Source organism: Megalobrama amblycephala, linkage group LG17 (genome assembly GCF_018812025.1).
Source record: "Megalobrama amblycephala isolate DHTTF-2021 linkage group LG17, ASM1881202v1, whole genome shotgun sequence".
Lineage (NCBI taxonomy): Eukaryota > Metazoa > Chordata > Actinopteri > Cypriniformes > Xenocyprididae > Megalobrama > Megalobrama amblycephala.
This window is the reverse complement of record NC_063060.1, coordinates 47,249,817-47,393,995: the sequence shown is the minus strand read 5'-3', so window position 1 is coordinate 47,393,995 and position 144,179 is coordinate 47,249,817. Positions and strand designations below refer to the sequence as shown.

At 38.4% G+C, this 144,179-nt stretch overlaps 8 protein-coding genes across 9 annotated transcripts; 6 read left to right on the top strand and 2 right to left on the bottom strand.

The window, feature by feature from the left end:
- Positions 1-8,448: 8,448 nt before the first annotated feature.
- LOC125251974 (tensin-3-like) lies at positions 8,449-28,208 on the top strand. The gene is made up of 30 exons (XM_048165028.1): positions 8,449-8,671; positions 8,819-10,558; positions 13,214-13,363; positions 13,464-13,514; positions 13,787-13,909; positions 13,992-14,056; positions 14,169-14,252; positions 14,553-14,665; positions 14,850-14,910; positions 15,030-15,105; positions 15,254-15,380; positions 15,899-15,964; positions 16,265-16,363; positions 19,503-19,917; positions 19,982-20,046; positions 20,278-20,375; positions 20,522-20,644; positions 22,246-22,363; positions 22,455-22,532; positions 22,792-22,915; positions 25,563-25,927; positions 26,000-26,086; positions 26,162-26,293; positions 26,384-26,479; positions 26,613-26,690; positions 26,813-26,890; positions 27,029-27,197; positions 27,313-27,381; positions 27,469-27,498; positions 27,603-28,208. The coding sequence occupies exons 3-30, from the start codon at positions 13,214-13,216 to the stop codon at positions 27,742-27,744; spliced, it is 3,282 nt and encodes a 1,093-aa protein (XP_048020985.1). The 5' UTR covers positions 8,449-8,671; positions 8,819-10,558; the 3' UTR covers positions 27,745-28,208.
- Positions 28,209-41,311: 13,103 nt separating this feature from the next.
- LOC125250806 lies at positions 41,312-43,278 on the top strand. Its single transcript, XM_048163582.1, has one exon. The coding sequence runs from the start codon at positions 41,655-41,657 to the stop codon at positions 43,176-43,178; it is 1,524 nt and encodes a 507-aa protein (XP_048019539.1). The 5' UTR covers positions 41,312-41,654; the 3' UTR covers positions 43,179-43,278.
- Positions 43,279-54,645: 11,367 nt separating this feature from the next.
- LOC125250822 (cathepsin G-like) lies at positions 54,646-56,246 on the top strand. The gene is made up of 5 exons (XM_048163604.1): positions 54,646-54,724; positions 54,835-54,985; positions 55,111-55,249; positions 55,660-55,914; positions 56,000-56,246. The coding sequence occupies exons 1-5, from the start codon at positions 54,661-54,663 to the stop codon at positions 56,156-56,158; spliced, it is 768 nt and encodes a 255-aa protein (XP_048019561.1). The 5' UTR covers positions 54,646-54,660; the 3' UTR covers positions 56,159-56,246.
- A 3,322-nt stretch (positions 56,247-59,568) lies between these two features.
- LOC125250830 (tensin-3-like) lies at positions 59,569-61,502 on the top strand. Its single transcript, XM_048163612.1, has 8 exons — positions 59,569-59,725; positions 59,816-59,911; positions 60,047-60,124; positions 60,247-60,324; positions 60,463-60,631; positions 60,747-60,815; positions 60,903-60,932; positions 61,037-61,502. The coding sequence occupies exons 1-8, from the start codon at positions 59,677-59,679 to the stop codon at positions 61,176-61,178; spliced, it is 711 nt and encodes a 236-aa protein (XP_048019569.1). The 5' UTR covers positions 59,569-59,676; the 3' UTR covers positions 61,179-61,502.
- A 2,288-nt stretch (positions 61,503-63,790) lies between these two features.
- LOC125250793 (NACHT, LRR and PYD domains-containing protein 12-like) lies at positions 63,791-80,122 on the top strand. Of its 2 annotated transcripts, XM_048163568.1 has the most exons (10): positions 63,791-63,882; positions 63,976-64,089; positions 67,340-67,462; positions 68,535-70,517; positions 72,739-72,909; positions 73,039-73,212; positions 73,318-73,485; positions 77,723-77,896; positions 77,976-78,022; positions 78,286-80,122. In XM_048163568.1, exons 1-10 carry the CDS (start codon positions 63,809-63,811, stop codon positions 78,834-78,836), a joined length of 3,579 nt encoding a protein of 1,192 aa, XP_048019525.1. In that variant the 5' UTR covers positions 63,791-63,808; the 3' UTR covers positions 78,837-80,122. The 2 variants fall into 2 exon arrangements, with proteins under 2 accessions (XP_048019525.1, XP_048019524.1); XM_048163567.1 differs by lacking the exons at positions 73,039-73,212; positions 73,318-73,485 and having other exon boundaries at positions 78,286-80,118.
- A 1,491-nt stretch (positions 80,123-81,613) lies between these two features.
- LOC125251283 (gastrula zinc finger protein XlCGF7.1-like) lies at positions 81,614-83,434 on the bottom strand. Its single transcript, XM_048164260.1, has 2 exons — positions 83,234-83,434; positions 81,614-83,028 (listed from the first exon to the last, which is right to left on the bottom strand). Exons 1-2 carry the CDS (start codon positions 83,298-83,300, stop codon positions 82,202-82,204), a joined length of 894 nt encoding a protein of 297 aa, XP_048020217.1. The 5' UTR covers positions 83,301-83,434; the 3' UTR covers positions 81,614-82,201.
- Positions 83,435-89,049: 5,615 nt separating this feature from the next.
- On the bottom strand, positions 89,050-98,545 carry LOC125251973 (gastrula zinc finger protein XlCGF8.2DB-like). The gene is made up of 3 exons (XM_048165027.1): positions 98,494-98,545; positions 92,925-93,095; positions 89,050-90,129 (listed from the first exon to the last, which is right to left on the bottom strand). The coding sequence occupies exons 1-3, from the start codon at positions 98,543-98,545 to the stop codon at positions 89,360-89,362; spliced, it is 993 nt and encodes a 330-aa protein (XP_048020984.1). The 3' UTR covers positions 89,050-89,359.
- Positions 98,546-122,171: 23,626 nt separating this feature from the next.
- On the top strand, positions 122,172-123,779 carry LOC125251134 (granzyme B(G,H)-like). Its single transcript, XM_048164073.1, has 5 exons — positions 122,172-122,274; positions 122,385-122,535; positions 122,654-122,792; positions 123,196-123,450; positions 123,536-123,779. The coding sequence occupies exons 1-5, from the start codon at positions 122,211-122,213 to the stop codon at positions 123,689-123,691; spliced, it is 765 nt and encodes a 254-aa protein (XP_048020030.1). The 5' UTR covers positions 122,172-122,210; the 3' UTR covers positions 123,692-123,779.
- The last annotated feature ends 20,400 nt before the right edge of the window (positions 123,780-144,179 follow it).

Genomic DNA, 144,179 nt, shown 5'->3' with positions numbered 1-144,179 from the left:
TCTCGAGATCTTCACGAGCTTCACGAGATCTACACGAGCTTCACACGAGATCTGCGCGAACTTCTCGAGATCTACGCGAGCTTCAGGAGATCTAAACAAGCTTCTCGAGATCTACGCGAACTTCAGGAGATCTAAACAAGCTTCTCGAGATCTACGCGAGCTTCTCGAGATCTGCACGAGCTTCACACGAGATCTGCACGAGCTTCTCGAGATCTACGCGAGCTTCGCGAGATCTACGCGAGCTTCACGAGATCTACACGAGCTTCATGAGATCTACGCAAGTTTCTCGAGATCTATGCGAGCTTCACACAAGATCTTCACGAGCTTCACGAGATCTACACGAGCTTCACACGAGATCTGCGCGAACTTCTCGAGATCTAAGCGAGCTTCAGGAGATCTAAACAAGCTTCTCGAGATCTACGCGAGCTTCAGGAGATCTAAACAAGCTTCTCGAGATCTACGCGAGCTTCAGGAGATCTAAACAAGCTTCTCGAGATCTACGCGAGCTTCTCGAGATCTACACGAGCTTCATGAGATCTACGCAAGTTTCTCGAGATCTACGCGAGCTTCACGAGATCTACACGAGCTTCATGAGATCTACGCAAGTTTCTCGAGATCTACGTGAGCTTCACGAGATCCGCACGAGCTTCACACAAGATCTACGCGAGCTTCACGAGATCTAAACAAGCTTCTCGAGATCTACGCGAGCTTCTCGAGATCTGCACGAGCTTCACACGAGATCTGCACGAGCTTCTCGAGATCTACGCGAGCTTCACGAGATCTACGCGAGCTTCACGAGATCTACGCGAGCTTCTCGAGATCTGTGCGAGCTTCACACAAGATCTTCACGAGCTTCACGAGATCTACACGAGCTTCACACGAGATCTGCGCGAACTTCTCGAGATCTGCGCGAGCTTCAGGAGATCTAAACAAGCTTCTCGAGATCTAAACAAGCTTCTCGAGATCTTCACGAGCTTCACGAGATCTACACGAGCTTCACACGAGATCTGCGCGAACTTCTCGAGATCTACGCAAGCTTCAGGAGATCTACGCGAGCTTCAGGAGATCTAAACAAGCTTCTCGAGATCTACGCGAGCTTCTCGAGATCTGCACGAGCTTCACACGAGATCTGCACGAGCTTCTCGAGATCTACGCGAGCTTCACGAGATCTACGCGAGCTTCACGAGATCTACACGAGCTTCACGAGATCTACACGAGCTTCATGAGATCTACGCAAGTTTCTCGAGATCTATGCGAGCTTCACACAAGATCTTCACGAGCTTCACGAGATCTACACGAGCTTCACACGAGATCTGCGCGAACTTCTCGAGATCTGCGCGAGCTTCAGGAGATCTAAACAAGCTTCTCGAGATCTAAACAAGCTTCTCGAGATCTTCACGAGCTTCACGAGATCTACACGAGCTTCACACGAGATCTGCGCGAACTTCTCGAGATCTACGCGAGCTTCAGGAGATCTAAACAAGCTTCTCGAGATCTACGCGAGCTTCAGGAGATCTAAACAAGCTTCTCGAGATCTACGTGAGCTTCTCGAGATCTGCACGAGCTTCACACGAGATCTGCACGAGCTTCTCGAGATCTACGCGAGCTTCACGAGATCTACGCGAGCTTCACGAGATCTACACGAGCTTCACGAGATCTACACGAGCTTCATGAGATCTACGCAAGTTTCTCGAGATCTATGCGAGCTTCACACAAGATCTTCACGAGCTTCACGAGATCTACACGAGCTTCACACGAGATCTGCGCGAACTTCTCGAGATCTACGCGAGCTTCAGGAGATCTAAACAAGCTTCTCGAGATCTACGCGAGCTTCAGGAGATCTAAACAAGCTTCTCGAGATCTACGCGAGCTTCTCGAGATCTGCACGAGCTTAACACGAGATCTGCACGAGCTTCTCGAGATCTACAAGAGCTTCACGAGATCTACGCGAGCTTCACGAGATCTACACGAGCTTCATGAGATCTACGCAAGTTTCTCGAGATCTACGCGAGCTTCACGAGATCTACACGAGCTTCATGAGATCTACGCAAGTTTCTCGAGATCTACGTGAGCTTCACGAGATCCGCACGAGCTTCACACAAGATCTACGCGAGCTTCACGAGATCTAAACAAGCTTCTCGAGATCTACGTGAGCTTCTCGAGATCTGCACGAGCTTCACAAGATCTAAGCGAGCTTCACGAGATGAAAGTGTGTGAAACAGAGTCAGCTGATCAGTCCTGTCCGTCACATGAAGGATTTCCATCTGCTTCAAAGAAACCAAACACTCGGAGCGAGTCTGAGGTCAGTCGCGGTGGATCAGCGGCTCCTCCGGCGGGTCCGTCTGGTCCCGGTCCGACCCGAACGCCTCCTGCAGGCCTGGAGCCGGACGGTCCCACAGCGGCCGCTCCACATCTGACAGCGAGAGAACAAGATTCAGACGCTAGTGTTGACCTTTAACCCCAGAATCAACAGAGAAACTGACACAGACTTCCTCACGGACATCTGGAGATTCTGACGGGAACCACGAGCTCCACATTTCAGGAGAGATATAAAAATAAATGAATGAATCTCAGGGTTCAGACATTTTTACCAATATATGTCCATGACTCTTGAGGCAAATATTCCTGACGTACTGTTTCTGATCCATGTTCACATTTACATATCTTAAAGAGGACCTGTGATGCTGTTTCACTCTTGATGTTGCTTTTGTCTCAACTAGATTGAATGTTGATTATTTTCCTCATATTCTCCATTATTCAGCTCCTCTCTTCCCAGTCTGTCAGTAACGCTCTGTTTAGTTCCTGTCTCTATGAAGCCCCTCCTTCTGAAAAGCACAATGTGCTCTGATTGGTCGGTTGTGTTGTGATTGGTGTTTGGGAAATGTCCCGTCCCTTACCATAACCACCAGTTTCAACACACTACTAACTAACTCAACCAGGCCCCTCCCCTTTATTCTGTGCATGAATTATTTAAATGAGGAATATTGAGAGGAAAACTCAAGATGGAGTTCAGAAACACTGACACTGATATAGAGAAGAACTGGAACTCAAACAGCAACATCACACACTAAAGTAAGATGAAGAAGGGAAAGCAGAAGCAGACCCCATTAAACTTGCACACAGCATACATTAATCTGCTAGCTGCAGTGCTGTCAGCTCACCTGTAGGTGGCGTATGGAGCACAGAAGCAGGACAGGTCATTCATTGAGATAAATGACACACATTTGACTCTAGGAGAAACAGTGCAGGAAGGAGACATTCACATGCTCAGAAGCTGCTCTCTGTTGTAAATCATTGACCAGCTATCAGAGATCACCACACACAAAGCCATGTTATGTAACGCCACATTCCTGCGCTTCAGAAGACCAATGAACGGCTGTCTTCAAGTGTCTGGCCCGAGCTCATGTGACTAACAGCGTTCGGTTACACCTACAACAATGAACAAAATGTGAACGCTAAAGTTATATTGAGCCAGAGGACGATTGTATTACTCACATGATGCTCGTTAAAAGCTCAGGAGACGCAATCCTTGAAGAAATACAAACAGAAATGAGACAAAAGTTGACATCCAGATGCAGAAATCATTCCTCAGTGTTTCAGTGTCTTGTTTTCCAGCACAAACATCTAAACATTCTTACATTAAGATTCATTTACTGGAGAAGAGAAATGACTGAAGATATAAAGGAAAAAACAGTTTATGTTTAAAATAAGAACAAATATCTACCAATGGGGTCGGAATTCAAAGGGAAAACAAGTTTATTTTTGGCAGATATTATTATTGGCAGACATTTCTTCTTGTTTTAAGCATTAACACTTCATTTTGATAAATTTTCCAAAACACAAAACCCAATATCTCAAAAAATTCTTTATTTAGGAAATGTTTAGATATTTGTACTGTAAACAAAAATCATTTTTGCAGTGTATAGAGCTATAAATGAGTCTCATTTGATGGGAAACGTTTGAGTTTTTGAATCTGAGCACAGATTGAGATCTTCTTTTCCTGCGTGTGAGATTATATTTTCATAAGAAACATCTGAGACGTCCACATGACCTCAGCAATGAGAAACAACTGAAATGTTAAAGATATATCATTTGTGATTTTCTTCTAAAAAATGTTGGGTTAAAAAAAAAAACCAAGTTGGGTTGAAAATGGACAAACCCAGCGGATGGGTTAAATGTTTGCCCAATCTGCTGGGTAGTTTTATTTAACTCAGCTATTGTTTAAACATTACTGTATTGTTGCTTAAAATGAACCCAAAGTATGTTGGAAATTAACATTTATTGATAAGTTGTAATGAATAATAATTAAACAATAAACATGTATTAAATTGCTTATTAATAAATGTTCACCTTTTGATTTTTATTGTTGCCTCTAGTAATTATGTGTCTGATTTTTAATTTCCAACCTATTTTGGGTTCATTTTATACGGAAGAGGATTAGGGCCAAGCAATAATAAAAAAAATAAAAACCATCTCGAGATTAAAGTTGTTAAATTTCGAGAAAAAAATCGTTAAATTTCGAGAAAAAAGTCGAGATAAAATGTTGAGAATAAACTCATTAAAATACGAGAAAAAACTCATTAAATTTCGAGAAAAAAGTCGAGATAAAATGTTGAGAATAAACTCATTAAAATACAAGAAAAAAGTTGTTAAATTTCGAGAAAAAAGTCGAGATAAAATGTTGAGAATAAACTCATTAAAATACGAGAAAAAACTCATTAAATTTCGAGAAAAAAGTCGAGATAAAATGTTGAGAATAAACTCATTAAAATACGAGAAAAAACTCATTAAATTTCGAGAAAAAAGTCGAGATAAAATGTTGAGAATAAACTCATTAAAATACGAGAAAAAAGTTGTTAAATTTCGAGAAAAAAGTCGAGATAAAATGTTGAGAATAAACTCATTAAATTAACGAATTTATTCTCGTAATTTAACAACTTTTTTCTCGTAATTTAATGACTTTATTCTCAACATTTTATCTCGACTTTTTTCTCGAAATTTAACAAGTTTGTTCTCGTAATTTAATGAGTTTATTCTCGTAATTTAATGACTTTATTCTCGTAATTTAATGAGTTTATTCTCGTAATTTAATGACTTTATTCTCGTAATTTAATGACTTTATTCTCAACATTTTATCTCGACTTTTTTCTAGAAATTTAACGAGTTTGTTTCTTGTAATTTAATGACTTTTTTCTCGTAATTTAATGACTTTATTCTCGTAATTTAATGACTTTATTCTCGTAATTTAATGACTTTATTCTCAACATTTTATCTCGACTTTTTTCTCGAAATTTAACGAGTTTGTTTCTTGTAATTTAATGACTTTTTTCTCGTAATTTAATGAGTTTATTCTCGTAATTTAATGACTTTATTCTCGTAATTTAATGACTTTATTCTCGTAATTTAATGACTTTATTCTCAACATTTTATCTCGACTTTTTTCTAGAAATTTAACGAGTTTGTTTCTTGTAATTTAATGAGTTTATTCTCGTAATTTAATGACTTTATTCTCGTAATTTAATGAGTTTATTCTCGTAATTTAATGACTTTATTCTCATAATTTAATGACTTTATTCTCGTAATTTAATGAGTTTATTCTCGTAATTTAATGAGTTTATTCTCGTAATTTAATGACTTTATTCTCGTAATTTAATGACTTTATTCTCGTAATTTAATGCCTTTATTCTCAACATTTTATCTCGACTTTTTTCTAGAAATTTAACGAGTTTGTTTCTTGTAATTTAATGAGTTTATTCTCGTAATTTAATGACTTTATTCTCGTAATTTAATGACTTTATTCTCGTAATTTAATGACTTTATTCTCGTAATTTAATGACTTTATTCTCGTAATTTAATGACTTTATTCTCAACATTTTATCTCGACTTTTTTCTAGAAATTTAACGAGTTTGTTTCTTGTAATTTAATGACTTTATTCTCGTAATTTAATGACTTTATTCTCGTAATTTAATGACTTTATTCTCGTAATTTAATGACTTTATTCTCGTAATTTAATGACTTTATTCTCGTAATTTAATGACTTTATTCTCAACATTTTATCTCGACTTTTTTCTAGAAATTTAACGAGTTTGTTTCTTGTAATTTAATGACTTTTTTCTCGTAATTTAATGACTTTATTCTCGTAATTTAATGACTTTATTCTCGTAATTTAATGACTTTATTCTCAACATTTTATCTCGACTTTTTTCTCGAAATTTAACGAGTTTGTTTCTTGTAATTTAATGACTTTTTTCTCGTAATTTAATGACTTTATTCTCGTAATTTAATGACTTTATTCTCGTAATTTAATGACTTTATTCTCGTAATTTAATGACTTTATTCTCAACATTTTATCTCGACTTTTTTCTAGAAATTTAACGAGTTTGTTTCTTGTAATTTAATGAGTTTATTCTCGTAATTTAATGACTTTATTCTCGTAATTTAATGAGTTTATTCTCGTAATTTAATGACTTTATTCTCATAATTTAATGACTTTATTCTCGTAATTTAATGAGTTTATTCTCGTAATTTAATGAGTTTATTCTCGTAATTTAATGACTTTATTCTCGTAATTTAATGACTTTATTCTCGTAATTTAATGCCTTTATTCTCAACATTTTATCTCGACTTTTTTCTAGAAATTTAACGAGTTTGTTTCTTGTAATTTAATGAGTTTATTCTCGTAATTTAATGACTTTATTCTCGTAATTTAATGACTTTATTCTCGTAATTTAATGACTTTATTCTCGTAATTTAATGACTTTATTCTCGTAATTTAATGACTTTATTCTCAACATTTTATCTCGACTTTTTTCTAGAAATTTAACGAGTTTGTTTCTTGTAATTTAATGACTTTATTCTCGTAATTTAATGACTTTATTCTCGTAATTTAATGACTTTATTCTCGTAATTTAATGACTTTATTCTCGTAATTTAATGACTTTATTCTCGTAATTTAATGACTTTATTCTCAACATTTTATCTCGACTTTTTTCTAGAAATTTAACGAGTTTGTTTCTTGTAATTTAATGAGTTTATTCTCGTAATTTAATGACTTTATTCTCGTAATTTAATGAGTTTATTCTCGTAATTTAATGACTTTATTCTCATAATTTAATGACTTTATTCTCGTAATTTAATGAGTTTATTCTCGTAATTTAATGAGTTTATTCTCGTAATTTAATGACTTTATTCTCGTAATTTAATGACTTTATTCTCGTAATTTAATGCCTTTATTCTCAACATTTTATCTCGACTTTTTTCTCGAAATTTAACGAGTTTGTTCTCGTAATTTAACGAGTTTTTTCTCGTAATTTAACGAGTTTATTCTCAACATTTTATCTCGACTTTTTTCTCGTAATTTAACGAGTTTTTTCTCGAAATTTAACAACTTTAATCTGGAGATGGTTTTATTTTTTTATTATTGCTTGGCCCTAATCCTCTTCCGTAATTTTAAGCCAGAAATAAAGTAATTTTTAAACCTTAGTTTGGTTTAACCGTTTAACCCAATCACTGGGTTTGTCCATTTTCAACCCAGCATTTTTTAGTGTAGGGAAGAAATTTTAAAGTGTTATTTATTTATGTTTTTAAAGTTATTTTTTTTAAATATGTTGCATTTTTATTCTTAATATATATTTTTGTTATACTTTTATTTTTATATATATTTTTTATGCAGTTATATATTTTTTTATTAGTTTGCTAGTTTCCTTTTAGTTAAAATTTGTACAGTTTTAAAGTAATACTTAAAACAATCCAAAACTTTTTGTTATATTGTATTCTTTGTTTCCTGTTAGTTTGATTGTGTTGCTGAAATGATGTCAGTTTTTGTTGAATGACAATGAGAGCTTGTGTTTCTAAGCACATCATATTGATGGTTCAGTGAGCTTGTGTTTGTCTTGAATATCTCATTCGGCCGATCAGTGTGTGTGTGTGTGTGTGTGGAGGAATCTGCTGGTATTGTTGGAGTCCCTTCCCCCATCCTCGTGTGTGTGTGTGTGTGTGTGTGTGTGTGTGTGTGTGTGTGTGAGGGAGGGCGAGAGGCTCATGGGAACAGCAGAGAACAGCAGTGGAGGGAGAACGAGAGCAGAGGGAGGATCCGTCTTTCTTTTCACTAACTCTGGATCTGAGCTGAGGAGAGACTAATGAGAAAGCAATGAGCTGCTCGGAGATCCTGGACTAAAGTGTGAGTCTCTCGTTCCTGCAGCCTGCAGCAGATTTACAGCTGAACTATGACGACGTGAAGAGAGTTTCCTCTCGTCTCTCACACAAGACCAACACACTTCCAGCCAGCCGAGTAAGCAGCAGCCTCTCTGTCCCATGGATCAGGCTTCCTCGGCATTCTGGGCTTTTACTGATTCTGTGTGTGTGTGTGTGTGTGTGTGTGTGTGTGTGTGTGTGTGTGTGAGGGAGGGCGAGAGGCTCATGGGAACAGCAGAGAACAGCAGTGGAGGGAGAACGAGAGCAGAGGGAGGATCCGTCTTTCTTTTCACTAACTCTGGATCTGAGCTGAGGAGAGACTAATGAGAAAGCAATGAGCTGCTCGGAGATCCTGGACTAAAGTGTGAGTCTCTCGTTCCTGCAGCCTGCAGCAGATTTACAGCTGAACTATGACGACGTGAAGAGAGTTTCCTCTCGTCTCTCACACAAGACCAACACACTCTCCAGCCAGCCGAGGTAAGCAGCAGCTCTCTCTGTCCTCATGGATCAGGCTTCACTCGGCATTCTGGGCTTTTACTGATTCTGATGACAGCTGTATTGAATGGCTCAGATCTGTGTGTGTGTGTGTGTGTGTGTGTGTGTGTGTGTGTGTTTCTCTTCCAGATCTTCTCACTTGTGTCTCATTCAAGTACAGGGTTTCCCCCCTAAAATCTCAGACAAGCCTGTAGTGTCCCAGCTAACCGAAATATGTTCTAAGAACGTTGTGCTGACGTTCCCACTAAACATTATTTCTGAATAGTCTCTGAACGTGAATGTTCAGTTTTTTAAATGTTTAAAAACAAACTTTTTTTCTTGGTTATGTGAACATTAAAGGAACATTGTTTTATCATTCTTCAAACATTACAGGAATGTTCTCTGAACGTTCTGAAACAAGTAGTAACACGAATGATGTATAGGTAAAGTTTTTGTTCTAACGTTTTGAGAACATTATTAAAGACCAGATAACTTTGAACAAACGTTCTGTAAACGTTACAGGAAGAACGTTTGTTTATAAAGCTTGAGAGAACGTTAGCTGAAGTTCTGAGATCATTCTCTGCTGGGATCGTCCAGTAGGAGTTTAGAGTTGTGATTCCTGGTGAATCTGAGTTTGTTTGGAAACTCTGCAGGAGGAAAGTTTCTGTGTCTCAGGAGCAACATCTGAGATATTCACAGAAGCCTCAGTTTCTCTCACTGGAATCTCAGCGCTGGATTGTTGATGTGTGGCTGAAGCGTCTGCTGTCCTCAGGGTTGGGCATTTAATGACAAGTGCTGCGTGAAGCTTTACTCCAGGAATGTTCAGTGTCTCCACCCTCCACACACACACACACACACACACCCTTCACAGTCACTTTCATTGATAATTCTCACTGCAGATCCTCGGTTTGACCCAAGAAGGAACGGCTCTGTCGAGTCTTTGTGTTGCAGTAGTAAATCACACATAAACGAGGAACACATGTACAGCGGGACAGAGAGGAACGCTTCAGACAGATGAACTGCAGCGGATGTGAAAGAGAGAGAGAAGAGAGGGTTAAAGAGATTTAGAGCCAGCAGGACGGTTTCTGAGACGGATGTGTTCATCATTCCTGCACGTCTCCTCACCTCGCTCCACTTCACACTGTTACTGACACTGAAACTACTGAGAGTGGCCAGCAAACTAATACTGACTCCTGATAAATGTGTCGTGAGCTGAATGAAGCTTTGACTGAGTTTATCTGAGATCTCACACCTGCATTACTTCAGCCTCATATACTGTAAGACATCAAACACTTTACTCTAAACTTACGATATCCACAATCATATTGAAGAGCATTAACTTATAATTATTCAGTTATTCTACAAATACTTTCAGTAATTTCTCCAGTTAAGCGTCTGTCCCTGAAATGACCGATGCAGAGATCCGCACTGGTCAACACTGATAATAATCATAAATGTTTCTTGAGCATCAAATCATCATATCAGAATGATTTCTGAAGGATCATGTGACACTGAAGATTCAGCTTTGATCACAGGAATAAATTACACTTTACTATATATTCACATAGAAAACAGCTGATTTACACTGGAATAATATTTCACTGTTTTTATTAAATAATGTGGCCTTGGTGAGCAGAAGAGACTCTTTCAGAAACACATTAAAACATCTAATAACCCCAAACTGACCGCTTGTGCAAGTGTGTGTCAGAGGCACAGTGTGTGTGTGTGTGTGTGTGTGTGTGTGTGTGTGTGTGTGTGTGTGTGGTCCTCTCAGCTGCTTCAGGTGTGTATCCAGTAGGATCGTGAGCTGTCAATCAAAGCATGTGTGAGATCTGACCATCTGCTGCTCTGCTGTTTCTCATGAATATGAATCTCGTCTGATGCATTGAGGTGTGTTTGCGTCACCATGTCCTCTTTTCTTTCTGCTTCTGCCAGTGTCTTCTTGGACATCCCAGCTAACAAAACTAAGTTTTTCTAACATTTTCTTATAAAATGTTATTTCTGAATGTTTTCTGAACGTTAAAAATGTCCAGAGTTTGGCATGTTTTAAAAACATTTTTCTTGGTTACATGAATGACATTAAGGGAACATTTTATTTCATCAGTCTTCAAACATTGAGGAAACGTTACTTTTGAATGTTCTCTGAACGTTCTGAAACAAGTAGAAAAACTAAAATGCAAACATTCCATGAACGATGTATCAATAATGTTTTTGTGGTAACGGTTTGAGAACATGATTAAAGACCAGATAATAAACGTTCTATTAACGTTACTGGAAGAACGTTTGTTCATCGCTGAGAGAACGATCCGTGTTGACTGCAGTCTGTCGGTCCGGACTCTGTGTGGGTTTGCTCTTGTGCGTTTCATCTTGCTGAAGGCTACAGAAACCTGATCCAGCAGCAGCTTGTTTTCACAGGCCCGGATCTCAGCGACACGTGGTCTGTGTTTCTCGTGCCTGCAGGAGGTGAATCTCTTCCTGAGGCCGACACACCTTCATCCAGGCATGTGCGGCTCACTCTCGGCAGGCCTGCGGAGACACGTCTGAGTCGCTGCGTCAGAACGAACGCTCCTGTTTCACCTTCAGATCAGAGCGTCAATGACACAACACTGGGAGATGATTGAAGCACATTAGCAGAAGTGTTCACATCCGTACGCTGAACGTAGTCCTTCAGATACATCAGTCAGGCCCTCCTCTGTGATTATCTGATCTTCTGAATGATTTGACCTACAGTATTTTGATCAGGAGTTACTGGTATTCATAAAATATCTAGTTCAGTCATGAAACTCTAGGGGGCGCAGGCTGATGCTTTACATGCAGCAATCACATCCTTACCACATGACACAAGCTGACTGGCCTCTGCTGATCCTGCAGCAACATGATCAAATTATTTTAAAGCTGCAGTCCGCGATTTTTGGCCCTCTAGCGGTTAATAACCAGAACTGCACGCGTCTTGCGGAGGAACATTGTAGCCGGAGCTACTTTTCTCAGTGTAAGTCTATGGCGAGTCACGCAGTTACTGTGATACTCTGCGGCGAGTCCTACCAGTCCGGTCTGAAATAGTGTGAATATAAACACTTATTATAAGTGTACCATAATGATTCAGGGTAAGACAAAAACACGGTTTGGAAAATGGATTCATGTTGTACATTCTCAATTTTTGTACATTTTGAACACAAAAGTTATGGACAGCAGCTTTAAAAATGCTGGGTTAAAAAACAACCCAAGCTGGGTTGAAAATGGACAAACCCAGCGACTGAGTTGTTTTAACCCAGTGGTTGGGTTAAATGTTTGCTCAACCTGCTTTTGTTTTATTTAACTCAACTATTGTTTAAAAATTACTGTATTTCTTGCTTAAAATGAACCCAAAGAATGTTGGAAATTACCATTTATTAATATGTTTCATGAATAATAATTAAACAACAACCATTTATTAAATTGCTTATTAATAAATGTTCACATTTTGATTATTATTGTTGCCTCTAGTAATTATGGGTCTGATTTTTAATTTCCAACATATTTTGGGTTCATTTTAAGCCAGACAGTCATTTTTAAACCTTAGTTTGGTTTAACCATTTAACCCAACATTTAACCCAATCACTGGGTTTGTCCACTTTCAGCCCAGCATGATTTAGTGTAGGGAAGAAATTTTAAAGTGTTATTTATTTATTTATTTATTTTAAAGTTATTTTTTAAATATGTTTTTAAAACATGTTTGTTACATTTTTATTCTTACATTTTTAAATAGGTGTTATACTTTTATATTTTTTAAATTTTATATATATGCAGTTATATTTTTTTATTGGTTTGCTAGTTTCCTTTTGGTTAAATTTTTTAAAATTTTAAAGTAATCAAAAACTTGAGTTGTCATTATTGAAATAAAAGTCAGTAAGAGTATTTGAGTCAGTATGAGGTGTTGTCAGGTGTCAGTCTTAGTTCTGATTTAATCACGTTACCAAAGCAAATTGATTATTTAATTTAACAGTCCAGTGTTGTCACATTTGAATGACCTCTTGACCCTACACACACACACACACACACACACACACACACACACACACACACACACACACACACGTTTACTCAGCTATCTAAATCAGGACATTCCAGAGGCTTATATTGTTTTTATAACAGCTAGTTATGAACTAACCCTAACCCACATACTAACTCTCACAGAAAACCCTTTCTTGTTTTTTTAATATATTTGGTCATTTGCAGAAGAAAGTTTTGGTAATTTTTGTCAGATTTATCTCACTTCTGGGTACAAGTTTGTCACTAAAATATGGTACAAAGTGGTTCTCCATTGATAATTTTTTTCTACTGAGCTCACCAAAACACTTTTGCATTTTGACACATCAGTTAAATCATTATTTAGTATGTCCTGGTCTGGTGTGATTTCAGGTTTTCTGCAGTTAAATCTGCAGACAGTGAGTCTCATGAGGCAGTTGATCTCTCATCTCATCAGTGTCCAGTGATCTTTCAGTGGTTTAATGAGCCTCTCCATGTGCTGCTGGTGTGAGATTCAGCTGCAGTGATTTGTGTTTGCAGATGGAGGAGGGATATGAACTTGACCTCACCTATGTGACGGAGCGCATTATCGCGGTGTCCTTCCCTCAGGACTGCTTCGAGGAGACATACCTGCGCAACCTGAGAGACGTCACACGCATGCTCAAGTCCAAACACGCCGACAACTATCTGGTGAGAGCGGCCATGACACTTACAGACCGGAGAAAGAGCTTTCTGTCATTACCTTCAGCAGGGTCTGGGTGTTTTTAACTCTCCATCGTTGGTTTTCCAGGTGATCAACCTGTCAGAGAGGAAGCAGGAGCTCACTAAGATGAACCCGAAGGTAGTGTGGAGGATCCACTTCACTACAAACTCAATTCACACACTCTTAAAAGCAATGCCATAGAAGAACCACTTATCATTTTAATAATCTAAAGAACCTTTTTCCACTATAAAGTACCTTGGGAAGTCTCCATGGATGTTAAAGGTTCTTCATGAAACCATCAATGCCAATAAAGAACCTTTATTTTTAAGAGAGCATGAGTTCATACAAACTCTGGAACATGATGTCAAACGCTTGTTTATAAAAGAGCGTGTGTGTGTTGGTCTCCTCAGACTCTGGACACGGGATGGCCAGACTTTCACGCGCCTCCTCTGGACAAGATCTGCACCATCTGTAAGGCCATAGAGAACTGGCTGAACGCTGACCCGCTGCACGTGGTGGTCATTCACTGCAGGGTGAGATGCCTTCAAACGTGTGCTGAGATGCTGTGAAGATCAGTGTGTGTCAGTAACGCTTCACCTCTCTCTGATTCACCAGGGTGGGAAGGGCAGGATCGGAGTCGTCATCTCCTCCTTCGTTCACTTCACAGACGTCTCTGCCAGGTACTAACGCTCTTCACGTGCCTCTGAAGAGCCCTAAATCACTAAATCAGATGTAGGGCTGCATACTCTGTAGATGGACTGTGTCCTGATGTGAGTCCTCTCGTCCTGACAGTGCAGATCAGGCGCTAGACCGCTTCGCCATGAGGAAGTTCTACGACGACAAGGTTTCTGCGCTGATGACGCCGTCTCAGAAGAGGTGAGCAACACATGTAGATCTGCAGATAATGAGTTCCTCTGCTGATATCTTTGTCGTCCTGTCCATGTCTTTCTGTTGTTTTTATAACATTAGCAGTATTTCTTTGCGTTTCAGCCTTGAAGAGCTGAGTAACGTTTGTGCAATTATACTAAAAGACTTTTACTTGATAAAACAGTCTAATCTATCAATCTTTTGAGAGAAGGAGTGTAGGAGATGTGTTGATGCCTTGATACAGCAGGCTTTATGTGTGTAAGATGTCCATCATCATCAGTGTAAGATGAAGATGAAGTGTTTCTTCAGGTACGTGTGGATCCTCAACAGTCTCCTGAGCGGCTCCATCAAGATGAACACGTCTCCTCTCTTCCTGCACTGCGTCATCCTTCACGGCGTCCCCAGCTTCGACTCCAGCACGGGTCAGTCTGCTTTACTGGATCAGAACAAAAACACTAAATCAACTAAGCTGAATTTGTCTCATATCTGATGAAGTTTACAACATTAACACTGTTATTTCCTGTTTATTACTGTGGAGCTGACTGTACTTGTGCTGTCTTGGGTCACGATCTAACCCTGTTGTCACTCCTGCGTGATGTTTTTCAGGGTGTCAGCCGTATGTGAAGGTGTATCAGGCAATGCAGGTGGTGTACGTCTCAGGAATCTAGTGAGTTTATTCACTTCAGCTGATCTGATCATCAGCATCACTGCATTCATATTTTATTTCAAGTAATAATGAAAATGTATTTTTTCTGATAACCCTGGTTTGATTGGCATATTTCTCAGCCGCGTCGGAGCCGGTCACAGAGACAGGATCTGTATGGCCCTGGAGCCGGCCCAGCTGCTGAAGGGAGACATCATGGTACTGACAAGCCTCTAAACAAACACCAAACACACTTTTAGCTTATTAATATACGTCTGTCATTAACAAGCGAGTGATTTATGCACCATTTAAACATGCTAGCATACTGAACAATAATGTATATTTATATTCGCCGGTCTGTCTGCAGGTGAAGTGCTTCCATCAGAGCAGCCGGTCTGAGCGAGACGATATATTCAGAGTTCAGTTTCACACGGGAGCGGTTCAGGCCTACAGCCTCGTGTTTCAGAAGGACGACATGGAGCACGCCAACAAAGGTCAGCGCGGGTCACCTGACCACTACAGACGCTTGCAGTAGTCATGAGTTCATTTGGAATTAAAATGCTGAAATGTTAAAACGTGTTGTTGCTGGATAGTAACTCTGCAACTACATGTCAACTAACTCTCATTAAAGTATTAGTAGACAGTGGCAATTAGAATAAGTTTACATGTAGTTGCAAAGTTACTTATAGTTAGTGGAATGTCTAAAATTGACCATCAAAATAAAGACTTTCTCTCACAATTGCGAGAAGTCTCAAATAACTTTTTTATCTTTTATTTTTGTGGTGAAAACCAGCTTGAATAGGATTGTGAAGGCCTAAACCTAAAGAATTACACTTATGAAGCATTCATTTAACATCTTTGTCTAAATGTTAAAGCAGTGTCTTCTTAGTAAAGCGTAATTAGTCCTTGGTCTTAAATGAGGTTTAAGTTAGAACAGTATCAGAGGGGTTCAGATTTGTTTTCTATGTGTTTCAGCATCTGTTGTGTTGATATTCTGATGTTTCAATTTCAGATGCCAGGTTTCCAGATTATGGCAAAGTGGAGTTAGTGTTCTCTGATGGCCCAGAACGAATTTCAGGTTTGTTTTTCATGTATTGTTGTCAGCTAATCCTAAAATTGTTAAATGCTAACATTTCTCCATAACAGAACAAAACTTGTACTGAACTGATCAGAATAATGACACTATTATATTCTGTAGAGCTGCTTTACAGCTGAATTTGAATTCATTTCATAATTAATGAATTTTGCAACTGTTTATCACTGTGAAGCCACCTGTATTTTTTAAAGAGCTATATAAATGAAGCTAACTGACTATGTCGAAGTGATGTGCACATCTCAGGTACAACTGTTAACCATCAGTCTGTTGTGTGTCTGACAGGTTCAGAGCGCTGGGTGAACGGTCCAGATGTGACCGTCGACTACACCAGCACGGATTCACTCTCTAAATGGGACTCCTATGGGAACATCTGCAGTGAAGGTAGGAAAGATCCAAATCCTTATTTGTAAAGGAAGATATGATGCTGAAGGAGCTCTGGCTACACAAACACACTAATGTGGTTGAGTGAATGATTCAATGACTTACCCATCATTTTTTTCTGAATTAATCGGTTGAGTCAATGATTCAATGACTCACTCATACAGAGAAAGAGAGACTTATTGAGGGACTTTTAATTTTATATTTAAGGTACAATTCCTTATACTAGTTTTGTACTGTTTGACACTTTTGGTCCTGACTGAAGCACATTTTATCTTCATGTGTTGCCCCTGAACAATGCTTTGATTTGTTGTTATGCATAGTTGGGCAAAACTCTGTCTGTGTCTTTTTCTGTACTGTGGCTGTGCTGTTACACACACACACACACACACACACACACAGGACGTGCCCTCACCCACACACTAAAACCACCCCACAGGTCCAGCATCTTTTTCTGACTGTGGTGAGGCTCATGGCAGGACTTCCATGTGTCCCGCAGAATTCACACCCTTCTTTAACTCGCAAACACAGGAATAGTTCGGCCAAAATCACAGGTCCCCCACAGCTGTTTTACATAAAACATATTCATGGAAACAAGTTCCAGCACCTTTAATGAAGAGGGTTTGATCAAGCACAAACAGACAACTGTGCATTCCTGCGGCAGATTCAGGCCTTGTTTTCACACGCAAACGCTTAAAGCTCACAGGAATTCAACATCTCTGAGCTCTGCATCTGTTTATATGCCAGTCCATGGGTTAGAGGAACTAGCACAAGTAGATAAATAAAGTTTGATTTTAGGTTTTAGTTTAAGTACACTACTATTGCTCATAGTTTGTGCAATTGATTTGAACAGATGACCAATCCTAGTATGCTTGTTGAGGAGAATGAGCTGCTGCTTTAATAAGTGACCGATTTCACCTGCTGGACCAGAAAACAGCTGGTCCATTGAAAGAGGAACTCGAGACACATCTACAGACCAGAGGATCAGGAGTGACTCTTTACACACCAGACAGGATAAAAACACCTAGAAACCACCCAGACCTTCTTAGCAACCACATAGCAACGCCCTGGAAACCCTCCACAACAACTAAGCATCATGGTGGGGCAAAAATGAAAACTTTATTTTCTCCATTAAATATAAATATTTTTTAGTTCTGTTGACTCGTATTGCGACAGACATTATGAAATCAGCATCAAGTGTAATGAAGGCTTTGATCAGGTCCAGTCTTGATTCACACAGTGACAGCAGTGTTCGTCAGTGTTGGTTTAGCTGAACTGTGGTCAGTGTTGTTGACTCACACGGTTGTGATACTGAGGCTTTGGCAGGAAGAGGGACTGGAATTGTAATTACAGTGTTTTGTTTTTGCTGTCTAATTCTGGCTGCTTCTGATGACAAAACACCATAAAGAAAACACCATATAACTTCCTCCCACGGCCTACCTCAAGATGTGTCTGAAAAGCCAAGCAAGAATGCAGAGTTTTGCTAACTTTAGGTGAAATGTTAGACTGACTCTAACTGAACACTGCTGAGATGAATATTCAGCCTTCAATCCCAGCTAACAAAATATATCTTGTATTAATGTTTTAACATTTTGGGTGCTTTATTACAAATCTGAGCTTCGCATTCCTGCTTTGAAACCCTTAAAGTTGCTGACTGTGCTTATTTCAGCTGTCAGTGGCTTGTCAAGGTATTTTCTGTGTTAATGAACGCTGATGGAGCTGAACTCACACTGAACCCGGACATTCCTCTGAGTGTTGAGCACATCTGCTCCTCTGTCAGCCCAGTTGTGTTGTTTAGCAATGAGAGAGTGATCTTAGACTCTGTTAATTGAAGGCCTGTATGATGTGTTAGTTGTGGAGAAGTTTGCTTTCATCTTTGGATTGAAGAACTGTTCTACTTTGTCATTTCACATCCAACTTTTTTTTTACTTACCCTGGTTCATCTTGGGTTTTCAGGACAGCCTCATTTTACAGTCCCATTGAGTGATGTCTGATTCATGAACCAATCATATATAATCTAGATGGTGCTTATTTTACTTCATTATAAGCTGGCTGTCCATAAAACAAGGCTGGTACTGGTATAATATATAGACACAAACATTGATCAAACATCTAATAAATAAAATTAGTTATTAATGCTTACCAAAAAATGTATTTCTCAGAATACACAAAAACTTTAAATAGCTGTCAGTGGAGAAATGTACCAGTCAAACCCTGAGCCCCTGGAATGAACTGAATCTTAGCACTTTAAGTGTTTTCAGTATATGACCGTATGTTGTGTTTTGACTGATCAGAGATCTGTTGTGTCAAATAACACATCATCAGCCCCGCCCTCTTTTCTTATGCTCCACCCCTGTGTTTACATTCCAATCTCCATATATGGAAGAACAGTCCCCCCCCCCCGAGTCTCAGTCAACTAACTCACCTTCAGCAGTCCTGGAGGAAAACAAGGAGAGAAGCGCATTACTGGAGTCTTCCTAAGCACAAGAAACACTGTTGTTTAGATCAATAAAACAAAAACTTTAAGAGTGCAGCAATGATACTACACTGTGTTCCAAATTATTATGCAAGTGACATATCAGTACGATTTCAGTACAATAAACATTCAGACTTTAGTTTTTCTAAGAAAATGTATGTTTGTTTATTTATCCATGTCTTTTTAGATAAGTGGTATCAATCTCAGACAAAATAATTTGCCAGACTCTACTTAGAGTTTGTTCCACATTATTAAGCAAGTCACAGTTCTCATGCAATATGGGGAGGAAGAAAGATCTTTCTGAAGATGAAAAGCATGGTGCAATGTTGTGCAAAAGGCATGAAAACAACTAATATTGTGTGAAACTGAATGGAGATTATCTAATTATCATAAGATTTGTGTGTGATTTAGAGCACAGCAGTGTAAAATAGCACTGACTTAATGAAGTGTAACAAGTAATTTCATTGATGATGACACCAAATACAGTATTTCATGACAAAAAGCAGTTAAAGTTGAATTGCATTCACATTAGGATGAATGTGGTTTAATTTCATGTAACAAAGTGCCACGAAATGCATGAGCAGAGTGAGATGTCATATTGCTTGTTTCCTTCATGCAGTGTTTATCTTGTCAATCAGTGAGTCACTTTCATCTCTTCCTCCCCAGCGGCTCCGCTCCTGGACAGATATTCGGTGAAGAGAGACTCCAGCAGGGTCTCCACGCCCTCCAGATCCCAGCAGAGCCCCGATCACACGCTCTCGGCCAGCACCGACTCCGGCCTCTCCAGCGCCTCGCTGCGCACCGACTGCTGGCCTGTGCCTGGGCCGAAAGCGCCGCAGCCCAGCCAGCAGGAGCGAGTGGAGCTCAAGCGGCTGCTCAGCGGCTTCGGTGTGGACGAGGCGAGCCGAGGCTGTGCGCTGACCGCCGGCCCTCCGCAGATACACATAAACGGACGCTCTCGGCCGAAAGAGCGCGAGACGGACATCCTGGACGACGAAGTCCTGACCTCGCGGCACGACTTGTACAGCGTGGACAGTCTGGGCACGCTCTCCTCGAAAACATCACACTTCCTATCACAAGAGCAGATTTAATATTAATTAAAAAAAAATTCTCCAGAACTCACTGCTGTCTGACGGCTTCGGCAGTCCTGGCCGTATGGACGAGTCCGCGCAGCAGCACACGACGGCCATGGACGAGTACGAGCAGATGGGTAAGATCACACTGATCAAACGCTGCTGCCTTCTGCTACTCCCGTAGTTCAGATCAGATTAGAGAAACAAGCCTTTCCAGGGGTTTAAACTGGACACCTTTGCGTAGCTGCTCAGATCTTTAACCAGTACACCGGTGTAACACAAATAAGCACAGAATAATTCATACATCACAAATTAAGCCTGAAATAATAGTTAATAGTTAAAAATAGTGATTTTTATTCTGTGTGAAGACGTGCACAGTCACAGCTTTTGTGCTGTCAGTCGTCTTCACATTTACTGTGATGCGTTTATCCAGCTGTTGACCACTGACAGTATTAACATGAGTTGTGTCAGTTATTAGTCCACATGAGTTTATGCATCAGCTGAGCCACACAATGTGTTTTTATTCATGATACGCTAAAAGCAATCATAATGTTTAGTGTGATCAGTCTCTTTGTCCTCGCCGTGTGTTTGTCCTTGTTCATGTGTTGACAGCACTGTGCCTGTGTTTCCTCAGAGGACGGTGATGTGACGGAGCTCAGCGGCGCTCGTGGACACTCGTCCTGGACTCTGGATCACAAACACACACTGACGCCGAGCGCTGATCCTCACACACAGGTACAGCCCGTCCCGTCTGCTGCTTCATTCAGTGTCTAATGTCCTTTAGTTTTCATCAGATTTATTCAACCAGTGTTCAGTCAAGTTTTAGTTAGCTAAAAGACTGGGCATTTTACTCTAGTTTTAGCCAATTAAACCTTTAGTCATGCTATATAATGGTTAAACTGATTATCTCAATTATTTTGCTCAAAATTGTAATATTAATTACTGATCATGATTGTTGTCATGAGAGAAATTTCTTTGCATTTGATCAGAAATATTGCACTTTCACCTATAAGCACAAATCAGGAGAACGACGACACATAATGCTTTATTTTGCTCATTTACTCATCCAGTTCCCTGAATTATATTATTATTATATTATATTATTATATTATTGTCATAGAAACTAACACATTATACATTATGAAAACTAATAAAACTCAAAATCTTCTCTTGAAAGCAGAATCAGTTATAGTAATTCAAATAATTCGAAATTACATTTAAAAAAAAATAATTAAAATAATAATAAACAGAGAGGTCACAACCACAATATAGTCGAGATCCGTGTTTGAATTTTTTACAGCAACTGGACTGATTCCTTCATTGCGGTCTCTAAAAAGCCTTTTTTCAGTCAATAAAAGCTATCTTAATTTCTTTGAGCCTTTTACCTTTAATCACAATTTCACAACTTTCAGCGATGCTTAATAATATCGGTCCAAAATTCATCAGAAGCTGAACTAACAAACGCATCAATATCAGCTATATAAAAAGTCACAAGAAAACAATGTAATTTACACAGTGCAATCAAAAAACAAGTGTTTTCCCTCTGCCTACCTTTGCAATAACTCTACCTTACTCGACCCTAGACTTCATGAGATTATTTCTGAACTGTAACACAAACGGTCAACCAGCGATGCCTTCAACACCACGGATGTGCTCCCGAGATAATTACTGCTACACACTTTCAACGCAACACTACGCAAAAATAACAAATTCAACATGTCTCAAAAGAAACATGCCGCTATACCTTCAGGGAAAACTCACGTTCAAAAAACAATATTGCACAAATGTACTTACCAACTGGTGATTTCACACGCTGAACAAATTGACTCAAAATTAATTTGCATGTGTCAAAAATAACCAATCATCACACTATAAGCATCCAAAATGGCTGACAGATTGCAAAGATTAAGTAAAACACCAGGCAGAAAATGTGTCCAATTAAGAGAAAAGCTCCGATTGGGAGATTTAAACTTTTGAGATCAGGCAATCAGAAGCATTAAAACTCATAGAAAATTCTACTCTGTCTTGTTGAAGAAAATAGAGATTTTGGTCTCATATTTTTTCGTCAACAATATTGCATGTTGATTTAGCCACAGATAGTGTTTAATGAGGTCTACAGTATGTTGTCTTGTTTTCATCATAGTTTTCGTTAATGAAATGAACGCTACACACCGGTGACTCAACACACTCTGTGACTCACTACTAGCTCCGCAGAATCACATGATTCATTTAACAGACACTCCAGCTCCAAGCAACAGGGAAAATACAAACAATCTTTATTCCTCCTGCATTAGGTGAGTTGCTTGTTAACTCCAGTGTGTGTGTGTGTGTGTCAGTGTGCAGCAGTGTTCAGAGCAGACGGTGTTCAGTACTCCTCTCACACTGAACCGGACACCAGCAGTGACGTGATGCCCACAACGCCAGCGTTCCCCATCTCACCATCCACTCCATACGGTAACACACACATACACACACACAAACACACACGTTTCATATGTCAGCTGTATGTACTGTAAGTGTGATGGATCTGTGTGTGTTGGTGCAGTGAAGAGCGTGATGATGAACTTTCCACCGTACAGACCGACTCTGTCTCCTTCATTTGGATTCTATAGAGCTGAACACGGTAAATCACACGATTCACTCTCTTCATTTTAACATGAGATGTTTTGTTCCAGTCATTTTGACCCAGAGTTTTATTTTCTCCAGCTTTTCACACTTGTGTTGTTCCTGATCAAAAATGACTGACCTGAAAAACTGCTCATGAATGTGGTTGATCATGACAAGAATGTGCAGCTGTGATTTCACTGTCGACACTTCACAATTAATTGTTGTATATTAATGTAAGCAGATATGAAAGAGCAGTGCACATGTTATTCTTTCAGACCTGAGAGAGAACATAGGATTTATGGGACACACGGCTTCAGATGAAGCTTTGCAGCATCCCACTGTCACAGCGTACGTCCAGCCGGCCATCGGTGAGGTCATGTCCTTCTCCGACAGCTACAGGTACATTCATTCATTCTGTTTGTCTTATTTATTGTTTGTTTGTCTAAAGAAAAGGCTGGAAAGATGGTGAGCTAGCAGTTGAAGAAGTGTGCGTCTCCATGACCGCTACATTACGGCTGGTGTCTCACATGACTTCTGTTTGTCTGTTTGTGAGCGTCTCTCTATGAGTGCTTCGCCGAGCTCATGTTCCCCGTGGTTCAGGTCCGGCAGACTCATCTCAGATCATGGGGGTCATGAATGGACTTGAGATGGGCTCTGCCTTTTCTCACTTCTCACCCGCCAACCCAGAAGCCCTTGCTTCAGATCCAGAAGCACGCCTGGCGGTTTATCTGATCCGAGGGCCCAGTGTTGGCTCTGAGGAGATGATGTGTTCAGCAGATATTGGAGGTTGTGACTTGAGGTGTGGCTTCATTGAGAGACACAACGTGTTCCCAGATATTCAGCTGTTCAAGAGCGCCATCTTGTGGTTGGATCATTTTCTTCTCTTCACAGTTATCATTGCTCTCTAAGTCTAACCGTTTGCAAACATTTTTATTCAAAATCACGATTGCTCAATTTAAAAATAGCCTAATATAATCAAGGCAAAACATTAAATTAAACTGAAAAAAATCTGAAAAAACGCCCAGCCCTAAGTATATTACATTATGTATTTTTAACAGTATGTATTTTTATTATGTACATACTGTTGCATTATGTATTTTTATACTCCTTCCACCCCTTTGAGCCAAATTAATTTAACAATATAATGATGTGCACGGAAAGATCATTTATAATAAACACTGCAATATTCCATGAAAACAAACAAAAACAAGAATTTTCCACTTTGATTTAATGGGGACTTTAAATGATGGAGGAGCTGCAGACAACCCTGAACATGAGGATTTGTTGGCTTTCAGGTCAGAGCTGCTCTCTATCCATCTGTAATAAGCACAATATTTCACACTCATAACTTAAACAAACTCATGAGATTGCCGACTTACAGTAGGGCGATCAGACAAATCAAATACAAGATGTTATGTCATGACGACATGAAAGCAAATATCACAAATCATCTCTATAAACACCAAGCCAGAGAGAAACGCATTTGAAGGCACGTATATTTATTACTCATTGGAAAAGTGCTGTTATATAAATTAGAAACAAAGAGCAGCAAAGCCTTACCTTGTGATAGGTAACCTTCGTGCCATTTAGTTTGTAAAGCAAGCAATCATTTAATCCGAAGGGAAGTTTCGGTGTTACACTTCCATATCCTTGTCGTGTTGTTCCCCCAAAAGATATGCACTTAATATCCAGATTTAGCCTACCAAATTAACTTGTATCTGGACTGGACACTTCCTAAAGCATTGTGTGACCCTGTCCGACTCATTCCCACAGATCGATCTGTTGAGTCGGAGTAAGTTATTATATATGTTATATATGTTATCACAAACGAGTGAGACGTAGACTGGGTAAACCCAGCCTGATCTGCCGGCGATTTGATTTCGCCCGACAACTCAGTCTGGAAACCAGTACATTCATTTCTGCTGCATCTGTTACACTTTTGCGGGAACCAATCACAGACTGGATTATCCACCTTGCTCACTATTGGCAGGTACAGAGCTCTTTCTATGGCTCTGGACGGGTATAACACGATGAAATCTGTTGCACGACCGTCAATCCAATTCCTTTTAACCTCTCGACGATGCTGAATGACTTCTTTAGTTTAGCAAACAAATCGCTCGACTGGGTGTAAATATCACTCACTTTCATGTTTTTTTGCACAACCTGCAAGAATCGCTCGATGCCATTGCTGATTTCTGCAAACCGCTGATCAATGCTACAAACCAATACAAACTAAACCTGTCTGGAGTTTTCGCGTCGCTCTGCAAAAGTACGTCACCCAGATCGTTGATTTGATTGGTTGAAGGACTATCCAATTGCGTGAATAATGCTCGTTGATCACGCCTCTTGTGCAGGAGGAAATACATAGCAATCTCCCCAGACCAATGTTCAATTTTAAATAAGACCGGAGTGAAGAGTTTCCTCACGTCATGTAAACATCTTACTGCCATTTTTTTGGTGAATTGTTTTAAAATCACTTATGGTTTTAATATAACATTATAATAATTTGATACTGACTTTAAACAAGCTTTTACACTTTGCAGTGGATTTTATGCTTTAAAGGATTAGTTCACTTCAGAATTAAAATTTCCTCATAATTCACTCACCTCCATGTCATCCAAGATGTTCATGTCTTTCTTTCTTCAGTGGAAAAGAAATGAAGGTTTTTGAGGAAAACATTCCAGGATTTTTCTCCATATAGTGGACTTCACTGAGATTCAACGGGTTGAAGGTCCAAATGTCAGTTTCAGTGCAGCTTCAAAGAGCTCTACATGATCCCAGACGAGGAATAAGAGTCTAATCTAGAGAAACCATCTGCCATTTTATAAAAAAATAATATATACTTTTTAACCACAAATGCTCATCTTGCACTGCTCTGTGATGCTCCACGCATGACGTAATCATGTTGGAAAGGTCACGTGTGACGTAGGTGGAAATACTGCTCTGAATGATTTTAACTGTGAAAACATAGACGAGGTAATGAAATAGCTCCAGTAGTGTTTGTTTCATAGTTCAGGATAACAGTAGCATGTTGTGGTTCATGTAGGTCTCCGCAGTCCTTCTCTGCTCATCCCTCGGACTCCGTGAGCTTCGCCCCAGTGTCTTCTGTCGCGTCACAACACTCTCTTCCTGCTCCGAACGCCCACAGCTCTCCTCTCAGCGGCCAGAGAGCCAAAGTCTTCCAGCAGATGTTCGAGGAAAAGTTCAGCCTGGAGGGACTCGACTTCCAGCTGCCGCCTCAGAACCCCCCGCTGACGGCGTACGACGGCGAGAACTCGCAGGGTTCGGCGTCCACGTCTCCCAGCGGCTTCTCCAGTCCTCACAGCGGGAGCTCTCTGAGCATCCCATTTCCCAGCGTGCTGCCGGAGCTACAGACCAGAGCCAATGCCGGCTCTTCCCTGCCTCTTCCAGGTGAGCAGATGCGGTCGCTGGAGCTCAGGTGTGCGCTTGATATCCAAACTGAACGCTGTGCTGATGTTGCAGATGTGCTCTCAAGCAAGCAGTTGACGGTGAAGTTCGTCCAGGACACCTCCAAATACTGGTACAAGCCAGACATTGCGAGAGACCAAGGTACCGCTCGAATCCCGTGACGTCTGACTTCTGTTTCTGACTCTCATCTGACCTGATTTCTCCGTCCACACACAGCTATAGCGGTGCTGAAGGACACAGAGCCCGGCTCCTTCATCGTTCGGGACAGTCACTCCTTCCGCGGCGCTTACGGACTGGCCATGAAAGTGGCGACGGCACCTCCATCGGCGCTGCAGCAGAGCAAGAGAGGTGAGCAGAGACCGATGTGACGGATGTGTGGTGTTTTCATTATATACACAGTTAAAGTGTAATATACAGTAGGGACCAATGATGTTTCAGGAGGAGACCCGTCCAGCGAGCTGGTGCGGCACTTCCTCATCGAGTGCACGCCGAGGGGTGTCCGGCTCAAGGGATGCCCTAATGAACCCTACTTCGGTGAGTCTATCAAACCCGCCACTGATGGCCACTCTGAGAGTCCTGCTGTGGGAATCACTCATTTACATATATACAGGAGAACTGCTCACGTCAGTGTGTGTGTGTGTGTGTGTGTGTGTGTGTGACTCCACAGGCAGTCTGACGGCTCTGGTCTGTCAGCACTCCATCACTCCTCTGGCTCTTCCATGTAAACTCATCATTCCTGACAGAGGTACAGCAGGACAGCTTCATTTATTCATTTATTCATGATTCGCAAAGTTTTCGAAGCTTCACCCATCATTACTGCTCTGGAATAATGGCTGGTTTGATCACATGACTGTTGTTTCTCCTCAGATCCTCTAGAGGACGCTGTTAGTGCATCTTCACAGTCCATCACCAATTCTGCCACTGAACTCTTGAAACAAGGAGCAGGTGCGTCCGAAACACATCCGCAAGCAATGCAGTAATGATAACAGAGCGATAACAACCATCGACAACATCGACCGGTGACCGATTCCTCAGTCTCTCTGACTCCACCTACAGATCGCTTGTGTGATGTGTGTTTTCCAGCCTGTAACGTGTGGTTTCTGGGTTCGGTGGAGATGGAGTCTCTGACGGGGTATCAGGCGGTGCAGAAGGCCACCAGTGAGATCCTGAGCACAGACTCGCACCCGTCCTCCACTGTAGTGCACTTCAAAGTCTCCTCGCAGGGAATCACGCTCACCGACAACCAGAGAAGGTAACTCACTCTTAACTTACATTCTTACCAAACCTCTTACCTTACATTCATGCATTTTATCCAAAGCGACTTATATTGCGTTCAAGCTTTTTTCAAAAACTCGTTGTCTTTCTAGACTGTTCTTCAGAAGACACTATGCAGTCAGCACAGTCATATTCTGTGCTCTGGACCCTCAGGACAGGAAGTGAGTCCGTTCTGCTCGACCACATCATGATTTTCATATTGTTTACAGTGATCTTGTGTTTCTATAAGCGTCTGTGTTCATTTACAGGTGGAAACGAGACGGCTGCACCTCAGCAAAGTGAGTACGGTCGTCATGTGTTTCAGGTGTAACCCAGATCTGTTTCAGTTGTTATTATGGGACTATTTAGGAGGAGTAACAGTTAAACTGTCCTTCCACGGCAGGATCTTTGGATTTGTGGCGCGGAAAGCGGGCAGCGGCATGGAGAACGTGTGCCACCTGTTTGCTGAGCACGACCCCGAGCAGCCCGCCAGCGCCATCGTCAATTTTGTCTCCAAAGTCATGATTGGCTCACAGAAGATGTGATGTCATGAAGAGGGCGTGGCCTGTCGAGCGGCGCAGGATCAGATTTCCTCCAGTGATCTGAAAGCGAGGATGAAGCAGACTCTGGGACTGTTTTTGATCACATGACAAACCTTCTGAAACTAAACATGTACAGTATTTTGTATATTTATGTATTGAAAGTGTATGTATGGTGTACACAGACTTAAATGAATTATTCTGATTGAAAATAAATCTCAATATTTGTGTATGAACAGTAATGCTTTTTAAAATAATTTTTAGTTTTTTAATTGTTTTCTACTACTGATGACATGAACCAAAAACTTCTTTATAATGTCATTGTTTTAGATATCTATATATATTTAGTATTTTATTTACTTTTTTACTTGCAGATTTCCATTTGCAAAGTTGTTTTCTAGAGAAAAAAGTCAGAACTGTTTATACTTGATATCTAAAAATGATATGCATATAAAATATTTTAAAATCTTCAGTTTCTCAGTGCATGTCTTTCCTAGAGTCTTCAGCACTGATGTTCAGTCCTCAACATCTGCTTCATTTGATTTCTCACTTTGATCAGATGGATATTGATTTTAGTCTTTCAGCTCTGAGGTATTTGTGTGTCCTTTTCTTTTCTTCTTATATGGTGTTTTTATATAAAGTGATAACAGTAGTTGTGAAGGAGAGGATTTCACTGTCATGTAGCTACGGTTATGTGATGTAAAGGAAGATCTATATGATATAGTTGAGAATTGGGCTTGGGTTTATTATTTGTATTCTTCACACACTACAGTGAGACAACTTTTAAGAGCTCTGATTATATATACTTGATCTTGTTGAGGTCACTGATGATTTTCACAATTTGAACACACAAACACACACTCAATCTCTGAATATTGAACAGAAATAAATGGAAGATGAATGTGTTGTGTTAGCAGTACTGTGCTGCAGTACTGAATGTTTGTTCATGTATTTCATCTGTTTCCTGACCTAGCAATCTGTAAGAACCTCTGAAAAATGAAGAGAACAGACAGAATATAGTGGAAGTGAAGGTTTATAGTTTAAAATATTAGTATTTTTCTTATCATTTATTCATCAACTGTGCTCGTGTGGATCACCTTTGTTGATTTTATATGGACCATGAAGCATCAGTTTTGGGGGTCCTGTACACTTGCATTGCATGTTCACACAGAGATTAATTATTTTTCTAAAAATCTCCATGTACAACTGAAAGTCATTTATATCAGGGATGGCATGAGGATGAGTTTCTCCTGTGGAGAATCCCTTAATGCTGCTGATCAGTCGTCATTTACACAGATCAAGATGTAGGAAATCACCGTCTATATGCACATACAGGTGCTGGTCATATAATTAGAATATCATCAAAAAGTTGATTTATTTCAAACTAGTATTTATTTGAAACTTGTATATTATATTCATTCATTACACACAGACTGATATATTTCAAATGTTTATTTCTTTTAATTTTGATGATTATAACTGACAACTAAGGAAAATCCCAAATTCAGTATCTCAGAAAATTAGAATATTGTGAAAAGGTTCAATATTGAAGACACCTGGTGCCACACTCTAATCAGCTAATTAACTCAAAACACCTGCAAAGGTCTTTAAATGGTCTCTCAGTCTAGTTCTGTAGGCTACACAATCAGGGGGAAGACTGCTGACTTGACAGTTGTCCAAAAGACGACCATTGACACCTTGCACAAGGAGGGCAAGACACAAAAGGTCATTGCAAAAGAGGCTGGCTGTTCACAGAGCTCTGTGTCCAAGTACATTAATAGAGAGGCGAAGGGAAGGAAAGGATGTGCTAGAAAAAAGTGCACAATCAATAGGGATAACCGCACCCTAGAGTGGACTGCAGCTGGAGTCAGTGCTTCAAGAACCACTACGCACAGACGTATGCAAGACATGGGTTTCAGTTGTCGCATTCCTTGTGTCAAGCCACTCTTGAACAACAGAGTCAAGTCAAGTCAAGTCACCTTTAGTTATATAGCGTTTTTTACAATGCAGATTGTGTCAAAGCAGCTTTACATTGATAACTGGTACATAATTTGGCTGCACAGCAGCTCTTAAATAAGAGTGTCATTGCAGGCAGATCAAAGCACTGTTGAATAAATGTCAAGAATACTATTGAATATCAAATGTCAAGTGTCCCCAACTAAGCAAGCCAAAGGCGACAGCGGCAAGGAACCCAAACTCCATCAGGTGGCAAACAAGTGGCAAATGGGGGTTAAAATGGAGAAAAAAAACCTTGGGAGAAACCAGGCTTAGTCGGGGAGCCAGTTCTCCTCTGGCGAACAGTGCTTTGTTACGATTCAGGTTTCTATCATAAGTCTGATAGGATCGCAACAATCAAAGTATATATTTCAGTTCCATCCAGTTGAGGATTGTATTCATCATGCCGGTATGGACAGTCTGTTGAGGAGCTGTGCTACTGGCTGTCGTGTCGATGATGTCTTCATAATGGATGATCTAGTCGACTCGATCTCTGCTGATACTTCAGGGCTGCGTTGTGGTCGTGTCAAGGCACCGGTCCTTGGTCTCAGCTGGATACGGCCCAGATCCGGTTGACTACGGTAAACCTCGGGATAAACAGAAAGACTAATATTAGCATAGATGCCATTCTTTTTCTGATGTAACGAGTACATCTGGTGTTATAGGAAGTGTTCCCGGTTCCGGCTGACCTAATTTATGCAGCCTAATAATCCTTTAACAGATTTGAAAATATAAATTGATAATGTGTTATGTGTATGCCAGGTTAAAGAGATGTGTTTTTAGTCTAGATTTAAACTGACAGAGTGTGTCTGCATCCAGGTACAGGGGAGCTAAACCATTTAGTGCTTTGTAAGTAATTAACAAGATTTTAAAATCTATACGATGTTTAACAGGAAGCCAATGCAGTGATGACAGAACTGGGCTAATATGGTCATACTTCCTAGTTCTAGTAAGAACTCTAGCTGCTGCATTTTGTACAAGCTGTAGTTTATTTATCAAGCGGGAGGAACAACCACCCAGTAGAGCGTTACAGTAATCTAGCCTTGAGGTCATGAACGCATGAACTAACTGTTCTGCATTTTTCATTGAGAGCATATGTCGTAGTTTAGATATATTTTTAAGATGGAAGAATGCGGTTTCACAGATGCTAGTAACATGACCTTCAAATGAAAGATTGGTATCAAAGACCACACCCAGGTTCCTAACTGACGACGAAGACTTAACAGAGCAGCCATCAAGTGTTAGACAGTATTCTAGATTATTACGTGAAGAAGTTTTCGGTCCAAAAATTAGAATCTCTGTTTTTTCTGAATTTAGTAGTAGGAAATTACTGGTCATCCAGTTTTTTATATCGGCTATACATTCTGTTAATTTAGGGAATTGGTAAGTTTCGTCAGGGCGTGAAGAAATATAGAGCTGAGTATCATCAGCGTAACAATGAAAACTAACGCCATGCTTCCTAATGATATCTCCCAAGGGTAGCATTTACAGAGTGAAAAGCAACGGTCCTAGTACTGAGCCTTGTGGTACTCCATATTGAACTTGTGATCGATATGACATCTCTTCGTTTACTACTACAAACTGATAACGGTCAGATAAGTATGATTTGAACCATGACAATGCAATTCCACTAATGCCAACATAGTTTTCGAGTCTATTTAGAAGAATATTGTGATCAATAGTGTCAAATGCAGCGCTAAGATCCAGTAACACTAATAGAGAGATACAACCACGATCTGATGATAAGAGCAAATCATTAGTAACTCTAATGAGAGCAGTCTCAGTACTATGGTACGGTCTAAATCCTGACTGGAAATCCTCACAGATACTATTTCTTTCTAAAAAAGGAACATAGTTGTGATGAAACTGCCTTTTCCAGTATTTTTGACAGAAAAGTGAGATTTGAGATCGGCCTGTAATTGACTAATTCTCTAGGATCAAGTTGTGGTTTTTTAATAAGAGGTTTAATAACAGCCAGCTTAAAAGTTTTTGGTACGTATCCTAGTGATAAAGATGAATTAACAACATTAAGAAGAGGATCTATGACCTCTGGAAGCATCTCTGTCAATAGCTTAGTCGGTATAGGGTCTAACATACATGTTGTTGATTTTGATGATTTAACAAGTTTAGACAATTCTTCCTCTCCTAAAGCAGTAAATGAATTGAATTTTTCTTTAGGGACACTACAATGCACTGTCTGACACAATACTGTAGTAGATGGTTGCATGGTTATAATTTTCTCTCTAATATTATCAATCTTGCAAGTAAAGAAGTTCATAAAGTCATTACTGCTTTGCTCTTTGGAAACATCAGAAGTTGAAGCTTTGTTTCTTGTTAATTTAGACACTGTATCAAATAAATACTTAGGATTGTGTTTGTGTTCTTCTAAGAGAGTTGAAAAATAAGTAGATCTTGCAGTATTTAAGGCCTTTCTGTACATAAAAATGCTTTCTTTCCATAAATGCGAAAAACCTCTAATTTTGTTTTCTTCCAGCTGCGCTCCATTTTTCTAGCTGCTGTTTTTAGGGCCTAGTGTGCTCATTGTACCATGGCGTTAGATTAATTTCCTTAAACTTTTTTTTTAAGTGCAAAGGAGCAACTGAGTCTAATGTGCTGGAAAAGAGAGAGGCAATAGTTTCTGTTGCAACACCGAGGTCTTCTAAGCTGTCTGGTATGCTAAGGCGATGAAACTGATCAGGAAGATTATTTATAAAGCGATCTTTAGTGGTAGAAGTGATGGTTCTATTTCGTTCTTCCTGACCGCCAGAGGCAGTGCTTCACACTGGATATTATCTCTCGTTGCAATTGCATAGGTCGAGTTTAATACCAACAAAGTCCCTCGTGACCAGGATGACTCGGGGTGCTCCCCTATTTAACCCCATGACTTCCTGCAGACTGTCCCTATAATCTTCTCGCGTGCACATATTGCAGGTCGTAGAATATTATTAAAAAAAAACAAAAAAACAACAACACTTTTGGAATCCGTTCTTCACAGCTTCGCAACAAAACCATTGTTGGTGTTTCGCGACTGCGCGTCCTCCAGAGGCTGCAGCAGATTCAATTGGAGTTTCATTGAAAGAAACAGATCACGATCGGAAACAACGACGACTGGTGAGTTTGTTTACATATACGCTTGGGGTTCGTTCACGTTTTCCCGGCATTGTTTTGGTCGCTAGAACGGAGTGTTTCCGCTCTGTGGTATGGCCATATAGTGCTATAATAAACTGTAGATGTAGTTAGACCAAGCTAGGAGTGTGTGCGCTCTGTATAGCGGTCGGTGTCTGTGCTACAAGAAGTACAATACTCTGCTGGGAGCTTGTTGAAGTAACACAGTAGTGGAGGCAATTAAAATTGTGGTTATTTATATATATATATATATATATATATATATATATACACTGAAATACTAAGTGTTTGTATAAATATATATATATATATATATTATTCTCTAGATATTCTGCTCGTTGAAACTTGTATACTTGTATATTGAAACTTGTAGTGTCTGTAGTCGAAGCCCCCACCACGGAGTCGCCCATTATGGAGAAAGATATTCTGTCAATGGCGGCTTCTCACAACCAATTTTATGATGTGGAAGAAGTGGAGGTTGTCTCTGATCACCAATCCCATGATGGCTCCCAGGGCACTGGTCATGGATCTGTAGGAAGTCCACAGTCGGAGCTAGAACTGATGAAGCAAGCTCTTCAGGCTACGTTGGCTCGCCTAGGTCTTGACACAGCCCCGGTGGTGGCAACCACTTCCAGCGCTTTTTTCAGAGGTTCAGCGCAACTCTCTCCTCTTACTATTCCACCATCGAAAGATTATATTGAGGAGTTGCAAAGATGCTGGGCTAACCCTAGATCTCTTACGCACCCCACTAGTGCAAGCAGAGCATTGGCTGCGATGCAGGATGCAGACACTTATGGCTTGGGTCAAATGCCGAAAGTTGATCCAATTATTGCCTCTTTTGTTCTCTCCCCAGAGGAGGTCTTAAGGCCTAATGTTCGTTGCCCCCGGCCTCAATGCCGGATTACAGATGATCTTCTTATCCAGGCATATAACACAGCAGCACGAATGGGTCGCATTGGCAATTCTCTCTCACATCTCATGCTGGCCCTGTCTCAATCTCTTCAAACATCAGGAAGTGATCCTTTAAACTCAAACTTAAGTGATGCCTCGTTTCAGGCAATGGCATTTATGACAAGAGAGCTGGGCAGGCTGATGTCGACGCTCACACAGACACGCCGCCAAGTCTGGCTGGCACAATCACCTCTGTCTGAGGCATGTAGAAAGACACTAAGGGACCTTCCAGTAGTTCCAGGACAGCTCTTTGGACCAGCTGCACAGCAGACGCTGGAGCGCAGTGTCCAGGTGAATCAGACCAGGCAGCAATTTGCTGACCTGAGGAGAGTTCCTCAGTCTCAATTACATTATAGGCAGCCCTCTAGGGGGCATGATCTACCACGCCCTCAGTTTTCAACACGCCCAGGTGATACTCATAGAGACCAGCCTCAGCCACAGCGATCTCAGCGAGTGGAGCATTCTACTCAGCGGCCCCGGGCTCAGGGACAGCAAGTATTTCAGGCCCCAAGGGGGAGAGCACCTGGCCAACGGCCCTCCAGGGATTTTAGAGGTCAGGGACGCAGGACCTGAAGGTCTGCGGCCAGCCGTCGAACGTTTTACTCCTCAGCAGCTCAGTTATTGGGAGACAACAACCTCCGACCCATGGGTTATAGCAACACTAACTCAGGGGTACAAGCTGCAGTTCTGATGACGGCCGCCCGCTTTCAACGGGGTCAGAATGACCATAGTCTCAGACCCCAACAGTTCATTTTCACTAAAACAAGAAATAGCGCAACTTCTACAGAAAGGTGCCATCGAACCAGTAGAAGGGTCAGAATGGCTCGATGGGTTCTTTTCAATATACTTCTTAATTCCAAAGAAAGATGGGGGAGTAAGGCCCATACTCGACCATCGCGGCCTAAACAAGTTCCTGAAGGTCTTACCATTTCACATGTTACGAATAACCGATGTTCTCCAGGCAGTCAGGCAGCAGCACTGGTTCACCACAGTAGACTTAAAGGATGCATACTTCCATATTCCAATTGCTCCACAACACAGGCCATTCCTACGCTTTGCATTTCAGGAACAGGTCTATCAGTTCCGTGTCCTCCCATTCGGCCTCTCCCTATCCCCACGAGTCTTCACCAGGTGCATGGCTGCGGCACTGGCTCCAATCCAAGCTACAGGACTACAAGTGCTTCCGTACTTGGACGACTGGCTCCTTTGCTCCCACTCACAGGAGCAGGCAGTGCTGGAAATCACACAGCTACTGTCACATATTACCCGTCTGGGTCTTTCTGTGAATTTCAGCAAGAGCCAGCTAACTCCAAGTCAGTCTTTGGGGTTCATAGGTGTCATGCTAGATTCACGAGTAATGAAAGCCTCACCATCAGCACAGTGGGTGGACAATATACAGCTCTTCCTACAACAGTTTTGAAGGCAGGCCAGACTTCCGTTCAGGTGCATCCTCAGGCTCATGGGTATGTTGGCGGCAGCAGCTGTTGTCATACCGCTAGGCCTCCTGTCACTCCGCCCATTTCAGATATGGGTGAACAGTCTCCACTTGAATCCCATTTGGCACAGGAACAGGTGGATCAAGATTACAGAACGATGCCTTCTGGCCTTGAAGCCATGGAGGAGGAGGTCATATCTGACCAAAGGGGTTGCTCTGGGTGTGATTCCCTCTCGGAGGGAGGTAGTCCAGACTGACGCGTCTCTTGCAGGCTGGGGGGCAGTCTGGCAACACAGAGCAGTCAGAGGACATTGGAACCCCCAGGAGAAGAGCGAGAGTATAAATACCCTGGAACTTCGTGCAGTACAGTTGGCTCTAAAGCACTTTGCACCATTTTTGAAGGGCAGGCACATTCTTGTCAGGTCCGACAACACTTCAGTGGTTTATCACATCAACCATCAAGGGGGCACGAGGTCCAGCCAGTCCCTTCGGGTATCTCAGGAACTGTTGACTTGGGCCTTCCCACAGTTTGCAAGCATCAGAGTGATGCACATTCCGGGGGTGTCAAATGTGGTGGCAGATTATTTGTCGCGCCACAGACCTCCATCGGGGGAGTGGAGACTCAACCCAGAGGTGGTAGAGATGATATGGCAGCGGTTTGGCAGGGCGGAGGTGGACCTCTTCGCCTCTGCGACATCGACCCATTGCCGTCTCTGATTCTCACTAGCGGAGGAATCCAGTCCTCTGGGGCAGGATGCTCTAGCAAACGCTTGGCCAGATCAGTTACTTTATGCCTTTCCCCCGATACCATTGATCTTGGCAACTGTTCACAGGGTCCTTCAAGGACACCACAGACTGCTGTTGGTAGCGCCGAACTGGCCGGGGAGACCTTGGTTTCCAATGATGTACAATCTCCTAGAGCAGGATCCCTGGAGCCTTCCCAGGAGAAGGGATCTTCTCCACCAGTTGGAGGGTCAGATTTGGCACCCGAATACAGACCGCCTGCAGCTCTGTGTTTGGCCTCTGAAGGGCTGGAACCACTTTTCAGAGTCTGCGATCGTGAGGTGCAAAACACCATATTGAACTCCAGAGCCCCTTCTACCAGGAGTTATGCCTGTCAATGGAAGCTCTTCACTGATTGGTGCAGAAAGCATGCAATGGCCCCAGAGCAATGCCCTGTTCCCATGGTTTTACGTTTTCTGCAGTCTCTGTTAGAAAATAATAGGACAGTGTCTACCTTGAGAGTATATGTGGCTGCAATTTCAGCATATCATGTGCGAATAGATGGTCAGCCATTGGGGACTCATGCCTTGGTTACTCAGTTTCTTAGAGGTGCTCAACGGCTGCACCCTCCTCAGCCCACTCGGGTGCCCTCATGGGACCTGAGTCTAGTCTTAAAATCTCTTACATTGCACCCGTTTGAACCTCTGGAGCAGAGTGACCTGAAGTGGGTCTCACTGAAGACAGCGTTTCTCTTGGCCATTACTTCGGCTAAGCGTGTGAGTGAGCTCCACGCGTTATCAGTCAGCACATCCCACTGGGTAGTGGAGGTGATCACCCATGCGTACAAATCTAATAATTATTCAGTACCATTGGGGGTGAGATGTCATTCAACAAGGGGCATCTCAGCGTCTTGGGCTGCACTAAAAGGTGTTCCTCTTAGTGATATTTGTGCAGCAGCTACATGGTCATCAACAAGTACCTTTTCCAGATACTACAGGGTTAATGAGGCGGCTTCTGATACCACTGGGGCAGCGGTCCTTTCTGGGCCCTCAACTTCCTCTTAAGGGTAAGCAGGACCTCCTCGTGACCTTGTTGTTATAAGTCATCCAGTGTGAAGCACTGCCTCTGGCGGTCAGGAAGAACGAAATAGAACGAGAGTTACGTATGTAACTGCGGTTCTATGAGTTCTGGATGACCGCCAGAGCTTTCTGTCACTCGGAGTTGGTGTGAGAAGATTCCATAGGGACAGTCTGCAGGAAGTCATGGGGTTAAATAGGGGAGCACCCCGAGTCATCCTGGTTATGAGGGACTTTGTTGGTATTAAACTCGACCTATGCAATTGCAACGAGAGATAATATCCAGTGTGAAGCACTGCCTCTGGCGGTCATCCAGAACTCATAGAACCGCAGTTACATACGTAACTCTCGTTCTACCATATTTATGGCAGGGAGGCAGTTTAGCCTCTTTGACTAAATGTAGTATACACAAGACTAGATAATGATCTGAGATGTCGTCACTCTGCTGCAGAATTTCAACGGTATCAATATCGATTCCATGTGACAATATTAGATCTAAAGTATGATTACGACAATGAGTGGGTCCTGACAAATGTTGTCTAACACCAATAGAGTTTAGAATGTCTGTAAATGCCAATCCTAATGAGTCTTTTTTATTATCTACATGGATATTAAAATCACCAACAACAAGGACTTTATCTGCAGCTAGTACTAATTCTGATAGAAAATCGGCAAATTCTTTGATAAAGTCTGTATGGTGTCCTGGTGGCCTGTATACAGTAGCCAGCACAAATGTCAACTTACATAATGTTACGTAAAGCACCATCACTTCGAAGGAATTATATTTGAAATACTTTTGAGTTATACTGAAGATATTACTATAAATTACAGCAACACCTCCCCCTTTGCCTTTGTGATGAGGATTGTGTCAATAATCATAGCCTTGAGGACTAGACTCATTTAAAGTAACATAATCGTCCGGTTTTAGCCAGGTTTCTGTCAAACACAGCACATCTAGATTATTGTCTGTGATAATATCGTTTACAATAAGTGCTTTTGAAGAAAGTGATTTAATATTTAACAACCCAAGCTTTATCATTTGTTTATCATTATTATCTCTAAATTTTTACCATTGAATGGGTTTGGAAGTTTTTTGTTTTTACTAATTCGGGGTACAGACACAGTCTCTATGTGATAATATCTAGGTGCAGGAGTTTCTATGTGTTAGGATTTATCTGACTTCTGTAACGTGAGGCGGCTAGCCTCCTGTCCTGGGCCCCAGTTTGTCATGTTTCAGCTCTAAGACTATGTGCCATATTACTAGAGAGAAGAGCAGCACCATCCCGGGACGGATGAATACCATCTCTTTTCAACAGGTCAGGTCTGCCCCAAAAATTTTTCCAATTGTCTATGAAACCTATATTATTCTGCGGACACCACTTAGACAGCCAGCCATTGAGTGATGATAATCTGCTAACTATCTCATCACTCCGACGAACAGGAACACTCAAAAAAATGATTCTAGCTGCTTGTTCAGTTTATTTAAATAAAATAAGCTGAACCAACACAAATCTTTAGTTCCCTTTCGATACTTCACTCGTACTGCATATGGGGAAAGGTCTCCCTTTTTCCCCGCTGCTGAAGCCTTTTTCAATAACACAGTGTAACTGCATCGTCATTGGTTCACTCATAGACAAGTTGTTGAACCAATGACGGCGCGGCATAGCTGCGCGGCCTATGGCGACAAAGCACGCGAATATTCCCGCCGAAATGGGCGGGGTTAGGGGCTATATAAGCAGGCGTTTCGCCATAGGATTTCAGTGTTTTCTCCTTCAGCGACGACCTCTACTTCTCTTCGCTGATCTCCGCCTGAAGCCGAAGAAGCTCGCCGCCTTCCTGACAGCTCTCGCCGCCGTCTGAAGAGGCTCCCGCAGCGGACTCGCCTGGATTCGCCGGACGAGGACAGCGCCGGCGGCTTCACTGACTGCCCGCACTGCGAGTGCATGAGTCTCAGTTCCCTGCGCTCGCGGGTCGCCTTCTTCACGGAGGGCGATCTCGCCGCTCGCGCCCTCCCGTCTCCTTCCTCCCGTGAACCGGCCAGGAAGAGACAGCGGGGTAGAGCGACTCAGCGCCCGGAGTTAGGCGAGCTCACGCCGGCCCAGCCCCCACGTGCCTCGCCCTCTCCTCCGAGGGAACTCTCTCCCGTTCTGTTCTCTCGCCCTGAGCAGCGTCCCTCTGCCGAAGCAAGTGACCTTGTCTCATTCGGAGGAACAGACGACGAGCAGGATGACTCCATGTCACTTGCGGCTTCCAAAGCGGAAGGATGGGTTGGTGAGCCGGATGACCCCGCTCCCCCGCCTCCCTTGGAGCCCATTGAGCACGGCCAGGGCATGGATGCCGAACTATTCCGCATCCTGTCCAGAGCCGTGGAAGAGCTGGACCTCGAGTGGGCCCCTCCAGAGGAGAGGGCGAGGCACGCGGGGGCTGGGCCGGCCAAGAGGGCCCTTCCTTCCAAGCCCTGTCGGACCACCTCTACTTTGGCTGGACGGGCTTACACCTCGGCGGGCCAGGCTGCCTCCACGCTCCATACAATGGCCATATTTCAGGTCTTCCAGGCCAAACTCCTCCGCTCGCTGGACGAGTCTGGAATTGACGCGCCGGCTTTCAAGGATCTTCGCAGCGCCACCGACCTTGCCCTGCGAGCCACAAAGGCCACGGCCCAGGCCATCGGGCGTTCCATGGCCAGCCTGGTAGTATTGGAGCGCCACCTGTGGCTCAACCTTACGGAGATCAAGGACCTGGACTAGACTGCCTTCCTAGACGCCCCGGTCTCTCCCTCTGGTCTCTTCGGGCCTGCAGTGGACGGCTTCACCGAGCGCTTTACTGCTGCGCAGAAATCGTCTCAGGCTATGAGGCATTTCTTTGCTAAGCGCTCCAGCTCTGCTTCTGCGTCCAGCCGCCCCAGGACTGCGCCGGCTCAGCAGAACAAGCCAGCTCCACCTTTCCTCCTCTCCCTTCCCGAGACGCCAGGGACCCCGGCCCAAGATTGTGCTGGACCCGGTGCCTCCGAAGTCGTCCTGATTCGTCAGGAAGGAAGAGGATGGGGGATCGTCCCGTTGCGACCAGACAGCCCCAAAAGCTCCCACGAGTAATTTCCCCTCCGCCTCGTTTAATTCCGGGCGTGGGAAACATGCTCCAAGTGACAGCTGAGCCCACACCTGTTGCGCCCACCCTAAACGCCGTTTTCACGGCGAACAATATTTTACCTCATCTAAAAAAGAGCAAATTTCCACTTCCACCTCTCTCGGTGTACGACCCCCTCAACGGCGGTCTGTCGCCCGATATCATTCAACCCCTTGCCACTCAGGCCGAGGCCTGGCAGGCCATCCCCGATGTGTCAGAATGGGTTATGGGGATCGTAACCCAGGGCTACTCGCTCCAGTTTGCACGACGGCCCCCTCACTTCGGCGGGGTGCTTCAAACCTCGGTCAATCCGGACGACGCGCATGTCCTCCGAACCGAAGTTATGACGTTGCTAAGAAAGGGAGCTGTGGAAATAGTTTCCCCGACAGAGAGCGAGTCAGGCTTTTACAGCCGCTACTTTCTGGTCCCCAAGAAGGATGGTGGTCTCAGACCCATTCTAGACCTCAGACTTTTGAATCACTCCCTCATGAGACGGAAGTTCAAAATGCTGACTCTGAAACAGATCCTCGCGCACATTTGCCCCGAGGACTGGTTCTGCTCGATAGACCTGAAGGATGCGTATTTTCACATCCAGATAGCCCCCCGTCACAGACGATTCTTGAGATTCGCATACCAGTGGCGTACCAATATACGGTCCTGCCCTTCAGGCTGTCTCTGGCTCCTCGCACTTTCACCAAGTGCATGGACGTGGCGCTTTCCCCTCTGAGGCAAATGGGAATCCGGGTCCTAAATTATCTCGACGACTGGTTCATTCTAGCCCGTTCGCGAACCGAGCTGGAACACCACAGATCCGTGCTCCTCAGCCATTTACAATGTCTGGGTCTCAGGGTCAACTTAGCCAAGAGCTCGCTGTGCCCCACCCAGCGAATCTCGTTTCTGGGGGCAGTTTTCGACTCAGTCCGCATGACAGCAGTAGTCTCGCCGGAGCGTGCTCTAGCGATTCAGCAGCTCACGGCCTCAATCAAGAACAAAGCCTGTCTCCCTCTGAAGTTTTTCCAGAGGCTACTAGGGCTGATGGCTTCCGCCTCCCCGGTGCTGCAGCTTGGCCTTCTTCGGATGCAGCCTCTTCAGTACTGGTTGAAGTTCCGGGTTCCTCCCAGCGCCTGGCGGCACAGCTGCTTATGTCTCAAAGTCAATCAGGCCTGTCTTCTAGCCCTGAAACCTTGGATGGACCCTATGTGGTTCAAGCGCGGAGTACCCTTACAGGCGGTCTCACGAAGGACGGTGCTCTCAACGGACGCTTCCAACTCGGGTTGGGGCGCTGTGTGTGAGGGCAGACCGGCCTTCGGCTCGTGGAGTCACGAGGAAAGCCGTCTACACATCAACTGTCTAGAGATGCTAGCAGTGATGAAGGCCCTTCAGTCTTTTCAGGCTCACTTGACAGGACGTCATGTTCTAGTCCGATCGGACAGTATGACAGTGGTGTCATATTTAAACCACCAGGGCGGTCTCTCGTCCAGCCGCTTATGCGCTCTGGCGAAACGTCTTCTGGAATGGGCTCTTCCGAGGCTTCAGTCGCTCAGAGCGACTCATGTTCCTGGCAGGAACAATCTGGGCGCAGACATGTTGTCACGGAGCAACATCCCCTCCGAGGAGTGGATGCTCCACCCCCAAGTGGTCCTCAAGATTTGGGAGTTCTTCGGGAGGGCAGAGATAGACCTCTTCGCCTCAGAAGACAACTCTCATTGCCCAACATTTTTCTCGAAGGAAGTCGATGCTCTGGCCCATACATGGCCCAGCACGCTCCTTTATGCCTTCCCTCCGATCGCACTGATCCCTCAGGTCATCAGGCGCATCAGAGAAGACCAACACAGAGTCCTTCTGGTGGCCCCGCTCTGGAGGAACCAGGTTTGGTCCTCGGAGCTGTTCAAGCTCTCCCTGAGAGCCCCGTGGCCGATTCCCCAGAGACGGGACCTCCTCTCTCAGGCAAACAGAACGATCTGGCACCCACAGCCGGAGCTTTGGGCTCTGCACCTCTGGTCCCTCGATGGGAGCCGACCAGCCTCCCCGGGGACGTCCTAAATACCATTTCTCAGGCTAGAGCCCCGTCCACGAGACGCCTCTATGACCAGAAATGGTCTGTCTTTGTTGATTGGTGTTCCTCACGCAACATAGACCCTGTGGAGAGTGACGTATCCTTCATACTGTCTTTCCTCCAAGAACGCTTGGAAATGGGGCGCACCCCTTCTACTCTTAAGGTTTACGTAGCAGCCATTGCGGCGTTCCATGCTCCCATTGCTGGCCAATCAGTGGGACGTAACGGCCTTGTAATCCGTTTCCTGAGGGGTGCTAGGCGATTGAATCCTCCTCGCCCCCTCACCGTTCCCACTTGGGACCTCTCGCTGGTCCTCAGGGCCTTAAAGGGAACCCCCTTTGAGCCAATGGGTTCAGCCGATCTCAGGCCCCTAACGCTAAAGACCGCTCTGCTGTTAGCACTGGCATCGGTTAAGCGCGTTGGCGATTTGCAGGTCCTCTCTGTGAGCCCTGCATGCCTTGAATTTGGGCCTGGAGACTCGAAGGTCGTTCTGAAACCTAGGCATGGCTACGTTCCTAAGGTGCTCTCAACCCCGTTTAGAGCTCAGGTCATCTCGCTTTCTGCTCTTCCTCCCTCGGCGGATGAACAAGAGCTAGAGCTACTCTGCCCAGTCAGGGCATTGAGGACCTATGTGGAGCGATCGCAGCCTTTCAGGCAGTCGGATCAGCTCTTTGTTTGTTTTGGTGGCCGCACCAAAGGGTCTCCGGTCTCAAAACAGCGCCTTTCCCGTTGGATAGTGGACGCTATTAACCTGTGCTACTCCTCACTGGGTGCAGACTGCCCCATAGGAGTCAGGGCCCACTCCACTAGAGGAATGACTTCCTCGTGGGCTTGGTCCAACGGAGTTTCCATTCAAGACATCTGTGAGGCGGCCGGCTGGTCTTCGCCGTCCACTTTTGTCAGATTCTATCATCTCGATGTCCCGACCTTGCAAGCTCGGGTTCTTTCAGTGTGATTAAGCGGCCTCTGGCGAGTTCCGCCTCACACAACCCCAGGAATTATTTCCTTAAGTGTAACTAGGGTTCGATTAAGGCTTTGCCTTCTCGCTTGTCTTTTGGACCCCCTCCCATGTGTCCAATTTCAGGCTATATCGTTCCCAGCCGTGGCACGGCGTGGTTGAATTCGTTCCCCATATGCAGTACGAGTGAAGTATCGAAAGGGAACGTACTCGGTTACTAACGTAACCTCGGTTCCCTGAGATACGGAACGAGTACTGCGTCACTTGCCGTGCCACGAGGCTGCGGCTTCAGGGTCGTCGCTTCAGTCGATTACACTGAAATCCTATGGCGAAACGCCTGCTTATATAGCCCCTAACCCCGCCCATTTCGGCGGGAATATTCGCGCGCTTTGTCGCCATAGGCCGCGCAGCTATGCCGCGCTGTCATTGGTTCAACAACTTGTCTATGAGTGAACCAATGACGATGCAGTTACACTGCGTTATTGAAAAAGGCTTCAGCAGTGGGGAAAAAGGGAGACCTTTCCCCATACGCAGTACTCGTTCCGTATCTCAGGGAACCGAGGTTACGTTAGTAACCGAGTACGTTTTTTACTTAATTGGCATTTGCACTCAATTGTATTATGTTAAATGAAATTAAATTTGCAAAATGTTAGGTTAACCTAAACCATTTGTGTTGGGACGACATGAATCATTTATGTTGCACTGATTGAAACTGGGCAGTGGATTTCTAGTTCCCAGCATGCTTTGCGTAGGGAAAGATCAGGACAGTACATGTTGAACTAAAGTGCTGTTTTATGTGTTTTTTAGTAAAGGGAAATACCTTTTAAAGTTTGATGTTCAGTTATATTTGACATTTAAAAGAGTTTGTTATGTCGATTTTTTTTGAGGTTACCATTATGCTGAAGTGTAGACCTTGTGGTTAGGCTCTGGGTGGATACACGAAATAAATCTATGTTGTTCTCAACAAGCTTTAACTGTGCTAAAGCCAGTGATGAGAAGTTCTTTACCTGATCATTACTTGCATGTTATAAATGTTACTTAGCATATGAAAAAGTGTTATTTTAGTTTAGTTTTTATAGAAATATAAATAAATTAGTTTGAGGGCCAGCACATAATTTACACAGTCTACATATGGTCATCAGCTTTATCTCTCTCAACGGCCTTGAAACATGTATGTTTGTGTACAACAGCTATTCACAACCTAAGCACAAGCGCACATCTTCACCACAATGGTAAAAAAAAAAATATATATACGCTACAAACTCTTTTGGTAACACTTTAGAATAACTCACGCTATGAAGCATTAGTTAAGCATTAGTAAATAGTTAATTCCTCATTTATAAAACATGAATAGACATTAGTAAGCCATTTATAAATACAGCTATAAATGCTTTGTTCTTGATTTATAAGCATATCTATAATGAGTTTAATAATTGTATTTTCATACTTTATTAATGATCAATTTATCATTTCTAAATGATGTATTACATTATTCACAAACCAGTAATTTAGGAGTTGTCAGTGGTTCATAAGATCATTTAGGAAGTGTCAGTAAATGATTAATAAAATATTTAAATGTACATTTATGCATCTTATTATTTAGACATATAGTATTAGTTACTCAGTGTGTTAATAAATGCTTTATTAACATATTCCTAGTGTCAAAATTACCTCGGTACTAACTTTAAAACATTAGAGAACAGCAGTGCAGAAGATCACTGAACCTTTAAATCTCATTTATAAAAGCTTTACAAAGCATAAATAGTCCTCACTTTAGATGAGCTCACAAAAATAGTTAACTGACTACTTCTAAATGTTTTATAACTACCTGAATTAATCATGAATTGCAGTAGGAATATGTGTTAATAAAACATTTACTAACACACTAAGTAACTATTACTATGTGTCTAAATAATAAGATGTATAAATGAATGTTTAAATAGTTTATTAATCATTTACTTACACTTACTAAATGAACTACTGACAACTCCTAAATAACTGGTTTGTAAATAATGTAATACTTAATTTAGAAATGATAAATTGATTATTAATAAAGTATGAAAATACAATTATTAAACACATTATAGATATGCTTATAAATCAAGAATAAAGCAATTATAGCTGTATTTATAAACTACTTACTAATGTCTATTAATGCTTTATAAGTGATGAAATAACTATTAACTAATGCTTAACTAATGCTTCATAGTGTGCAGTTATTATAAAGTGTTACCACTCTTTTAAATGTTCAAAATAACTAAACATTAAACACTTAAACACTAACAGGTATTTCCATTTCCTTAAAAGTGCAGAAAACTTGAGCAACACTGCACAAGGGCATTGGTCTGAATTGCAATAGCACTGGTTGGATCAACAAGAGTGAATTATGTTCAGGAAACATTCACAGAATATGTCAAATGAAACTGGTGTGATCTCATTCAATTAGGATGAATTTTACTCATCAGTACAATTAACCTAGCTTAAGTTCAAATAAATCAGTTCAACTGTGTGGAAATAGGTGTCATAATTGAATTAAGTTAGACCAACAAGTTATTTTTTTGAGTGAAGGGGACCAGAGCAAATTACAGTGTCAAATTACAGTGACAAGTTGGACATCATTAGTGCCGACGTGAATAATAATTTTAGAGTATTTACGATTAGCATTAGCCAGCACTTTTAAATTTGCTTTGATGTCAGGTGCTCTGGCTCCCGGCAAACATGTGACTATGGTGGCTGGTGTCTCTATTTTCACGTTCCGTGTAATAGAATCACCAATAACTAGGGCACTTTCAACAGGATTCTCAGTGGGTGTGTCACTGAATGGGGAGAACCTGTTTGAAGTTCTTATTGGAACGGAAGAGTGGTGTTTTGTCCCTTGAGAAACTCTAATTTTCTCCTCCAACTTCAAAATCGTAGTTTTTACCTGTGAGAAAAAATGCGCTGATTTGATGTGTGTACCTTTACTCTGTCTACATTGTTTGCATCCATTAACTTGACCTTTGGCCTATTTATAGGCCTATTCTAAAGCCATGATTGGTTGGTGTTAAGTAAAGCAATAAGTGTTTGTGCATGTGAGGAGTTAGTGTGAGGCACTGATGAATTAGTGTGGCATTTTAATTGGTTGTGTTTGAAAAAGGAAATCATATACTTCCTATTAGATTTTTATGTGTTACATAGAGAATTGAATTTTGTGTTTTGCAAAAAGTGTTTTATGAAATTGAAAACTGAGTCAGAGGTCGAGTGGTTTTGCAGATTTGGTGTGTGTTTCTGCTTTATGAGAGTCAGGCTTCAGAAATTGTGTGACATGTAAGGATTTTGTGTGTAAGCAGTTGAAAAAAACTGTATGCCAATATTGATAAGGATTGCATGATATTTGTATAATATCAGTCTTTAAATGCAAGACATTTAAAGTGTAAGTAAAGTATACTTGCAATAGTTCCACTTTAGCACAATCAAATATACTTCAGTATATCTTTAGTTGAACCTCAGCACTATTTCTGCACAATTAAAGTGCATTAAGTACAAAATTAGTTGTTCCAATTTAGCAGACTGTAAGTATACCAGTTTAGTATACCAAAAGTACAATTGCAGGGTATTTTTATTAACTACATAAATATGTAAATGTAGTATACTTAGCATGAAATAAATGCATTTCAAATACATTTTAGTATATTTATTTTTTTACTAGGGTATTTACCACTAAAATACATGTTTTCTTCATCATCTTGACAGAGTGGAGAAGCTGACAGTTGTGGTTTACCACATCCACCCTGAGTGTGAGTCAGAAAGTCTGCTAAATGACATGCTACTTCAGGTAAATGATTTAGCTAGGTTTTGCAGGGCAAAATGCAATAAAGCAATTGTGTACTTAATGATGTACTAAACATTTTGAGGAAGAGATAATTATTCTGAATGCCCTAATCCCCTAGGCTTTGTTCAGACTTACACAAATCCAATATGGTATTAAATCTGATTTATAGGACTGACTGTTCATTTTACAATCAAGTGATCCCTAGTGAAAAAAGTATACTTTATTGTATTTTAAATATATTCCCTTTTTCTATAATACACTGCAAATATACTAATAAAAAATGTACTATCATTAAATATATAAAAAGTATATTAGTATCATATTTTCACAATGCAACTTTTAACACACTTTAAAATAATTGTACTTTAGTATATTTTCTAAAAATATATATTTTAGAAAAATATACTTGAAGTGTAAGTTCAGTTTATTTTTTAAAAGTGTATTTATTTGCACTTTATAAAAATATATTTCAGGTATTAACAGTGTGCTGAAAATGATCATTGTAACAATGCACTGAAAGTATATTTAAAAATACATTATTTAATATCCTGAAGTTGTAGTGTATCTAATGTTAAATTTGAGTATATTCTTTAAGTTTACGTCTTCATCCTTGGAATTCATTATATTACTTGTGCTATTTATTTCAGTATGAATGCATTACAAGCCCATTTAGTATATGCAGTGTAGCCTATACAATTTCCAAATATGTGTAAATGTTTATTACAGTTTTTCTTGATTGTTTACACACATTTTCTGAAAGCATGCCTCATACTCTCAGAACTCTACACACAAATCAAAAAACACACACACAATGGGCAAAACCCCTCAATTCTCCTGCAAAATGAAACTTTACATTCAAAACAATGTTCTTTCTTCTCAAAATGGTATTTTGTTTTCAAATGACACACACAAACCATCATATGAATAGACATTTATAAGAACCAGTTGAACACTGATGTGCTCTATGTAAAACACTTCTCCATTCATCATAATGACTTTGGTCTTTATTTGGTTCAGTGTTACACTTACTACAGACAGTACATACATAAGTGTGTTGTAAAATATTTGTAGTATACATATACATACATATATATATATATATATATATATATATATATATATATATATATATATATATATATATATGGTATATATAGTCAGAACACACAAATACACGGTAACAAATATATTTTATTTTTCCAACAAAAACAATGTACAGTGCACATCCCAACCAATGCAAAGTTGCACATACCGTACAAAACAACAGAAGAATTTACTGTATACAGTTACAGTAAAAAAAAAAACTATGCTGCTCTGCCTCTGTTTCCATTGTTGGCATCCATTGCTCCAAAACAGAAGAGCTCACCTGTTGCCCTTTTATGCTAAAGCTCTGTTTGCTAATTGTAAAAATGTGTGACAGGTGTTTGCCCATGTGATGAGTCAGTGTGCATATTTGAATGGCAGTGTGTTCCTTGTGAAAAAAAGAGATTTTTCTGCCCGAAAATTGTGCCAAATGCAGAGAATTGTGTGTAGTGTTTTGAAAAAAGTGTGTTTTAGAACTGCAATGTGAGTGTAAAGCAGGAATTGTGCTTGTAGTTTAGCAGAATTGGCTCAGGGGGTTGGTGCATGAGTTACATGCTGTGGTCACTGTGTCTCAAGTACCAATATTTGTGTGTAAACAATTGAGAAAAACTGTAAGTTTACACTGGCAGAATCATTTTACAGTCGTACACACAAATCTATATTAAACAACACACCAGCAGCACAAGTAATGCGAAAAAATATGTTGAGTGGTTAAACTTATAGGAATTCAAATGTCTCTTCAACTTGGTCTGTGACCAATCAGATTTTGTTGCTCACTGCCTTCAGCCAATCAGAGCTGCTGACGTCACGGTCGTCGTCTGAATCCCCTCGCTCAGTCACTCAGGTGAAGTATAATGTCGCAATGTATAATTTATTTAATAAAACACTGAAAGCACAATACATCGCTCAATCTTGGGGATTCTGACCAGTTCAATCAAGTGACATCGCAGACTGACAGATGGCGACGACAACCGGCTAATCTAATGGCCTACGCGATCCTGAAAGAACCAGAGAAAAGTGCTGCTATTGGGAGGTGAGTTGTAGTCTACCAGTTAACAAACTTTATTTTATTTACTTTAACAAACGGAGAGCGATATTTCGGCTTGATATCTCCTTTTTGAGTTTTTGTGTGGTGGTTTATGGCACATGTTTGTATGCAGCACCAAAACATTCATATGATTGGTCAAATCGGCCCGTATTCTGTACGATATTAATTCATAAAGTGTTTTATGCTTGACTATGTACCGAAAACGATATCAACATGCCATTCTGATACAGTTCCCTGCTGCTAATCCTCATTTACTGTTCAAAAATAGTATTGGTTCAATGTAGGATTTAGACAGACTATTGTAAACGTGAATAAAGAGTTGAACATGCTGTCTTATATCTTTGGTATATTCTGTCAACAGATGCTGTTCTTCACGAGTCTCTGCGGTCATCATTGTGCCATCAGACACAATGAGAAGCTCATCAGAAAATGGAATATAATGTGTAATTTGTATTTGTGTATAGAGGGTCACCATGTCCAATATTTTTTTTTTCTTTAATGAAAAACATGGTAAGTTTTGCTGAATCTAAGTTTAAATAAAAACTATTGGATTTGTCAAGGAAATATGTCTCTTCATTAGTGATGTTGTTACATTTTATTTGTTTTAATGGCCTTGAAAACAAATGCATTCAACTTTGGGAAAATGTGTTAAACTGTATTTAAATAGTAGCACAACTGTATTGTGTGAGATTATGTAATTCAAAGTACAGTAGTCAACATTTGAAGCGGATCAAAAAAGTTAGGACAACTTTGATTAAAGGTTTTGATCTGCTTCAAATGCTGACTATATTATACAAAGTATAAGTAATAACAAAGTGTATTGTTATTGACTGCAAAGTGTGTAATGTTTAATATTTGGAATAAGACAAAGGTACTGAGCATACAGTATATACTATTACCTGTAAAATGATATATTCAGTGTATATTGCTTGTGTTTCTGAAGACACTCGTAATTATTTTGTAATGTACTTAAATCACAAATAAAGTGTACTTATAACACAAAGTGTACACATAACAGAAATAAAGTATACTTATAACACAAATAAAGTACACTTTAAAATCACTAATCAAGCATTTAATTAGTCCCTACACAGACATATACTTAAAGTGTACTAAGTATACTTGAAGTTGTTCCAATTTAGCACACATAAATATACTAAATATACTTAAAGTGGTATTTTAATACTACTTAATTTCAACTTAAATATACTTAGTACAAAATTAGTTGTTTCAAAATAGCACACTTTAAATGAACTAATCATTAACACACTTGAAATATACTAATGATTAGTCTTGCTGCAAGTATACTTAGTATACTTTTTTTCACTAGGGATGAAATGCAATCATTCAGACAGTGGTGTCAGATATCTGTTGTATCTACAGTTTTGCATAGTAATGTAATTTGTGTTTTTGAGTTGTTCAAATTACAATCAGATATGCCAAAAATAAGATTTTTGCCTGAGCCAAGCCTTAGAGATCTGATTGTAGAACTGGAGTAAAGCTGCAGTCTTATGCAGTCATTTAAAAATATATAAAGGCTGCAAATAAAGTACCTAGTGGTGAGATTATTCTGAAAAGCAAAATAATTCAACAATACCATAAAGTTTGTCATCCAGTTTATATTCATTATGAAATTTCTCAGCATTAATGATTGAGTTACTTGCATTAGCTCAGTGGTTCCCAAACTTCCCAAAATATTTTTTTAAATCTTTTTTTTTTTTTAAATATCTATTTGAATTTTTTTAAATATAATTTATTCCTGTGATCAAAGCTGAATTTTCAGCATCATTACTCCAGTCTTCAGTGTCACATGATCCTTCAGAAATCATTCTGATATGATGATTTGCTGCTCAAGAAACATGATTATGATTATTATCAATGTTGAAAACAGTTGTGCTGCTTCATATTTTTGAGGAAAATATTCTTTCAAGATTCTTTGATGAATATACATGTGTCAGGGAGTCACCACCGTCACCAGATCACTGATTTCATTCACCTGTCAGCAATCTATAAAACTGCAGTCCTCCGGTTAACTCACTGTCTGGTCTCAACCTTACCATGTTGTGTTACCTGACCCACTTACCTGTTGTTGCTGTTAACCGTCCAAGTTCTCCTCAGCTCCTGTTCTCCACCGTCTCCACGCTCCTCAGCTCCCACTGGATCCCCTGGAAAAACACAAGGACTGAATCAAACACAGATAAACCACAAAAAGACTTCTCCAAACAAAACACTGGTCATGAAATAAAAGTAAAACTAGGATTTGTTAAGAAAAATGTCAGAGGATTTCAATATAAGCCAAGAGAAGACTTTGTTTTTTGCCCAGCCATATTTGTTGGAACCGACCTGGAACTGAAGAGAGGCTGTGTGAAGAAGCCTGTCTCTACCTGCACCTCTACAATCCGTCATTAAAACAACATAAAGATGTGCAATAATTCATGGAGGGAAATTGCCCAGAGTTTAGGCCAAAGAAGAAAGTGTAAGTCGGCCACTGCGCATGTGTGGAACATGCCAAGCACACACTTTCAGCAGTATGAATACAAGTAGTCCGCATCCGTGCTGTCCGCAGCTGTCCACGTCCAAAACTGGAGTATAACCAAGGCTTATCCCTCAGCCTTGCCACACCCCCCTGTCATAACTCTGCACCCCCCAGTTTGGGAACCACTGCTGTAGCTGCATGTAAAGGTCAAAACGAGCAAGAAAGATAAGGACATAAAGGCCAATGCCAAATGCAGTGTTGCAGGATGGGGCAAAAATCACCAATGGTACAGCGAGTGCAAAACTTATCGAGGTGGATGTCACGATCATTGATAAAAAAGCATGTCAGAAAAACTGTAAAGGAATGCAGTCCACCTCAAGAATGGCGTGTGCAGGTGGTCATGGAGGATTTTGTCAGGTACAAAGTATATTCTGGACAGATCACAAATAGTGCAGCAGTTCAAATGTGTTCACAGCCTGTATCTTTCTCCACTTCTCAGGGTGATTCTGGAGGACCTTTGGGGTTAACACCTACATTGCTGAATTTCTACACCAAAATTTCAACATTTCTGCCTTGGATAAAATGTATTTCTGGAGGTGTGAAGCAAGAACATTCTGTTGATTGTATGTGTGGATTTTTGAAGATCATATTATAATTTGATATCTTGACTGATTTGTCAGATGTGGCAAACACCAAACACTTTTCAGTGGAAATATGCTTTAACCCTTCTCAGCAGTGCTGGTTTCCTGTGGGGGCCGATCTCATCGCATGTGGTCAGACACCCTAAGATAAATATCCTAGTTTGCAAAGATCTTAAATTGATCTGAGCAATGTTCCCTCTAATTTTTTTCTTGCTGAGCAAAACTTTTCTCTGTTGAGCGCACATTTGGGCCACCTGAGCAAAAACATTCTTTCTATCAGACCTGTACAATGAATCTTAACACACACAAAAACGGTTTTATCATGCAACTATAACTTTTAACTTTAATGTGCCGTTTCTATTTTATTTGACCCCTGATGTAACTTATTAAAATCATATTTTTGAAAACAAGCAGTTCAGTCACTAAATTAAGCACATTTTAGGGTACTTGAGATTTTTTTCACGTTGCTTTGTTTACTGTACCAGTCTTTACCAAGAAATTCTGTTAAAAAATAATTTGAAAATCTCCTGCAGGACAGTTCAATTCTTTATAATAATATAATAAGAGCGGTAACACTGGTGGTTTGGATAACCATAATGTGTTTTTGTAGTCAATTATTAGCAACAGACAGTGTTAAACCATCAGAATGACATGTTTATTGCTTATGAATTTCCTAGATTTTCTATACTAGGAGGTTTCAAGATTTTTAGTGGCAAGGAGCCCTAAACAATCCCCTTGTGAGATAAATTTTTATTAGGCTTACATTATAATATAATATAATATAATCTTGAAGTATTTAAACTGGTATACAGTATTATATCAGTTTAAATGCTTCAATTTGTTTTAATATATTATAATATGAAAACAAACTTTAAACAGATCTGATAGCTAAATATTTTTAAGAAAAGTGAACATGTGAACTCTTTTATAGTTATCTAAACATCCCTGAAACCACCACCACCACCACACACACACACACACACACACACACACACACAAATCTATTTAAACTGAGGTATATCACTGATGTATTTTGAGTTTGCTCTCTGTGGTGGGTGTGTGATTGTAAATGTCTCAGAGTTTTATTAGCATTCTGTGCCCATCATCCGTTATTTCCGCCACTTCTTCATTAAAACATGACGTTTTATTTCACATTTCTTTTTGTTTCGCGTTGCCTCTCATATTGAGCTATTTAGTCCACAAACATGACAGTATTCTTACCGCATCTTTCTATGAAACCTGTGAACCGCATTCACCAGTTCTAACTCAATAGCGGTTGACCAGAGCACTGCAATTATTTCTCATTTAAACTACAATCAAATGTATTTCCCCACACACGATTTCATGTCTGAGTCTGTCCTCTGCGCGGCCGCGGCATGAGAAGTGCGCGAACGAGCACGCGCGCAGCTTAGAGGGAACATTGGATCTGAGTAGTAGTAAAAATGCAGTGATTCTGTTCACCACAGCTGTGATCACACTTCATTTCACAGAGAGGTTCTTTCATTAGCAATCCTTGACACAGTGCACCAGGGGCATTAAAGGGACTTTTTTTGTTTATAGTTATTTGTAAATACTTGAAAAATTTGTACCATTTGCCAAAGTGTGTGCTTCAGCTGCTCTCATCCATGACCTCCTCAACCATCTACAAAGAAACAAACTCTCAGTACTACTTTCATTATTGCATAATTTACCATACTCGCCTGCTGGTGTCCATTACCTGCTTCAACGAATAAACTCATTCATTACAACGTTGTTGTGAGTCTGTGTTCTGCAACATCATGTGCATTTTAACTCATAAACACATTCTTTCTGGCATATCTTGAAAACACCATAACTGCTGAAACTAAACCTTGACCCACATTGACCTGCCCCAATCTCCTACCACTGGTTGAACAAGAAGTTGACACATATAGACCGCTATAATTGATCTATGTTGCAAACATGCCATAAAGCCAATGCCATCACACTCACCAACAATTGTTTTAGCTGTACTTCTGATTAACAACCAAACTCACTAGAGTGCACACTATTGGGAATCTGTGTTGCAGGTACATTTGTCACTTTAGAGTCTAGAAACTCATTGTAGCTAAAGACACAAGTCTCACCATGTGTTTCAAATCTGAGAATGATGAAATTATTTTTAGATGATGCTCTATAATTTCAGATGAGACTTTCTTTTTGTGAAAACCAAAAAAAAAACAAAAAAAACTTTATGAACTGAAACATCTAGTTTGTTTCTGCTAACAGGTGCTGTAAGGGCAATGAGACCGAACCAAGAACTGGTTTCTAATCGTGTTGCTCATACAACAATTAAAAAAAAAAAAAAAAAAAGTAACAGTCAGCTCAGTAACTCCACCCACCTTTAAAGTGTATTTATAGCGTGTTTAGCCAGTGAAAGCTCACTGATCGTCTTCTTCATCATGACCATCATCATCATCTCTGTGCTCCTGCTGGCCTCTCTGCTGCCACACCTGACCTTCACTGGTGAGACTGATTATTTAACAGCATATGATGATGATTTTTCAGAGTGTTTAATTGGTATGTGCTGATTATGTTGACTGACAGCACCATCTCTCTCTCTCTCTCTCTCTCAGATCATGTGAATGTGGGTATAGTGAACGGGACAAAAACCACACCCCATTCCAGGCCTTACATGGTTTCTATTCAGACGTGTGGGGAACATCACTGTGGTGGGTTTCTCATTTCTGATCAGTATGTCTTGACTGCTGCACATTGCTGGAGTAGGTAAGAGCTTGTTCAGTGTGAAATGCAATGTTTACTTAAAATTATTTTTGACTGATAATGACTGACGTGCAACCAGCATATCAATTATGACATAAATGACCATTTCCAATACGCTCTTTCAACAGATGTGAGTTGCTGACGGTTGTGGTTGGTGCTGATGACTTGAGGAAGAGCAAGAGTTCAGATCACATCAGAGTCGAGTCCTCCATCCTTCATCCAGACTATAATACCAGTACTGAAGAGAATGACATCATGCTTTTGAAGGTAACAACCTGTAATACATTTAGTGGTTCAAAATAATATCAGGTCATGAAACAGTACCACAAACCACTATCTCTGAATTTCTGTTGCAATTTCTTGCTTTAAAAATTACTGAAGGGATTTTAATTATTTTTTTATGGAAATGGCCAAGTGCCTCTTTGAGTCTGTTTGCTACATTATTAATTTATTGTTCTATGTAGCAACAAAAAATGGTCAAAAAAGCAGAAAACTTGAAGAATCATTTAATCATTTTTTGTGAACAGAAGGAAAAAACAAACAAACAAACAAAAAACCTTCAACTTGGCCTTAACAGCTTCTGTACTAACCTCAAAAACAACAGTATAATGCAATGAACTAAAAAGATTTTTATAAAAGATTGTTTATTAAAAATGGTTGTATTTTTTGAATTACAGCTAGAGAAAGAAGTCGAAATAAAAAAAAAAGTTAAACCGATATCATTACCAGAGGAAGAAGAAGACATCAAAGCAGGGACTCTCTGTACTGTTGCCGGCTGGGGAAGCGTGGAGCCTGATGGCCAAGGGACAAGCGATTATCTAATGGAGGCAAACACGACTGTATTAAGTCAGGCAAAGTGTAAGGAAAAATGGGGATCTCTTTACATTGGCCAACAGATGATCTGTGTATATGGCAAGGGTGGAACCTGCAGCGTATGTACAAAAGATGATTATCAGACTTTATGGTTATGTACGAATGTGCTTCACTAGTGACGTGTTGATCTGTGTTTCTTAACAGGGGGATTCAGGAGGTCCTTTAATTTGTGGAGGAACTGCTGTTGGTATCACATCTTTTGGTTCAGAACATCGCTGCAATTCACGTAAACATCCTGAGGTGTATACTAAGATTTCAGCATATATCAAATGGATCAACAATGTAATTGGAAATGTTAAATGACTTCCTGGAAACTAAAAAGGAAGAAATGTTTTTCTTGAATTCTTCCATAAACCTTCTTTCAATAAACGTATCACATGGCAAGCATCAATTTTAGTCCAAGTGTTCTCATTGTCATAACCATATATGATTTAGACAGTCGTGACTGTAGACTCGTATCTCACTGAATGGGGAAAAACTGAAATACCCAAACTCTTGATCAAAATTACAGTAATAAAAAAAAATAATAATTCAAAACATGAATGATATAAACTGTGCTGCTTTAACTAAAAAAAAATACAATTTATAAAATTATTATTATAATAAATGAATAAATTAAATTAAAATAAATGTATTATTATTAATAATAATATAAAATAATATTTTTTTCAGACAGGTCAAAATAAAATATAAAAATAAAATAAAAACAGTCCAGTCCTGGAAAAGCCTCCAGGATTTTAACTGTAAAATAAAAGAGCTCTGTAAAATCTTCCTACAAAAGTTATTTAAAAATTTGGCAACTCTCAGAGATCTAATCACAGACAGTTTTACTTCGCTCTTGACTCTCTCACGTCTAACAGAATTTACAAGAAATATTAGACATGGATTACATCACACATGGACAGATGATACTGATCATTTCATTAAAGTGAGACCCACACAAAGCTTTGAAAGAGGAAGTATGAACACTACTAGGAGGCTAAACCAGCCCACTTTACAATAAGTACCATCAACACTGAAGGGAACTCCAGCACTCCAGAGAAACCTTCCCAGAACAGCATCATGATCATCTCTGCGCTTTTGCTTTTGCTAGTCACCCTGCTACCATATCATATCCCTTACAAAAAATAAGTTGTACTTCAAGTTCATTTTATTAAGTATACTTAAGTAAAGTTTAAGTATATTTTTAAGTATACTTTATATTGTAAACAGGGTTTAAATTGAGCCAGGCCCATGTCCTGACATTTCATCCTACCCGTCAGATTGTCCTGCCCGGGCTTACTGCACATACGCACATCAATATTACATCATTTTATTGTCATGATAAATAACACACAATTACTGTATTTACATTGTTACATGGTTTAGGGTTGAGGTAGGTGTATATAAAGCACAGTCTGATAGGTAGCATTTTTCGCTGTCGATTTGCACTTGTTCTAATGAATAGGCTAATGCTATATCAGATTGTGCTACCTCGACTGTACTTGCATTATTGTATGGGTAGGTTTAGGTTTGGGGTAGATGTTAATAAAGCCTTAAACTACATCATGCTGGAAGCACAGTCATTTTTCGCTGTCAAATTGTGTTACCTACTTGCACTGTGTCCTATGCTTCAGCATGACTGATGGTATAGTAAAGTATAGTAGAATCACGACAACTGTATTGGCCAGCGACAGCCTTTCTGGTCACAGTCCACCAGCCTTCCATTCCTTCCTAATCTCCACAATGACATCGAGAAGGCATGGAAGAACCCCTACTCAGCATGTATTCATTGATATCAGCATGCAAACTATAGAGGGAATACATGAGTACAGGTATGTGTCGATGCCTCCTATTGAAGAGACATTTGTAAGCTATCTCTCACTAGGAGAAAGGCCTCTAAGCCACTCAAAATAACACCGCGTTTAAATGGCAGGGCATACGCGACAGCAGGTCAGGCTCTATATAATAGTTTAGCAGTAGGTTGAAGAACTCATTAGCCTCCCTGATTAAAAAAAAGATTGATTGAAGAATGATTAAAAAAAAGCCTATTGTTTGAGAAGAATGGGCAGGTTGTTGGCTAAAGGTAATTAACCCTCAGGGGTCTGAGGATTTTTGGGACCCTGGAGAAGTTTTGACATGCCCTGACATTTGTGCTTTTTTCAGTTGTTCATAAACATATTAATGGAAAAAGTGTCATTACACTGTATTCAGCACAAACTAGGCTACAATAATATGTGAGGAACATGTATGTACATGTTTGTGTTTTTGAAGGAATAACGTTTATGCGTGGTTATTGAAAAAACAAAAAACTGAAGTCACTGAAATAAAGCCAAAAAATATATATTAAATCTGTGTTCACAAGACTTCTGGGTATTGGAGGTTGTAGACTAGAGTTTTTGCTTCAAAATGAGGTAAAAAATGATGCTGCCTGCTTGTTCATATAAAACAATAGAGAGATTTAAATTTTCTAAAACATCTTTGGTCAAGAAACACAGTATGCGTGGAGGCATGAATCCTCATGGATAATGGGTGATTCTCACCTGAGAAGACAAAAGAATTACATAATAATGACCTGAAATGACTTGCATATTAATGAGGCCTTTCAGTCAGGTAGGCTGTGAAAAAACCCTCTGTAATCATGATTCAAATCTCATCATGGTGTAAATCAAACATATAGAAAAAACAGCAATACTGTGAAATATTATTACAATATAAAATAATGGTATTCTATTATATACTTTAAAATATAATGTATTTCTGTGATGCAAAGTGTCTGAACAATTATGTTACCTCTATGGCATTTCATATAGGCTTTTAGCTTAAAAGCATGCACATTTGGAGAAATATTGATGGATTCTCATATGTTTGTCAATTTTCTATACAGAAGAGTAATATTTATTCAGGATTTATTGTCATTACTATGAGTGCTGGATACTGTCAATTCATACTTCCAGCCCGAGGGCGCTCTGTACACCTTTAGTCCACAAATGCCTGAGCACTAAAGAAGAATAGGCAATCCAGGAACTAACCGAACTAACAGAGGCCAGAGATCGCTAACGATGGCTATTCAAAACACTTTTCAAGACAATAAATACACGATTGAGACGATGAATGCATGTATTGCCTCTGAATTTGCGTCTGAATAGCGCTCGCTCCGTGGGCGTGGCCACATTAGCGGATAATGAGCTGAATCACGGACTTCTGACATGGCTCTCTTTTCATACAGATTACATAAACACAGAATGTTTGTTTTCGATTTGACTTGCACGATTTAAAACCTGACATTTCAACGTTTTTTTAGACATAAGTCTAATTTTTTTGTGATTAGTATTCACTAAGTTACAGTTCATTTTCTGAGAACTATCAGATTGGACTTCGTTCAGAGGGAGACGAGAGATCACGCATCATGTTTGTTTTCTTTATTTTACAAAAAGCACAACATTTTGTTTTTACTCTGAGTGTACACAAATAAAAGAAGATATTCCACAGATTAAAATGGTGTATAACTCTTAATTGTATGTGCAACATTAATGGAGTATTTTGAGTCTCTTTCACACTGGTAAGAAAAAAACCGCGGTGGTATCGCCTGCGATACCTCAGACCTCAGAGTGTTAAAGCTTTTAGCCTCCCTGGCAAATTTGGGGTAGACAGGTTGCCCCCCTTGAAAGTGGCAGTCTAGGGTCCCTAGGGCCTGAGCCATACTGAGGGATCTGCCTTATAGATTAGGGCGTGGTCCCAAGACTTTGAGCTCGTCTCTGGGTCAAGTCCTTCCATTCTTAAATTGCGGCTCCTTCATCGTTCGAGACAGACACTCCTTCCGCGGCGCTTACGGACTGGCCATGAAAGTGGCGACGGCGCCTCCATCTGCGCTGCAGCAGAGCAAGAGAGGTGAGCAGAGACCGATGTGACGGATGTGTGGTGTTTTCATTATATACACAGTTAAAGTGTAATATACAGTAGGGACCAATGATGTTTCAGGAGGAGACCCGTCCAGCGAGCTGGTGCGGCACTTCCTCATTGAGTGCACGCCGAGGGGTGTCCGGCTCAAGGGATGCCCTAATGAACCCTACTTCGGTGAGTCTATCAAACCCGCCACTGATGGCCACTCTGAGAGTCCTGCTGTGGGAATCATTCATTTACATATATACAGGAGTACTGCTCACGTCAGTGTGTGTGTGTGTGTGTGTGTGTGTGTGTGTGACTCCACAGGCAGTCTGACGGCTCTGGTCTGTCAGCACTCCATCACTCCTCTGGCTCTTCCATGTAAACTCATCATTCCTGACAGAGGTACAGCAGGACAGCTTCATTTATTCATTTATTCATGATTCGCAAAGTTTTCGAAGCTTCACCCATCATTACTGCTCTGGAATAATGGCTGGTTTGATCACATGACTGTTGTTTCTCCTCAGATCCTCTAGAGGACGCTGTTAGTGCATCTTCACAGTCCATCACCAATTCTGCAGCTGAACTCTTGAAACAAGGAGCAGGTGCGTCCGAAACACATCCGCAAGCAATGCAGTAATGATAACAGAGCGATAACAACCATCGACAACATCGACCGGTGACCGATTCCTCAGTCTCTCTGACTCCACCTACAGATCGCTTGTGTGATGTGTGTTTTCCAGCCTGTAACGTGTGGTTTCTGGGTTCGGTGGAGATGGAGTCTCTGACGGGGTATCAGGCGGTGCAGAAGGCCACCAGTGAGATCCTGAGTACAGACTCGCTCCCGTCCTCCACCGTAGTGCACTTCAAAGTCTCCTCGCAGGGAATCACGCTCACCGACAACCAGAGAAGGTAATTCACTCTTAACTTACATTCTTACCTAACCTCTTACCTTACATTCATGCAATTTATCCAAAGCGACTTATATTGCATTCAAGCTTTTTTCAAAAACTCGTTGTCTTTCTAGACTGTTCTTCAGAAGACACTATGCAGTCAGCACAGTCATATTCTGTGCTCTGGACCCTCAGGACAGGAAGTGAGTCCGTTCTGCTCGACCACATCATGATTTTCATATTGTTTACAGTGATCTTGTGTTTCTATAAGCGTCTGTGTTCATTTACAGGTGGAAACGAGACGGCTGCACCTCAGCAAAGTGAGTACGGTCGTCATGTGTTTCAGGTGTAACCCAGATCTGTTTCAGTTGTTATTATGGGACTATTTAGGAGGAGTAACAGTTAAACTGTCCTTCCACGGCAGGATCTTTGGATTTGTGGCGCGGAAAGCGGGCAGCGGCATGGAGAACGTGTGCCACCTGTTTGCTGAGCACGACCCCGAGCAGCCCGCCAGCGCCATCGTCAATTTTGTCTCCAAAGTCATGATTGGCTCACAGAAGATGTGATGTCATGAAGAGGGCGTGGCCTGTCGAGCGCCGCAGGATCAGATTTCCTCCAGTGAGCTGAAAGCGAGGATGAAGCGGACTCTGGGACTGTCTTTGATCACATGACAAACCTTCTGAAACTAAACATGTACAGTATTTTGTATATTTATGTACTGAAAGTGTATGTATGGTGTACACAGACTCAAAGGAATTATTCTGAGTGAAAATAAATCTCAATATTTGTGTATGAACAGTAATGCTTTTTAAAATTATTTTTAGTTTTTTAATTGTTTTCTACTACTGATGACATGAACCAAAAACTTCTTTATAATGTCATTGTTTTAGATATCTATATATATTTAGTATCTTATTTACTTTTTTACTTGCAAATTTCCATTTCGTTAGCCTCATAGCATAATTGCCTAAGTCATTCATTTTCAAATGATACTTAGGCAATTATGCTATGAGGCTAACGATTTGCAAAGTTGTTTTCTAGAGAAAAAAGTCAGAACTGTTTATACTTGATATCTAAAAAAGATATGCATATAAAATATTTTAAAATCTTCAGTTTCTCAGTGCAAGTCTTTCCTAGAGTCTTCAGCACTGATGTTCAGTCCTCAACATCTGCTTCATTTGATTTCTCACTTTGATCAAATGAATATTGATTTTAGTCTTACAGCTCTGAGGCATTTGTGTGTCCTTTTCTTTTCTTCTTATATGCTGTTTTTATATAAAGTGATAACAGTAGTTGTGAAGGAGAGGATTTCACTGTCATGTAGCTTCGGTTATGTGATGTAAAGGAAGATCTATATGATATAGTTGAGAATTGGGCTTGGGTTTATGAATTGTATTCTTCACACACTACAGTGAGACACAAACAACTTTTAAGAGCTCTGATTATTTATACTTGATCTTGTTGAGGTCACTGATGATTTTCACAGTCTGAACACACACACAAACACACACTCAATCTCTGAATAATGAACAGAAATAAATGGAAGATGAGTGTGTGTTAGTAGTAATGTGCTGCAGTACTGAATGTTTGTTCATGTATTTCATCTGTTTCCTGACCTGGCAATCTGTAAGAACCTCTGAAAAATGAAGAGAGCAGACAGAATATAGTGGAAGTGAAGGTTTATAGTTTAAAATATTAGTATTTTTCTTATCATTTATTCATCAACTGTGCTCATGTGGATCACCTTTGTTGATTTTATATGGACCATGAAGCATCAGTTTTGGTGGTCCTGTACACTTGCATTGCATGTTCACACAGAGATGGATTTTTTTTTTTTTTTAAATCTCCATGTACAACTGAAAGTCATTTATATCAGGGATGGCATGAGGATGAGAGAAGTTTCTCCTGTGGAGAATCCCTTTAATGCTGCTGATCAGTCGTCATTTACACAGATCAAGATGTAGGAAATCACCGTCTATATGCACATATATGTTATAATATTCACTACTGTTCAAAAGTTTGGGGGTCAGTCATTTTTCTTTCTTTCTTTCTTTCTTTTTTTTTTTTTGAAAGAAATTAATACTTTTATTCAGCAAGGATGTGTTAAATTGATAAAAAAAAAAGTAATAGTAAAGACTTAAATTGCTAGAAAAGATTTCTATTTAGAATAAATGCTGTTCTTTTTAACTTTTTTTTATTCATCAAAGTATGCTGAAAAAATGTTTCCAACATTGATAATAAATCAAATTCTAAATATTCTAAATATTAGAATGATTTCTGAAGGATCATGTGACACTGAAGTCTGGAGATAAATTATATTTTAAAGTATGTTAAAATAGAAAACAATTATTTTAAATTGTAATAATATTTCACATTATTAATGTTTTTTTCTATATTTTTGATCAAATAAATGCAGGTTTGATGAGCAGAAGAGACTACTTTCAAAAACATTAAAGATTATATACCTACTATGAATTGCTATATTGGAAGAGATAGATGTGTGTGTATGTGTGTGTGTGTGTGTGTGTGTGTGTGTGTGTGTGTGTTCACAGTTCTCCCATTTACTTCTGTTTTACTTCTGACATGAATGACACGATGATTTAGAAGGTTCACTTTGACTCGCCGCGTCTAAACAGTCACAATCCGTGTAGAATCTCTCAGTCGATCCACTTCAGTGTTCTTCTGCAGCCGGAGCGGATGAGCAGGTAGAACAGGTAGAACAGGTGTTGCGACTTCAGGAAACTTCAGATCGGAAACAACAGCCATTTTGGAGAATCAGAAACTTTCACAGGTCAGTTATTTGCTTCATGTCATATTATCGCATGTGTTTTGCTCCTCCTCGTTTTTCTCCTTTCGAGTAAAAGTCTTTTCACAGTGGAGATGGGAAGAGCTGACGGTGATGCCGTCCTGATTCAGCTGCAGATGTTGCTCTAGTTACATTTATCATGTTTCTGAAAGGTAAAATATTTCAACAACTTCAAACTTCAGATGTGTAATATTTATCTCACTAGACTTTTAAAGTATATGTATTTGTATGTTTCAGTTCAGACTGTGATTGAAGCGTAGAGATAATTACCATTATTATTATTTATCTCAGTGCAATTCTCTTCACAAGCATCATATTAAAGTAGAAATAATGGATGTTATCATTAGTTTTCTGTTTCTCCATATACAGGCATTGTATCAGTTTCTCATCATGGAGAATAAAGGGAGCAGCGAGATAGCAGCATCTCGAAGACCCAAACATCATCATGTGACCTCTGACCCCAGGTGAGGCTCCATCAGTATTACAGACAACAGACTGACTCATAATTAATGAAACAGCAGGCAGAACTAAAGGAAGAATTATTTCTGTTTTCATAGTATCAGGAGTAAGAGAGCTTCATCTCCAGAATTCAGCTGTGTGTCTATGAAGAGTAACGAATCAATAGGTCATCCTCCTGACCTCAGTGATGAAGCAGTGACCTCTGACCCCAGGTGAGACTCTGTCCAGTTTTACAGACAGTGGACTGATTTCACCTGTTGCTGTTGAAATTGAAAGTGAGGCTCAGGTGGGAAAACTCTGAAATAAAACAAACCATAGTGTCACTGTCGGAGGGTAAAGCAAGCTCAGGGTCAAACTATAAAGTCACATGATTTACTATCATTTTATTTTACTGTTTATGTATAACACATAAATACACATAAAAAGAAGCATGCAATTCATAATAAATAACAACAACAAAAAAGTGTGAGTGCTGGTTGAGTTTGTTCTCTTACTTACATATATATCTTTTACTATATAAATGCCTCATTCATTCATTCATTCATTACAGTACATTATCTATTATTAATCACTATTTACGCTGAATGTAATGAAGTCACTATCATTTTTGGTGGCTGAAATTTGGGTGCTTCCATAGTTATTTTTTTTTGTTATTGATGTTTACTTTTCCTGTCAGGTAAGTAAAATTCTCTTTTCACCTGCCTGTTCATGAATCCACTTGTCCCGGACGTTAATGTCACTGCGCTGACACTACATTCAGAGAGAGATGCACCGATACACACAAGAGAGATGTGTCCATGAGAGAGAATAAATATGTACTGAGACCGCACTGAGAAGCGCTGTAGGAAACGAATGAACACACGAATGAATCCTTAACACCGTGGGGTCCCCTGGGTGCAAAGAAAATGCACTTTAGTATACCTTTATAAAGTGTAATTATTACACAAATAATATACTTTAAAGGAACACACTTAAGTGTGAATTAAATGTAATGTTTTTGATGAACTAAATGCATATTATATGTAATTGATTTCAAATGTATCACAGATTAAGTTCATGTTAAATGCAATTAGTTGAACTTTTAAGTTATTTTTTTGAACCACTTAAGTGGGACTTTATCTTTATGGCCCGGTTTCACAGACAGGGCTTAGGCTAAAGCCAGGATTAGGCCTTATTTCAATTAGGTTATTTAAGTAGCTTTTATAAACATACCCTAGAAAAAAAACATTAATGGTGTTCATCTTGAGACGAAACAATGGCTCCGACATATTTTAAGATAAGCGTTCATTTAAAACAGCTCAAACATGCTTTGTAGTCTGAGACTAGCTTAAGCCTTGTCTGTGAAACCGGGGGAATGTATACTTTCGTAATATCTTCTAGTGTCTTTAAAATATAGTTGAAGTGTACTGCTCAATGTACTGACAAGTAATTAATGTGAACTAAAATATACTTTAATGTCATTTACATGTACACTATTATATAATTAAATATATTTGTAATTATATTTTTCTAATAATGAAGTTGCAATTTAGTATATTTCAAATTTTATTTTTAAAATCTCTTAATTACCTAGTTACAATCAACACAAATTCAAAATTGAAACCCTCTAGATTTATTGACAAAACAATCTCTGTACAAGAAAAACCCAAGAAACACTTTCCACAAACAGTTACAAGACTTTAACTCTCGTTAGTCTGGAGGACAATGAGGCTTATATGCACAATAATTTCCTCACATACAAAGACACGTAAACCAAACCTACCCATCACATTTTTATATTTTCAAACAGTATCATTCTATATGATTTATAATGTTGTTTCCTCATGTGGCCATAAAAATTGTCCCCACAAGGTCAAAATTTACTGGTATTACTATACTTGTGGGGTCATTTGGTCCCCATAATGTTGGGAATACCAGTACACACACAACCTCAGAAGCTAACACGCAGTACCTCACTCACACACAACCCATCAATTAATAAAAAAAAAAAAAAAAAAAAAAAAAAAATCAAAAGTATCAAACCATGTTCAACACTATGATTCAGAACTTTGGGTATCGCTTTACAATAAGGCTTTATTTGTTAACTGCTTTAGTTAAAATGAACCAAGAATGAATACTACTTTTAAAGCATTAATTTAACTTTTTTTTTTTCATTTTATTAATTTTTTAAAATACCATTCTTTACATATGGTGGTTACACACTAACATGATGGGGAAAATAAAACAAACAAAACAAATAAAACAATTAAATAAACAAACAATGACAACAACAAAATCTGAGCAAAAAATATTACAGCAACTGTGATGCACCAGCACAATCCGCAGATTTACCCATCAAATTAGTAAATGACTCCCACATGCTCAAAAAGACAGACTCTTTTCTTTCCATAATAAAATGAGTCCTTTCCAAGTGCAAAATATTTCCTAAGTCCATGATCCACATGTCAAATGTAGGTACTGCTTCAGACTTCCAATGTTGTAAAATCAGATGTTTTGCAAGTAACATGCTGAGGGAAAAAGGTTTGGCTCTATAATTGTCCAGCCCCGCTTGTGGTGTCACCATACCAAACAATGCCATGATAGGATCTGGCTTTATAGATCTGGCTGTTATATAGCTCAGAAAGATGGCCAAACAACAAGTAGCATTTATTAATCTTAATGTTAATTTTAACATTTACTAAGGCATTATTAAAATCAAAAGTTGAATATGTTAAAATTAGTGACAGTTTTCATGGCAAAAGTACAAGCAAACACCTTGGAAATGACAGGTATGTTAAACAGGAACTGTTTCAGGAATGGCACAAAGGTGTGTAACTGTTCAAGTCTCTGTGTTTAGATCTGTATGCTCAATGACGTGCCTTTTCAAAAAAAAAGCTATTCTTTTAATCTCCTCGCATTCTTTGCTCTAGTCATTCAGCTGATAGGGCCATCAGGGGAGAGGTCTTTGTCTTCCCAGGTGTGAAACATATCAGTATTCATGATGATTCATGCCTCCACACATACAGTACAGGCTTTCTTAAACATAACATGTATTACAAATTTTAAATCAATATATTGTTTTATGAGAATGAGTAGGCAGGATGATTTAACATAATTTTGAAGCAAAAATTCTAGCCTGCATGATCCAGGTTTCACAAAAATCTTGTGAAGAAATATTCAGTATGAGTTTTATGGCCTTATTTCAGTGACTCAGAATTTTTGTTTTTACAAACCACACATAAAAGTAATTTTCTACAAACTTTTACATATATGCTGCTCATATATTATTGTAGCAGAATTTGTGCTGAATACAGAGTAATCAGACTTTAGCCATGAACATTTTATAAGTATAAACAGAAATAATCACAAATGTCAGGGCATGTCAAAACATCTCCAGGGCCCAGAAAAATACTCAGACGCCAGAGGGTTAACTAACGGTAGATGAAACCGAAGGAAGATAAGCTTTTCTGTGTGTCTTCTCAGTATCTCCATGAGGGGGAGTCAGAGAGCTTCATCTCCAGAACCCAGCTGTGTGTCTATGAAGAGTATCGAATCAATACATCAACCTCCTGACCTCAGTGATGAACCAGTGACCTCCGACCACAGGTGAGCATGAACATATATAATAATAATAAGTATATTATTTTACTTTACAGTATAAAACGTACAATACTTTAGCATTCTCAAGACAAGGACAAGGCGTTTCAGCTGTTGTTGGCTATTGCCCACATTGTACACACCCTGACTTATTCAAAAAAACGCACTTGAACTAGTGAGGTACTCTTCTGCTCCCCTTCTTCCAGTCCTCCCTCACCACAACACAGGGGATGGAGCCATACCACATTAATCTTGAACACTTAATAACAGTTCCTCAACGCCAAATGAATAAAATACAAATGTTAACATTAAAACATCCTTATCTGCAACACAGCAACATTTTTTAACATGTTACACTTGCAACAGTTAAAATCTCAAGTTTTTATTTTGGCGGAAAACTGCAGGGAGATCTTTTAATGTCTTCAATCACTTTTTAAAAATCATTATTCAAGTGCATGTTAAACTCACACCACATGCAGAAATTAACTTAGATGCTGAAAACTCTGGATCATGAGATGCTCATTAGTAAATGAACAAAAACTTTTCTGTGGAACAAAAACTTTTCTGTGAAACAAACAGCACATCAGACTATGTACCTTTTGCCATTTGATAAGCACACTAAGCTATACCACAACTTTGATTTTAGTTTGATTGACAGATTCTTTTGCAAAACAATGTCACAAAACCTAATACGTTAGAGATCTTCTGTTATTATGAGAACTGTTAAAATATCTTGATTCATTATGAAACTAGAGGGACACATTAGTCAAGGTGATGACTGTCTAATAGAACCTCTGGTTTCAGTCTGGAGAGAAAAGCTTCACTAGTTTTTTCTGTCACCTTTAGCTGCTCACTGGCTTATTGTTTTCCTTTTCTAAGTATATTCTTATTTGTGAAGCTGTTCTGAAAGATTATGTCTGTCAAAAATTATTATACAAAGAAACTGAAACTGAAGTTGATATACACTACACCAATTATAAAGGAAATAAAAGATTGACATCTGTATTGATTTACCATCCTTTTATTTTGTAGATTTAAATCCTTTTTTGTGTGTGTGTGTGTGTGTGTTGTGTTTTTACAGTAGAGTGGATAGAGACAGGAGCTTCTCACCATTACAGTTCAGGCCCTCGGTCCCTCGCCTGACTAGCACCTTCACTCCCATTAGGACGTCCCAGGATAGACATAAACTACTGAGTGTCAAAGACCAGCACAAAACCAGCATGAAGAAGAAGTATGAGAGATTATTTGAGGGAATGAAACTCCAAGAGAATGAAGCCCTCCTGAACAGGATCTACACACAGCTCTACATCATAGAGGGAGAGAGTGAAGGGGTGAATAAACAACATGAGGTTTTACAGATGGAGAAAACTGCCAGAACAAAAGACTCACAAGACACTCCAATCTACTGCAACGACATCTTTAGAGGCTCACCTGAACCAGGAAGTGAGGAGAAACAACAAATCAAGACTGTTCTTACTAAAGGCATCGCTGGAATCGGAAAAACCATCTCTGTACAGAAGTTCATTCTGGACTGGGCTGAGGAAAAAGCCAATCAGGATGTAGATTTCATGTTTGTGCTTCCATTTCGAGAGCTGAACTTGATCCAAGATCATCAGTACAGTCTTCACAGACTCCTGCTGGACTTTCATCCTGAACTTCAAGATCTGGACACAAAGATTTATGAGGAGAGTAAAGTTGTGTTCATCTTTGATGGTCTGGATGAAAGCAGAATGACACTGATGTTTTCAGACGCTCAGAAAGTTTCTGATGTGACTGAGACTTCATCAGTAGGTGTGTTGATGTCAAAGCTCATTAAAGGAGAGCTGCTTCCCTCTGCTCTTATCTGGATCACCTCCAGACCAGCAGCAGCCAATCAGATCCCCTCCAAATACATCAACCGTCTGACAGAGATTCAGGGATTCAATGAGCCTCAGAAGGAGGAATATTTCAGGAAGAGAATCAGTGATGAGCATCAAGCCAGCAGAATCATCTCACACATCAGAAGAGCAAGAAGTCTCCACATCATGTGCCACATACCCGTCTTCTGCTGGATCTCATCCACTGTTCTTCAGAAGCTCCTGAAAGAAGATCTGAGTGCAGAAATACCTCAAACTCTGACTGAAATGTACATCCACTTCCTGCTGATTCAGATCAACATGAGGAATCAGAAGTATGAAGAGAGATACCCAGAGAAACTGCTGCAGTCCAACAGAGAAGTGATTGTGAAACTTGCTGAAGTGGCTTTCAATCAGCTGATGAAGGGCAATGTGATGTTCTATGAGGAGGACCTGAGAGAGAGTGGCATAGACGTCACTGACGCCTCAGTGTATTCTGGGATTTGCACTGAGATCTTTAAGGAGGAATCTGTGATTCATCAGAGGAAAATCTACAGCTTCATTCATCTGAGCATTCAGGAGTTTCTCGCTGCGTTCTATGTGCTTTACTGCCATTTAACAAATAACAAGCAAACGCTGCAGTTTCTAGGTGAAAAATATAAACATGACCATGAATATGACTCTGAGAGTGATTATGACTTTGAATATGATTTTGACTGTGAATATGGATATAATAAGCACACATCTGATGAAGACTCTATTTATGATCTTCTAACATCAGCAGTAGATAAAGCCCTCAAGAGTGAGAATGGACAGCTGGATCTGTTCCTGCGGTTCCTGCTGGGCATCTCACTGGAGTCCAATCAGAGACTCTTACAGGATCTACTGACTCACACAGAGAAAAGCTCAGAGAGCATCAGAGAAACCATACAGTACATTAAAGACAAGATCAAAGATCCAAATGATCATCTCTCATCTGACCAATCAATAAATCTGTTCCTCTGTCTGCTGGAAGTCAAAGATCAGTCTCTGTCCAGAGAGATTCAGGAGTTTGTGAAATTAGACAAACACTCAGAGAAGAAACTCACTCCTGCTCACTGCTCAACAATCGCCTACATGCTTCAGATGTCAGAGGAAGTGCTGGATGAGCTGAACTCCATAAAATACAACACATCAGATGAGGGTAGAAGAAGACTGATACCAGCTGTGATCAACTGCAGAAAAGCTCTGTGAGTGTTAATTATTAATAAATGAAGAATCATGTCGATGAATCAAGCACCTTTAAAATGAACCATTTACTAACAGATATATTCTTCTAAATAACAAGCTTGTGCCAGCGCAAACTTTCTTTTGGCATAAAAAAACTACTGTCAAGATTTACTAAAGACACACAGTGAGAAATTCGCAATGAAAAAGCATGGAGAGTTATTTTTGTGACTGACCTCACTGCATATGCTTTTTGTAGGAGTTTCCATTTCAGATGCAAAATTCCATTTCAGGAGAGTATTTAAAGGTTTACTGGTGTCTGTGCCATCATTTGCCAATCAAAAAAGCATGTCTTAACCCATTTAGTGGTTGATATGTTCTGATAGTTACTGTAGGAGTAGGAACTGCCAAGAACAAAGAGTGCATAATAGAAGAGAGAGTATCTTAGTGGAGGGGTAATTGCTGGCATGTGAGCAAAAGCGAGAGATGTGTATGTATTTCATTTAGATAAAGTACATGGCACCTGCATACACAATACCTGCATACATTTTGAGGTAATCATTCATCATAGTAACACAGCTTGTTTTATTAAGTTGGGAGCTATAAATATGATTAAAGTGTGATATTTAACCTTCTTGCAGCGCACCCCCCTTTGTGCCCCAAACTGGAAAATGACATGCTTGAACTCAAATTGTTGTCTTTCCTAAACCATTTGGAGTATGAGCATAGTTGTGGTACCATTTGAAAGGCGACAAATTGAGCTTTATTCTCTTTCAGAATTAATGTTAGTAAAAAAAAGAAAAAAGAAAAAAGAAAAAGTTAGACAAGCTGGAGTGTAATGAAATGAAAATGTTTTTTTTTTTTTTTTTGCATAACATCTTTCTATGATTAAAGAAATAATAATAAAGATGCCTACAAAAACTGGAAATACCCCAAAAGCCACAAGTCTTCAGAAGTTATGTTTCAGGTTTGAGGATGATATAACACAGAATGAGGTTCCTGCAAGGTTTTTTCTCTGACTAGTGCCTTTTTCAAAAAGGGCCACTTGGAGCTCTAAACTGCCCCTTGGTAGGAAAAATGATCTGAGTGCTGGAGAAACTGTTACAGTTACTTTTACATGTACCACATATACTAAACCATTCTTTTAAAAATGTAAAATAATTACAAACAATTTCATGATGTTAAAAGTTGGTGGTTTTATTATTAAAAAAAAAAAAATCTAAAATCTGTGCACATAATTTTAGTGCTTTTATTACGTGCACATTTTAATGCGTTTATTACGTGTGCAAGTGCACAGAAAACCTAGCTGTATACAAAAGAAAGAAAGAAAAAAGAGACCTTTTCACAGCCTTTAAAAAGTTTTTGTCTCCATACATGGAAAGTACTAGAGTTGTCAAAAGTACAGACTTTGGTCGCTTTAAGCGCTGTTGAGTGGATTTGTAAACACCTCTGATTGGCCATTGTGTTCACCGCTCATCGGATATGTCTGTGATTCAATGATCAACACAATGGCCGATCAGTGGTGTTTACAAATCTGCTCAAGAGCGCTCAAAGCATCACATTTTTTAAATTTCGGTACCAATAGGTATCAAAGTCGGTACTTTTGACAACTTTAGAAAGTACGTTGATTGCTAGTCATTCACAGTCGTATATAGACATACAAACAGATGCTACATCAGAAGGCTATCATAAACAATATCTATACTGATGATAGCTTCAGACAGCAATCAGCTTCCAAAAGCACTCGTTTGGAGGCTATACATAAACTATTATTGCAATGATGGCCAATCATAGAGAATTTCAAAATAAAGCATGAAACATGAAACAAAACCAAAAATATTTTGGCATCCATCCGCAAACGTTCCTGAAGTCATGCTGGTATTTCACCAAAGCTTAAAGCTCATCTGGGTTTTTTTTTTTTTTTTTTTTTTTTTTTTTTTGTATTGACTGCACATTTGCCAAAATTATTGTAGAAAGAGGAATTTTAGAAATATTTTTCGGGCCCTCTTTTGTATTTTAAATGATGAATCATATTGTTAAGGAGATACATTTGGATAGAATTGAATGGCACAAATCTCTGCATCTAAATGTATTTTCAGAAATGCATTTGAAAGCAAAAACAAAACAAACAAACCACACCGACACTTGGATCTGTGAGTCGCTGCATTCTTCCGTGGCAACTTTACATTTACTTATTTTTATTTCAGTATTGCTTTAATTTCATTTATATTTAATCTCTTCTAGTCTTTCTGGCTGTAATCTCACTGTTCAGGATTCTGAAATACTGTCATCAGCTCTTCAGTCCTTAAACTGTTTCCTGAGGGAGCTGGATCTAAGTAACAATGACCTGGATTCAGGAGTGAAGCTGATCTCTGATGGACTGAAGAGTCCAAACTGTCAGCTGCAGATACTGAGGTATTTAATAACATTAAATATTATTAAATATAACATTAAATACAGATAAATTACTGTCATCTGGTCATAATGTTGATGTGTGTTTGTAGATGATCCAACTGCTAATGTGTGTGTTCTTATCTCTTCTAGTCTCTCTGGATGTAATCTCACTGCTCAGCATTGTGAAAGAGTGTCATCAGCTCTTCAATCCTCAAATGGTGTCCTGAAACAGCTGGACCTGAGGAACAATGACCTGAGGGATTCAGGAGTGAAGTTACTCTCAGATGGACTGAAGAGTCCGAACTGTGAGCTGCAGATACTAAAGTATTTAAGAACATACAAGAGATAAATTACAGTCTGCCAGTCATAATGTTGATGTTTGTAGATGTGGATCTGTTGATCTGTTGTGTGTATTTTGCTCTTATCTAGTATTTCTGGCTGTAATCTCACTGGTCAGTCTTGTGAGAGTTTGTCATCAGCTCTTCAATCCTCACACTGTGTCTTGAGAGAGCTGGACCTGAGTAACAATGACCTGCAGGACTCAGGAGTGAAGCTGCTTGGACTGAAGAGTCCAAACTGTGAGCTGCAGATACTGAGGTTTGATTTTCACATTCAGATTCAAAAAAGTAAAAAAACAAAAAAACAAAAAAAAACAAATCAATGTCAAATCAATTTATTTGTATGTGTAAGTTCTTTCCAAGCTGTAGTAACTGATGCAGTGCGAGTGAACCATATCAAAAGGAAACTGGTCTAAACTAGATAAAGGTCCTATTTACATCCTGTGCCTGTATGACATATTAACTTTCTCTTTTCTGTGTGGGTGGTGACACCTTCTTGTTCTGTTGGGTATATGGTGACTAGACACTTGACAGCTTACAAGGGAAAGATAGTGTGAGGGGAGGGGTAGCTGGTTTTCTACAGTACAGTCCAAAAGTTTGGAACCACTAAGATTCTAATATGCTGATCTGCTGCTCAAGAAACATTTAATGTGTACAATTGTACAAAATATTTGTGTATAATATTTTTTTCAGGATTATTTGATGAATAGAAAGTTCAAAAGAACAGTGTTTATCTGAAATCTAATCTTTTGTAACATTATAAATGTCTTTACTGCCACTTTTGATTGATTTAATGCATCCTTGCTGAATAAAAGTATTAATTTCTTTAATTTCTTTTCAAAAAAATAAAAATAAAAATTCTTACTGACCCCAGACTTTTGAACGGTAGTGTATAATGCTACAGAAGCTTTGTATTTCAGACAAATGCTGTTCTTTTGAACTTTCTATTCATCAAGGAATCCTGAAGAAAATAGTACACAACTGTTTTCAACATTGAAAATAATCATAAATGTTTATTGAGCAGCAAATCAGCATATTAGAATGATTTCTGAAGGATCATGTGACACTGAAGACTGGAGTAACGATGCTGAAAATTCAGCTTTGCATCACAGGAATAAATTACTTTGTCAAATATATTTAAATAGTACACAGTTATTTTAAATTGTAATAATATTTCACAATATTACTGTTTTTTACTGTATTTTTAATTAAATAAATGTAGCCTTGGTGAGCAGACGAAACTTATTTTAAAAACATTAAAAATCTTAGTGGTTCCAAACTTTTGGACTGTACTGTATTTTAATATACTTTAAAATATAATATATTTCTGTTATGCAAAGCTGAATTTTCATCAGCCATTTCCAGTCTTTAGTGTTACATGATCCTTCAGAAATCATTTTAGTATGCTGATTTATTATCAATGTTGGGGCAACTGCTATGCTGCTTAAAATTGTTTTATAACCTGTGATACTTTTTTCAGAATTCTTTGATGAATAAATTAAGTAATGACTGATGAAAATTCAGCTTTGTATCACAGAAATAAATGATATTTTACAGTATATTAGTATATATTACAGTATGTTAGTATATTTTACAGTATAGTAGTATATATTGATCAAATAAATGCAGGCATGATGAGCATAAGAGACTTTTTTCAAAAAACATTAATTTAAGTAGTAATGTGTTCATACTTTTGACTGGTACTGTATTTAGCATCTGAGCAGAAATTTGTGAATAAAAGCTTCATTGATGTGGTACTAGGCTATTTTACAGTAAGCATTTTATAATCTGACCAAAACAGGCCAAAGAAATGTTGTCTAAACATTCATATTATGTCTATGACATTTAATGTATTAAATGTTATTCTTTGTTATATTATAGAGCCTATAAATGTTCATTTGCAGTTTAATATGTTTCAAATTAACATTTTATTTCAATATTTATTACATATTTTAGTTGATTTCACTCATCTCAATATAGCAATACAGGTGCTGGTCATATAATTATAATATCATCAAAAAGTTGATTTATTTCACTAATTCCATTCAAAAAGTGAAACTTGTATATTATATTCATTCATTACATACAGACTGATATATTTCAAATGTTTATTTCTTTTAATTTAGATGATTATAACTGACAACTAAGGAAAATCCCAAATTCAGTATCTCAGAAAATTAGAATATTGTGAAAAGGTTCAATATTGAAGACACCTGGTGCCACACTCTAATCAGCTAATTAACTGAAAACACCTGCAAAGGCCTTTAAATGGTCTCTCAGTCTAGTTCTGTAGGCTACACCATCATAGGGAAGACTGCTGACATGACAGTTGTCCAAAAGACGACCATTGACATCTTGCACAAGGAGAGCAAGACACAAAAGTTCATTGCAAAAAAGGCTGGCTGTTCACAGAGCTCTGTGTCCAAGCACATTAATAGAGAGGCGAAGGGAAGGAAAAGATGTGGTAGAAAAAAGTGTACGAGCAATAGGGATAACCGCACCCTGGAGAGGATTGTGAAACAAAACCCATTCAAAAATGTGGGGGAGATTCACAAAGAGTGGACTGCAGCTGGAGTCAGTGCTTCAAGAACCACTACGCACAGACGTATGCAAGACATGGGTTTCAGCTGTCGCATTCCTTGTGTCAAGCCACTCTTGAACAACAGACAGCGTCAGAACCGTCTCACCTGGGCTAAAGACAAAAAGGACTGGACTGCTGCTGAGTGGTCCAAAGTTATGTTCTCTGATGAAAGTAAGTTTTGCATTTCCTTTGGAAGTCAGGGTCCCAGAGTCTGGAGGAAGAGAGGAGAGGCACATAATCCACGTTGCTTGAGGTCCAGTGTAAAGTTTCCAAAGTCAGTGATGGTTTGGGTGCCATGTCATCTGCTGGTGTTGGTCCACTGTGTTTTCTGAGGTCCAAGGTCAACGCAGCCGTATACCAGGAAGTTTTAGAGCACTTCATGCTTCCTGCTGCTGACCAACTTTATGGAGATGCAGATTTCATTTTCCAACAGGACTTGGCACTTGCATACAGTGCCAAAGCTACCAGTACCTGGTTTAAGGACCATGGTACCCCTGTTCTTAATTGGCCAGCACACTCGCCTGACCTTAACCCCATAGAAAATCTATGGGGTATTGTGAAGAGGAAGATGCGATATGCCAGACCCAACAATGCAGAAGAGCTGAAGGCCACTATCAGAGCAACCTGGGCTCTCATAACACCCGAGCAGTGCCACAGACTGATCGACTCCATGCCACGCCGCATTGCTGCAGTAATTCAGGCAAAAGGAGCCCCAACTAAGTATTGAGTGCTGTACATGCTCATACTTTTCATGTTCATACTTTTCAGTTGGCCAAGATTTCTAAAATCCTTTCTTTGTATTGGTCTTAAGTAATATTCTAATTTTCTGAGATACTGAATTTGGTATTTTCCAATACCAAGATTTTTAATGTTTTTAAAAGAAGTTTCGTCTGCTCACCAAGGCTACATTTATTTAATTAAAAATACAGTAAAAAACAGTAATATTGTGAAATATTATTACAATTTAAAATAACTGTGTACTATTTAAATATATTTGACAAAGTAATTTATTCCTGTGATCAAAGCTGAATTTTCAGCATCGTTACTCCAGTCTTCAGTGTCACATGATCCTTCAGAAATCATTCTAATATGCTGATTTGCTGCTCAATAAACATTTATGATTATTTTCAATGTTGAAAACAGTTGTGTACTTTTTTTTTCAGGATTCCTTGATGAATAGAAAGTTCAAAAGAACAGCATTTATCTGAAATACAAAGCTTCTGTAGCATTATACACTACCGTTCAAAAGTTTGGGGTCAGTAAGAATTTTTATTTGTATTTTTTTGAAAAGAAATTAAAGAAATGAATACTTTTATTCAGCAAGGATGCATTAAATCAATCAAAAGTGGCAGTAAAGACATTTATAATGTTACAAAAGATTAGATTTCAGATAAACACTGTTCTTTTGAACTTTCTATTCATCAAATAATCCTGAAAAAAAAAATATTGTACACAAATATTTTGTACAATTGTACACATTAAATGTTTCTTGAGCAGCAGATCAGCATATTAGAATGATTTCTGAAGGATCATGTGACACTGAAGACTGGAGTAATGATGCTAAAAATTCAGCTTTGCCATCACAGGAATAAATTACTTTGTGAAATATATTCAAATAGAAAACAGTTATTTTAAATTGTAATAATATTTCACAATATTACTGTTTTTTACTGTATTTTTAATTAAATAAATGTAGCCTTGGTGAGCAGACGAAACTTCTTTTAAAAACATTAAAAATCTTAGTGGTTCCAAACTTTTGGACTGTACTGTGTATATATATAATATATATATATATATATATATATATATATATATATATATATATATATATATATTCACACTATGAATGATATTTACTCAAATGTTGAGTGTTGCTGTGCATTTTTGTAGATGATGAGGCTTGATCTATCCGTAGGTTGTCTGGCTGCATGGTGACAGAGGAAGGTTGTGGTTTTGTGTCTTCAGCTCTGAGTTCAAACCCCTCACACCTGAGAGAGCTGGATCTGAGCTACAATCACCCAGGAGATTCAGGAGTCAAGCTGCTCTCAGACAAACTGGACCATCCAAACTGCTCACTGCAGAGACTTGAGTATGTCTAATTATGATATACTAAATGTGTATATGTGCATGAAGCACATCTACATTAATATGAATTTGTGTGTTTATAGTGTGGATCATGGAGGAGAGATCATGATGACAGCAGGACTACGAAAGTGTATGTCTACAAACACATAACCCCCCCCCCCCCCCCCCACACACACACACACACTATCACTAATATTTCACTATCGTACTGAGAACATTGTATAGTCTTCCAATTTTTTTATATCAGGTTAATGAGATTTTCTCTGGCCTAACTAACCCAACCCCAACCCCTAAACCTACCCATCACAGAAACATGTGCAAAACACTAGATTCAGATAAAAGCTAGTGACTGTTGTTTTGTTGTTCTAGATGTTTCTCTCTTCTTGTGTTCAGATGCCTGTGATCTCACACTGGATCCAAACACAGCATACACTCATCTCATTCTGTCTGAGGAGAACAGGAAGGTGACATATGGGAAAGAGAAACATTCATATCCTGATCATCCAGAGAGATTTGATGAGATTCCTCAGGTTCTGTGTGGAGAGAGTCTGACTGGACGCTGTTACTGGGAGGCTGAATGGAGCGGAGGTGCTCATATATCTGTGACATATAAAGGAATCAGCAGGAAAGGAGGGAGAGACGATTGTGCGTTTGGATTGAATGACAAATCCTGGAATCTGTTCTGCTCCAAAAAAGGATTCACTGTCTGGCACGATAATAACAAGACTGATATTCCTGCCATTCATTCATCCTCTAATAGAGCAGGAGTGTATATGGACGTGACAGCTGGCACTCTTTCCTTCTACAGCGTCTCTGACACACACACACTCACACACTTAAACACACTCAACACCACATTCACTGAACCCCTCTTTGCTGGATTTAGGGTTTTTGATAATTCTTCAGTGTCTCTGTGTCAGATTAAACAACAGACACGCACTTGAAAATCATCTAACATCGACATGCACAAAAAGTCATCAACTCTCACATAATAACATTTGTATTATTTCATTTTTATTTAATGTTTTTCATTGTCATCCAGAAGAACTTAATCTAGATCAGACACACAAACTCTTATGTACAAAACACAGTAATAAAGTAATTCCATTCTTTCAGGAGCTTCAGAGCTCAATCTGCTGCCTTTATTACTAAAAAATCCTCTTTTGAAATGATTGTCTTTTATCATTTATTATGTCTCCACAAGCACAACAGCTTTATATGACAGGAGCAACACACCAGCTGTGCCTCAGCTGAAACTAAAAGATCTCTATTAATGAAAGTGCTAAAGTAAAGCTAATATTTGTGTGTATTTATAATCAAAGACTGACAGGTGTTCTGGGTCATTTGACAAACTGAAATGTGTGAAATATTTCTGATCATAAAGAATCTTTCTCTGATTACACAAAATCATCTGGAAGGAAGACATCAAATATCAGTGGTCTGACTGCATAGAGGTGTTTATGTTTTACGTCTCTGCATCATAATGCAGTCAGGACTCTCTGTGTCTTGCGCCCATTTAAACAAGGTTTTGTCCAGCAAAAGCTTTTTTTAAGAGATATAAATCAGGCATTGATGAATATTGCTCATGTTAATTCCTCAGCTGCAAATACTGATCACTTGTTTTAGAACATATGCAGAAATTTGGTCAAAAAGTTTGTTTATTCAATCTTTTAGTTTTAAAGATGGGTTTTTGGAATGTTCGATTACTCAAAAGAAAGAGAAGGAAAGTACTATAAAGTTAATTTATGTTTCTTCAGGCAACATATATACAAATGTGAATATTGTGGAGCTAAGCCTTTCTTTTCTTTTGCAGAGAGACTCCACCCACACTCCCTTCTGATTGGCTGTGATTTGTAATTGATTTGAAGCTTAAATAAAATACAACTCTTTCTATTTTATTTAAAAAGTTTTTCCCTGAGAGTTTGTTTGCAAGAGCAAAATTATCAACTGTTCAGTGTTGATGTTTAATTACATCTGTAGTCCAATTTAGCCACTTGATAGAAACTGCCTTCTCAAAACAAGTAAGAGCTTTAAAAAACCACAAGAGGGAAATACTGTTGTATTTCATGTTGTAGAATAAAACATTAAAATATCTTGAGCTTGTGTTCAGACCTTATTTCAGGCATTTCACCAAATACTCATTGACTTCAGGACGATGAACCGGAAGTGCTAAAATGCTCATTTCCAGGTGTTGGACTACAAAAATACATAATCCCTACACTCTATTATTCAGTTGACCTGAAAAACAGCTTTTTGAGGCATGCATTGTATAAAAAAGAAAGAAAGAAAGAAAAAAAATCATTATATTCTGGATTTTTAATTCCTGCATAAATACATTTCAATCATGACAACTCTCTGAAGATTGTTAACATGGTAATGGATATGACAATGTTAATGTATTTGGTCTTGGCAGATAGATCTGCTACGCTTCTGCTGCTAAATTGCTGCTGCTGCTGCAGAGCAAGTACAGGAATTGCTACTGCCAATACATACACTGATACACTGCTGCGAGTAAAGGCAGGAACACACCAAGCCGACGGTGGGCCGACTAAGTTTTCTCAGTGTGTTCCGCCTCGTTCCGCCTCCAGAACTTTGTTAATGAAACATCATGTCATTTATATCGAGGATTCCATGAGGTTGAGTCAATGATGAGATAATTTTTATTTTTGGGTGGATTATCCCTTTAATGCTGCTGATCAGTTGTCATTTAAACAGATCAAAACTAATCACGGTCTATAAACACTTCATTCAGACAGGATTGTTCTCTTCTACAGGTCAAAGGTCTTTATATTAAGGCATAGATCACCCAAAAATGAAAACTTGTCCTCAAGTCATCCCAAACACAAGACTTACATTCATCTTCAGAACACAAATGAACATATTTTTTTGATAATATTTCATCATTTTTATTCATCCATTGAATGTCTAGGTAATATTTTCAAGCTTCAAAAAGAACATAAGGACATATCTATAATACATTTGCAAACTGCATAATGTGCATTTTCTGACTGTAAACAGAGCTAAATTTGTGTTTATGCATTAAAGGATTAGTTCACTTTTAAAGGAAAATTACGACTTTACTCATCCTCAAACCATCCTTGGTGTATATGACTTTCTTCCTTCTGATGAACACAATCTGAGATATATTAATAAATATCCTGACTCATCCGAGCTTTATAATGGGAGTGAACGGGATCAACAAATATGAGCTGAAGAAAGTGCTTCTATCCACATCCATCCATCATAAACGTACTCCACACGGCTCCGGGGAGTTTGTGTCAGAAAAATATCCATATTTAAAAAGTTATAAAGTGAAGTATCTAGCTTCCGCCAGACCGCCTTCAGTATTCAGCTTACGAAGACAATGTAACGCCTCTCGCAGTTCAAAAAGCTTATGCTACGTCCTACGCCTTCCCTATTCAACTTACAGAAAAAGCTTAACTGATGCAACTCCAGTTCAACTTTCTTCGCAAGTTGAATACGGAAGGTGATCTGGCAGAAGCTAGATATTTCACTTCATAACTTGTTAAATATGGATTATTTGTTTTACACAATCGCATTGCTTCACTTCAGAAGGCCTTTATATAACCCCTCGGAGCCGTGTGGAGTACACGTGTATGATGGATGGATGTGGATGGAGGCACTTTTTCAGCTTTTTCAGTCTTGTTCACTGCCATTATAAAGCTTGGATGCATCCGGATATTTATATATTATAATACATATTTTCATTTTAAAGTGAACTGTAAAGCAACTATGACCAGATCATTGAGGATGTTGGTCAAGCTTTGAACAGGACACAGAACTCTTTTTGCCTTGGAATGATCACTTTTCATTTCTTCGTGCATATCCCTTCAACAGAAACAAAATAATTTTGACTGCTCAAAAACTTGAATGCTTGCATTAACTTTCTATTATTTAGGAGCAGTTTATCTGATTTCAAACCTCTGCACTGAAAAACGTCAGACTTGAAAATGGAGTGTGCTAACGCTGACAGCTTTGGACAGTTATTTGTGCTATGTCTCAGTCGAGCACTCGATGTGCTGAAACTCTTCCCACACAGAGGTCATTGGTACGGCTTCTCTCCTGTGTGCACTCGCTCATGTGTCTTCAGGTGTGCCGACCGAGAGAAACTCTTCCCACACTGTGAACACTTGTGAGGTTTTTCTCCTGACTTGTGAGGTTTCTCTCCTATGTGGATTTTTCTGTGCTCTTTCAGACAGGTGGTACTAGCGAAGATATTCCCACACTCGGAGCACACGTGAGTGTTCACACCTGAATGTAGTTTCTGGTGCTCTTTCAAATAGTCCAGTCATGGAAATCTCATTCCACAGAAGGAACACAAGTAAGGCCTCTCATTGGCATGAATTTTCACATGTGTCTGTAAGTTTTCTGCCAGACTAAATTTTTCGCCACACTGATCACAGTTAATCTGACTCTCTCCAGCGTGAGAGACCATGTGATTTTTGAAAGTCTTTGGCCATTTGAAAGTCTTTCCACACTGACTGCATGAGTAAGGTCTCTCAGAAGAATTAATTCTTAGGTGTCCCTGAAGTTCTCTTTTACTTTTGACACTCTTTCCACACTCATGGCATGTGAAGGCTCTCTCTCCAGTGTGAATTAGTATATGATTTTTAAGGTTTATTTTTGTTGAGAAACTCTTTCCACATTGACGGCAGCTATACGGCCTTTCACATTCACCAGTGTAGTTTTGTTTGTGTGTCTTAAGGCCCTTGTTAGTTGTGAATGTCTTTCCACACTGCTCACATTTGAACGGCTTCTCTCCGGTGTGAAATCTCATGTGAGCCTTAAGGTTTCCTCTTTCATTGAAGCTCTTCCCACATTGATGGCATTTGAAAGGCATCTCTCCGGTGTGGATTCTAATGTGAGTGCGAACGTGTCCTTTATGTTTGAAACCCTTCCCACAACGAGGGCATTTGAACGGCTTCTCTCCGGTGTGAACTCTCATGTGAGCTTTAAGGTTTCCTTTCACTCTGAAACTCTTTCCACACTGAGGGCAGGTGAAGACATCTCCAGGCTTTTCTATCTGTGAGCTATTAGAAGAATGCTCTCCGGTGACAAATTCATGTTTCTCCACTTCACTCAGCTCTTCGCTTTCTTCTTTGACTTCCACCAGGTCTAAAATGAAGATGTATACAAGTGAAATTAAGGTGAAAAATTAAATGAAAGTGACCCCCCCCCCCACACACACACACACACACAATACAAGTTAAGATCATTTAAAGGCAGCTGTCTCATCTGTTTCTGTATTCTTTATTTGGTCAACTGTTATTGTTCCTGTTCCTCAGCAGTCATTGAAGAAGAATCAGCAATGGACACCAACCTCTTTGTTCCTCTTTGCATGGCTCACTCATGTTGTCATTCTCCTCTTTGACAACCTTCACTTCCATGTTTGCAATTCTTGCCTTTACCGATGAACTTCTATGGCTTCACTGCAGATGTAAATCGTAATCGCTGTATGAACTTGAACTGCTGGATGTAAAGAAGTTAGAAAGACATTATTAGTAAGCAATACTGTCCATATCCCACAAACTCAAAATCTAAAAGTCTTCCTCCTACAACCCTCTACAATAGTAAGTATATCAATTGCATGTGACCAAATTTTACAATAGGCAACTAAAGAAATGTCTTTACAGTTTTTTTCGATTGCTAAACGACAGTGAGCACAACTGGAGCTACATGTGCAAAACTCTAACTACAGTCTGCACTACCAACAGTCACCTGAGCTAAACAGTTCACACATGACTCAAAACAGGCTCAGTGCAGCCAAACACTGTGCACAACCCTCACTGAGATACACACACTGTCACTCAGAACACACTGAGAGTAAAAACATTAGCATCAAACACCAACACAGAAAATACAAACTTTTCATCTTTACATTTTGAACAATTTCAGTGACTTCATACAAAGTAATATTTTCTTCAAAGAAAAGAGTGACATTCTTTCACATGATTTATTTAAATTTTTAGAACATAACAGTTCTTTAAGGTAAATGAAAATGAGCAGTTTGCTTCAATAGTCTGTAGTAATTTACAGAATTACAGTAATGAGAAAAAAAGGTAGAAACTAAAAGTACATACTGTAATTCGAACAAATAATTGAGGGGCTAATCCTGCAAAATTGCAATCAGCAGTGTTTGAAAGGCACAAGGCTGAAATCTATTCTGTTTTGAATGTGTGGTTCACAGTTTTGACAGCAGTGTGTTAGCATTTGAACAAAGTGCTGTAAATCCACAGTGTTGTGCAGGTTGTGGTTAAAGTCATGGGATAAGTGTGTAGAGTTTTGAAAACTGTGTTCAAGCAATGAAAAACAAACTAGAGTTTGGTCCACATGAACTGCTGCTGTGCAGACTGTAGTTAGAGTTTTGCACATGTGACTCCAGTTGTGCCCACTGTCGTTTAGCAATCGAAAAAAACTGTAATTAGCCAATGTTTGTGGTGCGTGAGAGTACGTCAGGGGAGGCGTGAAATAGTGCTATGTACTGATAAATTTTTCAGCATTCTTATGCTGAGAAACTGCTGATAAAGGACAAAAAATAAAAGTTTGCTCTAGGGAAATTTTACATATATTTCATATTTGACATGCAATAACTCAGGAGGGGAATAAAGTAGGAGGAAAATTATTTTTTGGTTCCCCTTTATGTGAGCTGCATCTGGATCAAATGTTGTGGTGGTGATAGCATGTGGTGGTGATAGCATGAATAAATCAAAAGTTACAGTATTTGGAACCAAGGGTTTAGCCATTGGCGCCCCCTGATGGGCATTTTTAAAATCGTTACTTCATGAGGAGTATCTTGAAATCAAACCAAGGGATTATGTTGATTCGGGAGCATTCCCTCTAAGTAATGATGTCCCATTTTCTACGATCTATGCATGTTTCCTGAAGTTATAAGTGAAAATGCCATGTGAAAGCCTAAATCTGATTTTAGTTAGCGTCTGTGTGCCTTTTATGTGCCGTAATTCTGTGATCAATATCTCATGATAGACTTATTGGATTTTGTTGATGTTGGACTCATTTTAATCGTGAGAATATTGTAAATAATGATGTCCAATTTTCCACAATCGGAGCATGTATTTATTATTTACATATGGGTCTTGTGGGGTTTCACATACAAAAACTCACTTAAGTTTAGTCAAAGCCCAAAAGCCATCATTAGGAGTGGTTGGGTGCAATAAAAAGCAGAGTTTCTAAGCTTTAAAATGATACCTATTTTGTGTTATTCCTGTTAGTGGTTGCTTAGTAATGTGATTATTAATTTTAAAGCAGCTTTACAGGGATGAACAGAAAATAATAATGCAAAACAGAATTCAAGCAGCTCTAAAAGGACAGTAATGTCATTATATTGGATCTGAGCACTCTTAAAATGACAGCAGCCTAATAAACCTGCTGCTGTCTGTGCCAATATTAATCCAACAACAAAAGAAAATGAGAAAATCCCTCACTGCTCTTGACTGAATAACTTCTGAAACATATTTAATTCATACAGTGAAGACCATGTTGTTTTTATTTTACATTTGATGCTTCATTCAATTTCTGTAGTATTTCTTACTTGAATACTAGAATTAAACTACCTGAAAAAATTAAAGCACTGTTTATTTGTGTTATTGCTTGAATTAGTTTCTTGTTTTATTACTCATTACCCGGTTTCACAGACAAGGCTTATGTCTAGTCCCATGTTTGAGCTGTTTTAACTGAAAGCATATCTTTAAAGTATGTCGTTGCCATTGTTTTGTCTCAGGATTCATTTTTAATTTGCATGAAAAATGGTTTTGAATGAATTCAATGACTCATTAATAAATGCTTGTTTCATTACCGGACGAATCAGTGTATACGGACTAGTGTCTGTGAATATTAAAGCTAAAAATCACTGCTATTGAAATCTGAAGTCTTTATGAATGAGCGCCGCATTTTCATCTACTACAAACGCGTGACGCTCGCGATGATTTCAGTGTCTGTTGTCACACTCACTATAGTCAAGTCACCTTTATTTATATAGCGCTTTTTACAATGCAGATTGTGTCAAAGCAGCTTTACATTGATAACTGGTACATAATTTTGCCTGCACAGCAGCTCTTTAAGAATAGTGTCAATGCAGGCAGATCAAAGCACTGTTGAATAATTGTCAAGAATACTACTGAATATCAAATGTCAAGTTAAATATCAAGTGTCCCCAACTAAGCAAGCCAAAGGCGACAGCGGCAAGGAACCCAAACTCCAACAGGTGACATCAGGTGGCAAACAAGTGGCAAATAGGTGTTAAAATGGAGAAAAAAAAAACCTTGGGAGAAACCAGGCTTAGTCGGGGGGCCAGTTCTCCTCTTGCGAACAGTGCTTTGTTACAATCAGGTTGCTATCATAAATCTGATAGGATCGCAAAATTTAAAGTATTTATTTCTATACATACAACTTCATCTGCAGAGCTGCTCTTAGAGTCATTTTTAAGAACATTTCACTGTTTCATTTGATAAAACTATCGACATTTGTCATATCATATCCACAGGAAGTCAAACATCTTCACAATTCTGTCAAAATAAAAGTATTACTAAAATGTATTAAACATATACATAATAAAAACAGAAATATATGTCATTAATAGCCATAAAATAAGTAAATTAACCAATTTTGTTTGAATTAAGGATTGCAGAAATGAGTACACCCTAGATTTAATTCAACAAATGTATAATATTCCAGCACTTAGTTTGCCTTCCATAATTTTGAATATACTGCTCTGACCCTTCTCGGCACAGAGTGTACAAGTTCATGACAGATTGTCACATCTGTCCTGTTTAACTCCTGGATGATGAGCTCCTTAAATGCCCTGATCTTTAATGGGGAGAGTTGCTCAACTCGTCTCTACAGAATCCCCCACAGGCGCTCAAGAGTGTTAAGACTGAGTGCAATACATGTCCACAGAAGGTTTTTCACCTTGGCTAACAGAATTTATTGTGCTTTGACTACAGTAGTTCCAGTGAGAACAACAAACATGCATGTCATTCCTGCAGGCTCATCACTAAATGAAAGCTTAAAATGAAGGCCTGATTATTGTCATAAGTCCATTGTTTTTGAGTTTCTGTGTTACTTTTGCTATATTTTCACTCTTAACACAATGATTTGGTAATCCTCTTGTAGCACTGCTCTCTTTTGTGCTAAGAAATAAGTCTCCTGACAGTTCTCTCCAATTGATGTCAGCATTAAGTCTGAGAATGATTCAGTGGGCTATAAAACACTTTTAATTGTCAAGAAATTACTTCTCTTTAAATGTTTTGATTCAACATACTTACCTGTTGATCAAACATTGCCTTACAGAACATTTTTATTTTGTTTTACTTAGTAACTTTTAGGAGGGTGCACTCATTTTTGCAACACAACATTTAATCACCTTGATAAGAAAATCATATTTTCCTGAATAATTTTGACATGCTTCTTTGGTAATTGATGAAGCAGACTTGCTGGAACATTGTATCTCTAAAGAACCCTAACATGTCTAAAGTAATTTAGCAATTGCTGACTTTTAGGGTGTAATCATTTATGCTGTGCACTGTAAAAAAAAATTAACCACCCACCCACTTGCATAAAATTAAACATTAATTTCAGATGCATCACTTTTCACCATGAATATATATCAAAGCAACATGTTTAAATTGTAGTCGTATAGAGCTGTGATGCTGTCAAAAATAATGTGAAAACAGCTGGACAGAGAACATGAAGAAACGCCAGTGGTCTCAGACAGTGTTTTTGCCCTAAACTAGGACACAAAATGATGACCTGCGGGTAACAGTTCTGTGGTGATCATTTGATTTCGATCGTGAAAATTCGCCGAACTGTAAATCTGATCACACCTGGATGAGGATGTCCTAATATGTACAGCGTAGAATGATCTCTAGCATCTGCTGTTTTATAATGATGAAACGCAATCCAGGACAGTTCACACGACACTGCTGCATCATTAACATCTGTGAGACACTGAACTACTAGTTAGTTTCCTTACCAGTGAACCAATCACCGTCCAGCGCTGTTTCACTTCAAAACAGCTTCTTCTTCAGGGTGGGTCAATGGCAAATCAGCCTAACCAGGTGCGTTGCGCCACCTGCTGTGCTGGATCAGGTTGGGAACTGAACCTGTGTCCCAATGCATACAAGATCTGCCCTCAATAGTATCTTGGCATTACTGAGCGAATTTTGAAACTGTGAGACGAGGACGCCAGTCTGCGTAATCACAATCATACAACAAAATGACATTAAAGGGACATTAAACAGCACAGAAACTTCAAATCAATGTGAAGATATCATTTGCAGCTCATACACATTTATCTTGAGGACCTTTTCATTTTTATTTTATTTATTTCTATATGTGTTGCCTCCTAACCTTATGCTAGCAGTTTAACACATTTCTTTTATTATTCATACTACAAAAATAAATTATATATTTTGCTGAAAATAACATCAAATTGTCTCATATTTAATCATGTCTGGTAATGTCTGTAGTTTCACAGATTGCTATCTACTCTAATTATATAAAACTATACTGTCATTCCACCATAGTTAGAATAATTAAATATACAATATTTTGCCATTTTCTAGTATGATCTTATAATACACTATGCATTATGCAAAATCTGTAATAAAAACTTTCAAAGTACACAAAATACTGTAATGACCAAAAATGACATTTTGATGTTTTCATCAACATTGACTGGAATTGACTGGTTTAGCGTCCAACATCATAGCACACTCGTCTCGGCTCTTAATATTACAAGCAGGTATTTTCAGTTCTCAGCCCAGGTGAATTTTAATAATATACTTAAAGATCTCTGTTTTCGTGCACTAATTTTGTATTTAAAAAGTATTAAAGATGAACTTTTAGTATATTAAGATCATCTTAAGAACATATAAGTGTACTCAACTGTGAGACAGCATTAAATATGAACTAAAATGTGCTTTCAATACACTATCCCTGTATTTAAAAATATGTTTAGTTACCACTTGTAGTACACTATGGGTGTATAGTACTAATGTACTATAAGTAGTATCTCAATGCATTTTTTAAATACAGAGATAAAAAAAAAAATATCAAGTCATTTCATTTATTTAAAAAGTGTTGTTTTCACAGTTAGTCCAAGACCAGGAGAGATGAGGATCTAGAGACAAAGTGGTATTTATTAAATGAAAACACTCAGGAACACTGGAAAAATGCAGAAGCACATTAAACCAAACCATTTAGATGAAAGCAAGAACCGAACCAAACAGGGAGCATTAATCCACAGAATAAATGAGGGATAAAACAAGGAACAGGTGAGGCTAATCAATGAACAAATGAGTAACTATGAAAACTAAACAAACTAAAACAACAGTTGTTACTCCTGAACATTAAAGAATATCATCCCTTCACGTCACCAGATGAGTTTATATTCATGTCCCGCTCTGCTTCTCACTGCAGGGAATGTGTTCTAGTGAATTATATTGCTCTTTTGGGACACATTTGCTCCTGAGGGCGAACCGTGACCCGAGGTTTGAGCTTGCAGCATGAGTCTTTCCAGACACCTGTATTTATTATGCCTGGATGATTTTAAATGTCTTTGAAAATCTCTATTCTTCACGAAACTCTTATGACATTGAGCGCAGTGATACGGCTTCACTTTCTGCACTTTCACTTCGCTGTGAACCTTCTCGTGCATTTTCAGGAGTTCCAGCCGTTTGAAAGCTTTTCCACAGTGAAAACAGAAGAAGGGCTTCTCGCTGGAGTGAGACTTTAAGTGAACAGTGAAGCTTTGTTTAAGGGCAAAACTCTTCCCACACTGCGGGCATGTGAAGGGCTTCTCTCCGGTGTGAGTTTTTGTGTGTCCCTTCAGGCTTGCTCTGTGTCTGAAACTCTTCCCGCAGTGACGGCATGGGAAAGGCTTCTCTCCGGTGTGAATCCGTATGTGTTCCTTAAGGGCTACCTTGTATCTGAACCCTTTTCCACAGTGACTGCATGGGAACGGCGTCTCTCCAGTGTGAATCATCGTGTGATCCTTCAGGCTTGCTTTCGTTGTGACGCTCTTTCCACACAGACGGCAGGTGTATGTCTTTCCAGATCCTGCTCTTCCGGCTCTTTTTCGTGACACAGTCTTTTTAGATTTCTGTCCAGTTTTGAAATTGTCAGATTTCTGATGTTCCTCTTCACTCAGTTCCTCACTTTCATCTAAACTGAGTTCTTCACTTTCCTCTACCATCAGATCTGAAAAGAAGAAAATAAAGTTAAACATTGATTCAAAGAAAATACTGGTGATTAAGATAACAACAGTGACCCCCGATTTCACAAATTTTCTTCGTTGAGTGTCGATTTTTTTTTTTTACTAGTGCATTGAAACCAGCCAATAAGGTTTGAGCTTTGGATCACGTTGGATCACGCCACACACATCAGAGCGAGAGATTGGATGGCGATAACACACTGAAAACATGAGCAGAAGCTTGTACTGCCGTCATGACACTGACCCGAACCACTCAAATTTAAAAACATTATTACGAGCTTACCTTTGTGAATCAGCTTAAGGTAATGAGATTTGAACACTGATTGGTTATGTAAAAAAATTAATTTTGGATCATTTTTAACCAAAAAAAACATTACGGACAGCAGCTTTAATGTCACCGCAGCTGTATGTATATATGGTGATCGTACACTTCATCTCAGACATGGAGTTAAAAATTCATCTGGTTTCTAAAATGTCTTGGCACACAAGAACAGAAACCGCATCTGACAGCAGAAATAAATACACCGAATTCAGTACACAACTTATTTAAAAAGCGTAATATGTACAATCAAGCAGAAGAGTCCAGAATATGAACACAACAAGCTCAACTGCACATTAAACATTTTCCTTGCATAAAAAAGCCTTAATGTTTTTAAACGGGGATTAAAGTACCAAATTCAGTGTGTTATTAATATATGCACCTATTCTGTACAGGAAAGCAGAAGCACAGAGTTTAGCACGTTTATTCATATTCGGGGCTCTTCTGCTTGCCTGTATATTATTTATGTACTGGATATTAAATCACATTACGTGTTTTAGAAACTGCCGTTAAAGATAAAACGAGTAATAAACACGAACATCACATAAAATACTGGATATTAATAAATAATCTCTGATTTGTCAATAACAAGCAGCAGCAACAAAAACACTGTTGTTTCCTGTAAGCGCAGGATTTTCGTGAACATCTTGGCACGTAACTTCATCTTATAGTAACCTCACGATTGCCGCATACTGTGTTTCAGAGAACGGGGACGGTTGACCAATCAGACGCACAGAGGTGAACGACACGCCCCCTCATTAACATACGGACCAAGATGTAGAAATAAATCATGTGAAAATAAATACATGAGGGAACAAAGAGTAAGGGTATTTTATTTTACATTTCTTTGCATTTTTATTTATGCATGCATTTATTTATTGTTATTTTGGCAGCTTTGGCACTCCATACGATTATTTCTCTATTGAAACTGATAGAACACTGATTCTTGAGATAAAAGGACAAAACATGTTTTAAAAGTTCGTTTTTATTATTTAATAACACATTATTTTTAAACTGATATATTTGTAGATAAAGGTCTCAGCTAATGAACAGGTTTTTCTGAAAATGTTTGTCTAAAAATGTACATTTATTCACTTCTAAACTTAATTTGTGTCTCCGTCAGACGCATTAAAACACATGATATTTTAATTTAATTCAACAACAGTGTGAAGTCTTCAGTAATAATGGTGTTCAGTAAAGGAGATAAGTGAATAAAAATGAATTCTCTACATTTTTTGATTGGGTTAGGATTATTATGAACAATCCAGTTCCTAAAGTCCTTAATTCTCTATCCTCCTTTATAATATTAAACATATATAATCAATGTTCTTGGGTAAATCAGACATGATATCATGTAGTTCAGTTGATGTTTTAATATTTTAACACAATAAATTGACATTACTTTCAAAATGAACAAAAACCTCACCTGACAGTGTTAAATACTGACAGAGTTCACGCATACTGACCAGATATAGAGAATCATGAAACAACGTTAGAAGAATTCACCATAGGCAGAAAACACGTTTTTAGAGCACTTCTCAACCATCAGACATAAAAGTTGATGGAGTTGATGTCTGACGGGGTTCACAAAACTGAATTTTTAACCACGTGTTGTACAGTGGAGCAGTTTTGTTTTCTTTCTCAGGTGTATCTGCCTTAATAAACATGTCAAAAATGCCCAGATTTATCCCACACCTATTTACAGAAACTATTAGACCGGGTGACGGAGTTGACATGTTAAAGCTGTGACTGCCGAGATTTTGTTTGTATAAAATATAAAAACTATATAACTTCTAGGACTGTAATGAGCGGGAAATAGGAAAGGGGTCCTCAGAGTTAAAGATGACCATGACACCGCCTGTTTATTCAGAATTACAGTTTTTATGGAAAATATAATTCAAGTTTACTTTGTGTATTGTTTTATATAACACAGATCTGTGCCTTTCAATTAAAACATATATTTTTGAATTTGTTGCATTTTTAAACACTTTGTTTAGCAATTTTACATTGTGTCCTTATGCTGAGGCTAAATTACACGTTTTTCCAAATATAGAGCATTTATTTAAATAACACTAACAAAACTATTTAAAAATAAAAGCAATGAATGTCCTTTAGATGTAACTTCAATATTTTTATTTTGATGAAATTATTTTTAACATAAGGAGGGGTTTTGTGTGTATCTCAAGAATCATTGAGAAACAGATGTGGATTTCTGTGACAGATGTTCTTCTCTCACTTCAATAATAGTCTTCACACTTCATGACTTTATTTACCAATGCTGCTGACGATCACATTCAGCCATAAAAACAAGACTTGTAATATTGCTGAAAGGAAACTATTAAAGTTGAGATTGCGTTCAGTTAATGTAATCGTGTCGCTCGTGTTTCGGCAAATCCACGCATGTGAAGTCATGAAAACTGATTCACAGCTCCACTGAATGAAGAGTCAGTAAAGGACACCGACCTTCTTCCTCCTCAGTTTCTTCATCTGTAGTTCCGCATGAGTCAGAGTCACTCGTGTCTTCTTCACGATCCTCCTTATCAAACTCCATCTTCAGCGAGAGTTTCAGATGTTCCTCCAGCGGCTCCTGCTCCAGTCTGAAGATCAGGATCTGCGTGTATTCATGACGAGCGGCTGTGGGAGGGGCTTAGCTGACCGATCAGCCAATGGAAACTCTTCCTGGACTGTCTTCCCCAACATTATATGTATATATATATATATATATATATATATATATATATATATATATATATATATATATATATATAAAGAAAACATTGACATAAAAAAGAATTAATTAATTAGAATAAAGAGATACAAGAGATACATTTTATATGTAAAATATTTATTTGATAATTTTCGTATGTTCATCTTCAAGCACCAGAATAGATAAAAATCTTAGGTTTAAAATTCTTTCCAAGTAGGAAAATGTAGTCTACAGTATATTAATGAAAAGATCATACATTGATATTTAACAGATAGTGTTGATTTCTTTATAACACTAAGTGTAAGAAGTTCAAGCCCTGCAGATGTTTGTGAAGCTCTTCTCCTTCAACAGGTCCGGTGTTGTCATGCAGTCGTCATGTCTGATGTTTAACAGACGATCACATGGAGAAAGAGTGTCAAGGACTGATAAGAGATTTACAAGTGTGAGATCAAGAGACGGTTTGTGAGGATCTGCGGCTCTTATCCAGAGATCAAGATCTCTCACACCCTCATCAAGACCAGCCAGTTTCAGGAGTGTGTTTCTAACTCAGTCCGTTCACACCGGCTTCAGTCCTTCTCTGGTGTTTTGCTGAGGATCTGTTCATTCAAACTTTGAACCCATTTTTCATTTCAAACACTTTAGAGTTTTCCCCTCTTTATAATCATATAATTGTGTTTGTTGTGTGTCTGAGGTGAAGTGATGTAAACCCTTCATCTGTACTGAACATGAGCTTCTCTGACAGGAGGTTAAAGCACACTGAATCTGATTGATGACCCTCATAAAACATGCATCACCCCACCCTTCCCTCCCTCCTTCTGCACACCTGTTTATTCCATTCACCCCCGATGGAGGAATTTATGACCCCGGGTTGGGAATGTGTCTGGAGGGAGAATGTTGGAACAATGTGCTTTAAACTTTAAAGCAACACCGTAGAGCTTTTGGCGCTCTAGCGGCTGATAAACAGATCCGCACGCGTCTCTCTGCGGAAGAACACTGCAGCCGGATCTACTTCCCTCTGTTTATGTCTATGACGAGTCACGCGGGTACTGTGCCACTCCGCAGCGGCGCCGACCCGACCGGTCTGAAATAATCCCATTATAAACACTTATTATAAGCATACTGTAGTGATTCAGGATAAGGCAAAAACACAGTTTGGAAAATGGATTAGTGATGCACTTGCTCATTATATAAATTTTGTAAAATCTGAACACAAAAAAGTTACATATAGTGCAGCTTTAAAACCTGAAACAAAGTCTTGGTTGGTAAACAGAGCGATCAAGGGTATTTAAAAAAAAAAAAACTTTTTAAAAAAAACACTAAAAACAAGTCAAAATGTACTATATCAGAAAACAATATCAGAAAAAGTAAAATGTGAATCAATGTGTGAGCTCATTAACATCAAACAAGTGTTTTTAAAAGAACTGTGTAGTTTTAAACAAAGTTGTAACATTACATTACTTTAAAAAGCTGAATTACAGTAAATGCAGTGAAAATCTTAGCATACATTTGTGAGCAACAAGAAAAGATCTATAGAAAACAATTCTGGTTTATTTCTGTCATGATCACTCGCTGGAGTGCCCTGAACAGCCACCAGAGGGCACTCCACCCCAGACTACTGCCTCACTAGGTCTCTCGGATCCTCTCCTCGGACAGCACGGAGAGATGGGGGACAGGATCGGAAAAAGGTCCACATGCCGGAACTCGAACTCAGGTCACCTGAAGCAATCACTGCTGATGATAGTATTCATTTCAACCTGACTTCAGTGTTTTATTCTCCATCATTCAATACATTTTGCCTGTAAATAAATGAACCTGAATGTTCTGTAATAACAATGAACCTGTTTGACTCACCTCAGAAATCCTGACTGTGTGTAATAGCATTAGTTCTGACTAAAAGACTAAAATGTGCTTAAACTCCATTACTGATGAAACACAGTCAGGATTTCTGCCTAACAGACATATTTCAAACAACATAGATATGTTAGATTATTCACATTTACTGCAGAAAGAATATTTATTTTTAGATTATTATAAGGAATTTGATACGCTACAACACGAATGTCTATTTCAAGCACTGCAGAGAATTGGCTTTGGTGACCCCTTTTGTAATATGGTCAAAATGCTGGATGTGAACAGCAATAGCATTAAGGTAAGTGACAGTACCTCTATACAGAGATAATTATTATAGTCCGTTAGCAGATGATACTGCTGTGTTCCTAGAAGACTCTCTCCAGCACTTCTCTAAAGCTTCAGGCTTACATCTTAATCTTAATAAATGTGAATTACTTCCATTAAAACATTAGTTCACTTCAGAATTAAAATTTCCTGATAATTTACTCTCCTCCATGTCATCCAAGATGTTCATGTCTTTCTTTCTTCAGTTGAAAAGAAATGAAGGAAAACATTCCAGGATTTTTCTCCATATAGTGGACTTCACTGGGGTTCAACGGGTTGAAGGTCCAAATGTCAGTTTCAGTGCAGCTTCAAAGAGCTCTTCATGATCCCAGACGAGGAATAAGAGTCTCATCTACCCAGTCTGTCACATTTATATAGCGCTTTTTACAATGCAGATTGTGTCAAAGCAGCTTTACAGTGATAACTGGTACATCATGCTGCACAACAGAAAATGATGTCATTGTCCAGCCTTAATAAATTCAGTAGTGAGTCATTCCATTGTAAAAATCAAGTTACTAAATTAGTTAATTTATCTATATCAGCAGTGGAGAAAACAGTGATGTCATCGTCCAGCTCAGTTCTGTTCGCATACAGCGGTGTCGAAGCAGGCAGATCAAAACACTGTTGAATGTCAAGTGTCCCTGACTAAGCAAGCCAAAGGCGACAGCGACAAGGAACCCAAACTCCAACAGGTGACATCAGGTGACCAAATGGAGAAAAAAACCTTGGGAGAAACCAGGCTCAGTCGGGGGTCAGTTCTCCTCTGGAAAACAGCGAACAGTGCATGATTATGATTCGGGCAGCTTTACAGGTCATAAGTCCGATGCAAGGTTATAATCGTTAACGAAAACGAATGAAAAAACGAAAATTAGGTGCGAAAAAACATTGTTGTTAACTGAAATAAAAATAAAAATGAGGCATTACAAAAAAACGATAACTAACTAAAACTGTAATGTGTGTTTGGCAAATCTAACTAAAATAAAATAAAATTATAGATTAAATGTCCTTAGTTTTCGTCTTTGTCAATGTCTTTCATAGAGCAAACGTTCAGCTGCATTTCCTTTCCCTGCGTCTCTCATTCACGCGTCTCTCTCTCACACACACACACACACACAGAGCAACTCCATATCATTTTCTCCTCCAACATCAGGAGAAGTCACAGAGCAAATTAACTTCAAAATACATTACTGGATCATTCAGTTTAACGCAGGTAAATGTGCCGATTTGATGTGTGTACCAATGCAAATGAGCTCATGTCCCCCGCCCCCAAGCTCCCCTAATTCACTCTGCTCTCTATCTCCCTTCACTCTTTGTTTGCATCCATTGTTCAAAAACTATAACTTGACCTTTGGCCTATTTATGGGCCTATTCTAAAGCCATGATTGGTTGGTGTTAAGTAACACATGTGAGGAGTTAGTGTGAGGCACTGATGAATTAGTGTGGCATTTTGATTGGTTGTGTTTGAAAAAGGAAATCAAATATTTCCTGTTAGATTTTTATGTGTTACATGGAGAATTGTATTTTGTGTTTTGCAAAAAGTGTTTCATGAGTCAAAGGTCAAGAAATGGTGTATGTTTTTGCAGATTTGGTGTGTGTTTCTGCTGTTTGAGAGTCAGGCTTTAGAAATTGTGTATGTCAATAAAAAACTGTATGCCAATATTGATAAGGATTGTATGATATTTGTATAATATCAGTCTTTAAATGCAAGATATTTAAAGTGTAAGTAAAGTATACTTGCAATAGTTCCACTTTAGCACAATCAAATATACTTCAGTATATCTTTAGTTGAACCTCAGCACTATTTCTGCACAATTAAAGTGCATTAAGTACAAAATTAGTTGTTCCAATTTAGCAGACTGTAAGTATACCAGTTTAGTATACCAAAAGTACAATTGCAGGGTATTTTCATTAACTACATAAATATATATATGTAGTATACTTAGCATGAAATAAATGTATTTAAAATACATTTTAGTATATTTATTTTTTATACCACTACAATACATGTTTTCTTCATCATCTTGACAGAGTGGAGAAGCTGACAGTTGTGGTTTACCACATCCACCCTGAGTGTGAGTCAGAAAGTCTGCTAAATGACATGCTACTTCAGGTAAATGATTTAGCTAGGTTTTGCAGGGCAAAATGCAATAAAGCAATTGTGTACTTAATGATGTACTAAACATTTTGAGGAAGAGATAATTATTCTGAATGCCCTAATCCCCTAGGCTTTGTTCAGACTATACACAAATCCAATATGGTATTAAATCTGATTTATAGGACTGACTGTTCATTTTACAATCAAGTGATGAAATGCAATCATTCAGACAGCAGTGTCAGATATCTGTTGTATCTACAATTTTGCATAGTAGTGAAATTTGTGTTTTGAGGTGTTCAAATTACAATCCGATATGCCAAAAATAAGATTTTTATCTGAACCAAGCCTTAGAGATCTGATTGTAGAGCTGGAGTAAAACTGCAGTCATTTTAAATATATATATAGGCTGCAAATAAAGTACCTAGTAGTAAGATTATTCAGAAAAGTAAAATAATTAATCAATACCATAAAGTTTGTCATCCAGACTATATTCATTATTATCTTATATTCATTATAACTTGCTGTAGCTCAGTGGTTCCCAAACTTGGGCTGGGCCTCCCTTTTGCAGACAATATATATCTCATTACTCCAGTCTTCAGTGTCACATGATCCTTCAGAAATCATTCTGATATGATGATTTGATGCTCAAGAAACATTTATGATTATTATCAATGTTGGAAACAGTTGTGCTGCTTCAGATTTTTGAGGAAACTATTCTTTGATTAATATACATGCACCCTTGATTTAAAAATTATATATGATTTGAATATTGTACTATATTGTAATATACTAATACTAAATTATAGCCTATACTTGGCGTCTTAACTTGTTCGGCTTCATTACCCACCTTTGTACTGGTGAATCTCAGGCCGAGATATGTCTTGTCATATTGTCTTGTCTTTTCACTGCATCGGACGCGATGGCCATTGGCTCTTTGTGTCAAAGCGATGGAGTTCGTCAGAAATAGAACAGCGCATCAGTTTAATGCTCACGTCTGGTGTAGACACATTGTTTTGGTATTTGTGAATCTTAGGCATATTCATCATCTGCTTTACGTTTATCTGGCACCTGCAGTTCTTTCACAAATTTGTACATGAGCAGAACCATGCGTCGTTCATTTATATTTTCATATGGCTCCCTTCACTTCTGATTCTTCAGTTCCATCATCTAGTGTTCTGTAATTGTACGACAACAACTACAAACACAACTGCTACAACTGATAACGGTGCATTCAAGCAGGTACTGCAAATCATTCTGAGGTAATTCAAATGTCAAATGAATATTTTGTGTTAAATTTTTTAGTTATCTGACAAGTGGCCACATAATAAGGTAATTAATAATTACTCACAGCTAGTGTTATACTGTCATTGTGCGTGAGGGTCCGCTAGGGTCCACGTAACGTAAAAATCGTCATCAGAGGGTGTACGCGGAGGCTCTTTGCGGACATCCGCATGCCTCCCAGTTTTTATGACCGCGCGTACTTGTCCGTACTTGTCACTAGGCTAAAAAAGCACCAACTGCACATGCGCTGGAAATACAACATGGACATCAAATTTGAAGAGAGGCTGTGTGAAGAAGTCTGTCTCTACCCGCACATCTACAGTCCGTCATTAAAACAACATAAAGACAGCCAGATGTGCAATAATTCATGGAGGGAAATTGCCCAGAGTTTAGGCAAAGAAGAAAGTGCAAGTCGGCTACTGCGCATTTGTGGAACAGGTCCGCCATGTGGACTCAAGCACACACTTTCAGCAGTATGAATACAAGTAGTCCGCATCCGTGCTGTCCGCAGCTGTCCACGTCCAAACTGGAGTATAACCAAGGCTTATCCCTCAGCCTTGCCACACCCCCCTGTCATAACTCTGCACCCCCCAGTTTGGGAACCACTGCTGTAGCTGCATGTAAAGGTCAAAACGAGCAAGAAAGATAAAGACATCAAGGCCAATGCCAAATGCAGTGTTGCAGGATGGGGGGGAAATCACCAATGGTACAGCGAGTGCAAAACTTATCAAGGTGGATGTCACGATCATTGATAAAAAATGTCAGAAGAACTGTAAAGAAATGTAGTCCACTTCAAGAATGGTGTGTGCAGGTGGAGAATTTTGTCAGGTACAAAGTATATTCTGGACAGATCACAAACTGTGCAGCAGTTCAAATGTGTTCACAACCTGTATCTTTCTCCACTTCTCAGGGTGATTCTGGAGGACCTTTGGGGTTAACACCTACATTGCTGAATTTCTACACCAAAATGTCCAAATTTGGATAAAATGTATTTTTGGAGGTGTGAAGCAAGAGCTTGATTAATAAACATTTTATTTTCTAACAACACACTCTGTTGATTGTATGTGTGGATTTTTGAAGCTCATATTATAATTTGACATCTTGATCGATTAGTCAGATGTGGCAAACACCAAACACTTTTCAGTGGAAAGATGCTTCAACCCTCCTGTGGGGGCCGATCGCATCGCATGTGGTCAGACACCCTAAGATAAATATCCTAGTTTGCAAAGACATCTTAAATAGGTAGTAGTAAAAATGCAGTGACACATTTTGAAGATGCCACAAGCACAACGAGGCGAGCCAGTGTGATTCTGTTCACCACAGCTGTGATCACACTTCATATCACAGAGAGGTTCTTTCATTAGTAATCCTTGTCAAAGTGCACCAGGGGCATTAAAGGGACTTTTTTTTGTTTATTGTTATTTTTGGTTCAAATTCTTGTTTTTTTCTCCATAGTTGTGGTTGGAAATGACATAATCAGTTGGGAAAAAAACATCAAAAAATTCTTTGCAATTTATGGTAGCAATGTAGTTTTAAAAAAAAAAAAAAAAAAAAAAAAAAAAAAAATGAATGTGGAGGATTTCTAATATCCTAAATATGTGCTTACAGCTGCACACTAACCCTAACCCTAAAACTGTGAAAGGTATAAGATATTACATTTTTAAACACAGATGCCATAGTTTAATAATATAATAATTTAATAATATGGAAAACCAAGTCACTTTGATGCAAGTTTCAAAATGGCCGCCGCTGCATGTGCCGGTGCTGCAGGCAGAAGTAGAATTCGTACGAAACCTGAAATCTACCGCACAGATACAGGGAAAATGATTGTGGACGATGAGTTTTTAAACTTTCTTTCTATTAAGATCAAAACCGTGAAACAGGACGAGATTGTTTTGATGGCTGTGGACCATTTTGGATCAGAATGGATTACAAACTCCACCAAACTGCTATTTGAACTGTGCCCAGGTACTACTCGCAAGCTTGTGGCTCATACTGGGCCGCAAAAAGATTCAAAGAATGTTAGGAATTGCCTTAGGCTTCTTAATGAAGCTGGTGAAAATGTTCCTCGGTTTGTTTCTCATCATCTTGATGAACTACCACCTGTGACTTTTAATAGCCTCGATGTTTCCTGTTTGCTTGGGAAGATTGAACAACTAGGTGCAGATATCACTACCATGAAACAGGCTGTGTCTTTGCAGACAAACACCTGTAATGATCTGCGGATTATTACCGCAGACATAAATCAACGTCTGGGTGCTATTGAGCAGCCTAGACCAAATCTGGAGAGAGGGCCTATTTTCCAAACCAACAAGCCTGGAACAAGTCATGGATCGTTCACTCCACAAGTCTGTGAGAAGACCCAAGCTGGCATGGAGGGCCAGACCAGCGAGAAAGACTCAAGCCAGAAGGTGGAGAGTTCTGCCTTGGGCTTGGACGGGTCAATCAGCGCCGCAAAGGGAGACCCACATGTCAAGTGGAGTGACGTGGCTGCTACCCCACCCTGGAACTTGGTCCAGGACAAGAGGAGCAACAGCCGTTGGAAACAGGTCCCCGTTAATGCTTCAATTAAGGCCAAACCTCGTCTGCATCCTCCCAAAGGTAAGAAAACTGGTGGCATTGTTGGGACTGGTACTGCTGGACTTGGGTAAAGTTGGTTTTATATTCGCACATTCGGACATCCGTATTCAATAGCCTTGTTAATCACACTACATTGGACATTCAGTGGACATTCACAAGTAAATATGCCATTAAAACAATACTTGCCTATTTTGATCGACTGTGAAAAATGTTGTAAGTTGACAATCGTTGGTTGTCAATATCATGTCGCTGCTTAAAATTCGCAAACATTAATATATTGCACATTTATTGGAAAGCCTGAATTTATCAGAAGTCTGAATGTGCGAATATAAAACCAACTTTACCGAAGTTACTGCTGGAGACATCCAAGTCATTAAGTCTAAGCTGGTGAGTGTATTTGCAACAAAATTCTCACCTGATAGACTTAGACTCTGTCTAGTTACATGAAAGATAAACTTGGGCGTGATGTAACTTGTCAAAAGATAGAAACTGTGCAAAGCCGGTTCAGTTCATTTAAAATAACTGCAGAATGCGAAGAAGTGGGTGAAATGTATAATCCAGAGCTGTGGCCTGAAGGAATTTTTGTGCGGCGATTTTATGAAGCACGCAAACCCAAGTCTACAGGGGGGCTAATGGCTGTGATGAATGTGCCTTTGATGGGGGCTGGGGTACATGATGCCTAGTGCTAGCCACAGTGATGGTGGTCAGAGTGGTGTCATACAACTCACGGGGCTTGCGCCTAGGACAGACTGCTGGGGACAGAGCGCATCGTGTTATTGTTGACCAGCTACTGGAGACCACAGATATTCTCTGCCTGCAAGAGACATTTTTAGCCAAACAGGACCTTGATAAACTTAATTCTCTCCAGAATGATTTCCATGGAGCAGGAGAGTCCACAACTGATTTAAGCACTAGAATGGTACGTGGTAGAATAACTGGAGGTGTGGCCATTCTGTGGCGTAAGAAATATGACCCAATGATCAGTATTATTAGATTAGAGGTGGACTGGTGTATTGCAATTAAAGTTATGTATGATATGAATGTTTTTATTATTTTAAATGTGTATACCCCATATGATTGTTATAAAAATGAAGATGAATATATGAATAGATTGGCATTTTTAAATTCTTATATTAAGGAATGTACATATGCAAATATATTTGTGATGGGTGATTTAAATGCAGACATCTCTGATGATAAATCTCTCTTTGGTCAGCACTTGATGCAGTTCTGTCATGACAGTAAACTGGTTCTTTCCAGCATGAAATTTTTGCCTGTAGATAGTTATACTTACATCAGTGAAGCATGGCACACAACATCCTGGCTGGATCATGTAATCTGTACATCTGATGCTCATGATAGTTTGGAAACAGTTGAAATTATGTATGGGTTGACTACCACTGATCACTTACCTATCTCTATGACGATAAATGTTGATAACCTACCTGATTGCAGCAGTTTGACAGAAGATGGCGCCAATGGGGTCAAAGTGAATTGGGTAAAACAATCTAAAGAGGATGTCATGTTTTATTGTGGGAGGACAGATGTTCTCTTAAGGGAAGTACAGCTACCCATGGATGCTATTTTATGTTCAAATATTAACTGTGATGATGACACTCACTGTAATGACCTATGTGAAATGTACAATAGTATAGTGAGTGTTATATATGAGGCCAGTAGACCTCTACACACTCACCCTAGAAAGGTTAAGAATACCAAGCCTGGTTGGACAAAGTATGTAGCTGCCCATCAAGAAGCCGCTAAGACAGCTCATAGAGCCTGGGTTATAGCTGGTAGACCCAGACAGGGGCCAGAATTAGAGCATAAGAAACTTACAAATGCTAGATACAAATATGCAGTGCGTTTTGTTGAGAAGCATGAGCAAGCCTTAAGAGCTCATTCTATGGCTGAAAACTTGCTTGGTAACAATGTCACTGAGTTCTGGAAAGAGGTAAAAGCTACAAATAGGGCCAAAGCAGTACTGCCATGCCACATTGAAGGGGTGTCTGGTGGAGACAATATTGCAGAGCAGTGGAGGCTGCATTACGCAGCTTTATTTAATTGTATTAAAAGTGAACCTTATTGTGTGGGCAAGTTAAAGGAGGAAGTGATTCATTTTACTCCCAGTGAGGTTTATTATGTTATAGAGCAACTAGCTGATAACAAAGCTAGTGGCAAGGATAACATCACTGCGGAGCACCTTAAGTTAGCCAGCCCCAGGGTAGCAGTTCTATTGTCCATCTGCCTCACAGGGCTGATGACACATGGCACACTGCCAGATACCATTTTGACAGTCACATTAGTGCCAGTCATTAAGGATAAGGCAGGTAAAATAGGGAGTTTGGACAACTATAGACCCATCGCTTTAGCTAGCATTTTTTCTAAGGTGTTAGAAAAGTTGCTGCTAGATAGACTGAGTGAGTTCATTTACACTACAGAAAATCAATTTGGTTTTAAGGCCAAGCACAGTACAGATCTATGTATCTATGCCTTGAAAGAAGCTGTTGAATCCTACAGAAGGCAGGGTTCTACAATATTTCTAGGGTTTATTGATGCCTCCAAGGCATTTGACAGGGTAAATCACCATAAGCTTTTTACCAAACTTAAGCTTAGGGGTGTGCCTGGATGCATCATACGTATCCTGGTTTATTGGTATGCCAAACAACATATGAAAGTTAAATGGGGAAACAGTCTATCCTCACCTTTCAGTGTAGGCAATGGAGTACGGCAGGGGGGACTTTTGTCTCCAGCCCTGTTCAACCTATACATGGACAGCCTGTCGAAACAGTTGGGGAAGTGTAAGACAGGTTGTCTGATAGGGAACACTCTGTTAAACCATCTTATGTATGCAGATGATTTGGCTATTATGTCCCCCAGCTCTGTTGGGTTCCAGCAGCTGTTAGATATATGCTCTGAGTATGGGGTTGAGTTTGATGTAAAGTACAATGCAAAAAAGAGTGTTGTATTGATATGTAGGACCAAGGAGGATCAGAAGCTGCATTTTCCCATGTTTTACCTGTCAGGGCAATCCCTCTGTGTATCTCACTGTACAAAATATCTTGGGCATATTATCACTGACAGGTTGGAAGATGATGCAGATATGTATAGGCAGAGACGAATGTTGTATGTTCAAGCAAACATGTTAGCCCGGAAATTCCATCACTGCTCTGATGATGTGAAAGTGAGATTGTTTCGTGCATACTGCACCCCTATGTATGCAGCCCCATTGTGGGTCAACTACAAAAAGGAGACCATGCGCAAACTTCAGGTAGCATATAATGACTGTCTGAGGATACTGCTAAAAAAGCCCAGGAGTAGCAGTGCAAGTAAGCTTTTTTGTGACTCAGGGCTAAGCACTTTACAGGCTCTCTTGAGGAACCTAATGTTTAAGTTCATGTCTCGACTTGATGAGTCTAAAAACTGTATTATAATGATGCTCACAAGCCCTAGGTGCAGCTCGGTTAGATATCAATCATATTTGTGGAAATATTGGTATGGGTGCCTGTTAAGACTCTCATGAATCAATATATGTTTTTATGTGTGTATGTATCTATTCCTTCTGTTATGTTGTTGGTCTTGTTGTTGGGTCTAGAGCCTGTAATAAAGTTTATATATATACCCCAAACTTTTTGGGGGGTTGTTGCAAACTGATGATTTTCTTTAATTTGTGGAAAGATAGCTTTGTGTGAAAAACAGACCAAGATTTAAGTCATTATTCAGTGAAAATCTTTACTCCATTGAGCTGTTAGCTCAAGAAATCTGCTGTAGCCAGATCATAGAGCACTTTGTGAATAAATTGTTCAGTCATACCAATAATTTGTTACATTTATATAGCGCTTTTCTGGGCACTCAAAGCACTTTACATATGGAAGCCACCACCAATGTGCAGCACCACCTGAATGAAGCGACGGCAGCCATATTGCTCCAGAACGCCCACCACACACCAGCTGATTGGTGGAGAGGAGACAATCAGTGTATGGGGATGATTAGGAGGCCATGATGGACAGAGGCCAATGGGCAAATTTGGCCAGGGGTTACACATTTCCTTAGAAATGTTTTGAACAACTCAGAACGTCAGTGGAGAAAGGCACATAGATCATCATCACATCGTAATATACATCATACACCCTTTTTACTCACTCAAAAAAATAACTTGTTGGTCTAACTTAATTCAATTATGACACCTATTTCCACACATTTGAACTGATTTATTTGAACTTAAGCTAGGTTAAATTTTACTGATGAGTAAAATTCATCCTAATTGAATGAGATCACACCAGTTTCATTTGACGTATTCTGTGAATGTTTCCTGAACATAATTCACTCTTGTTGATCCAACCAGTGATATTGCAATTCAGACCAATGCCCTTGTGCAGAGTTGCTCAAGTTTTCTGCGAAACATTTGTAGCATGCAAGTAATGATCAGATAAAGAACTTCTCATCACTGGCTTTAGCACAGTTAAAGGGCACCTATTATGCCCCTTTTTACAAGATGTAATATTGGCCTTGGGTGTCCCCAGAATGTATTTGTGAAGTTTCAGCACAAAATACCCCACAGTTAATTTATTATAACCATTTGAAAATGTCATTTTTGGGGCCTGTTTTAAAAAGAGCTGTTTTGGTGTGTACCACCTTAAATATAAATGAGCTGCATATCCCCGCCCTGCCTTTGGATGAGGGCGTAACTTGCATACCTATGGCAATAAACAGTTGGTAGAAGCAGAATGGCTGAGAGTGAGAGACCCGCTGTTTTGTATGGCATTCAGCCGTACATGTTTGAACCGGAATCAGACCCAGATGATGAAGAGACTCCGGCAGAAGAAACACAATTGAGAATGGAGCAGGACGTCTCTGAATGGTTATTTGATACATTTATGTACTTATAGAGTTTTAATCGCGCCCCCTTTGCAATTATGGATGTGCAACACACACACACACACACACACACATTGTGATAACGTTTGCACAATTTTTTGAAACTACAAACACAAATACTGTGATAACGTTTGCTAAGTAAACATACACAGTTTTTAATACAATATCTTTAAAAAATATATATATACGTGTGGATACACACTATACAAACAAGGTTTAAATTATATACACAGACATTCTACGACGACGACAACAACTTTAGACGCATTTGTTATTGAACTGGCTGACATCGACTGAAATGACTATTTGCTCAAAAAACATTAAATACACTTACTTCTTCTGGAGGTGACGTTGGATCGCGAACAGTAGGCAACGATCCACACTTGAGGATTAACTTTGAAGCAAGACCTGCTTTGAATTGACCCTCGTTCTCAAAACAGTCAGTCAAAAAATGATTTGCGCAAACATAAACGTATTTTGGAATTTTGAGTGGCGCCTTTCCTTCGTAAATAAAATCCATCCACTGCGTTTTCAGTGGCTCTGATGTCGGAAGTAAGTGAAAACTACTATGTTCATTATTACAACCCACAACAGAACACTTTCTTAGGAGACATTACCGGCTGTCGTTGAAACAATGGAGGATGGGTCTATGCCAAAACCAGATTGTCAATCAAACCACGTGGGTGGGGCTTAGCGCAATTCTACGTCACAGTGAGAGCAATCTTAGAACAGGGCGTTCTGAGACAGTGCTTATGAATTATTGAGATTGTAAAAAAACCACTGGGTGGATTTTTCTCATTCTAGGGTGGTTTTGCTCACACACTGCCAACACACATTTATGGTCAAACACCATGTAAAAGTGAATTTTGCATAATAGGTGCCCTTTAAAGCTTGTTGAGAACAACATAAATGTATTTCATGTAGCCACCCAGAGCCTAACCACAAGGTCTACACTTCAGCATAATGGTAACCTCATAAAAATCGACATAACAAACTCTTTTAAATGTCAAATATAGCAAAAAATAACATCAAAACTTTAAAAGGTACTGTATTTCCCTTTCCTAAAAAACACATTAAACAGCACTTAATTTAAACATTTACTGTCCCAAGCTATCCCTACGCAAAGCATGCTGGGAACTAGAAGTCCACTGCCCAGTTTCAATCAATGCAACATACATGATTTGTGTAGTCCCAACACAAATGGTTTAGGTTAACCTAACATTTTGCAAATTTAATTTCATTTAACATAATACAATTGAGTGCAAATACCAATTAAGTAAAAAACTAAAGATTTGTGTTGGTTCAGCTTATTTTATTTAAATAAACTGAGCAAGCAGCTAGAATCATTTTTTTACAGGTAAAGTGAGTGCGCTTGTGTGACAGCGACCCAGGTTCGATTCCAGCCCATACTGGTTCCTACATTCAATATACATATAAATCTGTTCCCATTGTCTCACTGGTGTTCACTGGATAAGAAAGTTACTGGTATACTGGGGGTGTCTGTAAAAGGCAAATTCTTCAGCTATGACTTCATTTATAAAGATTACTTTATTGTAGTCCATTTGAAGCACACTATAATGATACCATTAGCACACTTGCATTGTGTTTTAATATCAATAAAAGTTTGTTATCAGTATAATATTAATGATGTTCAGCACTCTTACAGTGTAATTGAATTTCAATTCTAATGTCACCGAAATCCATTTGAAGTTTACTGAGTGAATTCTGCATTTCAAAACTTAAATAACAAGAGTATATGTAAAATGTACTTAAGTATACTTGGAATAGTTCCACTTAGTTGTTCCAATTTAACAGACTTTAAGTATACCAATTTATAGCGTGCCACAGATATATGGGTAACACTTTATAATAACGTTCAGTTATAAGTCACTTGTAAATTATTAGTTACCCTAGTGAAAAAAAAGTATACTTTATTGTATTTTAAATATATTCCCTTTTTCTATAGGACACTGCAAATATACTAAAAAATACTATCCTATCATTAAATATATAAAAAGTATATTAGTATCATATTTTCACAATGCAACTTTTAACACACTTTAAAATAATTGTACTTTAGTATATTTTCTAAAAAATATATTTTAGAAAAATATACTTGAAGTGTAAGTTCAGTTTATTTTTTAAAAGTGTATTTATTTGCACTTTATAAAAATATATTTGAGGTATATTTTAACAGTGTGCTGAAAATGATCATTGTAACAATGCACTGAAAGTATATTTAAAAAATACATTATTTAATATCCTGAAGTTGTAGTGTATCTAATGTTAAATTTGAGTATATTTTTTAAGTTTACTTCTTCATCCTTGGAATTCATTATATTACTTGTGCTATTTATTTCAGTATGAATGCATTACAAGCCCATTTAGTATATGCAGTGTAGCCTATACAATTTCCAAATATGTGTAAATGTTTATTAAGTTTACACTGGCAGAATCATTTTACAATCGTACACACAAATCTATATTAAACACACCAGCAGCACAAGTAATGCGAAAAAATATGTCGAGTGGTTAAACTTATCGGAATTCAAATGTCTCTTCAACTTGGTCTGTGACCAATCAGATTTTGTTGCTCACTGCCTTCAGCCAATCAGAGCTGCTGACGTCACGGTCGTCGTCTGAATCCCCTCGCTCAGTCAGTCAGGTGAAGTATAATGTCGCAATGTATAATTTATTTAATAAAACACTGAAAGCGCAATACATCGCTCAATCTTGGGGATTCTGACCAGTTCATGCAAGTGACATCACAGACTGACCGTGATGGCGACGACAACCGGCTAATCTAATGGCCTACGCGCAGGCACGTGCACAGGTAGGGCTCAACCTGTGCAGAGCACATGCCCTTTTTGTCCTTACACTCCGAAGTGCCCTTTTTTTTGGGAGGTGTTTTATTTTATTTATTTATTTTCTTGAATAAATCAATGGTATTGGTCACCCTTTACGTCTGTCTGTCTGATTTACAAATATATTTAGCCTAATAAAAGTATTAAAAAGAGCTTGTGACAAAATCTTTTTGGATCCGCTCAAACTGTCAGTCAAACCTCTTAACTCCGCCCCCTGAGTGCAGCGAACTGAAGTTCCACAGCAGAGCAGCTGAACGTCTTGCAACGGTAAATAAATATCTTGTTGTTTGAATAAATAGGCTACAACGTTGTCTTTACGAAAGAAACATTAGTATGTCTATAAAGTTTCATATTTTATGCATTTGAAGCCTGAGACCGGCGGCGGAGAGAGAGGGAGGGGGCTAGCATTTGCCTTCTAAGTTAGTCATAGCCAATAGCCTACAAATAGCCTTAAATAGCCTGTGCATACAGTACAGTAGTATTACATCTTTTATAAATTGAGATTTTGGCCAAAAACTGAGCGCTCATAACCTATTGATGATGACGTAGCACGTAGCCTAATGTGATGCCATCGTTTTAACGTTTTTATTTTGCACATATTCGCTGGTAAAAAAACGGGCGTAACTGCATTTGAGTTTGACACAAAGCGACTGAGTGATCCTCGTCAGCTAGGTAAAATATATTTCTAAGGAATTTCTTCTTTGATTTGTGATGGCTATCTGCTGATACACTTAATTCATTAACATTTAATCATATTATATATGGTCACACAGTATGGTTAATGTTTACGATGTGAATATGTATTTGCTCGCTAGATAATTTTTTTAATCTAGTATTGTATACTCCCCGCTCTTCACATGTATAAACATATTAAAACATGGTTTTACTACAGTAATGTTGTAGTAACTAAAACACATTGCAGAATCGTCAGGTCACTGTGCTTCTTTATATTTTATAATGCAGAATGTAATGTGTGTGTGTATTAATGTGTTGAGAGGGACATCCCTGGATCACAGTGAAATCAAACATCTTCAAACACATATGGCTCACAGAAGATTGCTGTTGTAATTATTTTTAAAGAAGCCCTGAAACCCTATATATATGTAACGGGATAAATATCATAGTTCAAGGGTTCTTTAAAAAAATCCTGCTGTAATGTGTTCACGCTTCCTATTGGTTGCGCTGGTGGCGCTATAGCCCACCGAGTTCGAACAATCTGCAGCAGAGCTAGAGAGAACTGCTGTGGGTGAGTCGTTTCTGCTGCAGCTCCGTATTAAAAGTTAAAAATATAAGTTTCATGTTGAATGTTAGACGATGTATGAAGGGGATTGCACACATTGAACACTAGTTGACTTATAGAGTGTGTTTTCTGTTCATATTTTTGTGTATTTGATAGTTTTATTTCCGTTTTTAATGAACCGAATCTTTCCATGTGCGTCATTCCATGTGCTCCCGAACTAGTGAAATGTCTCGTACAGATGGAGCTGAAGCAACTTTACTCACTTGTTTCTCTTTCTTCTACTGCTCTGTGCAGGTAATTGTTTTTGTATTTACGAATTTACTATTTTGTAGAACATGTTGTTTTATGGAAAAAATGTTATTTCTATTAATTTCATTCTGTTTAATATAAAGTGGATGATTATTATATCTTATATTTAATATATATTATAATATTTCTGTCTATGCATATTACTATCTGATATTGAAAACTACTATACGATCACAAAGCATTAAATTTAAGAAGCCAAATTGTTTATTGTTAGATTGATAGCAGCAGAGCTAGAGAGAACTGCTGTGGTGAAATGTCTCGTACAGATGGAGCTGAAGCAACTTTACTCACTTGTTTCTCTTTCTTCTACTGCTCTGTGCAGGATAAATAAATACTGTGTTCATCCGCATTCTGAGTTGCGTGTTAGTGAAGGGTGAGACAAGACGGGCCAGAGAAAAAAGCCAAAGAGGGTCACATATATATATATATAGCGAGCTGTCAGTGGTGACGGACGCAAGAGCGCGTAAGTGTTTTGCTTAATATCTGTTCTGGGTCAGTTGCTTCGTTTATTATTTGCTGCTAGGAAGGATTTAATTCGTATCTGTGTTTGTCCTATTTCCTACCTCGACTATAATTGTATTTTAATTGTACTTGTTTAGAATAACAGCCGCGTTTGCAGACTTTATTGGTGTTATTGCCTGCACTTAAGCTTTAGTTAGTTTCGGTTTTCAGCCATTCACGGGTTTAGGCTTTTGCAGTGCTGATTTGCAAGGCGGGCCTAGCTCGTTTCAATCACGTGTTAATAAGCAGTATATTAATTGTGTGTGCGGGCTGTCGCGGAAGCGTCAGCGGGAACGTTCAGCCTCCTCGTGTGAAGACCGACTCGGGTAAAGACCTGCAACTCTACCTGCGCGACTCCACCGAGCAACGAAACCGGTAGGCACTTAAGTTTCTTCCCTCCTTTCACACTTTTTCTTCTTCCTCAGCATGTGCTTTCAACTCATTCCTGTTGTCTCTCGGCAACGCTCCACTAACCCACGTAAAAGGCAGCGCAATGTTTCTAACCTGCGTCCTGTTTACTCCTCTTCTAACACTAATACTCCTCTCTCTGTCTCTGTGGGTCTATGGAATTGTCAGTCAGCAGTTAACAAAGCTGACTTCATTCCAGCCTTTGCTACTAATTCTTCTCTTAATATCTTGGGCTTGACTGAGACCTGGATTCGTCCAGAGGACTCAGCAACCCCTGCTGCTCTCTCTAACAACTTCACTTTCTCTCATACCCCTCGCCAATCTGGTAGGGGTGGGGGCACAGGTCTTCTCATTTCTGACAATTGGAAATACTCGACTCATTCCTCTCTTTGCAACTACAATTCATTTGAGTTTCATGCTATTACAATCTCAATTCCTGTCAAAATTCATATCGTAGTAATTTATCGCCCCCCAGGCCAACTGGGTACCTTTGTAGAGGAACTGGACATGCTGCTGTCCTCATTCCCAGAGGATGGTAGCCCACTTGTAGTTTTTGGCGATTTCAACATTCATCTAGAGAAGCCTTATGCTTCAGACTTCCACTCTCTTCTAGCCTCATTCGATCTTAATCGGCTCATCACCACAAGTACACACAAATCTGGCAACCAGCTTGATCTCATTTACACACGCAACTGCATCACCGACAACATTCTGGTAAAACCTCTGCACTTTTCTGATCATTTTTTCATTACTTTTAATCTTCAACTCCCCATTTGTTCACCACCAACCCCGCTACCAGTTACCTTCAGACGAAACCTGCGCTCTCTTTCTTCTTCTCATCTTTCCTCTGTCGTGTCATCCTCCCTTCCCTCACCCACTTTATGTTCCACATTAACTTCTTCTCTAGATAGTATCTGTCCTCTGTCATCCAGGCCTGCACGTGCCACTCCCTCTAATCCCTGGTTATCTGATGTTCTTCGTGAACATCGGACCAAACTCAGGGCTGCAGAGAGGAAGTGGCACAAATCAAAAGACCAATTTGACCTATGTAGCTATCAGTCTCTGCTCTCATCCTTTTCTGCTGAAATTCATGCTGCTAAATCCTCCTATTTCCACAACAAAATCAACAGCGCTTCAAACACACGTACACTTTTCAAAACATTCAACTCTCTCCTCTGTCCCCCTCCACCACCACCCACCTCATCCCTTACTGCTGATAATTTTGCTACATTTTTCACTGACAAAACATCTACCATCAGCAGTCAGTTCTCCGCTCCACACACACAGGAACTCAAACCAACCACACGCACAGCCACACACCTCCTCTCTTCATTCTCCTCCCTCACTGAGACACAAGTATCCAAACTTCTCCTCTCCAATCATCCCACCACCTGCCCTCTAGATCCCATCCCCTCACACCTTCTAAAAGCCATCGCTCCCACACTTTTACCAGCACTTACACACATTATCAACACATCTCTCCACACTGGCACTTTCCCTAACACATTCAAGCAGGCTCGGGTAACCCCACTGCTTAAGAAACCCACATTAAACACGTCTCTTGTAGACAGCTACAGACCTGTTTCTCTCCTACCATTCATAGGAAAAACACTTGAACGAGTTGTTTTCAACCAGGTGTCATCCTTCCTCTCACAGAGCAACCAATTGGATGTCAATCAATCTGGTTTCAAGAGTGGCCACTCGACTGAGACTGCACTGCTGTCGGTCACTGAATCCCTGCGGATTGCAAAGGCTGATTCCAAATCATCAGTTCTCATTCTGCTCGATCTATCTGCTGCCTTTGACACGGTGAATCATCAGATCCTCCTGTCCACCCTCTTGTCACTGGGCATCACAGGTACTCCACTTCTCTGGTTTGAATCCTATCTCACAGGAAGGTCTTTCAGGGTTGCCTGGAGAGGGGAGGTATCCAAAGCTCATCAACTGACCACGGGTGTTCCTCAGGGTTCAGTTCTTGGACCCCTCCTCTTCTCCATTTACACTACATCACTTGGTCCCATCATTCAGGCACATGGTTTCTCCTACCATTGCTATGCTGATGACACACAACTCTTCCTTTCATTCCAACCAGATGATCCCACAGTAGCTGCACAAATCTCAAGCTGTCTGGCAGACATCTAGGCATGGATGAAAGAACATCATCTACAGCTCAACCTGGCTAAGACTGAGCTTCTCGTCTTCCCTGCCAATCCGACTCTAAATCACGATTTCAGCATCCAGCTAGGCACATCCTCAATTACCCCATCAAATTCGGCCAGAAATCTTGGAGTAATCCTTGATGACCAACTGACCTTCAAAGACCACATTGCAAAGACAGCTCGGTCATGCAGATTTGCACTTTACAACATCAGGAAAATCAGGCCCTTCCTAACAGAACATGCAACACAACTTCTGGTCCAGGCTCTGGTCATTTCTAGGCTTGATCACTGCAATGCTCTTCTGGCTGGACTGCCATCATGCACAATCAAGCCTCTACAAATGATTCAGAACGCAGCAGCACGGCTCGTCTTCAACGAGCCCAAAAGAGCCCACGTCACGCCTCTCTTCATCTCTCTTCACTGGCTACCACTTGCTGCTCGCATCAAATTCAAGGCGTTGACGCTTGCTTACAGATCCACCACAGGCTCAATTCCACTCACTCTTACGAGTCTACACTCCTACCAGAAACCTGCGCTCATTAAAGGAGCGAAGGCTCGTGGTACCATCACAGAGAGGCACGAAATCACTTTCCAGAACTTTCTCATTCACTGTCCCTTGCTGGTGGAATGATCTTCCTGCCTTCATCCGGAATGCGGAATCCCTGCCAATATTCAAAAGACAGCTGAAAACCCATCTCTTTCGTGTGCACTTAACCTCATCTTAAAAAAAAAAAAAAAAAAAAAAAAATTCTTATACCTATCCTTTCACTTCCTCTCTATTGTAGCTTAGGATAATCTGAGCACTGCCTATAACTTGTATTATGAGCACTTCTTGTCTATTTGCCTCGTCATGACGACTCGCTTGTTGTATTCCTCACTTGTAAGTCGCTTTGGATAAAAGCGTCTGCCAAATGAATAAAATGTAAATGTAAATGTAAATATATGGGGGGGGGGTGCCCTTTTTCAGTTTCAGCACATGCCCCTCAAAATGTCTGTGCACGGCCCTTCCTACGCGATCCTGAAAGAACCGGAGAAAAGTGCTGCTATTGGGAGGTGAGTTGTAGTCTACCAGTCAACAAACTTTATTTTATTTTCTTTAACAAACGGAGTGCGATATTTCGGCTTGATATCTCCTTTTTGAGTTTTTGTGTGGTGGTTTATGGCACATGTTTGTATGCAGCACCAAAACATTCATATGTTTGGTCAATCGGCCCGTATTCTGTACGATATTAATTCATAAAGTGTTTTATGCTTGACTATGTATCGAAAACGATATCAACATGCCATTCTGATACAGTTCCCTGCTGCTAATCCTCATTTACTGTTCAAAACTAGTATTGGTTCAATGTAGGATTTAGACAGACTATTGTAAACGTGAATAAAGAGTTGAACATGCTGTCTTATATCTTTGGTATATTCTGTCAACAGATGCTGTTCTTCACGAGTCTCTGCGGTCATCATTGTGCCATCAGACACATGAGAAGCTCATCAGAAAATGGAATATAATGTGTAATTTGTATTTGTGTATAGAGGGTCACCATGTCCAATATTTTTTTTTTCTTTAATGAAAAACATGGTAAGTTTTGCTGAATCTAAGTTTAAATAAAAACTATTGGATTTGTCAATGAAATATGTCTCTTCATTAGTGATGTTGTTACATTTTATTTATTTTAATGGCCTTGAAAACAAATGCATTCAACTTTGGGAAAATGTGTTAAACTGTATTTAAATAGTAGCACAACTGTATTGTGTGAGATTATGTAATTCAAAGTACAGTAGTCAACATTTGAAGTGGATCAAAAAAGTTAGGACAACTTTGATTAAAGGTTTTGATCTGCTTCAAATGCTGACTATATTATACAAAGTATAAGTAATAACAAAGTGTATTGTTATTGACTGCAAAGTGTGTAATGTTTAATATTTGGAATAAGCCAAAGGTACTGAGCATACAGTATATACTATTACCTGTAAAATAATATATTCAGTGTATATTGCTTGTGTTTTCTGAAGATACTCGTAATTATTTTGTAATGTACTTAAATCACAAATAAAGTGTACTTATAACACAAAGTGTACTCATAAGAGAAATAAAGTATACTAATAACAGAAATAAAAGTATACTTATAACAGAAATAAAGTATACTTATAATACAACATATATTATAACAAAAATATATACTTTTAACACAAATAAAGTATACTTATAACACAAATTAAGCACACTTTAATATCACTAATCAAGCATGTAATTAGTCCCTACACAGACATATACTTAAAGTGTACTAAGTATACTTGAAGTTGTTCCAATTTAGCACACATAAGTATACTAAATATACTTAAAGTTGTATTTTAATACTACTTAATTTCAACTTAAATATACTTAGTACAAAATTAGTTGTTTCAAAATAGCACACTTTAAATGAACTAATCATTAGCACACTTGAAATATACTAATAATTAGTCTTGCTGCAAGTATACTTAGTATACTTTTTTTTTCTCTAGGGTAATGATGAACTAATCATTTACAAAACATGAATATACATTCATATATGATTAATAAGTGATATACTAACATTTTATGAATGTTTTATTAATTTGGCTATAAGTCATTTATAATTTATTAGTTAATGATCAGTGATTAGTTAATGAGTATTAGTAAATTATCATTAGTAAATGATCAGTATATGATTTATTGATGAAGTTGTAAGCTGGTCAGTGTTCAAAAGCACAAACATGCAGGTATGCTAAAGCACTATTTTTAGGAAGAGTAATTCATTTGTTTTGAAGTGGATAAATATTTATAAATGCCTTACAGTCAGGTGATTCCAGTGGATTCTATTAAATCCTTTCACTCATCAGCACAGGCTTGTGTTCTGTGTGGAGTGTGTGGATCTAGTGATGAAGTGAACCTCTGAACCGGTTTTACCTTCCACTGAAGCTCACATCAGGTGCACAGAGTTAAACACTCCATGTGTGTCAGAGAAGACAGCTGTCTATACCCTCACCAGTCAGCACTCACACTGCAGTACACACTACAAAGTGTTCAACACCTGTTATAGATGATGTGTAAACGCATGAATAAACCATTTACAAAGCTTTCTGCCAGAGCAACAGTTACAATCTTCTTTTATCCCTTCCCTGACCATGTGACCAAAACTCAAATGTGAGACATTCAAACTGACCAATCAGAAGATTAAAACTTCCCCCACTGTACTAAAGGTGTGACCATTTGTAGACCCCCGATGTACACACATGTTGGCCTACAGGGCTTGATCACTATCAGCACCTTTGTGCCTTCCAAATGGCCCTTGTAGCAAGAGAGAGGGGGTTGAAACAGTAAAGCAAATGTCTTTGTTCATTTTAAAATATCTTAAGATATTTTCAATTCTTACAGTTCAAACTGCGTCACGAGTGAACTCGATCACCTCTTCCTCTTTAAAACGTGTTATAGAATAAACATGAATGAACATCTGAAGGTATGTTGAAAGATACAGAACAACTTACTGAAACTTATCATATCTCTGTCAGGGTTCTGTCACTTCTGTCTAGTTTATTTCTTGGTTTTGTGACAGATCTCTGACACTCCCGTTTTTGTCCTGTATTTGTGTGAGCGTACGGTCTTGAGTGTGGTTTCATGTTGGGAGCGTGGCGTTCGGATCTCGGCACTCATGTCTAGTTTGGTTTCGGTTTCGTGTCGGGATTCGGACACTCGTGCTCCCTGTCCTGTCTTTATTGTGAGCGCACGGTCGAGTGTACTTTCACTTGCCATGCGCTGTTGTCTTGTGTTTTGTGAAGTGCCTGGTCGGTTCTTATTGGCCAGGCGCTCTTGTGTTGTCATGTTCTGTGTAGGTTTGGGTGGTGGAAGGATGAGGACTCAATTGCAGTGAGGATGGGTTTACTTAAAGTATAAAAGTAAAACAAAAACAAACAAAACTACCGAGTGGGGGAAAACAGACTTGACTTGACTTCAACACATAAGGAAAAATTAAACGACAACGATCCAGCACAGGACTGCAAACACAAGAAGAATAAATAGGAGAGCAAACAAGGCAGGTAACGAGGGAGGACAGGTGGGGCAAATCAACCAATAATGAGGTAACAAGATGGGCGGGGTCAAGACAATAGACATGAGAGCACATGGCACAATGAAACACATGACAAGCCATGTGCTCACACCAAACAAAACAAAGACACAAGCACATGGCCAATGATGACAAATCACAAGCCATGTGCTTACACAAGACGAGACATGAACACGCAACTATAAAAACTCATAAGCCACGTGTTCACACAAAACAAGACAACATGAGAGCACGCGGCCCGTGAAACACAGACTGCTACACTGCACAAGACAAAAACACAACATGAAAGCACACGGCAGGTGGAAATAAACTGCGTGCTTTCATGTTGTTTTTGTCTATGTAACAGGATTAGGTGATTGACAGCAGTGTTTGCCTATCAGCGAATAGTATTCTTATTTAAAGGCCGATTGGCGGTTACCTGGGATGCGTCACGTCCGTTTTGCCCCCTTTGTTTGGCTGTGTTGATGGTGGCTGTGGGTAAGTGTGCTGTGTTTTAATACGGTGACTTAGAAATTGTTGGCGTGCATAATCTGAAACTGTGTTTATTTAATTAGAGTGCAGTTTTTATCTTCTGGTGCTGCTGCCCTTTTTGTGCTGCTTAGTGGGTTTGATGACTGTTTGCCTCTCAGGTATGCAATGTTAATAGCTCGTTGCGTGGTTAGTATAAAGTTGGTATAGTGGATTTAACATTTTTTCCTGTATACTAAATTAGGCATGACTTCCTGTACCCCATGGTGGTAGCGGTGGGCATGACGGTAATAAGCCCGTGCCTATAAAGTATTTTATTCAGCGTGATATCCTGATGATAAGTGTTTTAAATGCAATTATAACTGGTTGAGCATAATATCATGACTTTTAATCTTTGTGTTCGCTGTAGGATTCTCCCTCTCGTTCTATGCTGTGATTGTTTGCTGCCGTGATCAGTTGCTGCTCTCTTCGCGCTGTTAAAAGAGCTGCGGTCTATAGCTGCGCAGACGAAGTCATCTGTAACAAAGCGGGAGTCATGGTAAGATCCAAATGCAAGCTTTATTAAGAATGTCGTACAGGCAGGGTCAATCAGGAGCAGACGAGAACAGCAAGGGACAGGCAGGATCGTAATCAGGGTGCAGGCAATGGTCAGGACAGGCGGATATCATTCACAGAACAGTATAACAGGCAAGGGTCAGGACAGGCAGCAACGGGTCAAGAAACAGGAACAGGCAAGATCAAACACAAGCAGACAGGATAGAAGGAACGCTCAGAATTGTCACTAGGAATCAAGACTTCGCCGTGAGGTGGTGTGTGTATGAGTCCTTTATAGTCCTGTTAATGTACTGCAGCTGGGTGTGGTGATTAGTGATAGTGATTGGTGGAGTGAGTGCAGGTGATTGGCAGACAGGATTATGGGTAATGTAGTCCGGGAACTGACAGGAACAGACGGTGATCATAACATCATCGACATTTATTAAAGGGGACTGCTGGTCTGATTCTGTGACGTGCCGTTTTAGTGCCCTGCTTCATATTTTGGTTTGTTTGGGAGGCTTGATTAGCTCTTTCAGTTAAAAGGAAGAGCTTAAACTCTTTTTTCCCTCCTTGTTTCCTTTTTCTTTTTCTGAGTTAAATCATTTAATCTTTTTGTTTCTTTTTGAACTGTTTAATTGAACTGATTTGATTTTCTTTCAGTAAAACTACATTCTGTGGTTACATGTGTGTAATCTATTAAATGCAACTCAAATTGTGTGATCTTCTACTGTGTAGAAGTTTGTAACAATTTCAGGTGATCAACTATCTGATTTTCGGTTACATTGTTGCTTCTCCTCACTTCTGTTTGCTGTTGATACCATTTATGTGAGGAGTTGCTGCATTTATGTTCATACTGCCATTTCTGCTCAGTTCATTTTTTTTTATTTTAGTTATTTACTTTCTTTTTGCTTTATTGCAGGAGCTGGGGTCCCACGGGTGGTTTGATCTCCCTCCTTGTGGTGGTGGTTCTCCTTCATCGTGTGCGGTGTACACCTTGAGTGTTTGATAGTGTGATTAGAGTGCGCGTGGAAGTGTGCTCTTGTGAAACCAAACTCTACATTGATCCCAGCCGTTGGGAGCCTCAGCCCCTGCTGGTATTATTCTGTTTTTGTTTTACATGTACATACACACACAAATACATACATACTACTTCAAGTTGGTTTTGTTTTATATCTTTTTCTTTTTTTGTAACTTGTGTTCTTGTGTTTGAAGTGGGGTTTCATGTATTTTTCTGTGATTCATTGTTTTGTATTTTAATTAACTTTTGTATTAATAAACATTTTGTATTTTTATACTCATGTCTCTGGCGTAATTTTGAGGGAACCGAACCTGTGTGCTTTATTCCCCAATTTGGGTGGTTTGAGTATTTTCCCTGGGGTTAATCCTTAGGGTGGTGTAGTTGGACTTTATTATTAGTGAACAAAAACTTGGGCTTGTGTCTCAATTCTACATTACAAATAAAACATCTACATTACATTTACCTCAGAGTCATTCAGTGTCCACAGCTTGTTAGTTCGCCAGAGAAATGAACTCTTTTGCTAAATATATGCACCGTATTAGCCTATATATTCATTATATTTTACTTAACTTTTTAGCATTGTCTTGATTATTTAATGTATGTTTAAATAAATCTGTCATGGAAATGACGAATATGAGTAAAGTCGTGGCCTAATGGATAGAGAGTCGGACTTGTAACCCAAAGGTCATGGGTTCGAGTCTCAGGTCCGGCAGGGATTGTTGGTGAGGGGAGTGAATGTCCAGCTCTCTCCACCCTCAATACCACGACTGAGGTGAGACCCTTGAGCAAGGCACCGTACCCCCAACTGCTCCCCGGGCGCCGCAGCAATGGCTGCCCACTGCTCCGGGTGTGTGTTCACTGCTGTGTGTGTGCAATTGGATGGGTTAAATGCAGAGCACAAATTCTGAGTATGGGTCACCATACTTGGCCACATGTCACTTCACTCACTGACTACGTTTACATGGACAGCAGTAATCCGATATTAATACGATTAAGACAACACTCTGATTAAGAAAGGACCATGTAAACAGCAATGTTTTATTACCTTAATCCGACTAAAGTCATACTCGAAGTAAACACAAATCGAATTAAGACAGGTGGAGTATTCCTATTTTAGTCGCATTATTGGAGTGCATTATAGACATGTACACACCTTAATCACACTATTAACGTCATGTGGGAGTTTTTGCCACATTTTGCCACAGGACACATAATACACACACGGCACTGGTCAACCGTTTGACGGCAAACAAGAGAGCAAGCGTCAAGCAAGAAGCCACAAATCAAATTCCTCTCACCTCATCTCTCATCCAGTACCTCTGAGTTTGTCGCGGTGGCATGAATGAAAGTTGCCGAATTGAAGTACAGGAGGCCTGTTGCTGGAGAATTTGTATCCACTGTTGTCTATTTACAGAGCCCCACACATGAGAGAGAAAATAAATAGTAGCCTGGGCTAAATCGTGCGAACGATTTACTAATTTGTTCCCTCTATGTATAAATCGAGGGAACGAATTAGTAAATCATGCACACAATTTATTTATTTATTCTTGCATGTCATGTGCGGGCTCCGTAGGCTATATATATTTGCACGTATTGCATGTCAAATAATTAACTGCACTTGAAGCTTTCGTAAGATTAAAAATTAAAACACCCAAAACTGTATATGGCACGAACTGTGTGAACTTTTGTAAAATGGGAACATGAATGGAATATTCTAAAAGCAACTCATGTAAACACCTTAATCATAATATTGTCTTATTCAGAATAAGGTCAGTAATTAGATTACTGCTGTCCATGTAAACGTAGTCACTCACTTTTTAAAAACTTTTTATAATTAGATTTAGAAGTTAGTGCAAAAACTGCCTAATGTGCAGTTTACATTTTTGCATACAATTTGTTATTTGAGTGTTGATTATGTTTTGGGCTCAGCTAACCTTTAATATTATAGTAGTGTGCAAGTAAGGGCTCCCTACATAGTTTACAGCATTAGCAGAGATAGATTTTTTATTCTCAAAAAACCTTTAGTTATAATTGAATTAATTTAAAGACAGAAACACTATTTGATACTACACTGTTTAATAAAAAAAAAAAAAGCAATTTTATGTTTAGTTTTCAACCCCTGCTGTACCGAACCGCTACCTCAGAACCATGTTATGTACCATCAGTTTTGTGGACTGCTACACCCCTAGTCTGTATACTAACATTATATCAGTTAAATATATATATGGTTATGAATTCTACAGTATTCAAATTGCATGCTTACATTCTCAATTCTTATCATCCAAACCATCTGTGGCTTCAATGCGACCGCAACATAAACAATGCTTTCTAATCGTGTTGCTGATGCAACATTTTTTTTAAAAAGTAACAGTCAGCTCAGTGACTCCACCCACCCTTAAAGTGTATTTATATCATGTTTAGCCAGTGAAAGCTCACTGATCGTCTTCTTCATCATGACCATCATCATCATCTCTGTGCTCCTGCTGGCCTCTCTGCTGCCACACCTGACCTTCACTGGTGAGACTGATTATTTAACAGCATATGATGATGATTTTTCAGAGTGTTTAATTGGTATGTGCTGATTATGTTGACTGACAGCACCATCTCTCTCTCTCTCTCTCTCTCAGATCATGTGAATGTGGGTATAGTGAATGGGAGAAAAACCACACCCCATTCCAGGCCTTACATGGTTTCTATTCAGAAGCGTGGGGAACATTTCTGTGGTGGGTTTCTCATTTCTGATCAGTATGTCTTGACTGCTGCACATTGCTGGACTGGGTAAGAGCTTGTTTAGTGTGAAATGCAATGTTGACTTAAAATTAGTTTTGACTGATAATGACTGACATTCATATCAATTATGACATAAATGACCATTTCCAATACGCTCTTTCAACAGACTTGAGTTTCTGACGGTTGTGGTTGGTGCTGATGACTTGAGGGAGAGCAAGAGTTCAGATCACATCAGAGTCGAGTCCTCCATCCCACATCCAGACTATAATACCAGTACTGAAGAGAATGACATCATGCTTTTGAAGGTAACAACCTGTAATACATTTAGTGGTTCAAAATAATATCAGGTCATGAAACAGTACCACAAACCACTATCTCTGAATTTCTATTGCAATTTCTGTTTATGGAAATGACCAAGTGCCTCTTTGAGTCTGTTTCCTACATTATTAATTTATTGCTCTATGTAGCAACAAAAAATGGGCAAAAAAGCAGAAAACTTGAAAAATCATTGAATCATTTCTGTGGTTGTTATACTCAGGAGAAAATAAAGAGGCAAACAAAATAATAATAATTAAAAAAAAAAAAACTCAACTCAACTTGGCCTTTACAGCTTCTGTACTAACCTCAAAAACAACAGTATAATGCAATGAACTAAAAATATTTTATAAAAGATTGTTTATTAAAAATGGTTGTATTTTTTAATTACAGCTAGAGAAAAAAGTCAGAATGAAAAAAGAAGTTGGACTGATATCAATACCAAAGAAAGAAGTAGAAATCAAAGCAGGGACTCTCTGTGCTGTTGCCGGCTGGGGACTCCTGAAGCCTGATGGCAAAGAGATAAGCAATGAGCTAATGGAGGCAGACACGACTGTATTAAGTCAGGCGGAGTGTAAGAAAAAATGGGGATCTCATTACATTGGCCAACAGATGATCTGTGTATATGGCAAGGGTGGAACCTGCAAAGTATGTACAAAAGATGATTCACAGACTTTATGGTTATGTATGAACTTTCTTCACTAGTGACGTGTTGATCTGTGTTTCTTAACAGGGGGATTCAGGAGGTCCTTTAATTTGTGGAGGAACTGCTGTTGGTATCACATCTTTTGGTGACCATCACTGCAATTCACCTGACGGTCCTAATGTGTATACTAAGATTTCAGCATATATCAACTGGATCAACAATGTAATTGGAAATGTTAAATGACTTCCTGGAAACTAAAAAGGAAGAAATGTTTTTCTTGAATTCTTCCATAATCCTTCTTTCAATAAACGTATCACATGGCAAGCATCAATTTTAGTCCAAGTGTTCTCATTGTCATAACCATATATGATTTAGACAGTCGTGACTGTAGACTCGTATCTCACTGAATGGGGAAACACTGAAATACCCAAACTCTTGATCAAAATTACAGTAATTAAAAAAATACAAACTGTGCACCTTCAACCAAAACAATTAAATTATTATTATAATAAATTAATACATTAAATTAATATAAATGTATTATTATTAATAATAACAATTATATAAAATAATACATTTTATGAATACATTTTTTTCAGACAGGTCAAAATAAAATTTAAAAAATAAAATGAAAACAGTCATGGAAAAGCCTCCAGGATTTGAGTTGTAATATAATAAGCTTTGTAAAATCTTCAAAAACAAAAGTTATTTAAAATTTTGTCAATTTCAATTCAATTCACATTTATTTGTATTTCACAATACATATTGTTTCAAAGCAGCTTTACAGAGAATGCATGTCAACATTACAATTTAGAATAATCTGTTATATACATATATAATCACACAGTTCCCAAGTGAAAAAAAAGTAGGTAACACTTTATAATAACTGCACACTATGAAGCATTAGTTAAGCATTAGTTAATAGTTATTTCATCACTTATAAAGCATTAATAGACATTAGTAAGTAGTTTATAAATACAGCTATAATTGCTTTATTCTTCATTTATAAGCATATCTATAATGTGTTTAATAATTGTATTTTCATACTTTATTAATAATCAATTTATCATTTCTAAATTAAGTATTACATTATTTACAAACCAGTTATTTAGGAGTTGTCAGTAGTTCATTTAGTAAGTGTAAGTAAATGATTAATAAACTATTTAAACATTCATTTATTCATCTTATTATTTAGACACATAGTAATAGTTACTTAGTGTGTTATTAAATGTTTTATTAACACATATTCCTACTGCAATTCATGATTAATTCAGGTAGTTATAAAACATTTAGAAGTAGTCAGTTAACTATTTTTGTGAGCTCATCTAAAGTGAGGACTATTTATGCTTTTATAAATGAGATTTAAAGGTTCAGTGATCTTCTGCACTGCTGTTCTCTAATGTTTTAAAGTTAGTACCGAGGTAATTTTGACACTAGGAATATGTTAATAAAGCATTTATTAACACACTGAGTAACTAATACTATATGTCTAAATAATAAGATGCATAAATGTACATTTAAATATTTTATTAATCATTTACTTACACTTCCTAAATGAACTTATGAACCACTGACAACTCCTAAATTACTGGTTTGTGAATAATGTAATACATAATTTAGAAATGATAAATTGATCATTAATAAAGTACGAAAATACAATTATTAAACTCATTATAGATATGCTTATAAATCAAGAACAAAGCATTTATAGCTGTATTTATAAATGGCTTACTAATGTCTATTAATGTTTTACCCTAGTGAAAAAAAGTATACTAAGTATACTTGCAGCAAGACTAATTATTAGTATATTTCAAGTGTGTTAATGATTAGTTCATTTAAAGTGTGCTATTTTGAAACAACTAATTTTGTACTAAGTATATTTAAGTTGAAATTAAGTAGTATTAAAATACAACTTTAAGTATATTTAGTATACTTATGTGTACTAAATTGGAACAACTTCAAGTATACTTAGTACACTTTAAGTATATGTCTGTGTAGGGACTAATTACATGCTTGATTAGTGATATTAAAGTGTACTTAATTTGTGTTATAAGTATACTTCATTTGTGTTAAAAGTATAATTTTTTGTTATAATATACTTTGCATTATAAGTATACTTAATTTGTGTTATAAGTATACTTTTATTTGTGTTATAAGTATACTTTATTTCTGTTATGAGTACACTTTGTGTTATAAGTACACTTTATTTGTGATTTAAGTACATTACAAAACACAAGCAATATACACTGAATATATTATAGTATATACTGTATGCTCAGTACCTTTGTCTTATTCCAAATATTAAACATTACACACTTTGCAGTCAATAACAATACACTTTGTTATTACTTATACTTTGTATAATATAGTCAGCATTTGAAGCAGATCAAAACCTTTAATCAAAGTTGTCCTAACTTTTTTGATCCACTTCAAATGTTGACTACTGTACTTTGAATTACATAATCTCACACAATACAGTAGTGCTACTATTTAAATACAGTTTAACACATTTTCCCAAAGTTGAATGCATTTGTTTTCAAGGCCATTAAAATAAATAAAATATAAGAACATAATGAAGAGACATATTTCATTGACAAATACAATAGTTTTTATTTAAACTTAATATAGATTCAGCAAAACTTACCATGTTTTTCATTAAAGAAAAAAAAATATTGGACCATGGTGACCCTCTATACACAAATACAAATTACACATTATATTCCATTTTCTGATGAGCTTCTCATGTGTCTGATGGCACAATGATGACCGCAGAGACTCGTGAAGAACAGCATCTGTTGACAGAATATACCAAAGATATAAGACAGCATGTTCAACTCTTTATTCACGTTTACAATAGTCTGTCTAAATCCTACATTGAACCAATACTATTTCTGAACAGTAAATGAGGATTAGCAGCAGGAACTGTATCAGAATGGCATGTCGATATTGTTTTCGGTACATAGTCAAGCATAAAACACTTTATGAATTAATATCGTACAGAATACGGGCCGATTTGACCAATCATATTAAAGGCAGGGTAGGTAAGAAATTTTGTTCCAAATTTGTTTAAACTTTCTATATATATACATGCATAATTAAAATGTAAGAACTCTGATAAAAAGAGTATAAAAATCGAGTGACTCTAGACCGTTTAATCTGTATTAAACACAGCTCATTATTTCCATCCGGGACGAAACATAGGATTGGCTTAGGCGGCTGTCACTCTCTCGCAACCATGGCAACCACCCTTTTGCCACACATGACCTGCCCACTTGCGCGCGCACGTTTGATTTGGGGAATCCAAGAGGCATGGATCCTAGGAATACCAAAACAATGGCAGAGAAACAGCAAGCTAAATTCACAGTATCGGCCTATGCAGTTAGTGAAGGCAAACCAGGCAAAAAAAGGAAGACAGTAACAGTACAAGAAAAGGCAATGAACAAAAAGTCTTTGGATAAACAAAGAAATAAAACGCGAGTTAATATCGGCGTGGCTTTCCAGCGATGGCGAGAACTGAGGAACTCAAGGGGCTGAAAAGTGACTCCTTGATGGCTTTATTTCTGCTGGACAGGTAAATCTTTCTTTTTGTATTTTGATCATACGTATTTTTTTGTTTATTTTTTCATGAAGCATGTGTCATTAGCACACTTAGCTGCGTAATATAGCTAACATAACATTACTTAGCGAGCCGTAGTAGAGACGATAAATAATGATAGCTATAGTGTTGAATTGTGCATAATTTTACCCTCTGTCTAACTCTTTTACCATGTTCACCTGTAAGTTTACCTGCACGTTTTTTTTCGCCTTTGTTTTGTTTTTATATTCTCTACCTATGTTTACTGATGTCTTTATCTTGTATCTGTGTGTGTCGTACACACTTTGTTGTATGTGTGTGTTATTATTTTGTGTCTGCAATGCAGTTGTGAGTTGATATTTGAGTGTATGTTACTCTGTTGATCTGTAGAACAACGTATATGTTATGAATCTTACACGAAATTCATCTTCATCACAGTGTAAATGATGGTAATGGAAAAACGTGTATCATGCAACCTGTTTTTAGCTTTGCCTTATAGATAACTAGCTCGTTAGCGAATCAAAAAATATATATTTTAAACTTTACCAATATCAATATGCTAGCTTGATAGTGAGTACTAAAATACATCTTGTTTGTTTATCTTCATAATTTTAAAGTTATTTTTATTACATGTGATTCTGACATGATGTCACTACATGCACTGTGCTCCTTCCTCTCCGCTCGTCTCAGGTAAATAACGCGTCTTCCAGCTCAGTGGTCGGAGTCACACGTTCATGCGTTTTGGGGCGTGGCTTTGGAAGGAGCCCAGAAGGGAGGGGTGGAGTGAATGGAAATAATGAGCTGTCTTTAAAACAGTCGTGAGAGGTCTACAGACACTCGATTTTTATACTTTCTTTTTCAGAGTACTTACATTTTAATTATGTATTGATATATAAATAAAGTTTAAACAAATTTTGAAAAAAAAAAATTTATACATTTTTTTGCCTACCCTGCCTTTAATGTTTTGGTGCTGCATACAAACATGTGCCATAAACCACCACACAAAAACTCAAAAAGGAGATATCAAGCCGAAATATCGCTCTCCGTTTGTTAACGAAAATAAAATAAAGTTTGTTAACAGGTAGACTACAGCTCACCTCCCAATAGCAGCACTTTTCTCCGGTTCTTTCAGGATCGCGTAGGCCATTAGATTAGCCGGTTGTCGTCGCCATCACGGTCAGGCTGCGATGTCACTTGATTGAACTGGTCAGAATCCCCAAGATTGAGCGATGTATTGCGCTTTCAGTGTTTTATTAAATAAATTACACATTGCGACATTATACTTCACCTGACTGACTGAGCGAGGGGATTCAGACGACGACCGTGACGTCAGCAGCTCTGATTGGCTGAAGGCAGTGAGCAACAAAATCTGATTGGTCACAGACCAAGTTGAAGAGACATTTGAATTCCTATAAATTTAACCACTCGACATATTTTTTCGCATTACTTGTGCTGCTGGTGTGTTGTTTAATATAGATTTGTGTGTACGATTGTAAAATGATTCTGCCAGTGTAAACTTAATAAACATTTACACATATTTGGAAATTGTATAGGCTACACTGCATATACTAAATGGGCTTGTAATGCATTCATACTGAAATAAATAGCACAAGTAATATAATGAATTCCAAGGATGAAGAAGTAAACTTAAAAAAATATACTCAAATTTAACATTAGATACACTACAACTTCAGGATATTAAATAATGTATTTTTTTAAATATACTTTCAGTGCATTGTTACAATGATCATTTTCAGCACACTGTTAAAATATACCTCAAATATATTTTTATAAAGTGCAAATAAATACACTTTTAAAAAATAAACTGAACTTACACTTCAAGTATATTTTTCTAAAATATATTTTTAGAAAATATACTAAAGTACAATTATTTTAAAGTGTGTTAAAAGTTGCATTGTGAAAATATGATACTAATATACTTTTTATATATTTAATGATAGTACATTTTTTGTTAGTATATTTGCAGTGTACTATAGAAAAAGGGAATATATTTAAAATACAATAAAGTATACTTTTTTTTCACTAGGGTATAAATGATGAATTGACTATTTACTAATGCTTAACTAATGCTTCATAGCGTGAGTTATTCTAAAGTGTTACCAAAAAGTATACTAAGTATACTTGCAGCAAGACTAATCATTAGTATATTTCAAGTGTGTTAATGATTAGTTAACTTAAAGTGTGCCATTTTGAAACAACTAATTTTGTACTAAGTATATTTTAGTTGTAATTAAGTAGTATTAAAGTACAACTTTAAGTATATTTAGAGTACTTTTTGTGCTAAATTGGAACAACTTCAAGGATACTTAGTACACTTTAAGTATATGCCTGTGTAGGGACTAATTACATGATTAGTGATATTAAAGTGTACTTAATTTGTGTTATAAGTATACTTTATTGTGTTAAAAGTATATTTTGTGTTATAAGTATAATTTATTTGTGTTATAAATACACTTTATTTCTGTTATAAGTACACTTTGTGTTATAAGTACACTTTATTAGTGATTTAAGTACATTACAAATTAATTACGAGTGTCTTCAGAACACACAGGCAATATACAATGAATATATTATTTTACAGGTAATAGTATATACTGTTGTCATGATCACAAGTTGGAGTGCCCTATTGAGCCACTAGAGGGCACTCCAACCCGGACTGTTCCTCATCACACTTTTGACTTCATTTCCCATAACCCACTTCCTGGACTCATTATCCCATTCATTGCACCCAGCTGTTTTGTGTTTGTTCATTAGTGTCTGTCTATTTATACCTAGTTTGTTTCTGCTTTTGTTATGGTAGTTTCACATATTATTCCTGGTTCTCCATTTTGGTTTTCTGTTTGTTTTTCCCTGTTTTTGTATGGACTGTTTTTGTGGCGTTTGACCCTTGCTTGTTTTCTGGATTTACGTTTTGGATTACCCCATTAAAGCTGCACATGGATTTTACATTCTTGTCTCTGTGCTAATGTGACAACTGTATGCTCAGTACCTTTGGCTTATTCCAAATACTAAAAAATACACACTTTGCAGTCAATAACAATACACTTTGTTATTACTTATACTTTGTATAACATAGTCAACATTTGAAGCAGATCAAAAGCTTCTTCTTAGGACAACTTTGTTGAACTTTTTTGATCCACTTTATATGTTGATTACTGTACTTTGAATGACACAATCTCACACAGGGATGGGCAGTATTTATGATACATGTATTTCAAATACGTATTTCAATACAAAATAGTATTTTGTAATTTGTATTTTATAGGGTTGATGAAAATGGCTTTGTATTTTGTATCAAAATACTTTAGTGTTTTGTATTTTTGTATTTTTAAAATACTGTAAAATACTTTGTAAAAAGTCTACATGAAGACATCATAAAATTGTAGCCTCTGATTGGTGCCTACTCAGTATCAGAACAGAAAATTGGTCCATATGGAAGAAGGTGGTCAAGGTAAGAAATTTGCAGGCTGCCAGCTTTCCATCAATTTTTAGCATGAATTGCTATAATTTTTAACAGTTCATGTTAAGTTTTGGTGTTCGTTTTGGTAGCCTAGGCTAAATAGTTTACCAATTTACATAATGTTCTTAAAAAATTGTTATACTGAGCAGCAACCCCCTATATTTATGATTAACAATCAAATGATTAATTGGTTAAAAACTAGTTGCTATGAATACAGGTGCCATCAGTTGTCATCTTATGAATGACTAATTTGTCACTGAGTCAGTGTTGCTGATGCAAAGTAGGACCTTCATTACCAAACATCAAGTAACTAAATTACGATACAATTATGAGTCATTTGCAAACATTAAACTGTTGGTTACTTTAAAACTAACCTTCAACTGCGAGATCACAGGGAATGGTGAATATTTGTTCTGTTAAAGCCACAATATGTAAATTTTCGCTTCTAAAGATCGCTAATTCAAAACAAAGGTGAAGCTCGATGACACCTTGATTTCACAGAATCATGGGATGTGATGTCTTCATGTCTACAGCCGGTGGAAAAGAATCGGGACAGGACTCAGGCAGAAATCATGTTCATGGAGAGATTATTAACGTTACTGTAGTATGAAGCAGAGCAGGACCGAATGCTGTGAGAGCAGTAACGAGCCCACTGGAGCGATTACTAATGAGAGACGAGCGCGACACACAGCTCGACAGCAGCGGATCTGTTATTATGCCACAGTTGCCGCTTCCGCTTCTTCCGGTCATGTGCACGTAGGGTAAAGCGGCGCTGTTTATCATATTAGATACATTTGTGTGTTGAAAGTTGGTATAGCGCTACTCTGTGCGTTCGCTCAGCGGCTGCTATGAGACACTTGATGCACACTGCAGTAAGATAGATCGATATTAGTCATGGTAAAACATGGTACTCGCGATAAATCAAGAAAAAGAGATTCAAACAAAAAGACTTAGGGCCAGATTTACTAACAGCTTGTGCCATCGCAAACCCTCTTTTGGCGTTAAAAAACTACTGTCGGGATTTACTAAAGACACGCAGTATAAAATTAGCGCTGAAAGCGTGTGGACCGAGTTGTGTTTGCGGCTGACCTTATTGCATATGCATTTTAGGAGTTTCCCTTTCATATGCAAAATTTATGGGAGGAGAGTATTTAAATGAATCACACAATGTGATTTACTAATGTCTGCGCTCATCAATTTACTGGTATTTACACCATTATTTAACGCCCTAATGTCTGAACCCATTTTGTGACATGGCTGCAATTGTTTCTGTGAGGAGGAGACACCGCAGAGAACAGAGAGCATGTGGTAGAAGGATTATTAATTTCTTTGAAATGCCAGAGTAAGACCTTATCCGAACATATCATTTGCCAAGCTATGTTGGCCTATAGGCAAACATGGCTTGGCAAACTATATTATACAGTATCTATGCAGTGTTACTGCAGTGTTGCACTGTATATATACAGTTACTTTTGACAGTAACTAATACTGTAACGCATTACTTTTTAAATAAATTAACTCCGTTACTGTTACCATATGGTGCGTTATACGTTACTTTTTTAAATTAATTAATTTTGGCTGAAGTGTAGCCTACAGCCTAACCTGGGCTGCGTTCAGCCCCGACAAACGTTGCAAAATGTTTTTTAAACGGAAACGGTGGAGCGTTGAACACCCCGTTCTGATGACGCAAGAGATGCAACTATGGCAGCTGAGAAGGACATTCTTTGTGTTCTTTTTGAAGAATTTTCGGAGCCTGATGAAGTCGGTATACGTGTTTAATACTGCAAAATATACTCAATGTTACAGTCACTGCCCTTGCTGTCCTGAATAATAGAGAACATCCCAATCGAGTGAAGGGATTTGTGAAAACTGTGGTTCCTAATTATTGTGATCCAACATTTGTCTTTATGTTTATGAAAGTTTATGAAAGTATCATACCACAATACAATAGCAAAATATATAAGTATAGTATTTTTATGTTACATTAATCAGTGTCTAGCACACCTTCCTAAGGAAAGGATATGGACCAGAAGACACTGCAATTACTAAATGATATTTAGACAGACTTAAAGAGGTTCCAGATCTATACTTGTACTCTTATTTAAGTTATTTTGCCATTAATGTAAATAAACGTGCAAACAATATACTTGCTCTTGTGAATGTTTATTACATTTACGAGCTGTTTCTTTAATACCGCGTGGTTTATATGCATGTTGATGCTGATTGGGCTAACATTTCTGACACACCCACCAAACAAGAGAAAACGTATCTCAAACCTGGGGCACGTTCAAGCTCACTGGAAGGCAAGCCTGCAACCTTTAGCCAAAAAAGCGTAACGGCTAAAGCTAACGCTCCGCCAATCTTCAGCATGTTTTACACTAAACAATACTTTCGTTGGGAACTATATGTAGATTTTAGCTTGATAAAAATGTATTTTTTTTAAGAGAAGGCAGATTAGGGAACGTTGCGACTGACGTCACTGCTATTACACGATAGGCTGAGAGGTGCCACACGTGATTAAGTTAGCCGTTACGCTTTCTCCAATGGTAAGAGATACAGACCCTCTTATCTCCCCATTATATACAATCTCTGGTGCAACGTTTTGCTACGGTTTCCGGGTTGAACAACATGTTTCCTGGAAACGGTGTGCAACAGTGTGCAACGGGTTTGAGATGCGTTTTCTCTTGTTTGGTGGGCGTGTCAGAAATGTCAGCCCAATCAGCGGCAAGATGTATATAAACCACGCGGTATTAAAGAGACAGCTCGCACAATGAGTATTAATGTAATATAAAAATACTATACTTATATATTTTGCTGTTGTTTTGAGAAGTGACACTTTAATAAACTTTTCTATATTCCTCTGATTATATAATGGTAAATATTACAATATCAAAGCACAACAACAGTGATCAGCAATAATGATAAGCCTAATACCCACAATAAAAATAATATAGATCATAACACAGTCTTAAAGGTAAGAAGTGGATTATCCTTCACCTTAAATGTTTGTCTTTTCATCCTGAAATGCAAGGCAAGTGTTGGATCACAGTAATTAGAAGTTTCCCAAATCCTTTCACTGGATTGGGATGTTCTCTTTTATTCTGGATGGCAAGGGCAGTGACTGTAACATTGAGTGTATTTTGCAGCATTAAACACGTATTTATACCAACTTAATCAGGCTCCGAAAATTCTTCAAAAAGAACACAAAGAATGTCCTTCTCAGTTGCCATAGTTGCAACTATTGCGTCATCAGAACGGGGTGTTCCACGCACCACCGTTTCCATTTAAAAAACTTTTTGCAACGTTTTGTCGGGGCTGAACGCAGCCCTGTTGCACACCGTTGCACACCGTTTCCAGGAAACATGTCGTTCAACATGAAAACCGTAGCAAAACGTTGCGCACCAGTTTGAGCTTGAACGTGCCCCTGTTTACAGCAGCGACGCATTGTAGGATTGGTGGATGCCAACCACTGTAAACATGAAGACGCACTGTGGGCGTGTTTCCGTTTATTCAAGTATGTGCGGCAGTCATGGCGAGTCAAGGCGAGAGCAAGACGAGTTTCTCAAAGTGGAAATATGCTCATTATTTCACTTTAGTTGAGCATAAAGACAAAAACCTTTTAGTCAAATGTAAGCTGTGTCTTTCTGGTTCGAAGGTCCTATCTACTGCGATAAATACATGCTGGATCGGAAATATGTGAAATACGTTTTTCTAGTCGACTAGTAGTTGTTCATTTAAGCCATTAGTTGACTAATCACATTTATATTAATTTAATTTCTTAAATACTGGAGAGAATAAACTAATAATGAGCGTTTATGTAATATAGGCTATGCACTCAAGCGCACACATAACGCTTGCCATAAAGAACCGGCAAAAGTAATGATTATGAATATGACAAAAAAACAGCAAGGAGACATTTTAATTGTTTATTAATAAAGTAATGTTTTCTGAATCAGTGTCGGCTGCAAAGATGAAGTTGACATTGCTGACTCTCATCATCTCCGCATATACTGGACACGCCTAGAGAGAGAATGCACATTTCATTCGGATTACATGATCAGAGTTTTAATTATTTCGTTTTAAAGTAGATATTTCAAGCTTTCTATAGATATATTTCTCAGGTCTGCGAGGCAAGCAGACTATACGCTGAGTTTCAGTTCATCTAGCCTATAAGTCGCGCTCCAGTTCACGCGCCAGTGATCGCGCCCACGCATCCATGATTATTGTAATGAAGGGTCAACAGAGTGAAGATCCATTTGCAGCTTTTATTGAATAGCGTACAGTGCAGACGGGGCAAAGGCATAAACAGAAACAGGCAAAGGTCGTGGCAGGCGGCAGACAAATAGAGTCAGGTCACAGGCAGGGATCAGGACAGGCGGCAACACAATCAAAGTCCAGTAAACAGGCAGGAATCAGGGCAGGTGGCAACGGGTCACAGAGAATATACAGTCCAAACGACAACAGGTAAACAGTCCACAATAAACGCTTAGAAATGATCACCGGGGCAAATCAAGACTTCACAATGTGTATGTGTGAGTGTGATGCAGTGCAGGTGTGGGTGCAATCAGTCCCAGGAATGAGGGCCTATGGGTAACGTAGTCCGAATGAGAGATGATCAATACTCAGGTGATGGCTCCCTCTGGCGGCCTGGAGGAAGAGCCGCGGGAGCCATATTGCCTGCTATATTTGCTTCTTATTTATTAAATCCAGGAATTGGTTGATGAAACATTGATTAAAATTAAGATAAAATTTTTACAAAACGAAATTTACTTTAAAGAGAGGCTTTATATAAAACAAAACTTAATGAAGTGGTCAAAATCATATCTGACCCACTCCATGACTCCCGATATATTGCGCATCTTATGATGCATCTTAGCTTACTCATGGTGTTCATTTTTAATAATCAAGTAAATGAATTTTAAACATAACATAGGACTATTTAAACATAGCCTATATATGAAACTACATTTTCTTTAATGACAGTACAGAGAAATTTCACAAGCAAGAGCGGATCATGAGTCACGAGTCGGATCAAGAATTATTTATTTAGACTTATATTAATAATGGGGGCATTCAAGTTATTTGACATATATATATATTTTTTTAAAGTAACGCAATAGTTACTTTCCCTGGTAATTAGTTACTTTTATAATGATGTAACTCAGTTACTAACTCCGTTACTATTTGTGAAGTAACTAGTAACTATAATTACTTTTTTAAAGTAACGTGCCCAACACTGTATATATGTACAGTATGTGTTTGTCAGATTACATGTTAAATTGCGCTGTGTCGACCCGCACCTGATGAGAACATCAGCATCAGGATTCAGCTCTGTTTATTCGCGACCCAACTCTAATTTGCACTGCTCTTGGTAGATTGCATTAGTCATTATGTAAATGATCTGACCGTGTCTGTGTTCTCAGCAGATCACATGCAAAACTTGCCACTCCCATCAACACATTTGTGGAATTGCGCTCTCACGACTCACGCTAATTTCCCCATTTAGTAAATCTGGCCCTTAATGTGTTAAGCGATATAACATGATGAGTTTTCTGTCGATGAATGCATCCAAACAGTTGCTTCCCTGTCTAATAAAACTCATAATATACAGTAAGTGTCTTTGATGTTTCCATGGTTTTTCAACAAAATAAAATGGGAAATCAAGGGTAATGATGTCATTGATAGGCGACACACAGACACGGTCTGTGTCCTGGTTAAAATTGGTTATTTCTCTGGATTTAGAATTTCTTGGAAACATTTGGGATAATGTAAGTCCACAAGTCAACAAAAATTATAACATTGTTCTAGTGGTTTTTGAATATTTTAATCTAAAAATCCTACATATTGTGCCTTTAACTGGATTTATATGTCAGATTTATTGCATGCCTCGGGCAGAGAAAAGCTGTTGCTTTTAAACAATGTTTACTTAATCAACTCAGTCAGTGTAATGCTGAAGGGATCGATCAAAAAGGCCGACTGATGGAAGGTTTGCGAAGAAATTTCATGCTCCCTTGTAAAAGTATTTTGTAGTATTTTCAAAATACAAAATACAGTAGTTTATTTTGATACATTTAAAATTAAGGTATTCTGTATTTTATTTTAAAATCCATTTTGATGTATTTTTGCCCATCCCTGATCTCACACAATACAGTGTTATAATTGTGCTACTATTTAAATACAGTTTAACAAATTACTTAGTTGACATTTTCCCAAAGTTGAATGCATTTGTTTTCAAGGCCATTCAAATAAATAAAATGTAACAACATCACAAATGAAGAGACATATTTCATTAACAAATCCAATGGTTTTTATTTAAACTTAACATAGATTCAGCAAAACTTACCATGTTTTTCATTAAAGAAAAAAAAAAATTATTGGACCAATGGTGACCCTTTATAAAACAAATACAAATTACACATTATATTATATTGTGTCTGATGGCCGCTTGCACAGAGGCAGTGACCGCAGAAACTCGTGAAGAACAGCATCTGTTAACAGAATATACCAAAGATATAAGGTCAGATATATAATACAAAAGATATAAGGTCAGATATATAATACAAAAGATATAAGGTCAGACATATAATACAAAAGATATAAGGTCAGACAGCATGTTCAACTCTTTATTCACGTTTACAATAGTCTGTCTGAATCCTACATTGAACCAATACTATTTCTGAACAGTAAATGAGGATTAGCAGCAGGGAACTGTATCAGAATGGCATGTCGATATTGTTTTCGGTACAGTCAAGCATAAAACACTTTATGAATTAATATCGTACAGAATACGGGCCGATTTGACCAATCATATGAACATGTGCCATAAACCACCACACACAAACTCAAAAAGGAGATATCAAGCCGAAATCTCGCTCTCCGTTTGTTACAAAAAAAAGAAGTTTGTTAACTGGTAGACTACATGTTGGCGCTGCCATCTCAATTAGAGCTAGGTAACCGGTAACATGACGAAGGATTAACCTATAACTCAGACATTATCTGGCGTTTAGCCTGCACACCCGCGCAAGAGAGCAGCAGCCTTTTTATTAATGATTGCACACCTGTGTATATTACTCCTCCCACTTCATGAAAACAGATCACAGTCAATTAGAGAACATATACAATTACATATGTCAACACCCCCACTTGTTCTTAAATTGACAGAATATAACACAGTGCATCACATACATACATTTCCAAATTACAATTAATTCTTCACACTCCAAATAAAAAACACATAAATTTATCCATCCTAGCCTTAGACACAGATTTTGTTAAAATGTCTGCCACCATATTAACTGTGGGACAATAATGAAGAATTATTTTGCCGTCATTCAGTACAGATCGGACAAAATGATACCTTATGTCGATATGCTTAAAGCTTTGTCGACACACCGGATTCTTTGAAAGTGCAATAACACTCTGATTGTCCTCAAAAATAGTCACTGGTGCATATTCAAGTACATTGTCCATTCCATTGATTGGATTGGTCAGATACAAGCTTTCTTGTGCAGTAGCTGATAAAGCCATATATTCGGCTTCACATGAGGATAAAGCAACAGTTTGTTGTTTCTTAGATTTCCAAGAAATAACAGGCCAATTCTTGGACAAACTGAAACAGTAGCCAGTAATACTATGCCTGTCATTCAAGTCTGCATCGCTATAAGCCACAAGTTTCAGATCTACATCACTTCTCTTATAACATAATTCCAAGTCTGCTGTACCTTTCAAATACCTCAACACATGTTTAGCAGCCACCCAATGTTGTTCTTTTGGTGCCTTTAGATATTGTGACAATTTACTAACAATGAAGCTCAAATCTGAGCGAGTACTTGTCATCATATAGATTAAACTGCCAATCATTTACCTCTTTAGGTCCACAGGTTCACCATCATTGTCAAATTTTACTTTGATTTCACATGGGGTTGACCTTGGTTTGCAGAGAGTCATATCAAATCTCTCCAAAAATTTTAAAATGTATCTTTCCTGATTCATTTTTACTTTACCATGTTCTTGCGTAAAGTCAATGCCTAAGAAATGTCGACGTTTTCCCAGATCTTTAACTTTGAATTTAATTCCCAACATTTCCTTCACATCTCTGAGTATTTGATCATTACTCGCTGCAATGATGAGATCATCAACCAAAATAATCAGTATGACTCTTTCTTTGTCAGTTTGTTTACTGTAAACACAATAATCTGCTGAGTTTTGAACAAAATCATTTTCAATTAAGAAATCATGCAACATCTTGTTCCAATTTCGTCCTGATTGTTTCAGACCATACAGTGATTTTATTGAGCTTACATACCAATTCTTCTCCTGTTTTTGACTCAACTTCAAATCCTTCAGGTTGCTTCATATAAAATTTCACAATCTATAGGAGCATGCAGATATGCAGTTTTAACATCCATCTGATGTAACTTCAAATCATGTTGTGCTGCAAGCTGCATTAAAACACGTACTGAAGTTATATCGGCAGTTGGTGAAAATGTCTCATTATAATCAATACCTGCCACTTGACTATAACCCTTTGCCACATACCTGGCTTTATATACTCTCCCATCAGGATTTTCCTTTATAGCATAAACCCATCTTCCCCCTACTGCCCGTTTACCTTCTGGTAAGGTTGTTAATGTGAAAGTATTATTCTCTTCCAGAGAGTTCATCTCATCTTCCATAGCTTCAACCCACTGCTCTGAATTTAATGTGCCTAAGGCTTCCTTCAGTGTCTGGGGAACATCACATGCAACACGATAGCAATAGTCAATAGTCAATGGCTGATCTGCATCATCTTTAACCTCATAATCATAGTCTGCAAAGTACCGGGGGGTCTTCTTTCTCTTTTTGGATATCTAGTACCTAGATCACTCTCTTTTTCACCCTTTGTACTGACTTCACCCTCAACCTTCATTTCTTGTGGAATTACTTTAGGCCTGTCTAGTTTTGGTACTAAGGTTTCAACCTCCCTCCTGTATTCCAAATATTCATCCACATCCTCCACTGTCTGAGTATCCCTTTCATTTGTACTCTTTGTGACAAACTTCACCAGTCTACTCTTGAGCACTCTCCCTGTGTCTGGACAGAAAACAAGATAAGCAGGGCTATTTTTGTCATAACCAACAAATATACCCTTTTCACATCGCTCATCCAACTTTTTCTTGTCATACTTGTATGCATAACACTCTAACCCAAACATTCTCATTTTGGATAGGTCAGGCTTTTTTCCAGTTATCAGATAGTATGGAGTTTGTCCCAGACGTCTATTATAACATCTGTTTCTAATTATAGCAGCGGTCTGTACTGCATATGTCCACAATTCCTTTGGTAATTTACTCTCAATTAGCATACATCTTGCCATTTCAAACAAAGTCCTCCAAGCTCTTTCAGCTGTCCCATTTTGATGGATGGGGTGAATAAGGAGCTGAGGTTTCATGTCTAATAGCATTTTTGCTGAGCAATGACTGAAATACAGAAGATGTAAACTCTAAAAGAAATATACTAATAGCACACTTGAATAAATTTCTTTTTCGTAAGGCATGACAGACTTCTATTGCATATGTCTTCTACATTTACCATAAATTTGCACATTTAATGTTTATTTTATGCATTTTTAACATTGTGTTTTGCGATGCGTCTCTAAGCACCTTTACCTTATTTTTATTATTCTCAGGTTAGGTAAGAAAGTCAAATCTGACCTAAATTATAAGCATTTTAAAAATACTTACAATCAGACAGAAGACTTCTCCGTGGTCTGTTCAGGCTCAACGACTTAAATTAATGCCACATGAGGCCGAGTTTAGTTATAAAGTTATAAGTTCATTTATTTATTACATTCATACTACTAGCATTACATATATTCTACTAACATTCTATACAAGTAATTAAATAAAGTATAAGTATTGAAAAGTTCTTCAGTCAAGGCAATATCAGCGATGGAGGCATCATCAGCTGGTTCTGGTGTCGGAGGTACAGCCTCAGGTGTGAAGCAGCTCCTCCTGCTCTCTTCATGGTCCAGTCTTTTATAGACCACTTGAGGTCATCTTCTTGGGAATTCCCCTCATTTGTCTATATATAGAGGCCTCTCCTCTTTGTTCTGGACTCTTTTCCTCTGCTGCGTCCTGCTCTTCTGATCAAGACATCCTTCAATGGTAAGACTCCCTTTCTTTCTAATACAGATTAGTTCCTTTCTAATCTACTAACATGTTACCTACAAATGCATTACCAGTTGTTTTTTTATTCTTTAATAAGTGATTAATATATGCTTCAATAAAGGATACAATACCGTGTCTTCTCTTTCTTTAATGATTAATATAGCCTATATATATATATATACTTTTAGGCTCTTTCTTTTTTTTTTCTTTCTATATTATTTTGATGTGATCACATCCTTTCTATTGACCTGATCAAATACCTGTGTTCTTATACACAAATATCAATCTCGTACAAAGACATCATTCTCGTATAAAAACAAATACCTTTATCGTACAAAAACAAATATCATTCTCGTACAAAAATATCACTTGTCTGTCATTCTTTAATACAAACATCTGTTGTTGGGGTTTCTTTTTCTTTTTCCACACATTACTTTCCAATCTATCAACAGTTTGTTTTTATATAAAAGTTATCTCTTCCAATTGTTTCACTGTTTACCCATAAACAAGTTATCTATATATCTCTCATAACAGCCGTACTTCATAAACAGCTAACTTTTTTTCACTTGTTTACACACAAACATGTCATTGAACATGTTTCTTCCTCCAAGGTATCTCTTTATGATAGCTGTACCTCATAAACAGCTTACTTCTGTTTATTTTCAAGTCAAAGTTGTGTTGTCATCATTATTCTTTATAAGCTGAAGAGGTACAAGTAGCATAGAAAATTTGCATTTCCTAATGAAACAGGGTGTGGCTCATATCAACAATTGCTATAAGTATGCTTTATAACTTGATCTGAAGGGACACAGGAAGCCAGACCTCATTCAAGACCCTACATGGTTTCTATACAAAGAAATATCCAACACATATGCAGTGTCTGAACGGATTGTCATGACAGCTGCACACTGCTTTACAGAGTTTTTTTAAAAAACAATCTATTCAGTTAGAATTTCATTGCGAGTTAAAGAGTCCCAGATGGCTGCAAGGGTCTTCACTTGATGTAACTTCTTTCAAAATAACACACTATGATACCCAACCTAGAGTAGTGTGTAGATGACTTCTTTGGTTTCAATTATTATTTGAACCCAAAATGTTCAAACAATTCTTAAACTAAAGCTAAAGTTGAGCTTATTGTTTGCAACTTTACAATGCATCATAAAGTATGTTAATTCAATAATATGTTTCTAAATGTATATTGTTATAGGTCTATTGAGAAGCTAACAGTTGTGGCTGAAGCTCATGATCACAATCATGGTTCTAGCCACATGGATGTCAAGTTCTACCACATCCACCCTGAGTATGAGCCTGCTATCATGCAGGTTTTGCAGGGCAAAATGCGATAAAACAGTTGTTTTCTTAACCCTCCAGCAGCATTTGCATAGAACACTTTATTGTACCTTCATGGACAAATTTGGGCACAAAGGTCTCAGGTGTGTTTCCATTTTTTTTTAATAAATGTCATATCACTATCTTCGATAAAATAAAAACTATCAATTTATGATTTTTTTGTTGTTGTTTTTTTGTTTTTTTTTGGGGGGGGGGGTAATTTTTGAATGTATTTACCACTAAAAGTACCATATTTATGTAAAATATGCTTATATTATGTTATATTTAATATTTCTTAAACTTCAGTAAAAAAAATAAAAAAAATAATCAATCCACTATGACAACCAAAACCTACAAATCTGGTGACATCCAGTGTCATATGTTGGTATAAAAATACAAAAATATCTATGGCCACTGTATGGCAGTAGTGCTCAATGGCTGCATATAGGCTGAAATCTATAAACCATTGTTGGAACGAACTTCTTAACCTCTTAAGTTTTAGATTTTATCACAAGTTTAAATTTTAGAATAATAATAAAAAAACATTAAACAATTAAACCTACCAGAATTTAAAAAAAAAAAAAAAAAAAAGTATTGTATTTCACCAGATTTTAGAGTGTAAACATATTTGTGCAAGGGGGATGCCAGGTGTGTGGAATAAAAAGAAAAAAAAAAAAAAAAAAAAAAAACCCAAACAAACAGAATATTCAAATCCCAAAATTGAAAATCGAATACCAACCCACTGAAAGAATACTCGAATAATCAAATATCCGGGTCCAGCCCTACACAATCACACAACGTAAAGGGTAATTTTCAAAAATCCATAATAGAGGCACTTTAATGGATCTGAGGAACTCTAATGTGTGACTAAACACCTGCAGTGCAGCAATCAGAGTATCCAACATCAGTGAAGTCAAAATGAACAAGGTAAGAAATAAAATAGGTATTAAAAGATTAACACACTCACAGCATATTGCAGCACCCTATTGAAAAGCCATTTCCGGTGGCTTTCAGAATATACAGAATATATACATGAATTAGTGCTCAGATGATCTTAAATCCTCTAAACATTTGTAAAAGACTCCACACAACCACTGGTTAGCATAATAACTTCCTTTCCTTTTTTTCAGTGAGTATCATATTTTACATTTTATAGATGTAGACTTTACAATATTGCTTACATTTAAGCTTGTATAACAAACATTATAAGTATAAATTAAACATTTAGAAGAAATTCAAGTGTAATGGACCAGTCTCTGTTATCCCGTTTCCAGAGAACACTCAAAAAAATGATTTTTTGATGCTGTTCACTTTATGTAAACAACTTATTTTGATTCAACACCATTGTATTAGGTTTCTGGTTCAAATTTAATTGCTTCATGTTAATTTGACTTAAAACAATTACTTTTTGACTTAACTTGATGTTTTCATATTAAAATAACATGTTTCAATCAAGTAAACTCAACCAGGACTCAATCAAACAAGACTTTCACAACCCATCATGCTTTGCAAAGGGCTGATCTAGGAGTGTAAATGTTGAAATAAAGTGTTATTTTAAGCAGTTTTTAGCAACATGAGAAAATGGAGAGACTTTTTAATGTTTACTGTTCTATTATGTTGGTATTTAAAAGTTTCTGTTATGTTAATAGTTTTGGGGTTACCATCGTGGTGAAGTGTAGAACATGTGCTTGGGTTGAGGACCTGCTAACAACAATTAAAGTTGTTTTAATAATAAAAACAACTGTTTTGGGCATGCCATAAAGGGAATATACCCACCTTCTGGGTAACGCCTAACAATAAGAGACTTTGCAGAGTGAAGATTTTGTAAAAGTTGTGAAAATGGTTCTTGAATGTGTCCAATGTGTCTTGAATGCTAAAATTAAGTTAACTTTGTGTGCAAATTTTATTTCAACAAACAGAAAAATTAAGTAGTTTGTACAAAGACTAGTCTTGTTAGATCTACGTAATAAAATTATGCAAAAGAATTCATTATATTTTTTAAGTAAATCAAGCATATAATTTTTATCAGTGAAGAACTCGTGTTTGAGAACATATTTACCATCCAAACTATTTAAAATTTTAGGAATAAAATCATTTATTTTATGCAAAGCATCATGTATTTCCATCACACAAAAAAACCAAAGCATAGTTTGACGTTTATGTTGCTTTACATTAAATAAAATGATTTCCAGCACAGTA

Bases quoted from the DNA above. Each gene is read 5' to 3' on its own strand.
- LOC125251134 (XM_048164073.1), top strand. From the start codon at position 122,211: ATGACCATCATCATCATCTCTGTGCTCCTGCTGGCCTCTCTGCTGCCA. The intron at 122,275-122,384 runs GTGAGACTGATT...TCTCTCTCTCAG, and splicing joins GCCACACCTGACCTTCACTG to ATCATGTGAATGTGGGTATA. The intron at 122,536-122,653 runs GTAAGAGCTTGT...CTCTTTCAACAG, and splicing joins GCTGCACATTGCTGGACTGG to ACTTGAGTTTCTGACGGTTG.
- LOC125250822 (XM_048163604.1), top strand. From the start codon at position 54,661: ATGACCATCATCATCATCTCTGTGCTCCTGCTGGCCTCTCTGCTGCCA. The intron at 54,986-55,110 runs GTAAGAGCTTGT...CTCTTTCAACAG, and splicing joins GCTGCACATTGCTGGAGTAG to ATGTGAGTTGCTGACGGTTG. The intron at 55,915-55,999 runs GTATGTACAAAA...GTTTCTTAACAG, and splicing joins GCAAGGGTGGAACCTGCAGC to GGGGATTCAGGAGGTCCTTT.
- LOC125250793 (XM_048163568.1), top strand. From the start codon at position 63,809: ATGGAGAATAAAGGGAGCAGCGAGATAGCAGCATCTCGAAGACCCAAA. The intron at 64,090-67,339 runs GTGAGACTCTGT...GTGTCTTCTCAG, and splicing joins GCAGTGACCTCTGACCCCAG to TATCTCCATGAGGGGGAGTC. The intron at 72,910-73,038 runs GTATTTAATAAC...TATCTCTTCTAG, and splicing joins TGTCAGCTGCAGATACTGAG to TCTCTCTGGATGTAATCTCA.
- LOC125251973 (XM_048165027.1), bottom strand. From the start codon at position 98,545: ATGGTTCTGCTCATGTACAAATTTGTGAAAGAACTGCAGGTGCCAGAT. The intron at 93,096-98,493 runs GTAAAGCAGATG...CCCCTCCCACAG, and splicing joins ACTGCAGGTGCCAGATAAAC to CCGCTCGTCATGAATACACG. The intron at 90,130-92,924 runs GTCGGTGTCCTT...TCTTCTTTTCAG, and splicing joins AGAAACTGAGGAGGAAGAAG to ATCTGATGGTAGAGGAAAGT.
- LOC125251283 (XM_048164260.1), bottom strand. From the start codon at position 83,300: ATGGAAGTGAAGGTTGTCAAAGAGGAGAATGACAACATGAGTGAGCCA. The intron at 83,029-83,233 runs GTTGGTGTCCAT...TCTTCATTTTAG, and splicing joins ATGCAAAGAGGAACAAAGAG to ACCTGGTGGAAGTCAAAGAA.
- LOC125250830 (XM_048163612.1), top strand. From the start codon at position 59,677: ATGAAAGTGGCGACGGCGCCTCCATCTGCGCTGCAGCAGAGCAAGAGA. The intron at 60,816-60,902 runs GTGAGTCCGTTC...GTTCATTTACAG, and splicing joins CTGGACCCTCAGGACAGGAA to GTGGAAACGAGACGGCTGCA. The intron at 60,933-61,036 runs GTGAGTACGGTC...CTTCCACGGCAG, and splicing joins GACGGCTGCACCTCAGCAAA to GATCTTTGGATTTGTGGCGC.
- LOC125250806 (XM_048163582.1), top strand. From the start codon at position 41,655: ATGCGCTCTGGCGAAACGTCTTCTGGAATGGGCTCTTCCGAGGCTTCA.
- LOC125251974 (XM_048165028.1), top strand. From the start codon at position 13,214: ATGGAGGAGGGATATGAACTTGACCTCACCTATGTGACGGAGCGCATT. The intron at 19,918-19,981 runs GCAGATTTAATA...CGGCTTCGGCAG, and splicing joins TCACACTTCCTATCACAAGA to TCCTGGCCGTATGGACGAGT. The intron at 20,047-20,277 runs GTAAGATCACAC...TTCTGTGTGAAG, and splicing joins GGACGAGTACGAGCAGATGG to ACGTGCACAGTCACAGCTTT.